Source organism: Schistocerca piceifrons, chromosome 7 (genome assembly GCF_021461385.2).
Source record: "Schistocerca piceifrons isolate TAMUIC-IGC-003096 chromosome 7, iqSchPice1.1, whole genome shotgun sequence".
Lineage (NCBI taxonomy): Eukaryota > Metazoa > Arthropoda > Insecta > Orthoptera > Acrididae > Schistocerca > Schistocerca piceifrons.
This window is the reverse complement of record NC_060144.1, coordinates 265,576,276-265,720,454: the sequence shown is the minus strand read 5'-3', so window position 1 is coordinate 265,720,454 and position 144,179 is coordinate 265,576,276.

The window sequence follows — 144,179 nt, the reverse complement described above, 5'->3', positions numbered from 1 at the left end:
CGACCGTAGCAGTCGCGCGGTTCCGGACTGCGTGCCTAGGACCGCTAGACCACCGCGGCCGGTGGTTCCCGACTCTAGTCTGCAGGTTTTTATCTGCGCAAAATTCTATCCTCATTGCCAACGATCCATGTGAGCGAAGAGATGAAAGAGGGAGGAACGTGCGGGCTGAATGGTAGGTGATCAAATACAGGGTGGCGCACGAAAAGTGTTAACCATTTTGTTTTTTAATATAAACTTTACTGTCAATACAGTCTGAAAGGAAAATATACTACAATGAAGACCCGTCCATGGAGATTTGTTGTAACTCAGCACATGCTCAATATGTCCACCATTTCGTTTCCTAACTTCCTTCAAACGAACACTGAAGTTAGTGAGTACCCTACGGGACATTTCTTCCGTAATTTCACTGCAGACTTGAAGAATAAGTCTTCTGAGCTCCATTAAATCACATGGACGTTTCCTGAAAATTTTTTCCTTTAGTTACCCCCAAAGAGAAAAGTCACATGGATTGAGGTCTGGACTATTGGGGGGGCCAATTTTGTCCGTCATGGAAGCGACCTGGAAACCTGAGCGAAATGATCCGCAAGTCGAAATGCTCGTGTAAAAACTCCAACACAGTGTTTGCAGTATGTGGCCGTGCTCCATCTTGCATGAACCACTGCGTGTTGAAGGGCAAGGCAGTAGCAGTAAGCTGTGGAATGAAGCTATTGCGAAGCATGCTCAAATAACGCTTGCAGTTCACAGTTTCTTTAAAGAAAAAGGGTCCAGTAAGTCCGTGACTGGAAATTGCTACCCACCCTGTAATCCTCGGAGTTTAATGTTGTCGTTCATGAAGCACTTGTGGGTTTTCAGTGGCCCAAAAGCGTACATTTTGTTTGTTAACCACACCGTCTAAATGAAAATGCGCCTCGTCTGAAAACCAAACGTTGTTGAGAGTTTCTTCCCTATCCTCCACCCACTGAGCAAACAGTAGTCTCTGCTGCTTGTGTTCTTCAGTGAGCTTCTGTGCACAGGTCATCTTGTATGCGTACATATGGAGGTCACTTTTAAGAATACGTTGAACGGAGCGTCTGGATATTCCCAGTTGCACTGCTGCCTTTCTACACGATTTCCCGGGACTTCTCTGTACAGCAACTCGTACCGCTTGAATATTCTCCGGCTTAAGGCCGAGGTCGCTTCGCTTCCAATACTGTTCCTTCCTGTACAAATTAATCGCACTACCTGTGGATGGTCTTCTTGCAAGGGACCCATCGTGTGTTAAACTGTTGTCGAAAACGCCTCTGAGTCACAACAAGGCTTTTCGTTTCATGAAAAAGTAACACAATTGCCGATCGTTGCTGTGTCGTCAGTCTTCCATTGTCAGCCATTGCTGCTTCTAGTCTCCTAGCGGCAGTGTCATGAATTACACGTCATTTCGTAACTCATTTGTTTTTACAATCTCTGCTGGTAGTGCTGTAGAGATCCCAGCGGGATATCTAATGTGCGTCGAAAATTGTGAAAGAAACAATTGGTAACACATTTCGTGTACATTCCAGTGAATAGGCTGTAGGAGCTTCTTCGTTGCCCCTTCAGTGTGCGGCCGAGATTTGTCACGAAGAAGGAAACTCATGGTAGTTACTTTATGAGAGACAGCATGGGCTCAGGGAGAATCCCGCTACAGGACGTCGTACTAGGTGGGAGACACTATTTTGGAGGTATCTTTTCGTGCTCACTGCGTACTCGCAACTGAGAAGTGCGACGTGGTGCGGTAGACAGTCATACGAGAGACCCTGTGCAACATATATGCACGTAGCTTCACCAAATTTTTCACTGTGGTTTTGATTTTTCGACCAGTTGGAACTTGGAAAGAATATAGACCCCATAATTCTGTTGAACTCATTTCTCTTTTCACAAATCCGAAATCGATTGTGACCTCTTGATCAATTTCAGGTCGATTGTTCCAGATGAAAGGTAACATTGTTCGTTATAACTTACATTCTACACAATAAAATGGATGTAGCATTAGGAATATTTTCGACCACTACATAAAATAGCTTGATATTACCAGTCACTTTTCAAATCGATATTTTTACCTATACCGGTACTTACAATATTAACTTTCTCAATATGATTTTGTGTTGAAATGTAATGTCTCCGAATTTAAAATGCGAAAACTCTTACAGATTTTCAAATAAAATAAAACTCATTAACATTTTGCATCTTTATTCTTCATGTACACATATTTATTTCTCAGCATAGTCACTCTGACGATGAACATATTTCAACGAGAGACCAGTTTGTTGATATCGTTACTGTAGAGTGATTGACTTGTTGACGCAGGCACAACCTCACTTAGGCTTGTAACATGAAGGTCGGGGCTGTATGAAGAATGATAGTGGTTGTGAACCCAAGACTTCGAATTGTTTCAGATATCTCAGCGCTCGTGTGTTTTCTGGCAGTCTTACGTTCAAGGAGAGGGTGCTTCATATGTGAACGAACTCTTCGAATTATAAACTCGATTACAGCACCCTGTTACCCACACACCGACATGGTTGGGTTACACACCGTGGTATTATACGCTAAAATTCGGAGTCCTCTAGCGCTAGAGCGCTGCAAATACGTAGACATGAGGGATAAGGATGTAGAATGTTAATAACGTTGGTTTCATTTACGAAGCCTTGAGAGTTTACACATAAACATTCAGAGCAATTTCTCTTCAACACGCCATCGCAAATGTTTGTAAGTCAGAACCAGAACCACCTCTTACTGACAGTGCCACAACAGGATTTGTGGGGGATATAGGTTCCATAGACAAATGCTACAAAGTTTTGTATGAGAACATTTTCACACTTTCTCGGAAATCCTGTTGGAACAATTAATGTACTACAGTCGAGGCATGACGTCAGAATACCGATTCTAATAATTAGCTTTTATAGTCTTTCTTTTAATTGTTAGTAACTAATTGCAATATCAATAAGGACTCATCGATGACTCTTCTAATAGTTTTCCTCGCTTTAGACGATCATTCTTCCTCTTTAACTATTAAGTCATAGGACCTGACGAGGTGCCACCAGCCGGGCTAGAGGGACCAAAATCTCTGAAGAGTCGTTACTTCTCTGTCAATGTCGCATTGTCTTGGCTTGTGTCAGGCACAACTTGGATTCTTAAATGTTCCCAAGATAGGGGTTTTAAAATGTCTAGTAAGCAATTAGATTACGATCAGTTTGTCTTTAGCTTATAGGAAAGATAAAAGCACCAGAGAGGCAATTCTGATGTTGCGGTTGATAATTGAAGTAAGACTAAAGAGAAATGAAGACGCATTCATAGGATTTGTCGACCTGGAGAAAGCGTTCGACATTATAAACTGGTCCGAGTTGTTCGATGTTCTGAGAAACATAGGGGTGAGCTATAGGGAGAGAAAGGTAATATACGATATCTACAAGAGCCAAGCTGGAATAATAAGAGTGGACGACCAAGAACGAAGTGCTCGGATTGAAAAGGGTGTAAGACAGGGATGTAGTCTTTCGCCCCTACTGTTGAATCTGTCCGTTGAGCAAGCGATGGAGGGAATAAATGAGGGATTCAGGAGTGAAATTAAAATTCAAAGCAGGAGGATATCAATGATAGACTTGTTGATGACATTGCTATACTGAGTGAAAGTGAAAAGGAGGTATATGACTTTCTGAATGGAATGGGCAGTGGAATGAGTACAGAATGTGGATTAAGAGTAAATGGAAGACACAGGAAAGTAATGAGAAGTAGTAGAAATGACAACAGGGAGAAACTTAAAATCAGGATTGACGGTCACGAAGCAGATGAGGTTATGGGATTCTGCTACCTAGGCAGCAAAATAACCCATGACGGACGGAGCAATTAGGACCAAAAAGGGCATTCCTGGCCAAAGGAAGTCTATTAGTATCAATCATAGACCTTAATTTAACGAGGAAATTTCTGATAATGTACGTTTGGAGTGCAGCATTGTATGGCAGTGAAACATGGACTCTGGGAAAACGAAGAGGAATGTTGAAAATTAGGTGGACTGATAAGGTAAGAAGTCAGGACATTCTGCGCAGAATCGGAGAGGAAAGGAATGTGTGGAAAACACTGACAGTAAGAAGAGACAGAATGATAGGACATCTGATAAGACATCAGGGAATGAGTTTCATGGTTCTAGAGGGAGCCATAAAGGGCAAAAATTGTAGAGAGATTGTAATACATATACGAAATAATTGAGGACATGGGTTGCAAGTGCTACTCTGAAAAAAATGGTTCCAATGGCTCTGAGCACTATGGGACTTAACATATGAGGTCATCAGGCCCCTAGAACGTAGAAACACTTAAACCTAATCAACCTAAGGACATCACACACATCCATGCCCGAGGCAGGACTCGAAACTGCGACCGTAGCGGTCTCGCGGTTCCAGACTGAAGCACCTAGAACCGCTCGGTCACAGCGGACGGGTGCTACTCTGAGATGAAGAGATTGGCACAGGAGAGGAATTCGTTGCAAGTGCTACTCTGAAAAAAATGGTTCCAATGGCTCTGAGCACTATGGGACTTAACATATGAGGTCATCAGGCCCCTAGAACGTAGAAACACTTAAACCTAATCAACCTAAGGACATCACACACATCCATGCCCGAGGCAGGACTCGAAACTGCGACCGTAGCGGTCTCGCGGTTCCAGACTGAAGCACCTAGAACCGCTCGGTCACAGCGGACGGGTGCTACTCTGAGATGAAGAGATTGGCACAGGAGAGGAATTCGTGGCAGCCGCATCAAACAGTCAAATGACTGATGACTTAAATAATATATTTAGCAAACATTAGCTGACAACATGGTCTATCAATAGTAAGTCATTTTGCATACAGTTCTGTGTTTCCAATCCGTCTATCAGCTCTGTTATACTGACTGACGACGCAGATCAACGTCGCAGTGAGAGTGGAGCATTGCTCCAGATCAGCCCTGCAAATGCAAGTAAGTAACCTAATTTTACATGAGAAGCCAATTTTTCCAAGTAAAATACATGAGTACCATTTGCGTTGTGTTTGGTGTAGTGCTAGGTTAATAGATACTCAACATTGTTTCAGGCCAATTTGGCTATTTGTATGGACTCATGCACTTGATTGCGTGGTAGCCACATGAAGTGAATAGCGCTCTGTGTGTGAGGTGAAGTTATTATGTTTACGTTTTTAGCGATGTACTGAAGATGGATAGCGTGATGTGAACAACGTTCGGCACGTGTTCATGGGAACGGTATTCCTCTGGTGTGTAGAGGCACAATATTTTGGACCAGTGGTTGCCCCTCTGATAGTGAACGTTTCTTGTTGAATGATGCCGTAGGCTAATAATCAGTATATAGCGATAGTACAATATTACACTACTGCGGGAGATTCTTTCAACTCTTCTGGATATGTGCAGGACAAAATTGACTGGTGACTGCACAATCTGCCAGTTCAAGCCACTGGTGAATTTCAGCTCGTGGTGCAGGAACTTTAGCCAGCATTTCCGAAAAATTGTGTAAGTCGGCATGCTTTTGAGACCATTTTCATTGAAAGGAAAATCTAAGTAAAAAGGTCGTGTCATCTACTAATTCTTAAAGACTAGAATTTTTGCTTCTTTTGCTGGAAACGCTGTCCACCTGCAGACGTTACAAGACGCTTGAACAAGACACCAGCGGAGGTTTAAGAGTATGGGGCATTTGACTATGTGCTAAGATGACGTGAACAGAATGTTTATTCAACTGGGTCTTATCCGGCCAAGAAGAAGAATGCTGCAATATATTTGAGCACATTATCGTCACACTTTGTTCTGAAATCTGTTGATATGCGTTCTTAAAGATATTTGAAAGGGCTAATGCTGAGTCATTTTCTAACACAGTCTCTTCCTCGGCATTTAGAGCTTTATAAAATCCAGACATTCGCTATAAGGACTTATTTCGCTTTTTTATTATTATCTCGTTTTCTCGTGAATTTTCTTTTGTAGACATCTGATCGACATAGGCAGCGCAGCTTTGATGTTCAGCTGATGAAACCTACTGCTACCAGTACTGACATATCATCAGCACTCATCCACGGACTCCAACACTCGTGGTTGAAGCCGAAATTTCGTTTAGTTAGAGATGTATTTAGGGAGACCAACAGGAAACGTTAGAACTTTCAAGAGACCTCATTAGATCTTGGCAAAAAATGTGGGATGATGTTTTTATGTTCGAATGACTTACTCCCTTTTGGGTGCATTTCCTTTTTCTGTTATCTCGTCATATTTCTGTCACATGTCCCTGATATTGTTTCACTTTGTGTCGCTGTTTGGTGATTACTGTATGTAGAGCACTAGATAAATGGCCTTGAGAGGAAGGCTTTGCATTTTTTGTACTGAGAAGGTACACTCTAGGTGCGGTCTCACGTTCATGTAGTCGGCAGTCAGAGACTCTCATTAGAAGAATCGAGCATCCCCAGAGCCACAGGCAGTTTTCACTGATGTTAGTTTGCGGCCCACTTGGTGCTTTTGTGGGCATAGCTAGCACCAGGCCTGCTTGAGGACAAAGGATGCTGTGCCGTCACTGCCACCTCCAGGGAATAATTGCGTATGACATTTTTACCTTTTGCACACGAACATCAAAGGTTGAGACGCTGTGGCGCTACCCAGCCAGTGTGAGAAAGACTGCTGTTTTTGCTCCAGACTTTTCGTCATCCAATCGAATTGAGTCACCTCAGCACCTTACTTGCCGTGGAGAGGATAGTACAGACATTGTGTTTGTTAATGTGCATTTTGTACACCAAGACTAGAAAGTTTCTCAGCCATTACCCTGTTTTATCATGCAATAAGTGTCCGCCCCGATAGTTGAGTGGCCAGCGTGACGGATTGTCGTTCTACGGGCCCGGGTTCGATTCCCGGCTGGGTCAGGGATTTTCTCCGCTCAGAGACTGGGTGTTGTGTTGTCTTCATCATCATTTCATCCCCATCCGGCGCGCAGGTCGCCAAACGTGGCGTCGAATGTAATAAGACCTGCACCAAGGCGGCCGGACCTGCCACGCAAGGGGCCTCCCGGCCAATGACACCAAACTCTCATTTCTATCATGAAATAAGTGATATTCTCAATGGTCATACTGCCAAAGGTTTGAGTGTTCCCTTACATGCAGAGATTTTAGGAAATAGTGAGTTGGAGATGAAGAAGTAAGTTTCGTGGCGTCCATGTTCCAGCTGCTGAGGGTTTGGTCTCCCGGGAAAACAAAGGTTTCGCAGTCTGTGGTAATCCAATCCGCACTATGAACAGTTGGCCAATTGCTTGTGCTGGCATACAATATGAGTTGCCTAGTTAAATTGTAATTTCTGATTTTGTCTCATTAACGTCTGAATCTGCTCGCTGTTCAGATCAGAATACCACTTTGCATTTCTTCCATGCAGCTTTCCATCTAATTTGGTAACTCCCGACAGTGTTAGTATCATTTTCTGTGAATTCAACCCAGAATTTTTCAAAACACTGCTCTCTGTTAACTGCCTGGTAATATGTTCTATAATTAGAACAAATAAGGATCTATTACTCTTAGACTTAATTTAAGATACTAGATCCTTTTAATTGTCGTACAATTTTTCCATGGCTAGGTGCCTCACTAATAATTAACATAAACTGTTAGACATCTAAGCTTGTTCTTCTCACTGTCTCAGTGTTGTCGTTTTGTATAGTGTTCAGACTCAATGATCGTTCTCTTATTATTCCGTGAAGGTAAAGAGTACTGAACGTGATCGTCTTCTTTGATTATAAGTCTGTTTATTGACTAAGCAGAGCTGTGTCAGTCTCCCGTAGCATTGTAAGTTTCCTAGTTTCCTGTGTGTTGTTTCATGATTATTTGGCAAAAGATCTAGCAGTTTGCGTACGTAATAAGCAGCAACATTTTATATGAACTTTGTACTACAACCCAGTTCTAAGATAACTGCCACGCAAACGGCATAAAGTTTCAGGTGGAGCCTTATCCAAGATTTCACTTTTGGTTACATCTAATGTAGTTCATTTGGGATAGTTCATACAAACACGTTTTGGGATGCAAAGATCGGTGGAAACCATTTTGTCCCATCTTGTAGCTTGCACATTAATCTGCAGCTATAGCACATGCTAGCGTGGTGGATGGGAACTATGTGTTACTCATAAATTATGTCATGTAAATATATCTGCGGTTTCTGGGATTTTTTTGATAAAATTTATATGATGTGTAAGCAGAGTTTTTATCCAGGAAGAGTCAATGGAATCAGGGAAAGTCGTGTTTCAATACAATGAAGTGAAAAAGTGACCAGCAGTTGCATTATCTGGAACCCCGAAAACTACACCAACAATCGAACAAATTGAAACTAGCTTGCTGTGTGAAACAGAGTCGACTGTTTCACAGAACAACTAAAATTCTGCGGAAGATATTCTATTTGGGGCCATACAGACGAGAGAAAAAGCCGAAGCATGTAACCTCCCCCCTCACTTATCGACCTTAATGACAGTGAAAAATTAAACCGCGTGTACCTAATGGAAATTTGGGAAAAGCAATCGTCACCGAAGTTAATCTATCGGTAAAGAGGGAGGAAAGGGTTACATCTAAATAAAAGGAAAAATGCAAATGAAACTGGTGTAAATTAATTTTGAAAAGGGGTAAAGTTAATAAAGAAAGTAAATGTGCGGCCGTTACGTTAACAATTAACTAGCGGTAATTAGATATTTGAGATTTGGGGGAAATCACGGTCGCCAGTCCTAAGGACAATTACTATAGTAACTGAAAAAGAAAGGTTATTACACATATAATTAACACTAGAAGCGTGGCAACTGAAGGTTGACACGTGTAGTGTGAAAACTGAAAGTTTGTCAGAAGTAATAAATTTCGCTACACTCTGACTTAATTTAGCAAAAGAATTAATAAAACCGGAAAATCGAAAGTTAATTTAGTGACTGAAGTTAACAGTGAGCTTTCTTTCTGAAGCACATCGAAATCCAGTAAAATACGGTTAGTCTTGGACTACCTCAACAATCATTTCAAAAGCAACTTGACTCTACGCAATTTAGAAACAAGAGATTTTACTTTGAACTTGAATTAAATGATTCGGAACTATTAACAATAGTAAAATTTAGTACGTACCAAGCTGAGCTGCAGTCACAGGTAAGCTAAAATATGCTAACAAAACTCGCACTCTAAATTTGTGCTCGTGTAACCTAAATATTGTAGCCAGCTACTGAACTTTGAAATTAAAGCAGTGAAATCTAATTATATTATTTTAATGCTGGCGTTTGAATTTCAACGACACTCGGGTTCATTTCGGAAAAGGAAGGGACCCTGCTTGGCAATGCAATTGGGACAATGAGCAACAAAGGTTCATGCTAAGTTGCTGTAATTTTGCGAGGCAAATGGAACAATTTGAAAAGCTGAGGTCTGCCATACAGTTCTGAAACTTTACGTGCTTTTAGTCTTCCTTGTTGGTTGATTGAAGGTTTGAAGCCGTCGATCGAGGAGGTGGCGACAGTCACTCATTGTCGGCCGTCGCTGTTGCAGAAGCTGGATGTTGGCGCGCCTTCTTCTCGACACGGTCACCAGGCGAAACGGGCTTTTGATGTGCGCCAGCTAATGCTTCCCGTCCGCGACACCATGTCAGAAACTATCATCGCGAGTCGAGCGCAATTACATGCTGCCAAACCCCGAAAGCGCGGCAACTCGCGGGAGCGTCACACGACACCTGCTCCACTCGCTACTCCCGCCAGACTCTCACTGTCACTGTTCTGCCCGCGCTCCACGCGGCAGAGTTAACACTACCAAAGATCCTACACACTTTGATTCGTCACACGACCTATCGACGTAATCGTTCGATAGCAGTTTTCCCTAGGCAAGACCCAGCGTAAAAATACAAATAATATTTACGAAACAAACCAATTATACATCGACATGAGTGCATAAATATATATATACAAACAGTAAAACAATTACAATATATAAAGAGACAGAAATGTCATAACTTGAGGTAACAAAACAAGGAAAAAAAATAATAGTACAATAGATGGAAATAGGAGTATATGCATTTCCGGCGTTACACGTGCCCCACATTGTCTGAGGATGTTCGTGTAACGTAAACAGACTCAGAAAATGTCCCAAAAAAGAAACAGCGGAAATGCATATGCTCAAAACATCAACAAAATTTAGCATTCGTCTGATTAATCATAAATCAATTTTTAGACCATAATAATTGAGTGGGGACACTCCTAATCTTATTCCACTCTGTCACCTTGCACAAAATAAAACAGGTTGACAACATATTAAAGTTCATAGAAAATATAGAAAATGGTTTAGCTATTCCAAAATCATTAAAATTCGTAACACTATGAAAAATGGAATACTATTTGCAAAATTAATCAGAGTACATGGTCATAAAACAGGTAGATCAAAATACGCAAATTAATAATTAATTACATAGAATACACATTTTTACATAACCTTTTCATAATTAATATCTCGTCATGAGATTCCACTTAACGCTAAACAAGAAAATAATATCCAGTAGATCGAAAAAAACATAAATATTGACAGCAGAATTCTTTCACATCAGCTGTCCGGGAAGAAAAACTATTCCGCCTTTCGTACTCGCAAGTACAAAGAATGCCGACAGCGGCACAAGAGCCAACAGCGGCACAAGAGCCGACAGCGGCTCGCCTCGCCAGTATTGTTGCGCCCGCGTGTGCGGCACGCTTGATCTCACTCGCCCTTGTGACGGCGCTTCCAGAACGTCCGTTTCACTGAATTCTTTAGGAAAAACTCACTCCCGAGTAATCTCAAGGAGTCCCTTAATACTATCACAGTGGATAACTCAACACTGTCCATCATCACACGCATGTACTAGCCTGAAACTTAAAACAGCGTCTAAGTACATCGGCAATGACTAGTAAATCACATATTTATGAAATCTTACAGCTATTTACAAAATCATATTTACATTCCTTAATCTACTGTGACTCAGCTGAAAACTTAAACTAGCAGCTTGGATTTTTCAGTTGATAAATAATCACTCTCTCTTAAATCATTTAGTCAAAATTAATTACTTATTAATTACAACTTCTTTAATGTCCTCTTGGTCAGTCAAAAGCATGGCCACATGGCACATCCTTAAATCTTACACTCTATATCTACATACTGTGCAAATTACCCTATCTGTGGTACTAATCAATCCTTGGTTGGTACAATTTCAAGTCTACAATATTCCGTAAGCATTTGTGTGAGGTATACCAATGACTTTATATGGTCCATTATAAACAAACTTAAATTTAGAGATTTCATGGTCTATCTCGCTCGATTTCTCATGAGCTTTTACAAGTACTAAGTCTCCGATTGCAAACTTAGCAAAACGCGCTTTAGCGTCATGACGACGTATGCGAGCATCGGCTTTTAGCTTCATTACTTCTCGCAAACGATCTTTTTTCACACCAATACTAATGTTAATCCGTGGAGGGAATTTGATTATCTCTTCCAATTCACTTTCTACACTTTTGTCAATGCCGAAATTCCTCATGTTACGGCAGTTCAAACCCTTTCCTACGTCAATGTCATTCGGCCAGTTAACAATGTGTATAGGCTGGTATTGCCTATGCACACCGTCTCCTGCCTCGTCAAAACTAACTATCATTGTTTTATCTAGTGACATACATGTCAAAGTTTTGCTTTCGCAGTTAATCACTGCACGGTACTTTAATAGCCAATCTAACCCGATAATTACTTCCGTAGTTAAGTCTGGCACGACGACAAACTCTTGTTCAAATCGTGCCCCACATATCTCGAAGTTGAGAAAAGTCTGTTTTGTGACCGGTTTACTGGCCTTCCCAGTAGCACCGATAATTTTCACTCCTGTTACTGGCATAACTACGATGCCAGGTCTGTCTTTCAGCAACTAAAATATTTTCCCAGATACAGCACTCAATTCTGCACCGGTGTCAATCAACACGTTTAGTTGTAGGTCGTGCATATTAACAGACACTACTATCTGCCTACACTTGTCCTCGACTGTTTCTTTATTTTCCCACAGTAAATCCTCGTCTATATCCAGGTCATTCCAGAAAAAACCATCCGGCTTTGATCCTAAATCCGGTTTATCTGGCGGCTTTTTCAGCCTCTGTTCACATACAGTTTTAATTTCAACACGTTTGTCCTGAGGCTTAGTCTGTAGCTTCGCCTCCAATACCGAAACCTTTTCCTGTAACTCGTCAACTAGTGAGTGTTGCTTTGCTATCAATTCACTAATTGTCACCTTCGTTGATTCCTCTTTAATCAGATTGATCTCATCTGCCAATCTACCTGGAGACATGTGCCCAGTAGTATCTGCAATTACTTCCTCTAGATCTGCGCAACCCACACTGTTATCTTCTGACCGTATAATGTCAGCTCTAACCTCATACACGCTGTAATCTACGTGCTTTTCTACCAATCGTGTTCGGCTATCACTAAAATTTTCGTAATCTTTCTCCTTAATACTCTCGCAATGTTTAAACTGGATGTTCGCGTCGGATGGGTCGGCTACTTCTACCATTACAACTTTCGGTAAAGTCTGCCGGTTAGGGCCAGAACTTTCCGTTACTACTTCAACATTCAACTTCTCCGGGACGAAACACGACGCATCTTGCTCGTGCTCCCCATTAACATCAACTACACTCCTGGAAATTGAAATAAGAACACCGTGAATTCATTGTCCCAGGAAGGGGAAACTTTATTGACACATTCCTGGGGTCAGATACATCACATGATCACACTGACAGAACCACAGGCACATAGACACAGGCAACAGAGCATGCACAATGTCGGCACTAGTACAGTGTATATCCACCTTTCGCAGCAATGCAGGCTGCTATTCTCCCATGGAGACGATCGTAGAGATGCTGGATGTAGTCCTGTGGAACGGCTTGCCATGCCATTTCCACCTGGCGCCTCAGTTGGACCAGCGTTCGTGCTGGACGTGCAGACCGCGTGAGACAACGCTTCATCCAGTCCCAAACATGCTCAATGGGGGACAGATCCGGAGATCTTGCTGGCCAGGGTAGTTGACTTACACCTTCTAGAGCACGTTGGGTGGCACGGGATACATGCGGACGTGCATTGTCCTGTTGGAACAGCAAATTCCCCTGCCGGTCTAGGAATGGTAGAACGATGGGTTCGATGACGGTTTGGATGTACCGTGCACTATTCAGTGTCCCCTCGACGATCACCAGTGGTGTACGGCCAGTGTAGGAGATCGCTCCCCACACCATGATGCCGTGTGTTGGCCCTGTGTGCCTCGGCCGTATGCAGTCCTGATTGTGGCGTTCACCTGCACGGCGCCAAACACGCATACGACCATCATTGGCACCAAGGCAGAAGCGACTCTCATCGCTGAAGACGACACGTCTCCATTCGTCCCTCCATTCACGCCTGTCGCGACACCACTGGAGGCGGGCTGCACGATGTTGGGGCGTGAGCGGAAGACGGCCTAACGGTGTGCGGGACCGTAGCCCAGATTCATGGAGACGGTTGCGAATGGTCCTCGCCGATACCCCAGGAGCAACAGTGTCCCTAATTTGCTGGGAAGTGGCGGTGAGGTCCCCTACGGCACTACGTAGGATCCTACGGTCTTGGCGTGCATCCGTGCGTCGCTGAGGTCCGGTCGCAGGTCGACGGGCACCTGCACCTTCCGCCGACCATTGGCGACAACATCGATGTACTGTGGAGACCTCACGCCCCACGTGTTGAGCAATTCGGCGGTACGTCCACCCGGCCTCCCGCATGCCCACTATACGCCCTCGCTCAAAGTCCGTCAACTGCACATACGGTTCACGTCCACGCTGTCGCGGCATGCTACCAGTGTTAAAGACTGCGATGGAGCTCCGTATGCCACGGCAAACTGGCTGACACTGACGGCGGCGGTGCACAAATGCTGCGCAGCTAGCGCCATTCGACGGCCAACACCGCGGTTCCTGGTGTGTCCGCTGTGCCGTGCGTGTGATCATTGCTTGTACAGCCCTCTCGCAGTGTCCGGAGCAAGTATAGTGGATCTGACACACCGGTGTCAATGTGTTCTTTTTTCCATTTCCAGGAGTGTATTTCTAGTAAAGTCTGCCGGTTAGGGCCAGAACTTTCTATCACTTCACAATCACTATCTTCCTGCGGGACGAGACGCGGCAAATCCTGCCCGCGCTCCCCATAAACACTTCTCCCGTACAGGCCCCTATAATCTCTTAGTTCGTCGTATAAGCGACCGAACTGCCTTAACCAGACCTCATCCCTCTCTGCATCCCCTCGCTCGATGACGGACGTTTTATCCGACATCTGATCTTCTTTCAACACTTGCGAATCATTCTTAAACTCAATCTCCAGTTCCGCTGTGGGTATTACAGCTGCCACTTTATAGTCGATTTCCGGAACACTACTTAAATTGTTCTCACTGACAGTGAATGTATTTTCTACTGCCGTGTCTACAGCTGATCTACTACTTGTGGGCGCACTCCTTTCTCCTAATACTGGCACACTCTCCCGCCGTTGATTATTCCATACGGAATTTTCATAACGACGACACCTCGGTTTTCTACTGTTATTGGGCCGCCAAAATTTCTCCACGCCCGGTCGGCCCCTCACCGGCGCGGCTAATGGTTTCCCTGTCTCGTCCCAGCAGATACGCTCCCCGGATGCTGCTGAGGCGGCTGATCACACCCTCTGGCGTTATTACTATACTGCGAAGCCCGTATCACGCTAGTATGATACTGGTTTCCGTCATTCCTGTTATTATTTGCACTGTATCGATTGTCATTACGGCCCGAACCGCTATTGTTATTGCTGCCAAGATTGCGGTATGCATTATTCCCATAGTTGTCGTTGTTGTGGTTGCTGTGGTACCCGTTGTTGTTACCACAGCCTCTACCACTGTCGCGATTATTGCGCCAATTGTCCTCGTCCTCCACTCTTTCCAGGAAATCATTTATTGTCCTGTAATTGCTTCCTACGTAGCGTTTTGTATCATCTGGAAGCTTTTTGTAGAGTTCCCAGACTATTTCGGATTCCGTGCGGCAATCACGCAAATATTCCAACTTGCGGATCCAGCCCTCACAAAACTCCTTCATCGAACCGCGCGAATTCGCATCGAAAGGCCTCGATACGACAAATTCGCGCCAGACACTTTGCTGTTTGTGCTCTGACCAGTATTCAGCCAGAAACAAATTTTTAAATTCGTCAAAAGTCAGGTTCGTAATGTTGAGGTTTAAGCCCCAACGCTTGGCATCACCAGCCAACACATCAATAATCGCATTAATTTTTCTCTCATCAGTCCATGATCTGGGTAAAACTCTTTCACAATTCTTAATGAAATCCGTCGCGTGTATACCGCCTTTTTTCAAGGGGTCGAACCGCTCCTCTTTCGTCAACAACTCCGAACTATGTGCACAGATTGGCACATAGCTCTGTTTTTCGTCAAGTTTCCTTTCTAATTCCGACACCCTCGTAATCACTTGGCAAGTGGTTGTCGCAAGCGTTTCCACTTCCCTCTTTTTCTCTTCGCAGGTGTTAGCCTGCTTCGTCACTTTGGTATCTACTTCGGATACTAAAGCCTTTAAAGTTTCCACCTTCTGTTGATCCTCTTTTCTCACTAATTGAATTTGTTCCGTCACCTTATTCTCGATGATCGGAGCAGCTGCGTCTCCTACACTTTTATCGATTCTGCTAATTTCGGAATCAAAACGAGTATTTATGCTCGCAATTTCCGCCTGAACGCCTATCATTTCCTGTTTAAGGTTACCGATTTCGGTATTAATCACGACAATATCGTCTTTGATTTTATCAACTTTTGTGTTAACAACTTCAACATTGTTGTTAACAACATTAATAGCTTTGTTCTGATTGTCTAGCATTCGTTCAATTTTTTCAGACTGAGCTACTTGCTTGGCAGCCTGAGCTGCTTGCTCGGCAGCCTGAGCTTCTTGCTTGGCAGCCTGATCTTTAATTTCTGCCGATTGACTCTTGATTTCGTTAATCAAAACATTCAATAAATCAGTTAAATTCCCGGAAACCACCGGTTTTACTTCCGTAGCGGCTTCCTCTTTCATTGTCCCCCCGTATTCGTCATCAAGGGATTCAGATTTGATTTTCACTTCCGATTCCGAAACATTTTCTAAAGTCTGGAATTCCATTTCTGCTCTTTGTTGCGTTTCGGCGGTCGCATCTTTCATGCTAGCCGCCTGCCCCGGAACAATGGGTACCGCTGTGCGCGTTTCCCACTGTTCGACCGATTGTTCCGTATCTAAGTCTACCAAATTTTGGTAATTGTTGCCTTCACTCATTTTAATAATTTTCAATATAAATGCAAAATCTCAACTCTAATTAAGATTCCTCACACGAATATTCTCGCTGACGTATCGACCATTTCGTAACCAGTACTTTGTTACGAGATTTGCACAATGCAAAATTCGTGTCCAGAACAACCTCAAATTTGAAGATTGTCCTGTCACGGTCGCCACGTGTAACCTCCCCCCTCACTTATCGACCTTAATGACAGTGAAAAATTAAACCGCGTGTACCTAATGGAAATTTGGGAAAAGCAATCGTCACCGAAGTTAATCTATCGGTAAAGAGGGAGGAAAGGGTTACATCTAAATAAAAGGAAAAATGCAAATGAAACTGGTGTAAATTAATTTTGAAAAGGGGTAAAGTTAATAAAGAAAGTAAATGTGCGGCCGTTACGTTAACAATTAACTAGCGGTAATTAGATATTTGAGATTTGGGGGAAATCACGGTCGCCAGTCCTAAGGACAATTACTATAGTAACTGAAAAAGAAAGGTTATTACACATATAATTAACACTAGAAGCGTGGCAACTGAAGGTTGACACGTGCAGTGTGAAAACTGAAAGTTTGTCAGAAGTAATAAATTTCGCTACACTCTGACTTAATTTAGCAAAAGAATTAATAAAACCGGAAAATCGAAAGTTAATTTAGTGACTGAAGTTAACAGTGAGCTTTCTTTCTGAAGCACATCGAAATCCAGTAAAATACGGTTAGTCTTGGACTACCTCAACAATCATTTCAAAAGCAACTTGACTCTACGCAATTTAGAAACAAGAGATTTTACTTTGAACTTGAATTAAATGATTCGGAACTATTAACAATAGTAAAATTTAGTACGTACCAAGCTGAGCTGCAGTCACAGGTAAGCTAAAATATGCTAACAAAACTCGCACTCTAAATTTGTGCTCGTGTAACCTAAATATTGTAGCCAGCTACTGAACTTTGAAATTAAAGCAGTGAAATCTAATTATATTATTTTAATGCTGGCGTTTGAATTTCAACGACACTCGGGTTCATTTCGGAAAAGGAAGGGACCCTGCTTGGCAATGCAATTGGGACAATGAGCAACAAAGGTTCATGCTAAGTTGCTGTAATTTTGCGAGGCAAATGGAACAATTTGAAAAGCTGAGGTCTGCCATACAGTTCTGAAACTTTACGTGCTTTTAGTCTTCCTTGTTGGTTGATTGAAGGTTTGAAGCCGTCGATCGAGGAGGTGGCGACAGTCACTCATTGTCGGCCGTCGCTGTTGCAGAAGCTGGATGTTGGCGCGCCTTCTTCTCGACACGGTCACCAGGCGAAACGGGCTCTTGATGTGCGCCAGCTAATGCTTCCCGTCCGCGACACCATGTCAGAAACTATCATCGCGAGTCGAGCGCAATTACATGCTGCCAAACCCCGAAAGCGCGGCAACTCGCGGGAGCGTCACACGACACCTGCTCCACTCGCTACTCCCGCCAGACTCTCACTGTCACTGTTCTGCCCGCGCTCCACGCGGCAGAGTTAACACTACCAAAGATCCTACACACTTTGATTCGTCACACGACCTATCGACGTAATCGTTCGATAGCAGTTTTCCCTAGGCAAGACCCAGCGTAAAAATACAAATAATATTTACGAAACAAACCAATTATACATCGACATGAGTGCATAAATATATATATACAAACAGTAAAACAATTACAATATATAAAGAGACAGAAATGTCATAACTTGAGGTAACAAAACAAGGAAAAAAAATAATAGTACAATAGATGGAAATAGGAGTATATGCATTTCCGGCGTTACAAGCAGACACAACAGAAATAGAACCAAACAGGAATGAAATCTCGGAGAGAGATGGGAAATCCAAGGCAGATAGGAAAGAAGGGCAAGAGAGAGACAGAAAAGCCAAAGCCAAGGCATATAGTGAATATGCAGAGGAGACAGACATGAAAACTGAAGCAGACAGGGAAATGGCAGACTAGTGATACAGAAAATCCGAAGCAGAACAATTTTGGGATGAGATGGCAGCGCTCCACAAAAAAATCGACTCTCGACTGAAACCGATGGACAAAAAGCTGGGTAAGATTTCTAAATCAGTACAAAACAAATGACCGGGCTTGCCCTGGCTAAGTTTAAATTGAAGAAAGTAGAGAAAACATCTCACTTCCTTGAAGAATGTAAACTGTAGAAGAAGAAAATACCCCAGTATGTCAGAGAATATCTTGAGGAACTACTTGAGTCTGCATCTACAAAACCGGATCAGTTTTCGGAAACTGCAGAGAGTGCCTTGTTCCGAAGACATCCAGAGAAGCTAAGGAAGGAGACTGTCCCTAGCAGAGAGCAGACTGAGAGTCTGTAATGAGCAGCATATTTACGTGAGTTCGAAGTCTAGTGGCGAGCTACTAGTATGTACCAGTGATACAAGACACAGCTATTGTGGGGCAGTCATGTGCGACATTGCTGTCTGCGTCCCTTAATGGACAGTACATTGATGGTTAGCACTTCTTCCTGCTGAGGAAATTTCTCACTTATACCGCATATGCAGACTTGCATGTCAGGACGTCGAATGGGCAGTTTAAAGAGACTTTGCCGAACTCCAGCCCTGTGTGGATAAAGCTGGTGCTCATGAGTAGCTACATGTGTGGAGATTGTAAGGTACCTATCATTTGCATATAAGAACGCGTTTTACTTTATTTCCAGTTTGCTATTTCGAGTACGTGAAATGAATGTATCAGCGCTGCAGTACGTACGGAGAAAGAAGCGAGCGGTAGGTTCCCAAGCTGGCTAGCAGAGGCGGTTGGCCGTCCGGCGATTTCAGAGCCAATCGGATGAGATGCCAATGCAGAAATAGCTCGTTACGCCGGCAAAGAGATACGTTGAGAAACTAAATTTTTGTGGTGCGAATCAAGTAATCGTTATTAACAAATAATTGCTAAAAAAGTTGCCTTTTGCTACTCAGACATTAAGAGGAGTCTAAGGGTAATAAATACTACCTTTCAGTAATTTTACAATGCCAGGAAACGTTGATATTAATATGTAAATGAATAACTTGGGCATAACGAACGATGTGCGATCTTAAACGAAACATACCATCAAGTTACAGACTGTGAGGCATTGTCGGCTGACGTCGATAGGACGCCTTTCGATCTAGTCTAGCTTATAACCAGAGTGAAGAAGTTCATTTTACGTTGTTTCTTAAAAAACGCATCATGATGGCATCCTGCGTGAAAATTATTTGTACAGAAACCTTCTTCCCGCTTGATTACATGAAACATAAAAAACAGGACTGCACTTTCAGAATCCGTTGGCGCTGCTACAGCTCTGCAAGGAGACGTAAAACTACGATAGCATCTCCACATAGGAGGTAGGAAGGATTTCTACTCGGCGGCACACTAAGTAAGTTCAAGGACGGAGTGTCTTAATTATTGCAAAACCCGGGTGGGAAAGCGTGGCCAGTTATATTGTACGTCACTTATGCCATCATCTACGGACTCATCGGCTAAACTGAGACATTTCTGGAAGTTTAGTACGAGTAGGGGTTCCTGCATTTGGCTCCACTGTGGGGAGATGAATTTCTCGCAAATTTGGACAGATTACAGTGGATGCTGCACGTCGTTGTAGTTTCGATAGTTTGCAGTGGATGCGTCTTGTACTTGGCATCTTCTGTCTAAAGAATTAACTTGCAACGGAAAAAACTGTTCATTGAAAATTTATAGGCAGAATAGCAAGTGCAATGTGTATGAAAAAGTGACGATAAAAGAAGTGGCAAGTGAATAACAACTGTTAGAAATGTTTACATGTAACATTAAAACCGTGTACGTCAAGTAATGAGGAAAGCTTGTCACGTAAAGTGATAAGTTTAGTATAGCGAAAAATACAGTTCGCGTCACTGGAGTACGAACATTTCGCGAGTGAAGAATAACGAATGTTCGTCGAGAAGAGATCGTAGCAGAAGGAAGAAGATAGTGACGTCCGACGTAGCAAGGCAAGCCGCATAACCGAACGAAACGACGTGACGTGACGGCATCCCATGGATAGCAACTCAACGCAGCGCAACGACAGAGGAGGGGTGCGCTGTGGGCGGTCTAGCACAGAAAGGCAGCGGAGCATTACTAAAGCCAGTGAAATATAGAAGTTTCAAAGTGACATAATAGTGTCGTATATAGTTAATGTTAGTTGGGAGCAGTAGGACAACTAAAAGTAAACTGATCGAGCGAAATATCAGCGAAAATATCGCTCAGGAGGGATTTTCAGAGACACATGATGTATTTCCGCCTGCAAAATCAAAAGAAGGCCCTGTAGGCAGGATGAATGCTATTGTAGGTAATGAGAGGCAAGAAGCCCCGTTATATACTTCGGATACCATATAAAATGCTGCTGAGTCAGGCACTCAGACAGTGTTTAAGGAAAGTCTCATGACAGAAAATGAACCTAACAAAATTAATGGTTCAGAACTTAATATGCAAGCCAAGTTTTCAGCTATGATGAGTAAACTAAAGGAAAGTGGTACGGAAACTAAACAACTAAACCAAAAACTTTAAACGACTATCAGTCAAATAGAGCAGACTGCAAAGTAAACTAACAAGAAACTAGACCAAAATAACCAAAAGCTCGAAGCGACTGGCACGTACTTAGAGGAAAGTGCTAGGGATACTAAAGAACAGTTGATAAAAATCATGAAAGAAATTAACAAGATGATAGCTGATAGGTTGCATAAATGTATTTGGGATACTAACCAAAATTAGAAAGTGGAAGATGAAAAAAATGGGAATGTAATCAAGGAACAGAGGGTAGTGGGTCAAAATTTGAAAGAAATGGTCACCACAGGGAAAGTAGCCGTAGTAAGTCACAGTAAATTTATTGAAGGATTACAACAGAATGTTAAAATTTTACATCTCAGTTTTGATAAGCAGACTGAAAAAATGTAATGCTTCGACCTCCAATGTAAATAAAATGTAGATGAAACACAGAGAGCTTTATCTAATGGAATATCTTCAGTACAAACAAATACTAAAGAGATATTCACAAATTTAGCTAGTATTCAGAAAGAGGTCAGTGATTTTACTAACAGAGGCGCTGATTTCCCTGCTGAAAGGTTTGAAAAGAAATTAGATTCAAAATCAAGATATATTATTGATGCAAATAACAGTGGAAACAATAATAATGAAGAACACTATTTAAAAGTTTTTAGTTTACATAATTTTTCGGCAAAAGGGGAGCTTCTTCCAAAATCTTTTGTAGAACAGTTTCAAGATGTATTACCAGAACAATGGGAGGAAAGGAGGAACATATGTTCTGTTACAAGTTGACTGGAAGCAAATCCTCTTTCATGGGGAATGGGAGATAGAGAATCATGTCAAACTATATCGAATTTATTAAAAACTTATTAGACAAGTACTGGTCAAACAGTACTCAATGCAATGTCAGGAACAGTATTTCCCAGGGAAGAAATTTCTTATCCAGTGGGTATGATAGCTATAAAGGTTATGTTCAATGTTTCTCCGAGAAATCTTTAGACAACTCAGTGAGGAAGACCTTATTGCTGTAGTATTGGTCAAACTACCAGTGTGTGTTCAGGAAAAATTAATAGGGCTATCGAAAAGAAAAGAAGATATTTTACAAGCTTTAAACCAGCTGGATTCCTTTTCAGGGGAGGAAACGTCCAGCAGCGGACGGAGATGAGTAAATTGGGGATGGAGAGAAAGTGGTAACTGGGGGGAACAAAATAGAAACCATAATGAGCAGCGGAAACAAAACAGAAATCAGAATGGGAGAGACGACGTGAGGCATGACAATGGGATCATCAGAAGCGATAGAGGAGGTTGGAACCGAGGACAAGGGGACATAAAAGTATGAGAGCATCTCCTCATAACAGGTAGGAGGAATCGCTACATAGCAGCTCACTAAGTCAGTTCAAGAACGGATTGGCTTAATTATGGCAGAACGCGTGTAGGAAAGCGTGGCCAATTTCACTGTGCGCCTCTTATGCCACCATCTACAGACTAATCACGTTTCTGGAGGTTTAGTACGAGTGGGTGGTTTTTGCAAGATGTAGTGACAAAGGTTTTACCAGTCATAAGACACGATAGAAACATCGCAGATTTTCTTTCAGCATCTCGACTATACATCAGAATCAAGCTTATTCAGTGGTTCATTAACATTCCCACTGAACACAAGAGAACTCTGCTCCCTGTGTTGAAAAGAGTAATCTGGAGGCATTTAAATTAACTTCCGAAGACCCTGGTGAGTACACGCAAGAAGACAAGACAAGGAGTTTTGCAATATAATGATACCAGCATGGAGGCTCACGAGCAGTGGAGATAGTTGAAATACAAAATCCAGTTCTGGACCATATTCAACAAGATTGACGAAATAATGAGCAGAAAACGAAAGCCGACACTCTGTTCGAAAGGATGACGAGATCAAAGACGAACTGTTGGTGGCCGTGATGGGCTACAGTGAAGTAGCAATGTGTCCTGTCATATATACCGAAATTGGTGAAGTCCTTGTTTGTATTTAGCAGTAAGGTTTTATATAATTTTTATGACATACGTGGTTGCTACGGTTTGTATATTTTTGTACTTTTGAAGGTAAGTCAAGGGTAGAATGATGTGCAAGGACATGTAGGTAAAGGCGGTAGACGTACATTGCAAATCTTTTTTTTTTTTAATTTAAACATGGGTGCTAGTAAGCATACATTTACAGGTCTCTCGATCACATGTCACGATACTCCCATATTGCATGAGTGAAACGACTGTTTCGCAAATGTTTTATGCAATGAAGTCCAGCTACTATCAATAAGAACCGTTTGTGGATCCCGATAGTACGATCTGTTTTCTTTGAGAAGCGTCTAGGACATGTAAGATGACAAAACACGATGTATTTTTCCGCTGTTTATTTTTGTTTAAAAGCGTGAAATCACCTAGTTTTCTTTTTATTTCCAGTCCATGTTCCATCAAATAAGCTTTGTAGTGGAATGATAAATCTTTCTTTGGCGAAAACATTAGTTCCAGTCACTTCTATCAGAGTGATGCGAGAGGTGGCTTTCGTGTGTGACGTAAGGCTGATTTATGGATTTTATGTTCTACTTCGACATAAAAGTTCTATGGACGTATGGTTGCACATAATTATTCATTCTAAAAAGCGCTCATTGCAGAACTTATGGTCAGGACCATCACTGCTGGGGTAGTGTTGTATACAGCTGCAATACATACTGATTCAATCATATGGCTGTTAAAGAAGGAGAAGGACTGCGGATGGAAGCAAGGTGAGGCACGGGGAGCAGGTAGAACGGAATTCTCCCCTTCTCCCACTCCGCGGTACAATACAGGTCAGTGACCGGGCAAAACGCTAAGCCACAAAGGGACTGCTTACACGCGCCTATTGTTAACGGCCTGTAGGCCAGCAGATTACCTGTTTTGACAGTCAAAGAGTTCAGCAAACTCTAAGCCACAGAAGCAGCTGACCTGTCAAAGAAGGACAGCTATAAGCTACATTCTGTAACGCAGTTCCATCCCAGACAGAAAAGTTCTCTCTGTTAATCCATTTTAATGTGAAAAACAAAATTTTATACAAGAGTAATTTGTTCTTTAAAACTTAGGAACTTCGAAATCAGTAAATAATTTTTCACACTCATCTGTTTTGTATACTGACGTGACTAAAGTCATGAGTTAAATCCTAATATCGCATCAGACTTCCTTTTTCCCGGCGTAGTGCAGCATCTCGACGTGGCGTGGACTCAACAAGTTGTTCGAGATTCCCTGCAGAAATAGTGAGCCGTGCTGTCTCTATGGCCTTTCATAATAGCGAATGTGCTGCCGGTGCATGATTTTCTGCACGAACTGACCTCTCGATTACGTCCCATATATATCCGATGGTATCATTTCGGGCCATTTGGGAGGCCCAACTATTCGCTCGAACTGTCCAGAATTTTCTTCAAACCAATGTCGAGCACTTGTGGCCCTGTGACATGGCGCATTGTCATCCTTAAAAATCCCATATTTGCTCGGGAACAAGAGGCCCATGAATGGCCTCAAATGGCCTCACATTTTCAGTCAGTGATCGGTTCAGTTGGGTCAGAGGACTCAACCCAAGCAACGCAAACGCAACCCATACCATTATGGAGTCATCACCAGCTTTCACAATGTCCTGCTGACAACTAGAGCACATGGCTTCTTGGAATCCATGCCACACTCGAATGCCCTGTTAACAACTAGAGCGCATGGCTTCGTGGAGTCTGGGCCACATTCGAAACCTATCATGATCTCTTATCAACTGAAATCGTGTCTTATCTAACCACACCACAGTTCTACAGTCGTCTGGGGTCTAGCAGGTGGAGTCACGAGCCCGGGAGAGGCGCTGCAGTCGAGGCTGTGCAGTTGGCAAAGGCACTCGCGTATGTCATCTGTTACCATAGCCCATTTACTACAAATTTTGCCGCACGGTCCTAACGGATACGTTCGTCATACGTCCCACATTGATTTATGCGGTTGTTTCTCGCAGTGTTGTTTGTCTGTTAGCACTGACAACTCTAAGCAGCTACGCTGTTCTCGGTCGTTAAGTGAAGGCAGACGGCCACTACGTTGTCGGAGGTAAGAGGTAATGCCTGAAATTTTATATTCTCGGCATGCTCTTGGCACTATGGATCTCGGAATACTGTATTCCCTAACGATTTCCGAAATGAAATGTCCTGTGCATCTATCTCCAACTACCATCCGCCTTCGAGTTTGCTAATTTCCGTCGTGCGGCCATAATCACGTCGAAAACCCTTTCACATGAATCACCTGAGTATAAACGACAGCTGCGACAATGCACACTCCTTTTCTGCCTTGTGTGGGCGATGCCACCATCATCTGTGAACGTGTACATCGCTATCCCATGACTTGTCACCTCCCTGAATTGTAAACACGCGGCAGAGTCCACATTTCGGGTATGCAAAATGGTTTTACTCACTAGGTCATATTTAGTAGGTCTCATTTTAAAACTAATTAAGTTATTTTGTGTCCTTTTGATGTTAACCGTTAACCTGAAAAAATTAACAACCTCTTCTTGTGTGAGATATTACTATTGTAATCAAGGCATCTCTTGTGGCGGTACATAATAATGTAACATACAGGTCCGATCCCGCAATGTTAACCCAGTCTACAAGGACAATTTTATAATTACTCGTGGTAGTATGTTTCAATATCGATATTGTGTTTGATGTCATGTTTTGTATTACAAATCAAACAGGAAGCATGATAACTTGCCATTACCTTCATCCTAATTGAAGAGTGTGAGGAGTCCTTTTTGGGTTCCAGTGCTTGAGTTAATAATTTTTCTGATGCCTAAGCCAGGTGACTAACAGGTGTTGCTGTTTTGGGAATTTTTATTTTTACTGAAAGAGGAGCGAAGGGGTGCCGTTGCCAGAGGAATGACTGTCTACGTCATTTTTGCCTTTTTGTCACAAACTTCAAAGGTTGCTATGCAGTGATACGGCCCAACCACTGTAGGAAAGACGGTTGCGTTTGCTCCAAAGTCTTGGTCGTTCATGCGAATTGAGTCGTGACGGGAACGTGCTTGGCGTAGAGATTTTTGAAATTAGTGAGTTGTGGAGTGAGAAGCAAGTTTCGTGGCATTCATGTTCCTGCAGCTGAGCGCTTATTCTCCCGGTCGCTAACTGATACTGATGTGTGCGCACTTATCTAATGGTTTCACAATCTGTGGTAGCCCAATCTGCACTCTGACTTGTTCGTTTCTTCCTTGTGCTTCAAGTAACTTGACTTGCCCTGAAAGATGTCCATCGTTCTGCCAGATTGTGGCTATTAAATGAAAGGTTATGTGTAATGGTCCTGTATTTCTATAATATATTATTTGATCATGAGTACATAAAAGGAGTTTAGCCTATAAAATTTTACAGTCCTCATTGCTATGGTTTCTGTCAATTAAGATCGAGTGAGTCTATTACAAGCAGTGGCTCCTTCGAATATTACTAATTAACTAGGCAACCACCACCTTGAATTTATTTATCAGTGCGTAAATCAGAACTTCTGAATGCAATGGATGACTTCAGGTATGATTGAAATAAATGGAGTAGTTTTAATAGCACTCACAAATTGGTTGGCCATTAATTTAAATTAATCATTACTATCTTTTGTCACTACCGAACCATCAGACTACAAGATCATTGTGTTGGTTTCTAACTGCCAATTGAAATAAAGAGGCGATGTTGATATTGAATTTCACCACTTTATTTTCTCAAACAGAATTCGAAATTAACATTTAAGACCCCACTAGTGGTTTCCATTAAGAGTAACTCTCATTCACGCCGTGCGAGACAATAAATTGGAAAGCCAAGATGAGGATGAGGTGGGGATCATTCTACAACCACACTATTATTCATTAACGAAATCAAGCGATAGAGCTAATGGTTAAAGACTGTTTATCTCCTTATCAGTTCAAATAACAAAAGACGATGGATTGCGGATGAGCAACATGGCTGAACAGGAGATTTCATACTAGCTTTGATTTCCAGTGGTCATACTGGCACCAGTAAATCTTTTCAGAATAAATATCATCCAAAGCAAGATTCAGGTTCAATTCCACAATAACACGGTGCATCTGGTGAAGGCACACTAGTTATCAACCACGTCATTAAAACAATCGCCGCGGATTCCCCACGCCGGTATCAATGCGGTTCGCGCGCCACCAGAAACTGGTATAGGCATGCGTATTCAAATACAGAGATATGTAAACAGGCACAATACGGCGCTGCGGTCAGCCACACCTGCATAGGACTACAAGCGTCTGGCGCAGTTGTTAGATCGGTCGCTGCTACTACAATTGCAGGTTACCAAGATTAAATGATTTTGATGTGGTGTTATAATCGGCGCACGAGCGATGGGATACAGCATTTCCGAGGTAGAGATGAAGTGGTGATTTTCCCGTACGACCATTTCACGACTGTACCGTGAATATTAGGAGTCCGGCAAAACATCAAATCTTCGACATCGTTGAGGCCCGGAAAAGATCCTGCAAGAGCGGGACCAAGGACGGCTGATGAGAATCGTTCAACGAGACAGAAGTGCAACCCTTCCGCAAATTACTGCAGATTTCAATGCTGGGCTGTCAGCAAGTGTCACTGTGCAAACCATTCAACGAAACAACATCCACTGCTCTTTCGGAGCTACAGGCCCATTCGTGTACCCTTGATGACTGCACGACACAAAGCTTTACGCCTCGCCTGGGTCTGTCAACACCGGCATTGGACTGTTGATGACAGGAAACACTTTGCCTGGTCGGACGAGTCTCATTTCAAATTGTATCGAACGGATGGACGTGTACAGGTATGCAGACAACCTCATGATTCAATGGACCCTGGATGTCAGAAGGGGTATATTCAAACTGGTTGGGGCTTTGTAATCGTGTGGGGCGTTAGCTGCTGGAGTGTTATGGGATCACTGATATGTCTGGATACGACTGTGACAGGTTACACGTACGTAAGCATCCTGTGTGATCACCTGCATCCCTTCATGTCCATTGTGTATTCCGACGGACTTGGGCAATTCCAGTAGGACAATGCGACACCCCACACGTCCAGAATAGCTACAGAGTGACTCCAGGTACAATCTTCTGAATCTGAGCTGCTCCACTGGCCACCAGACTCCAGACATGAGCATTGTCGACCATATCCGGGATGCCTTGCAACATACTGTTCCCCTCCCTCGTACTTTATGGATTTATGGACAGCCCTGCGGGAATCATGGTGTCAATTCCCTCCAGCACTACTTCAGGTGTTAGCCGAGTCCATGCTACATCCTGTTGCGGCACTTCTGCGTGCTCGCACAGGCCCTACACGATATTAGGCAGGTGTACCAGTTTCTTTGACTCTTCAGTGTATATCGGTTCCCAGTTCCCTTATGATACATAACATTCCTCAATGGAATACTACACTCAAATAATTTACGAGAATAGAACAACAGATGTAAGCAAACGTAGTACAGAAAAGCTGTACTTGGATATGAAATCAGAGTTCACGAAAAGGAACAATACGTGATTTCTTTGGATGTCATTCAAGCACAATTTCCAGAAGGAAATGCCACTGTTAACCGCAATTTAGACAGGGAGTAAGTTAACTAACTAATGTGGATGGTACTGGATGGCTTCCCAAGTAGACGTCTATTCCTCTATGGGCTATCGTGCACAAAATTTTGACAAGAGCACTACCATGTTACCTCAATTTCATTTTCTTAAGGTGATGCACTAATACCAAACTTAATTGAGCATGAGGTCGATCAAGAGAACATTTTTCTTTCTATCACCTCCCAAGTGGAACATCAAACCTTACAAAAGGATCCCAATCTCGACATAAAATCACTTTTAATTATTCATTACCCTCTTTTTTTATTTAGAAATCAGTTTCGGAACATAGCCAGATACTGAAATAGGAATACAACGTATCTTTCCCGCCATTGGGGAGGTAGTTATTGCTGGTTCTAATTAGAAATCATTACATCTAAAATATTTCAATACACGCATTTTGTGTTGCAGCAGGACCTAATAATTTCCCCCTGAAAGAGATCGTACTTCACACGTCTTTTGTGTCCTTTTTTGGCACATGTGAGAGCATGGGCTCAGACATAGCATCACACGTATAATCACTCTTAATCCTCAATACACATACTTCTTTCATAAAAGGATTTTATGTAGTTTTACTTACCAATCTCCATTTGAAAGAAATCGTAATTTATAAATATTTTCTGCCTTCATTCGGCATGAGTGAGGACGGAACCTGGTCTCACACAAGACTCGACACGAACATGAACTCAAAACTACCACACGAAAATATTCCACACATGCAGAATTTTAATCCACTCTATTAGCTAACATTCTAAATGTGTCTGAGTTGATCACAAAGTTATGCGTAGTTGTGAATGCATTATGCCGGAGCTAAGTGAATTCGAACGTGGTGAAATTGTTGGTTCTCGTATGGTGGGTGCTTCTGCAGCCAAGTTAGCCGAAATGTTTAGTGTTTCAAGATGCGCCGTGTCGAAGATTTACACCACATGCTGGGAAAGTGGAAAAAACATTATCCGCTACGCTACAACACGGACCAAAGTGTGTGTGTCGTATACCTGAACACAATAAGCACCAAGACAAGGCGATGGTAGTATCATAGCATAAAACAGGGCTAGACTCACACGTCTTGCAAACAGCTAAAACTATCAATCTCGGAAGTGACATGGCGCATCAGAATGAACTACGTACAATGGACACTGAATCATCATCAGCAGCAGCAGCATCGCCGTCGTCGTCTTCATCGAAATTATCACCATCAGTAGCGGCAACGTCTGAAGCGCAGGATAAAAGTTTGATCTACATTTTTTAAACTATAGCGATCTTCAGGTATAACCATCAGCCTTGCACTGGCGTATTTTGTGATTCAAATGGCACTGAGCACTATGCGACTTAACGTCTGAGGTCATCAGTCGCTTAGAACTTACAACTAATTAAACCTAACTAACCTGAGGACATCACACACATCCATGCCCGAGGCAGAACTCGAACCTGCGATTGTAGCGGTCACGCGGTTCCAGACTGAAGCGCCTAGAACCGCACGGCCACACCGGCCGGCCGTATTTTGTGACATCATCTATCCTCCATCCATTCATCTTCTAGTGACTTCTCCCAGTTCATCGAATCTAGAATTCTGTATTTGTCGCAAGGCATTATTGTCCGTGCATTGCATTGCCTTAGAAATACAATCGTAATTGTGTCCTACAACAGGTTTCCGGATCATTTGTTAGTTTTTCTGTCTCACCTAGTAATTCCCACGAAAGTCCTCTTCAGTATTCACTGCGTCACCCTTAAATTTTGGTCTTTACATCAAAATACCATATCTCACCGTCATTATGCACACTGTTACCTCATTTTCGAGACACATCAATATTTTCGATTTGAAAACTAAGATTATTTTATCAAACGTATTTCTGACCGTTTTTACTCCTTGGGTAATTCCACAGCATTCCATGCTGACATTTTCGTCGACTGTACTAAACACAAAAAAATCACCAACTGGTTCTATGATTTAACTCACAGTTTATGACGTTCGTTTTCGGTGTACTGATCAGATGTTATTGTAAGCTTATTAAAAGTAATTTCAGAAAAATTAGGTACACTGAAAAATGTAAAACAAATGAATGAAACATGTCTGATCCTAGCGTAGGGATTATTTGACGTCAAAAATAGATGCAGTGATTACGGTTTGGAATAATAAGCAGCAATAGCGTAGGACGCTAAAGAAAAAGCTCAGAAGAATACCATCAGTATTGGTGAAGTAAATCAATTCCACAGCGTAACAGGAATGTCGCTGACACCAAAGGTGAAAAATAGTGGCGGGCATGGTACGGCAATTACCTAAAATACTGGTGTGTCTCTTCAAGTATCTTGACTTGGAGCCGATGTACAATGAATCAACTATTCACGTGACAAAAAATAAGTACACTTTTGTACGGTGACCACATACTCGGACACCTCGGCTGAACACTTAAATTTTTATTAGCACATATTTCATTAATTTATAATACGTAAATTAATACCTGAATTTGTCACTGAAATGACTGTCATTGTGATTTTATTCTTTAGTTATTAAAGTACGGAGAAACAAGGAATCATGCAGAAATGTATTCTGCTCGTCAAACTATCTCGTGTGATAATGCTATGTGAACTTTGGTGCTGTCTTCTTCGGATCAAAACGTGACACAAAGCTGGAAACACTTCGGAAGAAAATGTCGAAAGGATGGAGTAATACATAATAAGAAAAACTGCTTTATCTTTCATCTATCGGCCGGTGGAGACAAGTAAATTAGTAGTACTAAAGGAATAATAGAGGCAGCATGTAACTTTGCTACCTAGAAACATTAAATGCGATACAGACACACATTAAAGAGACTGAGTGTGTACTGGCGATAACATAGCAACATATAAAACAAATGTAATTCCCAGATTCGTAAAGTGTTGTGAAACGCATAAAGGTGCCTACGCAGAGCTTCTGACAAAGTGGGAGGAGATTGATAACTAATACTCCCCCTTTCTAGTTACAGATTAAAAAACCTTTTTACGGTGACCAACCCAAGGGTGACACGCATTTTCGAGCTATGAATTTCATTTTGGGCTTCCGAATACTTAAATTTCGGGTTTAATCCGCTACAAAAATTTCAAGAAGAACGAGACCAGGGTAAAGAGATTCCTGAGGCACGCAGGAACTGAAATCCAAACTCGGCTTCCTCTCCGTCTCATAGGAGCTGAGTGTTGGTGAGTGATGCTGAGGCAGAAAGTGAATCCTCTGTGTGCAAAAGACGTGTTCAGTTTCCTTTGCCACAACAGGTAGTCTTTTCCCTCTGCTCCTCCATATGATTGGCAATAATCTTACTTTCTAACGTCGGAGGCTCAGTGAAATGCTGCGTCTCCGAGGTCATAAAACTCCTCCAACGCGCGCATTCGCTGATTAGCTGCTCTGCATCCACATCGTCCCTCGCGAGACACTACCGACGCGAATGCGCTTTGCTCGAGACATTTTCAATCTTGCAGCTGGTCGAAGTTTACTTGCTCATTACTTTGAGCAGAACATTAAGTCACTCATCTCACAGACGTCACCGTGCCTACGTCATGCCCTGGCCGACCACCGACAGCGACAGTCATATGGTAAGAAATTACCGGAACCATCCCCTTTCTTTTCTTGATAATATTCTCATGTGCTCAGTACCCTCTCTCTGTAACATAACACAGACTATTTATTTGCTCTCTACGAGTTCCAGAACTAGTGTAGGTTTGGTTTAGTTATCTCAGATTCAGCGGTTTTTTGTTGTACCTTTTGCTTCATTGTATTGATTTACTGTCAGTGACGAATGCTCTCGGCTGCTGTCTTCTACTCTATTCTCAGAATATATACTTATTTACTTTCCTTAACCCAACCAGGCTCAGAGGACAGTGCACACTAAAAGGCTCGTTTTTCTCTACATCTTGTTCCTTGCATTCTACTGCCAATCATCCTTCGGGCCGAACTGCAGCAAGATCCCATGAATTTCACCTCTCCACCTTTTCTTTGATCTACTTAGTGGCCTCCTTCCACAGGGAATAAGAATCCATCGGTTTCAGATGCTACAGATATTTATCCATCCGAACGACGTTACCTGCCCCTAGAAGCTATTTTTTCCCCTATCCGGCCTAAAATAATGGTGTATTGAAGAAATCATATAGCGGACAATTACGTCAAATCCTCTATTTCCCAGTGATCTCATCTTGCATCGTACCACAGATTTTCCTTAACACTTTCTGCTTTTCCAGCCACTCCAAATTTCGCCACTATATAGAAGGTCGGACTGGAACGGTGTGTTTTCTGGTGGAGTTTGAAATTCATTGGGAGACTGCAGGATTTAAAAATTTTAAGCAGACCAAAATACGATCGGTTTGCGGCTTGAATCCTCGCTTTGATTTCTGCTTTAGACGATGCGTCCTTTGGAAAGATCACACCCATGTATTTAAATTATGAACCCTTTTGTAGGGTCGAAACCCGGCTCCCAGTGGCTGGAGTGGTTCACTTGAGTATGCATCACTCCTGCTCATCACGAAATACTCTGTCTTCGATTTATTCGCAAGACGATCCATTTTGTTAGCTGCCGCCTCCACGCTGTCGCTCATCGCATCAATTCTTCCTTCTGAACAACAGAACCGTGTCGCCAGACCTCCGAAATTCTTGTGGAAAGCATTCTCATTATCTTTTCAAGCGCAAAGTAGAATAATATTGTTGACACACCACCTCCTTGTGTCACCCCTATGATTATGTTAAAGTTGTCAGCGACTTCGCTCCTGACCTCCGCTTTGCCTTTTGAATCTGTAAGACGAACTCGAAATGCCCTGCCAAGCTTTTTGGGATTCTGAACTCGTGTAGGCAATCAATAAACTTACCCTGAGATTCCTACCGTATGCCTTCTTAAAATCTATGAACAACGTATGAAGGTTCCGCCAAATACTAGTAACTTTTCGGTGATCTGACGCAGTACATAGATGATGTCCGCAATAGAACGGCCCTCTCTGAAACTACTGTGATGTTTACCAATCATTTCTTATGCTAACGGCAGGATTCTCTCCAGTATACAACTGGAAAACACCTTATAGCAGATGCAGAGGACAGCGATCCCTCTGCGGCTGATGCAGCCTATTTCGTCACCTTTCTTGTGTATTGGGCAAATGGCTACTGTCTTCCAAACTTCTGGCGTCGCCTCGATCATCTATAGTCTCTCGATTAGTTTGTGAATTTAATTTTATCCATATTTTGCAGCTTGAAACGTGACAGTGTTCAGTACATTGGAGGTGTGTGTTAAAAAAAAAGGCTTCAGTCACAACTTCTCCTATTTTATTAAGTATACGATGCATTTCGGACCCTGTAGGTCCTTCATCAGGTGTAATTTGCCTTAATACATGTGTAATTTCTTCTCTTGAATGAGATGAAACGTATATTCCTGTCACGAAAAGGTTTAATGTTACGTTAGGAATTTCGTAAGTCAAACGCGGAAATAATGTGTGAGATACTGGAAAAGATGAACAGTGTGAACTTACCACATAACAGCTATCACACGATCCGCTTAACAGTTCGTGCATTCTAGTTGCTGACAACTGTAATATACAGAGGAATGGAAAAGAATGTTAAGGATGTGTGAGATGGCGATGAATTTGGCTTTAAGAAAAGTAAAGACACCAGAGAGGCAAATCTGATATTGCGCTTGGTAATGTAAATCTGACTGAAGGAAAATCAAGGCACGCTCATAGGATTTCTTGACCTAGAAAAAAGGTTCTGACATCGTAAAAGGTGAAAGATGAACTAATTTCTGAGAAAAATGGCAATAAGCTACAGAGAAAGGCGATTATATACAGCGAACAATAGGACTATAAGTCCCAGAACGTAGTGCTCGAACGATAAAGGGTGTAAGATAGGGGTTCAGTCTCTAGCCCCTGCTGTTACAGTTATACATCGAAGAAGTAATGACGGAAATAAAGGAAAGGTTGAGGACTCGGATGAAAATTCAAGATGGTAGGATAACAATGATAACATTCGCTGACGACATTGCAGTGCCCAAGGAGAGCGAAAAATTACAGGATGATTTGAATGGAGTGAACAGTATAATTAGTACAGTTTATGGACTGAGAATAAACAGCAAAACAATAAAAGTATTGAGAAGCTGTATGGATGAGAACAGCAAGAAATTTAACAGCATGCAGCTTATACATGATACGTCGTGGGAGCGATCTGTCGATTTAGTGGGAAGAAAATTCTTGTGAAGCCAATGTCGCAAAATATTATTTATCTCGACTACCGGTTTCGACAGAGTCCTGCTGCAATCATCTGATATTTTGCAAACTAAAGTTCATAGATATCAGTCACACGGGAGGAACACATTCCACTCTACACCGTAATCACATTGGTTTGACGAGAATGAGAAGATGGAAATATAAAATACACATAGCGCTAGATGTGTTCGCTGAAGAAATATGACATAGGTGAAAATGAAACGTTGTAAACTGATAACTTGAAAAAAAAAAAAAAAACCAATTAGCGATCTTGTCTTCAGAGCAAATGACTTCCCATTTAATCCTTACATCAAAATTGGTGATCACGTAGTAGATGAGAAACAAGGAGTTCTGATGCCTTGGAAGCACAATAATCCATGTCAGGCAAAGCAAGGACATAAAAAGCAGGCTATCACAGGCAAAGAGAGCATTATAGGCCAAGAGAAGTTTATTGATATCAAACACAGATCTCAATTCTAGGAATAAATTTCTGATAATGTATGTTTGAAACACAGCACTGTATGGTAGTGAATCATGAACAGTGGGAGAAGTGGAACAGAAAATAATTCAACCGTTTGAGATATGATGCTGCACAATAAAGTTAGAAACAAAGTGGGCTCATAAAATAAGGAGTGAGGAAGTTGTCTGTGAAAACATGCTTTCCGCTTCCTGTGTTACGAGATAAGTAATTTAGCTGGTAATTTAATTGTTTTTGCTGTATATTCTATAGTCGGAATAGGAAAAGCGAAGTTTCTCTTTAGGACTGTATCGCATGTACGCAAACGTTTGTTTACATTCTTAACTGACGTTAGTACGCGGGTTTACCAATTAAGTCTGTCTACAATACTCAGTATTCACGTTTATTAATGTCTTTTAGACTCGATACATAGAGGATAGTAGTTATTGTACGTTTCATTAGGTCATTTTTCGCGTGTACGTAAACGTCTGTTTACATTTTAAATACGAGGGTTAATCAATAGGTGTAGCTTACCTTAGGTTACTGTTTAGTTCTTTAATAATATTCACTAGAGAGCCCCTAGCAGTTTACTGTAGGTCGCTGTTTAGTTTTCTTTAGTATTCACTAGATAGCCTCTAACAGAAAAAAAGCACCAGATCTAGCTTCTACCACACATTTTTATTGTTCATTGTTAAGTGTTAACCTCGTGTGGCAGTTGGTTTCCTTAAGTTTCTTATAGTAAATTACATATTAGCTAGATGGATAGGGACTGTGTCTGTTGTGTGAGGATGCAGGAGGAGTTGACCACAGTCCAAACACAGCTGGAAACTTTGTTGGCCACAGTCAACAGGCTCCAGAAGCCACCTTGATGTGCTGTGCGGATGGGGTGCCTGGGGCAGCCTCTGCTGTACTAGATATGCAGGGGAGGAAGTCACAGCTCTCTGTCATTGAGCCAAGATCTGGTGTGACTGAGCCTTGCAGGCCCACTCTCACCTCATTGTGAGTGGCAGACTGTGTCGAGGTCTCAAGTCTCAAGGCGAAGCGGCATGTGGGACGCAGCCTCCTGCCAAACCTCATTCACTTTGCTAATAGATTTAGTGTGCTATCTGATTCTAGGAAGGGGGGGGGGGAATCAGCCGGATCAGAATGCACCTTCTGCCAGGATAGTGGCCGCTCTTTCAGCAAGGTCCGGACAGGCACGTAGGAATAGGGGTTTGTTAGTTATTGGAAGCTCCAATGTTAGGCGAGTCATGGAGCCGCTCAGGAACATAGCGGCTAGGGCGGGGAAGAAGTCCAATGTTCACTCGGTGCGCTTGCCGTGGGGCCTTGTCCGGGATGTGGAAGAGGCTCTTACGGCGGCTATCGAGCGTGTCAGGTGCAGCCATCTGCAGATTGTTGCACATGTCGGCACCAACATACCAGTCGTCGGGGTTCCGAGCAAATCCCTGGGTGCTTTCGACGGCTGGCTAAATTGGCGAAGGTGGCATGCATCTGTCGAGGAGACGACCTGCAGCATCTTACCAGGGTGTACCGGGATTCTCTGCTTTGGAGTCGAGTGGAGAATCTAAACCAGAGGCTACGTCGACTCTGTAACGAAAATGGTTTTAGATTCCTCGACCTACGCTATGGGATGGAATGTTGTAGGACGCCCCTTGATAGAGCAGGGGTGCACTACACACAGGAAGCAGCTACATGCGTAGCACAGTTTTTTGGATTAGATTAGGTTCCTCCCCATGGGAAACAAACCGTTGGCCGGAAAAACAGTTCATGACACTGATGTGGGTGTGCCCACTGTAAAAGTTGTTATTTCGCATAAACAGGTCATTCCAAAGGATTTAAATATGCTAAATCTGATGTTAGTAAACTGTCGAAGTGTCTGTAACAAGATCCCCGAGTTACTCTCCGAAATAAACAGTAGAAATGCCGATATTGTATTTGGTACTGAAAGCTGGTTGAAACCAGACATAAACAGCAGTGAAATTTTGAACTCGGATTGCACAATATTTAGGAAGGATAGGGCTGATGATATGTGAGGTGGTGTGTTCATTGCAGTTAAAAGCTAGTTAAACGCAGTTGAGATCGATACTGGGTCGAACTGTGAAATAGTCTGGATAAAGCTGTCAATCAGACAAGCAGTGACCATTGTATCAGGATGTTTTTATAGACCACCAGCATCCACAACAAAAAGTCTCGAGTACATAGGAAATAAATATCAAAATTATCCATTAGTTATTGATTGAGACTTTAATCTGGCGTCCATTGACTGGGAAAATTACACGTTTATCACAGGGGGCAGGAGCAAAGACTCGTGTTAAGTTATTCTTGGAGCGCTCTCAACATACAACCTTGAGACATTGGTTATAAAGCCAACTAGAGATGGGAACATATTTGATATCTTGGCGACAAACAGACCTCATCTTTTTGAGGAAGTTAATCTAGAAGAAGGTATTAGTGACCATAATATCGTTGTGGCTTCAATGTCAGTCGCAGTTGTAAAAAAACCAAAGAAACAGCTTAGAGTTTTCTTATTTGGGAAAACAAATAAAAGTGTCATTAATAAATATCATCAATCAGCTCCAAGCATTCGCCGCAGCACACAAAGATATTGAGCATCTTTGGTCGTAATTTAAAGGTATTTTCCACCATGTGGTTCAGAAATACGTGCCAAGCAAAAATATAGGGACGGGGAAAGAATCCACCTTGGTTCAACAAACATATTAGGAAGTTACTGAGAAAGCAGAGAACTTTGCGCAGTCGTTTTAAATGTAGTCACTGCCCCGCTGGCAAACAGAAATTATGTGAAATGAAAGCAGCTGTCAAAAGGTCAATGAGAGATTCTTTAAACGAATTTGAGAGTAATATTTTATCTGTAGATTCTAAAAATAACCCCAAAACTTTTTGGTCGTACGTAAAATTTATGAACTCTACAAATAATCCAGTACCGTCTCTTGCTGACAGTACGGGTAATGTAGCGGATGATGAGAAACATAAGGCCGAAATTTTAAACCTAGCGTTCAAAATCTTTTTTACAGTAGATGACTGCAGCACCATTCCCCCTTTCAGTTATCGAACAAACGCTTGGATGGCTGACATAGTGTTTAGTGTATCTGGGATTGTAAAACAGTTAAGATCCTTAGACGCCAGGAAGGCATCTGGCCCAGATGGTAACCCCGTAAGATTTTATGTTGACTATGCTACAAATATAGCACCATTCTTATCCACCGCCGGGCGGGATTAGTCGAGCGGTCTAAGGCGCTGCAGTCATGGACTGTGCGACTGATCCCGGCGGAGGTTCGACTCCTCCCTCGGGCATGGGTGTGTGTGTTTGTCCTTAGGATAGTTTAGGTTAAGTAGTGTGTAAGCTTAGGGACTGATGACCTTAGCAGTTAAGTCCCATAAGATTTCACACATTTATTATCCATCATCTATCAGAGATAATCGGAACAGTGGAAAGTTTCACGGGACTGGAAGAAGCCCCAGGTCATAGCAATCTATAAAAAGGGTAGAAAATCGGATGCCATAATTTACGCCCAATTTCACTGACATCGATTTTTTGCAGAATCGTGGGACGTATTTTGTGTTCAGGCATAATGACCTTTCTAGACTCTGAGAAGCTCATATGCAGAAACCAGCACGGTTTTAGGAACTAGCAGTCGTGCGGGATACAGCTGGCCCTCTTTGTGCATGATATACAACAGGCACTAGATGCCGGCTCCCAGGTTGTTGCCATATTCCTCGGCTTTCTAAAGGCGTTCAACTCAGTTCCGCACTGTCGCTTGCTCCAAAAAGTGCGCGCTTACGGTCTATCCCATGACATACGCGGTTAGATAGAAAGTTTTATAACAGACAGAGAGCAGTATGTCGTCTTGAATGGGGAGACTTCAACAGAAACATGCGCAACATCACGTGTGCCCCAGGACAGCGTTATAGGTCCGCTGCTTTTTACGATATACATAAACGATCTGGTTGATGGTATTGACAGCGGCATTAAACAGTTTGCCGATGATGTTGTAGTCAACAGGAAAGTAGTATCACACTAAAGCTGTGAACAAATCAATGATGATTTGCAGAAAATAAATGCGTGGTGTAATGATTAGCAGTTATCTCTCAATATTAGTAAGTGTAACCTACTGCGTATAACAAAGCGAAAATCCCCATTAATATACAAGTACAGAATAAATGCCCAGTCTTTGAAAGACGTAACATCCGACAACCATCTGGGTGTGACTATTCGAAATGGTCTCAAATGGAACGATCAGATTACACAAGTAACGGTAAGGCGAACTCTAGATTGCGATTTATTGGTAGAATCCTGAAGCGATACAGTCCTACAACAAAGGAAATTGCTTACAATAGTTCGTCTAGTCTAAGAGTATTGATCGTCTGTATGGGACCCTTACCAGTTCGGCCTATTCAAGAGATTGAGAAGTTCCAAGGAAGAGCGGCAAGATTCGTGACTGGTACATTTAGCCATCGCGAGAGCGTTATAAATCTTATAGAAAATTTGAAGTGGGACACACTTGCAAATAGACGACGCGCAAAACAGAAGGGGCTGCTCACTATATTCCAAAATCTGATCTTCTCCGAGGATGGGGAGCATATATTATAACCACCAACTTTTATATCACGCAATGCTCAGCATTTGAGCTCATACGGAGGCGCTGAGACAGTCGTTTTTCCCTTGGGAGATCCGCGAGTGGAAAAATGGGGGGGGGGGGGGGGGGATATGACTTTGGTGTGAATAGTGCTCTCTGCCTCACACCGCTCACACCGCTTTGTGGCTATCAGAGTAGATATGCAGATGTAGACACAGAAGATATGTAGATGTAGATGGTACTAGGTGGAAGCTGTAGGGGAAGAGACAGATTTGTATACATTCAGCAAAAAATTGATGTCGAAGAGTGCAAGTGCGCCTGTGAGATGAAATTTTTCCGCAGGAGAGGAAGTCGTGGTGGGTCGTATTAACCAGTCAGAAGACTGATGATTTAAGGAAAAGTTTTAAATAAGAATACAAAATAAAAATAAAAAAAACTAAACTCTGATCAACCTCTGCTGAGAACTATTCAACATTGTTTCACATAATTTTTAAGAAGTGTTTTCACTTCTCGGGCTAATTTGGTAATCTAAAATGGACAAATATGGTCTCACATTCCTCGTGTTTCTGCCATGAATTGCTCTGGACACGCTTCAGTTAGTAAAAGCCATCATACAAACCAGCATAAGCAATGTGTTACCCATTTATAAGATGTCATAGTCAGCAACTGATATTGCTAGCGGTTTGACGTTATTCTAATGCACTGGGCAACAAAAACGTGGAATGTATCTTGAGTATGTGCTAGACTTTCTAAGTGGTGGAAATTCACAGCTGGTCTGTGATAACGATTGGTAGTTGATTGTGCGCTGAGGTAGTGGAGTACCGCCAGATCTGAATGTGAAGAACTCATGACAGGAAAGTTATATAAGGTATCAGTGGAGCCTCCCTGGTATTTCCGCAGCACGCAGAGCGGGCTGACGCGCGAGGCGGTTAGCTTGTGGGCGGGTCCCGCGTGGTGCTACGCGGCGCAGTCGTCTTGCAGGCGCGTCCCGGCCGCGGCAAGTGGCAAGCGGCTCGTTAGGCGCCGCATTAGCGCATTAACGGCTGCGGGAGGCGTCGCTTTGTGGCGGCCGACGCCTCGCGTCGTGCCCCGCATAACAAGCGCGCCGCCGACGCCGCCTCCCAAAGCCCCGGCCGCCTCCGCCGCCACGGGTGCGGTCGCATGCAGGGGGCTCATCCAGCCCTCCAGGTACTGAGCCTTTAAACGGAATCACCAATGGTCTCCGGTCTGCCGTGGCCCACTACCACCCTCTTACTGTTGCCGCAGAACACAGTCCACAGTCATTCAGTCGTGGGGAATAGTGTATCTAGAGAATTTGTCAAGGAATATTCCGATAACCTATTTCTTTATCCCACGAGATCGACCGACTTCTCTTTTCTGAGAAACGTAGCAATTTCTTTTACCTGTACAGGGAGCCGGCCTGAAGCAGAACTCCCAACCTGGAAGACCAGGGGACTTTTTCTTCAGTCATACCTTCATCGTAGAGGATAGCCTTCAGTGCGGCTGTGAGATGCCTCCTCCCATCGCTTCTCCAGTAACCTTAAAAGGAAGATTGCTTCATCCGCCAGCTCTGCTGTCACTATTTCAAAGATATTCATGTCCGCTTTCAATGCTGTTGAATTCTTTGCTGTACCCTGCAAAGGGACCGTCACGGGGTACTGTCACCCAGCCCAGGTTAGAAAGGCTTTTGTATTATTTTTCTGTTGTTACTTCTACCCTTCCTCCTCCCTCAAAAGGGCTTGGGATCGACTATGGCAGAGTATGATGCCATGGTGTATGCTACCTTGTATCAGATAAGGAAGTTAATGATTACTTATAAACAATGAGGGCAAACAGTCAGCACAGATAAAGCACAACATCGTGGCACTGGAAGTGGGCAAGGTTGTTGTTGTTGTGGTCTTCAGTCCCGAGACTGGTTTGATGGAGCTCTCCATGCTACTCTATCCTGTGCAAGCTGCTTCATCTCCCAGTACACACTGCAGCCTACATCCTTCCCAATTTGCTTAGTGTCTTCATTTCTTGGTCTCCCTCTACGATTTTTATCCTCCACGCTGCCCTCCAATACTAAATTGGTGATCCCTTGATGCCTAAGAACATGTCCTACCAACCGATCCCTTCTTCTACTCAAGTTATGCCACAAAATCCTCTTCTCCCCAATTCTATTCAGTACCTCCTCATTAATTATGTGAACTACCCATCTAATGTTCAGCATTCTTCTGTAGCACCACATTTCGAAACCTTCTATTCTCTTCTTGTCCGAACTATTTATCGTCCATGTTTCACTTCCATACATGGCTACACTCCATACAAATACTTTCAGAAACTACTTCCTGACACTTAAATCTATACTCGATGTTAACAAATTTCTCTTCTTCAGAAACGCTTTCATTGCCATTGCCAGTCTACATTTTATATCCTCTCTACTTCGACCATCATCAGTTATTTTGCTCCCCAAATATCAAAAGTCCTTTACTACTTTAAGTGTCTCCTTTCCTAATCTAATTCCCTCAGCATCACCCGAGTTAACCTGACTACATTCCATGATCCTCGTTTTGCTTTTGTTGATGGTCATCTTATATCCTCCTTTTAAGACACCGTCCATTCCGTTCAACTGCTCTTCCAAGTCCTTTGCTGTCTCTGACAGGATTGCAATGTCATCGGTGAACCTTAAAGTTTTTATTTCTTCTCCATGGATTTTAATACCTACTCCGAATATTTCTTTTGTTTCCTTTACTGCCTGCTCAATATACAGATTGAATAACATCGGGGAGAGGCTACAACCTTGTCTCACTCCATTCCCAAACACTGCTTCTCTTTCATGTCCCTCGACTCTTATAGCTGTCATCTGGTTTCTGTTCAAACTGTAAATAGCTTTACGCTCCCTGTATTTTACCCCTACCACCTACAGAATTTGAAAGAGAGTATTTCAGTCGACATTGCCAAAAGCTTTCTCTAAGTCTACAAATGCTAGCTTCTAAGATAAGGGGTAGGGTCAGTATTGCCTCACGTGTTCCAACATTTCTACGGAATCCAAACTGATCTTCCCCGAGATCGGCTTCTACCAGTAATGGTAATGGTATGGATTTTGTGTTTTGCTGCGTAAGTGGTGTTGAAGTGATCAAGTACGCTTTCATTGCCATTGCCAGTCTACATTTTATATCCTCTGTACTTCGACCATCAACAGTTATTTTGCTTCACTAATCGATAACACTGGACAGCGAGGCGTAGTCTCATCCTACAGGATAAATCTAGCAGCTGTGGCTATTAGATCATCAAATGGTATACTTTGGTGACAGTACATATCCTGTCGAACTAAGTACTGTAGCTGAAAGTGTTACGATTTAGGGTCGAGTGTTGGACACTGAACGAGAGACAGAGAGGAAAATTGAATTTGCCGAAGTGGAATGGTTGTGGCACAGCATGAGTATGAATCGCTTGGTTCGAATTAGGAATAAATGCATGAGAATGAAGATGGATGCTGTGGGACCAATAGCAGACAGAAAAGAAGATAGACCACTGAGATGATGGACGCATCAGACGGATGGAAGAAAAATGATGGCCTCACTGTTTGCTCAACTGGTCTCTGCCAGGGATAAGAAATCAAGCGAGGCCACGGGGAATGGGTAAGTGAACTATACCCAAAGAATACTGGCAGGATGGAAATTTGGGGAGCTGCTGATAAATGAGAAAACCTGTTTGAGTAAGTATCACGAACGCCCAGCTAATACTGTGTGTCTATTATGTGTTGCGACGTTTCACAGATCGGCACGATGTGGACAGGGGTGGTAGAGAACCCCGTTGCTCAGACGACACCAACAACTGGTCTCATCCCAGCGGATTTTTGTGACAGGCAACAACTGCAGATCCCGCATGCCGATATCAGGTCCGTCGTTTCCCACTGTCATGCAAGCAATGACTGTCGGATACACTCTCTCGTATCTGCCCGGGAGCCAGGTATCTTTACATGTGTGGTAAATCTGTTGATTTTCGTGATTTGTCTGCGAATCCAAGAGTGCAGAGTCTGTTCGATAGGCCAGACGCCTCAGGCGGCGGATTTCAGTAGTCAGGACAGTGTGTGTCTCTACCGAAGTACGTGGCACAATGCGGCTGTTCTATGGAACCGTGATGCTACCAAGGTGTGCATCTCTTCGCCCGAAGCAAATCGACGGTCACATATGTCCTTATCCTGACATAAAAAATATGGAAATCGTAAGGCGATGGATCGGGCTGTATGGAGGACTGTATGGAGGGAAACTTCTGTAGCGTAGTCGACGCTATCTTGGCAACACATAGTCTCGCCCCGCCACCGATTTCCTTCGGACGAAGAGGTGCAAGGCTCCGTCAACAACGGCCAACATATTTCCACGAAGGCAATGACCATCTCATCTAATATTGGGATAAATGTATTAACAGTTATGGTGATTACTTTTGAATTTATTGCAAACTTCCTTTACTCATTTCTCTAGTTTTTTTACTGCCTCTTATAGTCTTTGTATGCATACGTTTCGAGGCAATTTTAATGAGGGATGGTGGCCGGATGCCCTTTCAGGCATCACCATTCCCATTCGGGCGGAATCTGTATTATCTATCTGTCTGCATCTAGAGCAAAAGAACGAGAGTGCGTTTCCAAATGTTTGCGTATCTGAAGTGAGACATGGAGACTACCCCAGTATTCACTTAGATATTGGAAATGGCTTAAAAACCTCACCGCGTTGATTGGCTCACCAATTCTCGCCGTTAATCCTCGAGGCGGATTAGATTCTGAACAGGTTTACCTCTCTAAATCCCGGAAGGGTCTGTCTTGGCGTACGATGCCTTACAGGAGAATTCGTCGCCGTTCTAAACAGACAGTCTCTAAAACGATCGAGAACATTGAGATCGCCACAACAGCAGGCGACAAGAAGAATCGCTTCCAGTGAAGAGTGTTGCAGCTACTGCACTTGTCGACGGACCTTGTGTTTTCTGTGGTTGCAGACTTAATTTTAGTATTGACATTAATGATACTTTTTGTCACGGTAATGGTTGGCTTACTGTAGCCATTGTACGTGGAATTACAGGAGTACCTACTGTTTCTGGACTTGCAAGTTTTGTTGATAGAGACATTATTGCCTATCGTACCTACCATATGGCAGAACTTGCAAATAAAGACTTTGGTAAATCAGCTTATATGTCGCCTTCTTCATTGTCTTTGTATACTCATAATAAGAGAAAAATATCTGTAAATGAGTCTGTATTCATTTGGGTTAAAGGTAAAGGAGTATGTGAATATGTAAAGTTTGTTGGTGACTGTACTTTGTATTTTCATAAATAAATTTATCACTTATGCAAACCGATCTGTAGCGTCAGCCATTAACCGGACATGGGTACATCACGAACCGGGGGGCTCAAGGAGGCAACAGTTTTGTTTTATTAATACGCTTATCGCATGACCGGTTTTGGCGTGTCTATAACAACTACTTACGAAAGAGCACAATTTCGACGCATTTTTTTGTTTGTACATTTTATTTTTGTTGGCAGTCTATTTTCGATGACCAGCATCTGGAATAGCGATTTTTATCTTTATGGTATTTTTAGAAATAGTGATCCCCATGTTAGAGAAAAAAAGACACAGCAATGCCTGAAAGCACTTCATCAGAAAGAAGAGACTGTCCGTCCCATTGAATGTTCAACTACTGGGCGAGTTACGAAAATTTAAAATACCACCAAGAATGGCAGTAGAAACATACGGGTACGTGATTGTTTCACGGTACACTGTATACGTTTGTCGATGCTGTCAAGTGAAGATCACAGGAAAATTCAAGGTATTCGTGGCCCATTACAGAATAGGTCGTGTCTGCACTAGTGCACAGGAGGAACATACGGTTTTTACAAATTGCATCAAAACTGATCGCGCAATGACACTAAAATTCGCTTATGTGCGGCCATCTAATAACGAGCTCGTTTACCCTACCGCGCCACGGACAACTTGGTAGGTATATTTCATATCTTGGCTCCCGCACAGTAGCACATTTTTGGCAGCATCAATTGGTTGCTTGTTTCTGAGCTCTCTTTGTGTATGGTTTCCGAACGTTGGAGCGTACTATGTTCTTCAGCTGCTAGTATGTACTAGCGTCTTCCCATAGTTCCAGTAGCAGTGATATATCCCAACACGCTGGGCTCGGCTCAGGGATTCACTTCTGTGTGTTTACTGTGTTTCTTTCCATAACGCAAGGTTAGTATCGCAATAAATCCCATAGTTTTAATTGCATAGTTTTCTACTTTCATGCTTCAAAATATTTCCTCAATTTCATTGGTAGTAATGACAGACCTTCCACAATGGTGTGGACGGCTGCATACTTTGCAATGTTGCATATAAATATTTTATCGGAGAAATTCACCAGGGCATGTACAAGGACAAGTTAATGGGACTCGTAAAGTGCGATAAGCCAAAAATAACTCGCTAACTGATCGAGGAACTTACTGCGGTGATGGAGCATAGTGTAATCAGGCTTCATGTACACCACACTCAATTAAGTTCTATCTCAGGCGATAAATTACATGGCAAGCAATAATAAAAGGTTTTATTCCCTGCCGGCCGGAGTGGCCGAGCGGTACTAGGCGCTACATTCTGGAACCGAGTGACAGCTACGGTCGCAGGTTCGAATCCTGCCTCGGACATGGATGTGTGTGATGTCCTTAGGTTAGTTAGGTTTAAGTAGTTCTAAGTTCTAGGGGACTGCTGACCTCAGATGTTAAGTCCCATAGTGCTTAGAGCCATTTGAACTATTTTTTGTAATGTCTCACTTATGTTGGAGATAATCATTAAAGGAATTTGAGAAGGTAATAAATATTAAATCAAACGATACCACAGAAATGACACCAGAAGAGATGCTTCAGGGTGGTGCGAACGTTGAACCATTAGCGCACATCATTTTAACCAGTAGAAATAGCGTCAGAACCCAAATCAGTTGGAAGATGAAGCAGTGGACAGGACAAGGGAAAGATCAGAAGGAAAGTCTGTCCTCGAGGATGTGTCACACTGAAAATGCCGGCATTGGATAGGGGACAAAGTGATTTCCAGATCGCATCCACTATCCTTCTATCCCTTATATGAAGGACATTTTGTGACTGAAGATAAGCTACTTTCGAAGGCTATTGTGTTAGCACATCTTTAGAATAGTATGGTGAAGGGCTTTTATAATATTGATTCTGTATAAATGTATTATATGAGAGTAAGTAATTAATCTGGTTTAGGAGAGTGTAAATCAATTGGGAATGAGTACCTTAAGTGGATGGATGATAAATAGAGATTTATACTTATAGTTAATTTTTTGCATTATATGACATTAAAACTGTATATTATTTATGTTTGTAGCCCTACTGACTTTAAAACGTGTACAAGGAAAGGTACTTGATGAGAAACTTGAGATTATGGGTAGCAGGCTGTAGGAATCATCACCGATGTGACTGATTATTATTGACAGAAAGAAATTAATGTAAGATGCATTGTACAGAATGTTACAAAACAATACTGACAGGCGTAGAGGGGTTGTAGATGATGTCTTGATGAACAGACAGAGAACAGCGTTACAGTGTGTCGAAGCTGTAGATGCCAGGGACTGCCTACGCCACCCTTTCGGCAGCGAACGTGACTTTGTACGTTAACAGCCCGTGGGCGGAACATCTTACAATGTTGTTTGTTATTCAGTGATCGCGACTGATTGCCACAATCGCCAGTTGAAAAGACAGAACTTGCTGCTGTGTATGCAATGCTGTGTGTGCTATGAATGCAGTGTTCAGCTGCTTCGGTGGATCACGGTTTCAGACACAGGGATCCATCTGCAGTTTATTTTTCTCGTGGCACCCTCTAAAATCTTCAATGTTTTTCCGGATACAGGTGAAAAATAAACTGCAGATGGAACCTGGTGCCTGAAACCGTCGTCCGCTAAGGCAACAGATCATCTCAGTCATAGGACACAAGGCACGTCTATGCAAAATCTAGCCCCATGTTCTCTGCTCCCGATCTTGGCAATCAGTCGCGATCACTGATTAACAAACAACACTGCGAGTTCTTCCGCCTACAGTACGTCAGCTATACCCTCGTTAGCTGCCAAAGGAGTGGTCTGGTGTAGGCACTGGAGCTAGTATAGCTTGGACTACCTGTAGCATCGTTCGATCTCGCTTCCGGACATGGGTTCCTATCCTCAATTTGTTTCTCAAGGCAGACTCTACAACCTCTCAAAGTTTCGTAACACCACGTAAATTATTTTCAAGTTTTGTTATTAAATTTATACAATTATTGCTGTAGTTATAGAACTTTAATTAGTGAATACATTCTTATTGAAATAATAGTTTTGCAGCGGGTAAGGCACATTACGTTAAGTGAACTTTAAGTATTACTTGTATATAAATGGACGTTTAGTTAAAGACTAGCGATAATGAAATAAGTACTGATGCTAAAATGGAAAATGGATATGAGCGTTTGGCGTCACTGGCCGGGCGGCCCCTTCGGGAGCAAGTCCGGCCACCTTGGTACAGGTCTTATTACATTCGACGCCACATTGTACGACCTGCGCGCAGGATTGGGACGAATTGATGATGAAGACAACACAACACCCAGTCCCTGAGCGGAGAAAATCTCCAACCTAGCTGGGAATCGAACCCGGGCTCGTAGGACGGCAAACCGTCACGCTGACCTCTCAGCTCTCGGGGCGTACATGCTGAAATTATTTAATTATATGCATGAAGGCTTTCTTACTTTTATTTATAATTAAATGAAAATAATGATGCTATGGAAGTAAAATAGTTACGTAGGATTAAGAGATAGTACATAGATTCACTTATTAGTATGCGTCAGCGGTAATTTCATGATAGTGTAGTATCTGGCCTGGGTTGGGTGCACTTAACCATCAGTTAAATACTGTTAGTCAGTTGGTTACGTGTTTCATTGATCAATAGCACTGAAAACCGTTATGATGTGGAACGTGACAAATGCACAGAAATGCGCACAGGAAACAAGTCTTTTCTTTTTTCTTTTTTGTTTTTGTTTCCTTTATAGTGTGATACCTAAATAATTCTATTATCTATCCCATTCCCTTAAATGGCACAAAATGCATATATTATATCTCCAGAGTTATTTACTCATGTTCAAGAATTCATCTATGGTATAACAGGAGTTGTCAAGGAGGTATGATATAAATTTGTTTTTGAAAATATTGCTGCTGTCTGTCAGACATTTTATTTCATCTGGTAATTATTTATCAAAAAGATTTATAGCAGCATATTTTACCCCTTTCTGTGCCAAAGATAGATTAAGTAAAGGGTAGTGTACGTCTTGCTTTTTTATGGTATTGTAGTCATGAATGTCACTGTTGATTTTAAACTGGTCCATGTTGTTGAGAAAAAATTTCATTACTGAGTCAATATACTGCGAAGCAGTTGTAAGAATTCCTAACCTTTTAAACAGATGCCTACAAGATGTGCGACTATGAACCCCACACATTATTCTAACTACTTTCTTTTGAGCAGTGAATACCTTTTGCGTAAGTGTTGAATTGCCCCATAATATTATTCTGTAAGACATCAGAGAGTGGAAGTATGCTTAGCTTACTAATTTCCACATCCTCAAAATTGGCAATTATTCTGAATGCAAAACATGCTTAACCTAGTCGCTTTAGGAGATCCAAAATATGAATTTTCCAATTAAGATTCTCACCTATATGTACACCCAAAAATTTTGTATGCTCTACCCTGGCTACTGACTTCTTCTGATGTGTTCTGTTTATTGAAGGAATTATACTTTTTGCAGTAGAAAATTGGATGTACTGTGTTTTTTCAAAGTTCAGAGCAATCCATTTCGCAGAAAACCAATTAATCTTTCCCAAAGACCTTATTTGTATCATTTTCTATTGGACGTTCTTTTACTGGATTAATAATTACACTTGTATCACCAGCAAACAGTGTCAGTTCAGCATCTTGTTTCACATAAGAAGCGAGGTCATTCACATAAATCAAGGACAGGAGTGGACCCATGATCGAACCTTTTGGAACACCTAATGTAATTTCATCCCAGTTAGATGAAGTGGAAAACTCCTTTGAATCACTTGAAGCATATAAAGAGACTTTTTGCTTCCTGTTCTGTAGATATGACTTAAACCACTCATATGCTGTTCCATTTATACCATAGAATTGTAATTTCTCTAACATAATGTCATGGTTCACACAATCAAATGCTTTGGATAGATCGACATCACTTTATGCGAATTTGGTAACTAATCTAGTTGTTGCTTCGAGGAGTACGTATGCTATATGCATGACCTCTCATTCCTCTAATAAAGCTAAAACTCGTAATGTGAAATCTTTAAAACGGTAGCAGAGCTAACTGAGACATAAAGTATTAAATAGGAAAGATCGTATTATGTTTAACTATGTGGGAAAATCAACTGTGGTCAAGTTTATCGATCTTGATTGTCCGTGTCTCTGACTAGATATTAAGATGAGTGTTAGTCGTGAGGAATATAAGGATTTGCAGTGGCGTTTTAGTGACGGGACCGGTAGAATGGTGTAGCCGGCGGATGGGCAGCCGAGAGTACAGACATGACCCAAGAAGGGGAATTTACATGTTTTAACGTCTGAAAAATGTGTTAAGGGTGGCGGGATAAAAGTAGGCATAGCTGTCAGCCACGAGTAGAGGACTGAATACCTGGCCACCGACTGCGTAAAACCGCCGGCCAATCGAGGATACTGCAAACGCCAAAGAAAAACGTAACCGACGGCTGCCGCTGAAAATGAATATGAAAGAAAACGGGTTATCTCACCTGTTACGTTATTGCTGCTGCAATCTCTAACAGCATCTAGAAAGCTTGACAACAGAACTTTGATTGAAAGCTCTGAAGTTTTTACATTGTCAGGTATTGGTTGACGCAAACTAATTTTACGTATGAGAAAGTATGAGAGTATTACACTTAGCTGCTGTTGGACATGATTCAGTCCATCAGACAATGATCATACAATACTGATTGGTATTGATCAGTTGTGTGATGGGTTACGTGAAAATTTTTCAGTGAAGCTCCACTTAACTCAATTATGATGACTGAATGATAATTGGTTCACAAGTTACCTTAGATTTGTTGGAAGCAAGTGAATTATGCCTTGATTTTTATAAATTTGTCCTCAAGTGTGGTCAAAGGAAGGTTTTGCTCTCGACTTCCTATAATTAGTCAGAGTAGACGCAAAGTCGTGGCCTGTTTAGTATTAGCAAAAGTTGTTTATGTACTGCGGACTACGTTTTTGTAATTTAGTCCCTGTTTAGTGTGGATTCCCGCTGAATTTTAATTACAACTAGAACCATCAAATTTCTTGTGACAGTGGGCATAACATCTACTCCTGAGGAAATAAAAGACTAGCTGATAACCGAATCTGAAACACTCCCTTAGTTGACTCACCGTTATTATCTAGTGGATTATAGCCTAACTGTTTGCAGTAGTTCGACCGTGTGCAACTAATAAAGGCTGATCGGTTAATATTTGCACGGGAGTTGTCTCGTATCAAATCCAAGAAAGCTAATTAGGATCTTAGATAGCAATAATCGGTACATACTTTGCTGTTAAGGTTGTGTATATATTGTCTAAGCAGCACGAATGAGGCAGTTACTTCCTTCGTGTGACAAAATAATAAGGGTTATCTCATCACAGGTCGCCTGTTAATATCATCACACGCCAATATTCTCCATGTAGGACTGAATGCATAGTCCTGACTGCAATCAAAATCGTTGGTACCCGGCGCGGCTGTCGCGTAATCACGGTACACTAATGAACACTTAAACACACCAACAAATCACCCAGTTGAAGCCAATTACGTACTTGCTGGAGGTCACGTCCTCGACGTTCGGTGACACACACAGCCGTTAAACAAACCATGGTCGGCCATCCTGCCGAAATCCGCCCTCCTCGCTTAGCAGTCAACAACTTACTTTCTCCGAGTCTCAACACTGACTACTCTCGCGAACTGGGCACTCGGCTGTCGATTGTACCTACTGCGAAATGCGTGAGGCAAATAAATATCGTACTCAATACGTAAGGGCCGGTAGACCGCCTATAAGCCGCCACAGCTCTAAGAAATACTAATGGTAATCACGCTATTCTATTTATAACTCTTGCGGAGAACAGATGTGCCGCAGAAACCATATTACGTAAATCGTATCGATGTACCATGAAACACTAAAAATTATTCTAACACAGAGTTTTCTTCGCTATTTTGTGAAAATTAAGAACCACTGGTTACTGAGATGCACACAAAGTAGAATTTACTAATGTTTTGATATTCGAGTTGTTTACAAACGAGATTACTTGCATACGGGTGCATGGGCTTGTAATGATAAATACGGAACACTCACGGTATTGATGTAATTTGCAAATGGTTCAAATGGCTCTGAGCACTGTGGGACTTAACATCTGAGGTCATCAGTCCCCTATAACTTAGAACTACTTAAACCTAACTAACCTAAGGACATCACACCTGTCCATGCCGGAGGCAGGATTCGAACCTGCGACCGTAGCGGTCGCACGGTTCCAAACTGAGGCGCCTAGAACCGCTCGGCCACAGCGGCCAGCAATTTGCAAATCCTTCACTGTATATTCTCTCTTGAATGCAAAGATAATTTTTAAACAGTTCCCATTATCACTGGAATGACTTTGGAGAAAACTTCAGACTTGTCGCAGGTGATACGGTCATCTGTACTGAAACACTTCGTGGAAAAACTGCTCACTCGTTCGTTTGGATCTTGATAAGACTTCAAAGTGATACAGAGGATGCTAACTTGATTTAAAAGCTCATAAATGTAAAACTATGAACTTCACAAAACAAAAAACCCGTAGTACCACATGATTAGAAATGTAATCGTTCAAATCATAAAAGTACTTAGGTGAATCAGCTAGTAATGATCTGGAATTGTGGCTCAATCGAAGGTCAATCATATGACAGGATTCCGCTCATTGGTAGGATGCTGGGAAAACGCAAACATTTTACAAAGAAGACTGCTCACAAAACATTCGTCAGACCTATATACACTGCTGGCCACCGTGAATGCAACACCCTGAAGGAAGCATCCGAATCAAGTGAAATATACACCATGGGTTTGCAGCGATGAGATATGCAACTGATTAGAATTTCAGCGCAGACGCACATCACGCGCGCCTGTGGCGCCACCTCATAGCGCCATTTAAGGCTTGGCGATTTCGACGAGTGTACGTTCGGCACGTGTGTTTACCTTGTGGTTGTTTCACAAGACGATCAGCTATGCCTCGTAGACAACAGCGAACATCTTTTGATCAAGTATCCGAGTTCGACAGAGGAAGGATAGTGGCTTACCGAGATTGTGGATTATCATACAGAGATATCGCTAGTCGTGTTGGACGAAACCAAACAACTGTAATGCGGATATGTGACCGTTGGATGCAAGAGGGTACGACGGACCGACGTGGTCGATCGCATTCACCTCGGTGCACCACTGCACGTGCAGATAGGCAAATTGTGCGCATGGCCGTGACGGATCGCTCAGTGACATCCCGAACCATAGCACAGCACATTGCGTCTGTAGCGCATCATCCAGTGTCTGCGCGTACCATTCGACGCCGTTTACAGCAGAGTGGTCTGTCCGCAAGTCTTCCATTGCTTCGTCTACCATTGACGCAGAACCACAGACGTCTCCGTCGCCAATGGTGTGATGACAGACGGATGTGGACGGCAGAATGGAATGACGTTGTCTTTACTGACGAGGCACGGTTCTGTCTGCAGCACCACGATGGTCGGATTCGAGTGTGGAGACACAGTGGAGAGAGGATGCTGGACAGCTGCATTATGCACCGCCACACTCGTCTTGCACCGGGTATTATGGTATGGGGCGGTATTGGATATTACTCTCGCACGCCTCTAGTACGCATTGCCGGTACTTTAAATAGCCGGCGTTACATATCCGAGGTGCTGGAGCCAGTTGTCCTTCCTTACCTTCAGGGCTCGGCCACAGCCATATTTCAACAGGATAATGCGCGACCACACGTGGCACCCATTGTCCAAAGGTTCTTCGTCAATAACCAGATTGAATTGCTTCCCTTGCCGGCTCGCTCTCCGGATCTTTCGCCGATAGAAAACATGTGGTCCATGGTTGCTCAACGAGTGACCCATATTACATCCCCAGCTGCCACACCAGATGATCTTTGGCAACGTGTGGAAGCTGCTTGGACTGCTGTACCCCAGGAACACATCCAACGTCTCTTTGACTCAATGCCGAGACGTGTGGCGGCGGTGATCTCCAACAATGGCGGCTACTCTGGCTACTGATTCTGGCAGGAACCACATGTCACAGACGTCTGTAAACGTAATCATTTGATACTTGGTCAACATGTTATCTACAAAATAAATCTTGTTGTGCTACCTCTTGTCTTTCTTGGTGTTGCATTTACGGTGGCCAGCAATGTAGAATATTATTCTTTTGTGTTTGACCCAAAACATATAGGACTAACAGTGGATACTGAACGTACACAAAGAAGAGCAACATGATGGGCAGAGATTTGATTAACCCATGACAGAGTTTCTGAAGAACCTGACAAGGCAGATGCTTGATGGTAACAATTATTGAAGAGCCAACTTCAAGTGATGAGTTTAGGAATTACTACAGTCCCCTACATATAACTTCCATAGAGATCACGAGGAGAAGATTAGATCAAAAGCAACAATGCACACAGAGGCGTTCAAACAATCCTTCTTCCTGTGCTCCATAAGTAAACAGAACGGAAAGACGCACCAATAACTGGTGTTATATTATTTGGGTTTGATGCTGTGCGCCACGGCATATTTATTTCTTGGATGTATTTCAGTTTCTGTTTCTTTACACTTTTTCCCCATTTTCAGCCCTCTCTAATACCATAAATGTTATTCCTTGATTCTTAACACATGTTCTATTATGTTGCCTTTCTTGTGGTCTGTGTTTTCGAAATACGTCTTTCCTTGCCTGTACTACGAAGAGCCGGCCGGTGTGGCTGAGCAATTCTAGGCGCTTCAGTCTGGAACCGCGCGACCTCTACGTTTAAGTAGTTCTAAGTTCTAGGGGACTGATGACCTCAGAAGTTAAGTCCCGTAGTGCTCAGAGCCTACTACGAAGAACCTCCTAATTTCTTATCAGTCAATCAAATTTTCAGCACCCTTGTAGCTGTTTGGTCTTCAAACTGAAAAGTGGTTTGATGCAGCTTTCCATGTTAATCTATCCCATGTTGCACTCTTCATCTTTGAAAATTACTGAATGCTACATCTTTTTGAACGCGCTTACTGTATTCCTCCCTTGTTCTCGCTCTACAATTTTTGTCGTCCGTCCCCAGCCTTCCTTCTGTTTCTAAACTGACAGTCGCTTGATGCAGCAAATAGTGTCATGCCAACTGACATCTTCTTTAGTCAAGTTGTTCCATGCATTTCTTTTTTCACCAACTTCATTCAGTACCTCCAGATTTGTTATTCCATCTTTCCATCTAACCTTCAGCACCACAGCTCGGAAGCTTCTATTCTCTTCCTGCGTCAACTGTTAATCGTCCACGTTTCTCTTCTATATAAGGCTACAGTCCAGACATAAACCTTGAGAAAAGATTACCCTATACTTAAACTGATATTTTGTGTAACAAAATACCAATTTTTTAGATGTGGCGTCCACGGGTTACCGAAAAGTGCCTGGACGATAGGTGCCGAGAAATCTGACCCCGGAATACAAGAGGTTCGATCACTTGATGCGTTACGCCCTAGAGGAAAATGAGTTCCTGGTGAGAATCATTACAGGCAATGAGCCGTGAGTGCGCCACTTAACCCCAGAATCCAAGGCAGCCTCAATGATGTGGAAACATGTAGATCACCAGTGACGAAAAAATTCAAAGCTTCTCCCTCGGCAGGAAAGTTTCCTGCGATGCGGAAGGTTTGGTTCTCCTTGATTTTTTCCAGCAGGGGACCATCAATGCGGCTCACTACTACCACACGCTCGCGAAACTCAGGTCTGCCACTCGACGAAAGAGTCCAAGACTCTTGAGTGAACGTACCGCCGCAAAACCACACACATCAGAGCTCACACAGGATCAGATTCGTGTTGATGGGAGAGACTGGTGAGACTGGAGGAGACTGGATCACCCGGCCTGAAGCCCTGATATTACGCTATCGGACTTACACCAGTTCCCTGTATTGACAGCAGCACTCTCGGCACGTCACTTACAAACTATTGTTGAGGAGAGCAGACTGTGAGACAATTCCTTTTAGTGCAGGGCACCGAGTTTTACCACAGTGGTTTCTACAGACTGACTGCTTATTACAAACAAATGTCTCAAAGTTGGTGGCGACTGTGTCGAAAAATGATGCAATAGTGCAAATCATTCGTTAAGCCGAGGTCTATTTGTTTTTGACAATGATGTTTCCGTGCGAAAAATAATGAAGAATCGTACTTTGGAAACGTCCACCATATATAGTTCAAATTTCATTTGATTTGTTGCTAATCTTGTTCTTCTGAATCCCTATCTACATTCTCCAAACCACTGTGAAGTGCTTGGCACAGGGTAATTTTCTAGCTCTCGTACCACATTCAAACTTCTGACATTCCACGCTCCAACTAATAGAATGCTGCACTTCGGCCCAAGCAAATATGATATAAAAACAGACTGGCACTTGCAAGGAGGGGTGTTCTGGCCAAAACAAGTGTAATAGTATCAAACATTGTCCTGAATATCGGGGAGAAATTTCTGAGACTGTACGTTTGAAAGGAATTAAAGAGTTGGTTACTGACTAAATTCAAGGGACCAGAAGTGGTTGTGTGTTTCAGAAGTACCGTTCCCAGTTCTGAGATGAAATGGGGGAAAGGAATACAATAGAAAACGGATGGGTAACTTTGAGAGATAAACTAGGGAAGGCTGCAGAGGATCACATAGAAAGGAGAGACAGAGATCTATTATAAACCCATGGATAGCACAGGACACATTGAATTTGATTGATGGAAAGACACAATATATAAATCCAGCAAATGAAACGGAAGAGGTGAAAGGAAATAAAGACGTTTAAAAAAAGAGAACTGAGAGAAACTGCAAAATTGGTAAACAGGAATGGCTAGAGGACAAATACAAGGATGTACAAGCTTGAATAAGTTGGAGAAAGATTCATGCCGCCTGTAGGAAAGTTAAAGTGAACTACAAAGAAACCAGAAGAAAAATGATTTAAATGGCTCTGAGCACTATGGGACTTAACTTCTAAGGTCATCAGTCCCCTAGAACTTAGAACTACTTAAACCTAACTAACCTAAGGACATCACACTAGGCAGGATTCGAACCCGCGACCGTAGCGGTCACGCTGTTCCAGACTATAGCGCCTTTAACCGCGTGGCTACACCGGCCGGCGAAACCAGAAGAATCAATATGAATATCGAGATGGCAAGTCACTACCAGGTAAAGAAAGGAAAACAGTAATACGGAAGGAATATATAGTATATATAAGGGAATCAAACTTAATGACCATATCGTAGAAAAAGAAGAGGAAGGAAGTGAGAAGATGGAAGGTATGATACTATGAGAAGAATTTTAGAGAACACTGACAAACCTAACTCGTCCCGAGGCCCCTAGATTAGATCACTTTCCCTCAGTATTATTGACGTCCGTGGGAGAGCCAGTCAGCACAAATATTTAACTTGGTGTACAAGATATATGAAACAGGTGAAATGCTCACAGACTTCACGAAGAATGTAATACTTGCAGTTAGATATGAATGCAACCAAACCATACGTTTAATGCCATGGTTGCAAATACTGACGCTTCTTATTTTCAGAAGAATGGGAAAATTGGCAGGAACTGACCCCGGGGAAGATCTGCTTGGGTTCCGGGGAAATGTAGGACCACTGGAGCGTTATGCGCCTGTTCGCTAACACCATATACTGTACTGTAGCAGAGTTGTTTTTTTTTTCATTGGTACAAAGAGGTGCACACTTCGACCTTCATCATACACACATTAACTTCGTTTTCTGGACATGAAACACCAGCGACCAGCTGTCTGATGAGACATGGCTGCCTCACCTTATACGGTCTGTGAATGTTCATGAATAACGGACACACTCGTTCCTCGGGCCCTTTCATTCAGGATAAAAACACGCACTTCCCATGGTGACCAAATTGTCAATGTACGTCCATTTGCCAAGGTGGTGATTGACTTGTTTTCTGCGTTCTGTCGGTACAGCTAGCAACCAATCTGGCACAAAAACGTAAGGGGTTGCCTACATGCCACGCAGTCACTCTTGACAAGAAAACAGTTTTGCAGCAGTTCCACTAGCAAGGCGAACAAAGGAGCACGTACTGGAGGATCCTTTTTGCATCCGTGACCCACGACACACAACCTAAAATAGTTCCTGCGATATCCTACCCTGAGACGGTATTTAGGCTCGCGGCCGCTGTGCAGAGTTGGTTCATGTCGAACCAGAGCTGCAGACGGACATCCACTACGACTCCACTGCCTGTTGCCGACCAGCTGCCTACTCGACAGACAACGCGTGGCCTCCGCAGCTCCTCCGACGGTCCTATCTCCATGTTTAAAGGTTATAGCTGGGCTCACTGACTTTGGTAGAACATTGAGTGTATTCTGTTTTTCCAATGTTCTACACTACTGGTCATTAAAATTGCTACACAAAGAAGAAATGCAGATGATAAACGCGTATTCATTCGACAAATATATTATACTAGAATTGACACGTGATTACATTTTCACCCAATTTGGGTGCATAGACCCTGAGAAACCAGTGCCTAGAAGAACCACCTCAGGCCGTAATAACGGCCTTCATACGCCTCGGCATTGAGTCGAACAGAGCTTGGATGGCGTGTAAAGGTACAGCTGCCCATGCAGCTTCAACACGATTCCACAGTTCAGCAAGAGTAGAGGCTGGCGTATTTTGACGGGCCACTTGCTCGACCAACATTGACCAGACGTTTTCAATTGGTAAGAGATCTGGAGAATGAGCTGGCCAGGGCAGCTGCCGAACATTTTCTGTGTCCGGAAAGGCCCGTACAGTACCTGCAACATGCGGTCGTGCATTATCCTGCTGACATGTAGGGTTTCGCAGGAATCGAATGAAGGGTAGATCCACAGGTCGTAACACATTTGGAATGTAACGTCCACTCTTCAAAGTGCCGTCAATGCGAACAAGAGGTGACTGAGACTTGTAACCAATGGCACCCCCTGCCATCACACCGGGTGATGACGAATACACGCTTCCAATGTGCGTTCATCGCGATGTCGCCAAACACGGATGCGACCATCATGCTACTGTAACCAGAACCTGGATTCATCCGAAAAAATGACGTTTTGCCATTCATGCACCCAGGTTCGTCGTTCAGTACACCATCGCAGGCGCTCCCGTCTGTGATGCAGCGTCAAGGGTAACTGCATCCATGGTCTCCGCGCTGACAGTCCATGCTGCTGCAAATGTCGTCGAACTGTTCGTGCAGATGGTTGTTGTCTTGAAAACGTCCCCATCTGTTGACTCAGGGATCGAGAAGTGGCTGGACGATACGTTACAGCCATGCGGATAAGATGCCTGTCATCTCGACTGCTAGTGATACGAGGCTGTTGGGATCCAGCACGGCGTTCCGCTTTACCCTCCTGAACCCACCGATTCCATATTCTGCTAACAGTCATTGGATCTCGACCAACGCGAGCAGTAATGTCGCGATACGATAAACCGCAATCGCGATAGGCTACAAACCGACCTTTATCAAATCGGAAACGTGATGGTACGCATTTCTCCTCCTTACACGAGGCATCACAACAACGTTTCACCAGGCAACGCCGGTCAACTGCTGTTTGTGTATGAGAAATCGGTTGGAAACTTCCCTCATGTCAGCACGTTGTAGTTATCGCCACCGGCGCCAACCTTGTGTGAATGCTCTGAAAAGCTAACCATTTGCATATCACAGCATCTTCTTCCTGTCACTTAAATTTCGAGTCTGTAGCACGTCATCTTCGTGGTGTAGCAATTTTAATGGCCTGTAGTGTATGTCACTGCGTAAGTATAAAAGTAAATTCCTGTGGAACTTATTATCTGTGTGCATCTGTAGAACTTAGTAAATATTATGTTGGGGAAAACTCGACCAAGTATGAGACTCTGAGATGTTGAACAAAAGCCTGCAGGCTGTTAGTCAATTATGGGTGTCAATTGCGTTATTCGTGGAAAATTCGTGACTGTCATTCCGCCAAAGGCGTATTCTTTAGTGTGTGCTCGCACAACCTCGGGCTCGGCTGTGTGCTGCAGCTCTGTCTTCTTCGACGCTCCGCGCATGCGTCAATCCTTCTCTGGTGATGCCGCTTCCGTCATGGAACCAGCAACCTGTTATGGTTTCATATGGATTTTATTTGTCTCACCTCGTGTGCCATCATCTCTTTCAAAAACGATGACGAAATTAACTTCTGGAATGCCCTCGTACATTGCGCTTCTCTAACGAGACAGTTTACCGGTAGCTGCAGGTGCTTAGTGCTTGAAAAGTAAGTGACAGAGAGGAAATGGGACCGTAACAGAAGTTCTTTCTTCTAAAAAAATCTTTATTTCCAAAATATAAAAAATTATACAATTTTAACCCACTACCTTACATGATTAGTGGGTCCAGATATTTATACAATGATAAGAATTGCAGCTAAATCCAAAGTAATATTTAAGTAACTGATTATTAAAGTAAGCTGCAGGATAACTGCAATGGGCAGAACTAGTTGACTTTAATTTTATAGAAATTACTTAAATAACTTATCTATTAACTAGTTACTACTGCCTGCAGCGTTACAAGTGTGTCAATCAGATATAAACCTGCTTGTAGAGCCTTGCTCATTGAGCTAAACCCAATGAGCCTGCCCCTGACAGTGGGCAGTGCAAGATGTTAGTCGCTGCAGGTTTCTAGAAACTAAGTTCATAAAAACTAAGCCCTACATCTAATTCTATCCTAAAGTCAAGTTCGATTGCTTGTCCTTGATCGGTGGTGTTGCACCCCACTCCCCCTACTCCTGAACGCAGCGGATTCCAGACCGTGGAAGTCGGCCTGTCCACGCTCAGGCGGTATGGGAACAGGGTACCGGACCCAGTAGGTGTTAACTATCTCTCAAGCTCTTGTTAGTTTAATTCTCTCAGATATTCCCTTAAAACTTTTTGTGATACCACGTTTGCCATTTTGTTAATAGTCTGAAAAGTGTCGTGTTGTCTGAGTAAACTGTATGTGTTATTGCGTTTTTTTGCAGTTACTCACGTAACGTTGAAGCTACATCATTGAAAATGGGGTACTCGTAAACAACATGGTCAGGAGTACCCTCCGGAACGCCACAGTCACACGCGGGTGTAGCCTTCTTCCCAAATCGACATAAATCTACATCTACATCCATACTCCCCAAGCCACCTGATGAAGTGTGGCGGAGGGTACCTTGAGTACCTCTATCGGTTCTCCCTTCTATTCCAGTCTCGTATTGTTCGTGGAAAGAAGAATTGTCGGTATACCTCTGTGTGGGCTCTAATCTCTCTGATTTTATCCTCATGGTCTCTTCGGGAGATATACGTAGGACGGAGCAATATACTGCTTAACTCCTCGGTGAAGGTATGTTCTCGAAACTTCAACAAAAGCCCGTACCGAGCTACTGAGCGTCTCTCCTGCACAGTCTTCCACTGGAGTTTATCTATAATCTCCATAATGCTTTCGCGATTACTAAATGATCCTGTAACGAAGCGCGCTGCTCTCCGTTGGATCTTCTCTATCTCTTCTATCAACTCTATCTGGTATGGTTCCCACACTGCGGAGCAGTATTCAAGCAGTGGGCGAACAAGCATACTGTAACCTACTTCCCTTGTTTTCGGATTGCATTTCCTTAGGATTCTTCCAATGAAACTCAGTCTGGCATCTGCTTTACCGACGATCAACTTTATATGATCATTTCATTTAAATCACTCCTAATGTGTACTCCCAGATAATTTATGGAATTAACTGCTTCCAGTTGCTGACCTGCTATATTGTAGCTAAATGATATGGGATCTTTCTTTCTATGTATTCGCAGCACATTACACTTGCCTACATTGAGATTGAATTGCCATTGCCTGCACCATGCGTCAATTCGCTGCAGGTCCTCCTGTATTTCAGTACTATTTTCCAGTTGTTACAACCTCTCGATATACCACAGCATCATCCGCAAAAAGCCTCAGTGAACCTCCGACGTCATCCACAAGGTCATTTATGTATATTGTGAAATTATGTCGGGTAGGGTCCATGACCAGTGAGAAAGTAAAATTGTCCCCGGGTTGGTTGGAAGTACTTCTTTCCTATCCGTTCCCTAGCGTCCGGAACAAGATCAAAAGTTCTACGTCCGGTTTCTTCAGCTTCCCATGATTCTTGCCATAACAGGTCTCCTCTTAGTGTGATCTCAACCCTGTTCCCAACCCTGATGCCTATTATCTCTTCTATTTTCTCTATGTTCCCTTTCTTGGCCCAGTACCATGCGACCTAATCACGAATTTTGATGTCCAGGGGGCAGTGCCCCATTACGAGTACCAGGGCTCCTCCTGGCGTTGTCCTGTATGCCCCCACTGATCTCACTATCGTATTCCTCTGGACTGTCATGGCAGGCACCACCCTCATGACTCTGTGTGCCCAGACTCCCGAGCCGTAACCCACTATTGATGTAATTATGCTGTTATGGTATAATTTAAGGAGATGTGGTGGGAGATGAAATATTTTATGTCCAGTGGAAATGAGGTTATTGAGTACTTGAAGGGCTCCCTGGGTTATGGTGTCAATGTGCTTCCCAAAGGACCACCTTTCATCAATGATGATTCCAAGGTAGCTAGTCTCTCGTCGCCGGAGAACTGGTGAGCCCTCAGTCCTCACTGTCACGTTTCGAATTAACTGACCTTTCAACAGAATGTAAGTAGACTTGCTTGTTGAAATTTTCATCTGCGTATTCTGGCACCAAAGTTGCAATATCTCTATATAACAGAGGATCTTTTTTTTAAAAAAAAATCTTTATTCAGTTATCTCTATAATATTTATACAAATTAACCCACCACCGTAGTGATTAGTGGGTCCTAATGTTAATACAATATTATATGTTATCAGCAGCTATTACTATTATTACAGTGTTACAATGTTTATTTATGAGCTACAGACAGTGTGACACAGTACATGTTAAAAGGCAGACTACAATTATAAATCCATACGCTACAACCTAGTCGTTAATTTTCCTACCTATTTGTTAATTCCTAACTGCCTGCAGCGTCACAGGTGTGTCAGCCTAGATATAAATTTACATCAATGCCCTGCTCATCGAGCTAATCCCGATGATCGTGCCCCTGACACTGGGCAGGCCAAAAATTGCTTGTCTCTGGAGGTTCCTAATTTAGTATCTACTTCTAATGCTACTAACTACTGTACTAACCTACGTCAATTCCGGTGCTATCTTAGTCAAGAATAGGTGTACCCCGGTCCCCCTAGTCCTGCACGTGGCGGATTACAACTAAAAGTCGACCTGTCCACGCACAGGCGGTACAGGATTAGGGTACTAGGACGCGTTCGGTGATTGTCTATAGTCGCGAAAATCCCTCTGGTATGCAGTCAGAACTTTTCGTGATACCTCATTTGCCAAATTGTTCAGAGTTTCAAAAGTCTTTTCGTGTCTTAATAGGTCATATGTGTTGTTGTTTGGAAGTTGTTGTCTTAATGTCGCTGCTACATCATCGAAAAGGGGGCACTCGTAAACCAAATGGTCGGGAGTGCCCTCCAAAGCGTCACAGTCACACTCAGGTGTAGCCAATTTCCCAAAACGACATAGATATGTCGGGTAGGGCCCTTGACCAGTGAGAAAATGTATTAGACCCCTGTTGGTTCGAAATAGCTCATGCCTAACCATTCTTTAACATTTGGCCGGAATCCGAAGGTCCTGCCAGATTCATCCATTTCCCAAGATTCGTGCCATAAGTCCTCACCCCTTCTTCGTATTTCTCCCTTGTCCCTAACCTTAGCTCCCAGGATGTTCTCTATTTTCATGTTGTTCCCTTCCTTGACCCAATACCATGCTGCTTGTTCCCGTATTTTGATATCTAGTGGACAGAGACCCATTATTACTAATAGAGCACTTCCTGGGGATGTTCTGTAAGCCCCTACAGATCTTAACAGCATGTTTCTTTGTATTCTACTCACTGTCATGGCAGGCACCACCCTTGTGAGCCTGTGTGCCCACACTATCGATTCGTAACCCACTATTGAAGTTAGTATACTATTGTGATACAGCTTGATTAGGTGTGGTGGAAGGTGAAATCTTTTGTGCCCTGTGAAGATAAGGTTATTGAGTACTTGTAGTTGTTTTTGGTTACGGACTCAATGTGCCTTCCGAAGTTCCATCTTTCATCGATGGTGACACCCAAGTAGCGAGTCTCTTGTCGTCTGAGAACTGGTAAGCCTCCAATTCTAACTGTAGGGTTTCTTACTAACTGGCCTCTCAGCAATAAGTATGTTGATTTAGTTGGTGAAATTGACATCTTAGTATTAGTACACCATAGTTGCAATTTTGACATCGCTCTTTCTATTTTTGGTTCGATGTCTTCGCGGCTCCAGCTGCCGACCAGCAGAAGGAGGTCGTCTGCGTAGGCTATCACCTCTAGCACCCCTTCACTCTGCTGCAAACTGTCTAGAAGTGGTTCCATGTGGATATCGCAGAGCAGGGGACCTGGGACGGAACCCTGGGGACATCCATTAGTTATGGTTTTTCCACCTCTGCCGCTAGGGGATTATAGCCAGACCTCCCGCCTTTCACAATAGCTCCTCAGGCAACCATATAGCGACCCTGGACAGTCTTTCTCCCGCAAGCAGGAGAAGAGCGAAGGCCACCACAGGTCGCCAAAGGCGCCATTGATGTCAACCATGCTGCCAACAACGTACTTGTATGGGGTACAACCACAGACCTCAGACGCCAGAGCGATTGCGTCAGTTGCCGATCGCCCCGGCCTGAAGCCGAACTGCCTGCCACTCATCCTGCACAGCACTCGGTGTGCAGTCAGTCTGTCAGCTAGCAGTTTTTCGAATAACTTCCCAAAAAGTCTAATAGGCAGATCGGTCTGTAGGACTTAACATCCGCTGGGTCCTTGTTGGGTCCAATTTTGATGATCACTACATTTGCCACTTTCCAAATTTTTGGGAATAAAGAGGTTTTGTACGCCACGTCGTTTCCTCTACTGAAGTCTGCCCGCGGTCCTCCTCGGCCAGAGCACACAATACGACTGGCCATACACCTCGGCGCGGTTCCCCCCGTTCCCCCCCCCCCCCCCTAATCCCTAGAGGCGCCGGTGGCGGCGGCCGAGCGCGTCCCCCACAGGAATTACGCGACTAATGAGGCTCAACTAATCTGCTTTAACATTAATTAATTGTCGCGAGGCGGGGTGCGGGAGCGGTCCGCGGGTCCCGAAATCCCCGCCTGCGGATATCGCGTGCCGCCGGCAGGCCTCTGGCTGGGCGCGACTCTTATTAAAAGGGCCGGTGGTGGGCGTGGCGAAAATTGCGTCCCGTGCTGCGACTGCTCACGTAGCGCCGCGCTAAGACCGGCCCGAGCCGCTCCGGTGTCGGCGCCGTCGTTAATGAAATTGCCGGCGCGCATTGTTTCCGGTGTCTCGCGGCGGGCCGCGGCCGACGCCGGCAGGACGCCATATCAAATTTAATTTCAGTCACCGGAGAGCGTCGGGCTGCGCTACGCCGCCGTCCTCACGCTTAATTAACGACTGTTGGGCCGCCGTACCGTAATCCCCGTAGTTACCAAGTTGTACTTGCAGTTGTCATGACCGCATAAGCTTACTTCCAGTTCGAGTGTCCCGAACGACCGTCAAATACGCTCCCTTTGTCCCGGGAGCGCCTCTACAGACTACAAGTGTCGAGCTGCAGCCATACATCTCCCCGACTTAACCAGATGCACAGTAGCCGGGCATATTAGGAAAATTTGAAACTCGTAACAATCGCGAAAGGACAGTCCGCTCGCTATTTTAATTACATACCGTTTAAGACGAATTAATGCCATGTGTCGCTATAAATTAAATCCTTATTTCTGCTGGGAACTATGGTATTCTATATGTAAACTTAGTGTTTTTTTTCTCCTTTATTGAGTTTCGATTCCCCCTGAAGGGGGCGGGCTGGCAGCAGCTTATTACGCCGCTCTTCAGCCTACAGAATTTGTTTTAAAAAGATGAAGATAATAAAAAATAACAGTTGGCGATAAAATCGGTGACTTAAACGTAAAATGTCAGAAAATTCTGGAACGTAAAACATAGTACACAGGGTTGATGATGCTAATAAAGTACACAGGAAGCAGAAAAATAATAGACAGACAATTAAAAAACATTGCGACAGTCTGGTTTCTGTTCGCAAGAGATATAAAATGCACACCCAGCGACAGCATGATTTCTGTTCGCAACACTGTGGAAAGACGCACAACACTGAACACTCACTTAATCACTGCACTAAAAAGTTGGCACAAATATGACATACCACAGCTGAGAGCAGGTGGGGGGAAACTGGACAGATGGGGGGAAAAATATGGGGGGCAAGGAGAGGAAAAGTGAAGGGGGGAGGGGGGAAAGGAGCCAATGGAAGATGAGGAGCCATAAAAGGGGTGGGGGTGCTGAGCAGACGTGCCAGGGAGGGGGGAAGGCAGAGGAGGGGAATATAAAAGGACTTGGGGGGGGGGAGAAAGGAGACAGGGAGAGGTTAGGCGGGGAGAAAACACAGAATGGAAGGGGAGAGGAAGAGGGAGCCCAGGGAAAGGACTGAGGAAAGGAGGGGGGGTGAGGATCAGAGTTGATAGGAGGGATAAATGGAGGGAGAGAGGGCATCATCCAAGAGGGGAACTTAGTGTGCATCAATTAAGCTTTATAACACACAAGGATTACAGACCTTGGCCGACAGTGGGCATTGATTGAAATCAATGGAGCATTTCGCCGATTCCCTTAAGAATTCCAGCCTGTTGTGCATCTGCACTGAAGTCACCATACAGGGTGGTCCATTGATCGTGACCGGGCCAAATATCTCATGAAATAAGCGCCAAACGTAAAAACTACAAAGAACCAAACTTGTCTAGCTTGAAGGGGGAAACCAGACGGCACTGTGGTTGGATATCAACTGCGTTTTTTTTTTTTTTTTTTTAAATAGGAACCCCCATTTTTTGTTACATATTCGTGTAGTACGTAAAGAAATATGAATGTTACAGTTCGACCACTTCTTTCGCTTTGTGATAGATGGCGCTGTAATAGTCACAAACATAGGGCTCACAATTTTAGACGAACAGTTGGTAACAGGTAGGATTTTTAAATTAAAGTACAGAACGTAGGTACGTTTGAACATTTTATTTCGGTTGTTCAAATGTGATACATGTACCTTTCTCAACTTATTATTTCTGAGAACACATGCTGTTACAGCTTGATTACCTGTAAATACCACTTTAATCCAATAAATGCTCAAAATGATGTCCGTCAAACTCAACGCATTTGGCAATACGTGTAACGACACTCCTCCCAACAGCGAGTAGTTCGCCTTCCGTAATGTTCGCACATGCGTGGGTAATGCGCTGAAGCATGTTGTCAGGCGTTGTCGGTGGCTCACGGTAGCAAATATCCTTCAGCTTTTTCCACAGAAAGAAATCCGGGGACGTCAGATCCGGTGAACACGCGGGCCATCGTATGGTGCTTCGACGACCAATCCACCTGTCATGAAATATGCTATTCAATACCGCTTCAACCGCAAGCGAGCTATGTGCCGGACATCCATCATGTTGGAAGTACATCGCCATTCTGTCATGCAGTGAAACATCTTGTAATAGCATCGGTAGAACTTTACGTAGGAAATCAGAATACATTGCCCAATTTAGATTGCCATCGATAAAATGGGGGCCAATTATCCTTCCTCCCTTAATGCCGCACCATACATTAACTCGCCAAGGTCGCTGATGTTCCACTTGTCGCAGCCATCGTGGAGGTTCCGTTGCCCAATAGTACATATTATATATACGCTACCGCTGTTGGTTTATGACGCTTCGTCGCTAAATAGAACGCGTGCAAAGAATCTGTCATCGTCCCGTAATTTCTCTTGTGCTCAGTGGCAGAAATGTACACGACGTTCAAAGTCGTCGCCATGCAGTATCTGGTGCATACAAATATGATACGGGTGCAATCGATGTTGATGTAGCATTCTCAACACTAACGTTTTTGAGATTTTCGATTCTCGCGCAATTTGTCTGCTACTGATGTACGGATTAGCCGCGACAGCAGCTAAAACACCTACTTGGGCATCATCATTTGTTTCAGGTCGTGGTTGACGTTTCACATGTGGCTGAACACTTCCTGTTTGCCTAAATAACTTAACTATCCGGCGAACGGTCCGGACACTTGGATGATGTCGTCCAGGATACCGAGCAGCACACATGCACACGCCCGTTGGGCATTTTGATCACAGCAGCCATACATCAACACGATATCGACCTTTTTCGTAATTGGTAAACGGTCCATTTTAGCACGGGTAATGTATAACGAAGCAAATACCGTCCGTACTGGCGGAATGTTACGTGATATCACGTACTTATACGTTTGTGACTATTACAGCGCCATCTATCACAAAGCGAAAAAAATCGTCCACCTAAAACATTCATAGTTCTTTACGTACTACACGAATATGTAATAAAAAATGGTGGGGTTCCTATTTAAAAATACGCAGTTGATATCCGTTTGGCCTATGGCAGCGCCATCTAGCGGATCAACAATAGCACCATCTGGTTTCCCCCTTATTTTTTTCGTTTCATGCTTATTTAGTGAATTATTTGACCCGGTCACTATCAATGGACCACCCTGTGTATACACGGTGTCCAATTTATCTTGACCACCCTAAATAACTGTTTGTACAGATGCAAATTACAGAAGGTTTCTAGCAAATATTCTTTAGCCGTCAGGAGGACATCAATCAGCATGATTGCCTTCGTTGTAGTTTTGTTTTTTACAAAGACATGAACAACGGTATGACTTTTTTAAATGTCAGCCTCTGCTTTTTATTCGGTAATTGATTTCCTTTCCTAAAGACCTATTCAAAAATGTATCACAGTGTACCATTCACTGAAATACAACATTATTAATTACATTACACAACATTGACTTTGAATAATCAACGAAAGGATAACGATCTACGATTCGGGGCGTGGAATGTCAGAAGCTTGAACGTGGTAGGGAAACTAGAAAATCTGAAAAGGGAAATGCAAAGGCTCAATCTAGATATAGTAGGGGTCAGTGAAGTGAAGTGGAAGGAAGACAAGGATTTCTGGTCAGATGAGTATTGGGTAATATCAACAGCAGCAGAAAATAGTATAACAGGTGTAGGATTCGTTATGAATAGGAAGGTAGGGCAGAGGGTTTGTTACTGTGAACAGTTCAGTGACCGGGTTGTTCTAATCAGAATCGACAGCAGACCAACACCGACAACGATAGTTCAGGTATACTTGCCGACGTCGCAAGCTGAAGATGAACAGATAGAGAAATTGTATGAAGATATTGAAAGGGTAATGCAGTATGTAAAGGGGGACGAAAATCTAATAGTCATGGGCGACTGGTATGCAGTTGTAGGCGAAGGAGTAGAAGAAAAGGTTACAGGAGAATATGGGCTTGGAACAAGGAATGAAAGAGGAGAAAGATAAATTGAGTTCTGTAACACGTTTCAGCTAGTAATAGCGAATACCCTGTTCAAGAATCACAAGAGGAGGAGGTATACTTGGAAAAGACCGGGAGATACGGGAAGATTTCAATTAGATTACATCATAGTCAGACAGAGATTCCGAAATCAGATACTGGATTGTAAGGCGTACCCAGGAGCAGATATAGACTCAGATCACAATATAGTAGTGATGAAGAGTAGGCTGAAGTTCAAGACATTAGTCAGGAAGAATCAATACGCAAAGAAGTGGGATACGGAAGTACTAAGGAATGACGAGATACGTTTGAAGTTCTCTAACGCTATAGATACAGCAATAAGGAATAGCGCAGTAGGCAGTACAGTGGAAGAGGAATGGACATCTCTAAAAAGGGCCATCACAGAAGTTGGGAAGGAAAACATAGGTACGTAACAGAAGAAATACTTCAGTTGATTGATGAAAGGAGGAAGTACAAATATGTTCCGGGAAAATCAGGAATACAGAAATACAAGTCGCTGAGGAATGAAATAAATAGGAAGTGCAGAGAAGCTAAGACGAAATGGCTGCAGGAGAAACGTGAAGACATCGAAAAAGATATGATTGTCGGAAGGACAGACTCAGCATACAGGAAAGTCAAAACAATCTTAGGTGACATTAAAAGCAACGGTGGTAACATTAAGAGTGCAACGGGAATTCCACCGTCAAATGCAGAGGAGAGAGCAGATAGGTGGAAGGAATACATTGAAAGCCTCTATGAGGGTGAAGATTTGTCTGATGTGATAGAAGAAGAAACAGGAGTCGATTTAGAAGAGATAGGGGATCCAGTATTAGAATCGGAATTTAAAGGAGCTTTGGAGGACTTACGGTCAAATAAGGCAGAAGGGATAGATAACATTCCATCAGAATTTCTAAAATAATTGGGGGAAGTGGCAACAAAACGACTATTCACGTTGGTGTGTAAAATATATGAGTCTGGCGACATACCATCTGACTTTCGGAAAAGCATCATCCACACAATTCCGAAGACGGCAAGAGCTTACAAGTGCGAAAATTGTCGCACAATCAGCTTAACAGCTCATGCATCGAAACTGCTTACAAGAATAATATACAGAAGAATGGAAAAGAAAATTGAGAATGCGCTAGGTGACGATCAGTTTGGCTTTAGGAAAAGTAAATGGACGAGAGAGGCAAATCTGAAGTTACGGCTAATAATGGAAGCAAGGCTAAAGAAAAATCAAGACACTTTCATAGGATTTGTGGACCTGGAAAAAGCGTTAGAGAATATAAAATGGTGCAAGCTGTTCGAGATTCTGAAAACAGTAGGAGTAAGCTATAGGGAGAGACGGGTCATATACAATATGTACAACCAAGAGGGAATAATAAGAGTGGACGATCAAGAACGAAGTACTCATATTAAGAAGGGTGTAAGACAAGGCTGTAGCCTTTCGCCCTTACTCTTCAATCTGTACATCGAGGAAGCAATGATGGAAATAAAAGAAAGGTTCAGGAGTGGAATTAAAATACAAGGTGAAAGGATATCAATGATACGATTCGCTGATGACATTGCTATCCTGAGTGAAAGTGAAGAAGAATTAAATGATCTGCTGAACGGAATGAGTACACAGTATGGTTTGAGAGTAAATCGGAGAAAGACGAAGGTAATGAGAAGTAGTAGAAATGAGAACAGCGAGAAACTTAACATCAGGATTGATGGTCACGATGTCAATGAAGTTAAGGAATTCTGCTACCTAGGCAGTAAAATAACCAATGACGGACGGAGCAAGGAGGACATCAAAAGCAGACTCGCTATGGCAAAAAAGGCATTTCTGGCCAAGAGAAGTCTACTAATATCAAATATCGGCCTTAATTTGAGGAAGAAATTTCTGAGGATGTACTTCTGGAGTACAGCATTGTACGGTAGTGAAACATGGACTGTGGGAAAACTGGAACAGAAGAGAATCGAAGCATTTGAGTTGTGGTGCTATAGAGGAATGTTGAAAATTAGGTGGACTGATAAGGTAAGAAATGAGGAGGTTCTACGCGGAATCGGAGAGGAAAGGAATATGTCGAAAACACTGATAAGGAGAAGGGACAGGATGATAGGACATCTGCTAAGACGTGAGGGAATGACTTCCATGGTACTAGAGGGAGCTGTAGAGGGCAAAAACTAGTGCTAATCTGAGATGAAGAGGTTAGCACAGGAAAGGAATTCGTGGCGGGCCGCATCAAACCAGTCAGTAGACTGATGACCAAAATAAAAAAAATAAAAAATCACAAACTCATCAACTTGCGGGAGTTGTCAGAAAACAAATCAAAACCAAGTAAAACATAACATGAAATTGATTTTGACTCTCCTGTACCATTTCTCAGGAGCAGAACATTGAAAGGTGCTCAAAGGGGTGACCCTGGACACCGATGCACTGGTGCAGTCGTTGAAGAAAAGAATTATTTACTGCTTCCAGAGAATTACTGCTGAAGAGAATTACAAGCAAGCACGATACGTTTCTGTTTGTCCTCTGGAGGTTTTAAAATAGCGCGACAGACAACGTCTCTAATGCATCCCCCCCAAAAAAGTCCAGAGGATATAAATCAGGAGACTTAGCAGGCGAAGTAACTGTTCCTCCTCAACCAATCTATCTGGCAGGATACCTTCGGTTCAGAACCCGACGTGCTGGCATGGCATTATGTGCTGGACATCCATCCTCGTTCTTAGCGGCATTTCATCCAGAAGAGGAGGAAGAATTCGTCTGAGGAAGTTGGCATACGCTATGACATTTAGACTACCAAGTGCCAATAATTGTAGTACCAAGCATCCCACACCAGACCTTAACTCTCCATCGACACTGATGTTCCACCTGTCTAAGACATCGTGGGTTGTCGCTGGGCCAATAATGCATGTTCCTTGTATTTGCCTATCCTTTGTTTGAGAAGGAACAATCAACGGTAAATAGAACATTGGAGAAGAAGTTCGGGTTGGCGAGGATTTGCTGCTGTGCCCACTGACAGAACTGTACACGATTCTGGAAATCATTCCCATGCACTTCTTGATGTAGGTGTTCACGGTAAGGATAGAACCGGTGACTTGTAAGAATACGATGTACACTGCTTTTAGGAACGTGTTTAAGCTGTCGTGTGCTCATGTTTCAATTCATAGAAACGGAAACGAGAACAGTAACTTCGGCTGCTTCATCTGTGCGAGTGTTACGACGATTGCGTTGTCGTGGGTTGAAACTTCCCGATTTCTGAAGCGTCGTAGCAAGACGAAAAAACATCCGTCGGGAAGGTGGGTTCTTGTCAAGATATCGCTCTCTGTACAGTTATGCTGCCTGCGTAGCATTTCGCCTACCTTCAACAACAACAAAAATAAAAGAAACGTTACGTCGATGCAGTTTGTAGGAAGGCCAGCATTAATGTATGCCTACTCTACACAACAGTATTTAAAAGGACTAAACTACTGTACTAAACGTAACCGCACATAAGAAAACAGCATTGCAAATACTGTTCTGCTAACTTACATTCCCCATAGACGAGTACCTTCTCTTCTTTGGAGTACATTCTATTCACATAACTCTTCAACTGACGATGGTTGACGGAATGACGAGTGTGAATTCTGCTTATGTTTACATTTGTCCTCTGTCAACGTCAGCACATGGATGTGTTCCATTACCCCGAGTACCAGCACTAAGTGCTGGAAGCGTCAACGTCAGTGTTGTGTTACGTAATTAATAACGTTGTGTTTCAGTGAATGGTACACTGTGATACATTTTTGAATAGGGGTTTAGGAGAGGAAACGAATTACCGAATAAAAAATACAGGGTGCCATTTAAAAAGTCATAAAGTTGTTCATATCTTTGTCAAAAAACGAAGCTACAACGAAGGCAATCATGCTGATTGATGTCCCCCTGACGGCTAAATAACACTTGCTTGAAACATTTTGTAATTTGCTTCTGGACAAACATTTATTTAGGGAGTTCAAGATAAATGGGACGCCCTGTATATATGCCTCAAGTATTGAGGGTAATGGGCAAGGGGTACTACATTTGTAGTGTGTGGATAAGTCGGGAATTTAGGCGTAACGTGAGGTGTGCTACACTAGTCTTTGCAGTTTCAATGATGTGTCTGCATGGCTCAGTCAGTGGTCAGAGCATCTGCCTAATAAACAGGAGGCCCGGGTTCAAGTCCCGGTCCAGCATAAATTTTCCCTATTGATTTCAGTCAACACCCGCTTGCGACCAAGGTCTGTAATTTCTGTTTGTATTAGTTCACAATGGCTGCTGGATCATGTCCGAAAGAACAGCGTGTACCCATCGAAACAAGAAAACTAAGTCCAGTAAACACGGGCCCGGAGACGCATAGGAATATCTGCGCAACGCTTTACTTGCGGATGTTAGCACAGTGGTTGGCATTGGCTCTCCGTCAAATGTGTCGGCAGGGTATCATGATGTCTTCCTCACAATACCTACGACTATCTCGTCTGCAGTCAGTTGTGTGGTTTGTGTCGTGTCGTAGGCTACGGTAGTTTTCGTCGTGATTGCGTGCCTTATTGTACAGTATTATCAACCCTGAACACGTATCACAGTATTTTACCTTCCTCCATACACAAATTCACTTATGTGTGTACTGCTATTGCGATGTTTGTGCGTACAAGTGGTGTAGTACGTTTACATTTTCTCTCCCACCACTTCCTAACAATAGAAGCCTACTACTCGATAAGTGGAATGGCGGGTATAATATTCTGCTAAGGTTTAGCAAATGGATGCAGCCTACGTGCCCGTGCTCTCTACACTGAAAAATATCTACAGCGCAGAGTTCCTTCTGATAAGCTGTTCGGCAGAGTTTTCCAGGGTCTGAAGGACACAGGTACCCATCGCATTTTGGAAGACTCACAGTGGAAGACCCTGCGCAGTCCGCACGCCTGACATGGAGAAGCATGTGGGACGTTCGGTAGAAGAAACCCCTGCAACCAGTATGCGACGATTAGCAGCGGCAGAAGTCGTGAGTCTCTCTATGTCTTATCTTGGAGGAGGGGGGGGGGGGGGCGGGGGGGGGGGGAGGTCAAGGGGGGGGCTGCACACATCTACAGCGGGTTCATTTCCTAAGGTCACAGGATCATTATGGCGGTTCTGTCCTGTTGCAAAAGAGTGCCGCATATCCACTGTTCACTTCTAAGATTTTATTTACAGTTGAGACAGGTTTCACAAGAGATGGTGTTGTGAGTTTATACAACCAGCATGTATAGGCAAACCTAAACGCACAAGAAATTCAGGACAGAGGCCGCAACACCGGTTCTCAGAAAACGTATCGGCAGGCGTACTAGGCGATAGCTTAATAGGGCCAAACGTGCTACCACAAAGGTTAACTCCGGCGCATCATCTGGAATCTTTCATTAACGTATTGCCTACCTTACTGGAGGCTGTCCCATTGCAGCAATGAATACGAATGACGAACTAACACACTTTCGTCAGAATGTGCAGGAACATCTGACGCAAACTTCTCAGGAGCACTGGATTGTAGGTGGTGGTCGACGGAGGGGTGGGGGGTGGGAGTACACACCTTAGCATGCTCTTTCGCAGACCTCAATCCCATAAACGTTTGGTTATGGGGACACTTGAAGGAATTGGTCCACACCACGCCAGTCAACGATGTGCGGACACCATAGGGTCGGTCTTCAGTGTGTGGCAACAGGTACAACGACAACTGGGTATACTTCAAAGGGTGCGTTATTCCTTATTCCGGTGGGCAGTGAGGTGTATTGTCATGAATTAACGTCACGTTGAACACCTCCTGCTCCTATAAGCACGTGTTTGTCGCAGAAATATATTTTTTAAATATTTGTGGTAAGTTCCTGAGGGACGAAGCTGCTGAAGCCAACAGTCCCTAGGTTTACACACTACTTAATCTACCTTAAACTACCTTACGCTAAGGACTACACACACACCCATGCCCAAAGGAGGACTCGATCCTCCGACGAGGGGAGCTGTATGAACCGTGGCAAGGCTCCCGAGACCGAGCTACTACCCGGCGCGGCAAATCGCATTATCGAGGAAAGTATGTATTTACGGACCCATGTTTATTGGACTTATCTCGGGAAGTAAGCATTTCTGGATCCATGTTTACTGGACATATTTTTTTTTATTTGGATGACTACCGCCACCTTTCAAAGTATTCGACACTTTTTTTGAACACCTTTTGTATTTATGTCTAAACTTCCTAACTACGCAAATGTATGTACAGCATGTTGTTAAAAGTATGCGGACACCCCTACGTAATGCGAAATTGTCCACTAGATATGTGGCCGAGCGGTTCTAGGAGCTTGAGTCCGGAACCGTGCTGCTGCGACGGTCGCAGTTTCGAATCCTGTCTCGGGCATGGATGTGTGTGATGTCCTTACGTTAGTTAGGTTAAAGTAGTTCTAAGTCTAGGGGACTCATGACCTCAGATGTTAAGTCCCACAGTGCTTAGAGCCATTTGAACTATTTTCCACTAGATATTATGTATGAAAGGAAGTGGGAGTACTGTGTTGTCAGCAGAGAAGCAGTGACAACACAATGGGTGGGTCAGGGTATCTCAGTGATTACGGACGTAGACTAGTCATAGAATGTCACCTGAGGAACAATTGTATCAGGAAGTTGACCAAACAAACTGTCACTGTGAAGCGGAAACTAAAGCAACAGCCTCATGTAAACCAAGACCAGCAGGAAGATCTCTCAGCTGGAGACACAGTCGAGTATTGTAAGAGGTGTAAGTAAACATTTGTACGATATCAGCGAAAGGAGTCGCTCGTGAGATCCAAAATGCTACCAGCAGCCCCGCTAGCGCAATGACTGTGCGTAGGAGGTTAAAATGAGTGCGGTTCAATGATCGAGCAACTCCTCATAAGCCGAACAGTTCTGTTGTGACTGCTAAGGGACTCTTCACCTGGTGTAAAGAGTGACACCACTGGAGAGTAGATATCTGAAAACGAGTGATCTGGAGTGATAACCCACATTATACTCCGGAGCAATCCGGTAGAAGCGTTTTGGTTTGATTGATGCCTGGAGATCGTTACCTGCCATCATGTGTATTGCCACGGGGGATTTTTCTTGGTTAGGAACTGGTCCCCTTATTGCGCTTAATAAGACGGCAAATGCGGAACGATATGAACAAATTTTACAGAATTATGTACTTTGTGCAACTGAGGAATAGTTCGCAGACGACGGTTAATAGTATCAGCATAACAATGCAACATGTCATTAAGCAGCTACTGTGAGGCAATGGTTTGTGGATAATAACATGAAATTCAATGACCTGAACCCAAAAGAACACCTCTGGGGGTTAGAGTTTTACGTCCCGTCGACAACGAGAAGACGATAAAGACACTTGGATCATTAAAGGATTGTGAAAGAAATGGACCGTGTGCGTTTCAAAGGAGCTATCGAAGCATTTGACTGGAAAGGTTTAAGGAGATCACCAAAAGTAAATCTGGATGACCGGACAGCGATCTGAGTCACCCTCGTCCCATATGGGAGTCTAGTGTGCTAACCATAGCTACCTCCAGCGGATCTTCGTGATGTTAGAACAGCGCTCTAGACCGAATATCCCAACATCACTATCCTTTGGTTCTAGAGGGAGAATGGGCTGCCATTCATACACCTCACTGGAAGTGTCCCTAGCGAAGCTGAAACTGTCACAAAGGGAAAGAGTGAACACACTCTATATTAATGTCCACTGATAGCTGTCTGTATGCGTTTCACCAGATAGTGTCGTTTAGTGTGACGACTGTTCGTACTGGTTAGTGTTACTTAGCAAAACACGTTATATTTTTCTTCATCATTTGGATTTGTTTCTCTGCAGGGTGAAGATTAACGAAATGGAGGCAGACAGGTCCGATGAACACGTGTCCAGAAGGGACGGTATATCATGCAACGGTACAAATCGCACCGGAACACGGTAAAGAGCTGCATCGCGTCCACCTCACAAAAGAAGTAGAAAGTGGTCTCCATGGGATTGCAGGTGGTGTAGTGGTTGACATGCAGGATACACATAATCGTACTTGGGCGTACAACACGTTGACAAGCCACTTGCCTGGGGCTTGTACTAGGAGTCGTCTCAATATCCTGTAGAAGCTGGTCCTCCAAATCCATTTCACGCATATCCCGCCTCCTCCCTGCAGGTTCGTCTGTCTGAAAGGACGCATGATCATACAAACGGCCAAGAAGGGCTTGAAATGTTGTCTGATGTGGTTGGTGTCTGTGAAGGTATTTGTATTGGTATAGCCGTGCTGCCTCTCTAACGTTTCGATCTGCTTGGCAGTACACAAACACCATCTTGCCTTGTTTGCGACATGAATACCGGACCATTCTGCTGCATTTAGTACGCTGCGTCAGACACGCAGCCCGGAACACATAAGGAACACACGGTACGTGGACAGACGAGCTGTCATTCGTCAGCACCACCTACCGTGCAACAATGCATTTCAGGACATATGTTCATAGTAATGCTCACCCTGTACAATTATAGTTTCTCGTTAAAATTTTAAGCTGTTCATAATCAGCATTGGTGCATTTTCTGATACCCCGTCCGAATTGTATTTCCTGTCAAAAACCTATTACATATGCCTATGCTGGTGATAAATTAGATCACATTCATCATACGCATTACGATTTATAACGTGGCAGTGAACAATCGCTACACATAAATCTTTAAAAAAATTAGCTTTTATATGACTATTAGCAGTTTACGGATTTAATATATAACTTATTCCTATTCGTCGTTCTCCGTAACAGGAGTTAACACGGCTGATTGCCATGCGAAGGCCCGGGTTGTATTCCCGGTAGCGTCAGAGATTTTTGCGTCGTGGGAGGGAAGGTACGGGAAGCATTCAGCCTCGAGATGTCAGCTGAGGAGCTGCTCGACCGTTTAGTGGCGATTCGCAGTCAAAAAACCTGACAGTGACCGGGAGTGCGGTGTGCTGACCACACGACCCTCCATACCGCATCCAATGACGCCATTGGCAGAGGATGGGTCTTATCGACCTGGAAGGGCCTGAACACAGAACTTTACCTTTTTTTATTTATTTGTGTTTATCTATTCCACTGCGGTATTAATGGAGCTGTTACGGAGAAATCTCAGTTACTTGCATTAGAAGATTCTGTTGTTGTCTGTCACATATTCAACTCTCGTGAGTATGCTGGGTATTTACTTTTCTACCCAGGTACATTTATTTACGTTTATACTGAAGTTACCTGATGGCGTGCGACAGTGGATACTTTGTGTTCCGTTGTCACTTCTTCTATTACCTGGTACAATCGGAAATTATGATCTGAAACCACGATTGTCGGTAAGCCTCTGAGAGAGCTCGATCCTCTCCATTTCTACTCTCGTGGCCTTTTCATAACATATACGTACCGGAAAGCAGTATATTCATTCACTCTGCTAGGAAATTTCTAATCAGCGTTCATTCCACTTTAGAGCGAAAATTCTTTCTACAGGGTGAGTCACTATTGTCACCTAGAATAACTCCGAAAAGGTGACAGTAGCTGAAGCGTTTGCGGGAGAAGTGTTGCATGGGACCACGGGGGCCATAACATGACGTTTGTTATCGAGAAGAATCCAGTGATGTGTAACAGTAAGGCCTTGAAGATCAACGAAGGTCACAAAGGTGGCATGAACGTTCATTTACAGACTGTGTTCGAAGTCATGACCATTGGTATCAATGCAGTGCTGCAATCTTCTTATTATGGATTGAGCTGTATTCTTTATCACATAGGCACTTATAAAAGCACATGCTCTGATAATTCTCTCTCGCATATCTTCAAATGTAGTTGGAACGTCTATGTGGACAATGTCTTTTACGAATCCCACAAGAAATAATCCAGGGGCGTCAAGTCTGCCGAACGAGCCGTCCACGACACATCTCCTCCGTGTCCGATCCAATGATTTCGGAATTGTCTCTGCAACTCATTTCTAGCCATTAGTGGGAAATGTGCCGGACACCCATCGAGCTGATACCACATTCTGTTCCTCGTTCCTAAAGGTATTTCTTCCAATAACAGACGTGAAGTTTCTTGCAGGAATGTGGTGTACTTCCTACCATTAAGATTTCCTTCGATGGAATATGGGCCTATAATTCTGTCCTCCAGAATCCCACGCCACACATACATCGACCACTGTTTCTGGTGTGCCACTTACTGCAGCCAACATGGATTTTCAGTTACCGAATAATGCATGTTATGCAAATTAACATTTCCATGGTTCGTATATGTAGCCTCGTCAGTAAATAAAATCAAATTAATAACTGTGTCATCCCTCTGAATCTGAAGTTGAGCCCATCGGCAGAATTCAATGCGACACATACAATCCGCACCAGTTAATTCTTGGTGGAGACTGATATGATAAGGATGATATTTATGGCGATGCAGAACACGAGCAACACTGCTATGGCACATGCCGGATTCCCTTGCGATTTGACGCGAACTAACAAGGATCTCGAACCACAGTGGCAAGAGTACTAATTTCGGTTTCCTCCTTAGGAACTTTCCTTTGCCGGACATGTTTCAGATGCGTTTAAGATACACTTTTCCTCAATTTACCACGCAAGTATTTAAATGTACGACATGTAGGGTAAGTACATGGTGGATATCTTTCATTGTATAAGTCTCTAGCTCTCACTGAATTTCGTTGGCATCCTCCGTAAATGAGAAGCATATCAACTGATTCTTCGAAGGAATACGTCATCCACATTCGCTTGATTCGACGATACTAGTCTTTCCTTTCCTATTAATGTTGTATTGTGAAACCGTCGAATCGTGTTTACATGTGAATTGCACGTTAGATGACGAGAGAGAATTGTCAGAGCATGTGCTTCGATAAGTGCCGAAGTGATAAGGAATACCACTCAATCCATGGTAAGAAGATTGCAGCACAGAACTGATACTAATGGTAGTCACTTCTAACACCTTCTTTAAATGGATGTTCATGCCACTTATTCGACCTTCGTTGACTCTCAAAGACCTTACTGTTACAAATCATTGGATTCGTCTCGATAGCCGGTATCAGAAAATAAGTACCAAACTATAGCATCCTATTTTTAAAAATGCAAAGATGACCTTCATATCTCTGACGCGACCCCACCTAGCAACAAAAAACCAACGTCATATTATGGTCTCCGTTGTCCCATGCAACATTTGCCCACAAACTTTTCAGCTACTGTCATACTTTCGGAGTTATTCTAGATGTCAATAGTTAGTATAAACAATTCTCTAGACTGTGGCTATGCCATTCCTCCGTAGTATCCTTTCTACAACGAATTTTAGGCCCGCAAAGAATGCAGGAGAACTGAAATTTGCAAGGTGGGAGAAGAGGTAACGGATGGAATGGGGAGAGGTGAGAGCTCGTTGTGAGTAGTCGTTTGATAGCTACACTATGTGATCAGAAGAATCCGGACACCCTCTGAAAATGACTTACAAGTTCGTGGTGCCCTCCATCGGTATTGCTGGAATTTAACGTGGTGTAGGCCCACCCTTATCACTGATGACAGTTTCCATTCTCGCAGGAACTCGTTCAATAAGGTGCTGGAAGGTATCTTGGGAAATGACAGCCTATTCTTCACGGGGTGTTGCACTGAGGAGAGCTATCGACGTCAGTCGGTAAGGCCTGGTACGATGTCGGCCTTCCAAAACATCCCAGAGGTATTCTATAGGATGGTTCAAATGGCTCTGAGCACTATCGGACTTAATATCTGATGTCATCAGTCTCCTAGAACTTAGTACTAATTAAGCCTAACTAACCTAAGGACATCACACAGATCCATGCCCGGGGCAGGATTCGAACCTGCGACCGTAGCGGTCGCGCGGTTCCAGAGTGAAGCGCCTAGAACCGCTTGGCCACAGCAGCCGGCGTTCTATAGGATTCAGGTCAGGACTCTGTGCAGCACAGTCCATTACAGGGTTGTTATTGACGTGTAACAGGCCGTGCATTATGCACAGGTGCCATCTTCGAATTGCTCTTGAACAGTGGGAAGCAAGAAAGTGCTTAAAACATAAATGTAGGCCTGTGTTGTTATAGTGCTACGCAGAACAAGAAGGGGTGCTAGCCCCTGCATGAGAAACACGACCACACCCTAACACCACCACCTCCGAATTTTACTACTGGCACTACACACTCTGGCAGATGAAGTTCACCGGGCATTCGCCATACCCACACCCCGCCATCGGATCGCCACATTGTGTACCGTAATTCGTCACTCCACACGACGTTTTTCCACTGTTCAGTCGTCCAGTGTTTAAGCTCCTTAAACTAAGCGAGGCGTCGTTTGGCATTTACCGGTGTGATGTGTGGCTTATGTGCAGCCGCTCGACCATGAAATTCAAGTTTTCTCACCTCCCACCTAACTATCATAGTACTTGCCGTAGATCCTGATGCAGTTTGGAATTCCTCTGTGATGTATGCCTATTACACATCACGACCCTCTTCATCTGTCGGCGGTCTCTGCCAGTACGCTTTTGTGCTGTCTGTGTCCCTTCACGTTTCCACTTGACTATCACATCGGAAAAAGTGGGCCTAGGGATGTTTAGGTGTGTGGACATCTCCCGTAGAGACGTATGACACAAGTGACACCCAATCACCTGACCATGTTCGAAGCCCGTGAGTTCCGCAGAGCGCCCCATTCTGCTCTGTCACAATGTCTAATAACTACTGAGGTCGCTGATGTGGAGTACTTGGCAGCAGGTGGCAGCACAATGCACCTAATATGAAAAACGTATGTTTTTGGTGGTTCTGGATACTTTTGATCACATAGTGTAAGTCGGTAGGATGCTATTCGTGATAGGCGAATATCCTAATTTCGATTCCCGGTCCGGAACGCAGTTTTATGCTTTCCGGAAGTTTCAAGCAGCATATTGGCTGTCTCCTCTGGGAAAGTTCACTCATGTAATTTTAACAAACAAAAATACCGTGCTGTACAACGTGTCGGCTATATCGTCTGACTCGGAAGTCTGATTACCGCCTCTGTGACGAAACGCATTTCTCTCATTTGGATATTCTCTATTTCTCAGCAACGTATGGTGGCAGTAAGAGATGATTCGGCTACCCTTAATTTAACCTTGCCACATTCGTTAACAACCATGACAAGCCTGCTCCCTGATGATGATTCCTCTCTACGCAACAAAAATGCTCGTATGGCGTACAAAAATTACTAAATCCTGCTCCCGATTCAAACAAAATTGAACGTCATTTACATACAGCGTGGAGCTCTTGATTAAACCGAGCTGAATGTTAATTGTTGTGTTCACCATCCTAATGATGCAGTGTTCCTGCGGATTACTTGGACAGCCCAGTATACTTTGCTGTGTTGTGTTTTACAAAATATATAAACTAAAGCAACCCTAGGCTGAAACATTAATATTAACAATTGTAATTTCTCTGATGAATAAATGCACTAGGCCCCTTCGATAACTCACAGAAGATCTTAACAGATTACTTCCTGTTTATTTATAAATTTAATCATGTAATGAGTGAATTTATAAATAGCTGTCACGTGGTAGTGTTTCCTTTAATATCCAATCTGCTAACGACTAAGTATCAAATTGTTGTACTAGTGAAAATTAAAACGCGTGAGTACATTACCGTTTCAGAATTTTAAGAAGATGGTATAACAATTAATTCCATGTAATCACCCTTCTAAAACCAGTGTCAAATAATAGAGTACTGAATTTTGTTATTTTACTGAAAAAATCCGATATTAATGATTCATTCGTATCTGACATATGATTTTGTAATGCCGAATCTATTAGGGATATGACTGAAATATTTGTGATAAAAGATTTCAATTTCACTCTCTTAAATCTTTAACAGTTACTCAGTGAACTCTTACGCATTTTATTCTATACTATTGGTGATAATTATTTCACTTGTTTTTAAACGTAGTTAAAACCGCTGCTAGATACGAATTATGTTCAGTGGAATTAGTGTCCAATACTACAGCTTCTCTCCCTATGTATGTCTTTACAACATTCTTTATTGATTTGATTTTGTTGTCTGAATATTCAGTTTCCAACAAGTTGTGCATATTCCTAGTTTTCCTTACACGTTTTCTAAAAAAAATTCAATAGAACTAGTAATTTGATAACTCGTTTAGGCTACTTTGGGGTCGTCCCATGTTGGCCTCGTAGACATCATGAAAGTGATCCGATGTCTAACTTCCTACAATTCCATACCACTGTTTGTCGTATGAAAGCGATGCCGATCGTGACACTGTTATCTCATGGTATGGGCTAGTGAGATATCTAACTTATACAACATTATTGAGGGATAAGAGCACGAACCATGGACCTTGCCGTTGGTGGGGAGGTTTGCGTACCTCAGCGATACAGATAGCCGTACCGTAGGTGCAACCACAACGGAGGGATATCTGTTGAGAGGCCAGCAGACAAACGTGTGGTTCCTGAAGAGGGGCAGCAGCCTTTTCAGTAGTTGCAGGGGCAACAGTCTGGATGATTGATTGATTTGGCCTTGTAACACTAACCAAAACGGCCTTGCTGTGCTGGTACTGTGAACGGCTGAAAGCAAGGGGAAACTACAGCCGTAATTTTTCCCGAGGGCATGCAGCTTTACAGTATGGTTAAATGATGATGGCGTCCTCTTCGGTAAAATATTCCGGAGGTAAAATAGTCCCCCATTCGGATCTCCGGGCGGGGACTACTCAAGTGGATGTCGTTATCAGGAGAAAGGAAACTGGGATTCTACGGATCGGAGCGTGGAATGTCAGATCCCTTAATCGGCAGGTAGGTTAGAAAAGATAAAAAGTGAAATGGATAGGTTAAAGTTAGATATTGTGGGAATTAGTGAATTTCGCTGGCAGGAGGATCAAAACTTTTGGTCAGGCGAATACAGGGTTATAAAAAAAATTAAATAGGAGTAATGCAGGAGTCGGTTTAATAATGAATAAAAAATAGTAGTGCTTGTAAGCGACCACAAACAGAATAATGAACGCATTATAGTGGCCAAGATAGACACGAAGCCCACGCCTACTACAGTAGTACAAGTTTAGATGCCTACTAGCTCTGCAGATGACAAAGAAATTGAAGAAATGTATGATGAAATAAAAGAAATTATTCAGACAGTAAAGGGAGTCGAAAATTTAATAGTCATAGGTGACTGGAATTCGGCAGTAGGAAACGGGAGAGAAGGAAACGTAGTAGGTGAATGTGGATTGGGAATAAGAAGTGAAGGAGGAAGCCGCCTGGTAGAATTTTGCACAGAGCACAACTTAACTTTGTTTAAGACTCATGAAAGAAGGTTGTATACATTGAAGAAGCCTGGAGATACTGACATGTTTCAGATAGATTATATTATAGTAAGACAGAGATTTAGGAACCAGGTTTTAAATTGGAAGACACTTCCAGGGGCAAATGTGGACTCAGATCACAATCTGTTGGTTATGAACTCTAGATTAAAACTGTAGAAACTGCCAAAAGGTGGGAATTTAAGGAGATGGGACCTGGATAAACTGACTAATCCAGAGGTTTTACAGAGTTTCAGGGAGAGTATAAGGGAACAATTGACAGGAATGGGGGAAAGAAATACAGTAGAAGAAGAATGGGTAACTTTGAGGGATGAAGTAGTGAAGGCAGTAGAAGATCAAGTAGGTAAAAGACGAGGGCTAGTAGAAATCCTTGGGTAACAGAATAAATATTAAATTTAATTGATGAAAGGAGAAAATATGAAAATGCAGTAAATGAAGCAGGCAAAAAGGAATACAAACGTCTCAAAAATGAGATCGACAGGAAGTGCAAAATGGCTTAGCAGCGATGGCTGGAGGACAAGTGTAAGGATATAGAAGCTTATCTCCCTAGGGGTAATTTACATACTGCATACAGGAAAATTAAAGAGACCTTTGGAGAAAAGAGAACCACTTGTATGAATATCAAGAGCTGACATGGAAAACCAGTTCTAAGCAAAGAAGGGAAAGCAGAAAGGTGGAAGGAGTATATAGAGGGTCTATACAAGGGTGATGTACTTGAGGACAATATTATGGAAATGGAAGAGGATGTAGATAAAGATGAAAAGGGAAATATAATACTGCGTGAAGAGTTGACAGAGCACTGAAAGACCTGAGTCGAAACAAGGCCAAGGCCTTGGGAGAGCCAGTCCTGACAAAACCCTACCATCTGCTGAGGAAGATGTAAGAGACACGCGAAATACCCTCAGACTTCAAGAAGAATATAATAATTCCAATCCCAAAGAAAGCAGATGTTGACTGATGTGAAAGTTACCGAACTATCAGTTTAATAAGTCACGGCTGCAAAATACTAATGCGAATTCTTTACAGACGAATGGAAAAACTAATAGAAGCCGACCTCGGGGAAGATAATTTTAGATTCCGCAGAAATATCGGAACACGTGAGGCAATACTGACCCTACGACTTATCTTAGAAGCTAGATTAAGGAAAAGCAAACCCAACGTTTCTAGAATTTGTAGACTTAGAGAAAGCTTTTGACAATGTTGACTGGAATACTCTTTTTCAAATTCTGAAAGTGGCAGGGGTAAAATACAGGGAGCGAAAGGCTATTTACAATTTGTACAGAAACCAGATGGCAGTTATAAGGGTCGAGGGACATGAAAGGGAAGCAGTGGTTGGGAAGGGAGTGAGACAAGGTCGTAGCCTCTCCCCAATGTCATCCAATCAGTATATTGAGCAACCAGTGAAGGAAACAAAAGAAAAATTCGGAGTAGGTATTAAAATCCATGGAGAAGAAATAAAAACTTTGTGGTTCGCCGATGACATTGTAATTCTGTCAGAGACAGAGAAGGACTTGGAAGAGCAGTAGAACGGAATGGATAGTGTCTTGAAAGGAGGATATAAGATGAACATAAACAAAAGCAAAACGAGGATAATGGAATGTAGTGGAATTAAGTCCAGTGATGCTGAGGGAATTAGATAGGAAACGATGCACTTAAAATAGTAAAGGAGTTTTGCTATTTGGGAAGCAAAATAACTGACGATGGTCGAAGTAGAGAGGATATAAATTGTAGACTAGCAATGGCAAGGAAAGCGTTTCTGAAGAAGAGAAATTTGTTAACATCGAGTATAGATTTGAGTGTCAGGAAGTCATTTCTGTAAGTATTTGTATGGAGTGTACCCATGTATGGAAGTGAATCATGGACGATAAATATTTTGGACAAGAAGAGAATAGAAGCTTTCAAAATGTGGTGCTACAGAAGAATGTTGAAGATTAGACTAATGAGGAGGTATTGAACAGGATTGGGGAGAAGAGAAGTTTGTGGCACAACTCGACTAGAAGAAGGGATCGGTTGGTAGGACATGTTCTGAGGCATCAAAGGATCATCGATTTTGTACTGGAGGGCAGCGTGGAGGGTAAAAATCATAGAGGGAGACCAAGAGATGAATACACTAGGCAGATTCAGAAGGATGTAGGTTGGAGTAGGTATTGGGAGATGAATAATCTTGCACAGGATAGAGTAGCATGGAGAGTTGCATCTAACCAGTCTCACGACTGAAGACTACAACAACAACAAAGGCATTTATAGGTCACTGTTTCCAACAGATTTCCTTAACAAATGGAAAACTAATTTACATTGATATCTCCAAAAATCATCATCAGCTAAAGAGGCATCGGCGCAACGTCAGTTCTTTGTTTGCATATGTGAAGCACATTCTAATAACAGTCAGCATGCAATGTTGTGGTTTTGTTATTATGAAAGAGAATTTGATCTTCCTTTGCACCTTTTGGCTACGTATTTAACGTAGCCCCACAATATCATATAAAAAATATCCCAGAAAATACGTTGTAAGTCAGCAATTTGTTTCTACTTTTGGTTTATACTCACATTTTAACATCTACATAACACACTGTTAACCATTTTACGTATTAATCATTGATCCTTGTGAAGAAAACTTTTTGAAAGACATATAAATCCAGGTGAAGGAATTTTCAGTAAACCTTGTATTATTGCGACTATGCTATTTTTTCACCTTTTCCTTCACGAACTGTACATTACAGTTGCTACCTCCAGCAATGTTCAATATTTTAATAGTTTTTCCTTGCTCCTGACTGTGAACACAGTAATATGTCAAGAACATTCATTACAATTTTCTGGCTACCCAGTGCATTTCGTTTCCTGTACAAGAAGCAGTGATTCCTTTTTACAGCATTACCTCACACCCAGATACTTTCATATCCTGATCCATACATTTTGTGTCTAGTCATAGGGTGTTTGTACTCCTATTTATAAAGAGAATGGCTTCTGCCGCGTTTCGTATAAGTAAGTGTGCAGCCAGTTTATACACACTTACACTAAAATTTTTCGTCCTTGGCAAGTTACAGACATTTCTATTAAACGTTCCAAACTTTCTTACAGATCAGAAACTGATTTACTGCTTTCGTTATCCCCGTTCTACACCAGTATCCCTGAAAATGTGCAGATTTTCCTCTATTATAATGTCAGTGTAATTTCACCTAATATTTTGTCGCAGTATTTTGAATTTAAGTTGAAAAAGTCGTGTCATGCCGTAATAAAATGGTTCTATTTTCTCTACTTCCTATATTTTCCTTTAGTTGGAATACCTCCTAAGACGTTGTATCCCTCCTATTCTGGTGTAGACCATGAGAATTATATCCTTACATTCTTGCGTTGTGACTGCCTCATTATAGCACCTCACAGCTATGAGAAGGAACCTACTTCTTCGTTGAGTATACCTCCTTCGCAGCACAATTATTTCATGGCAGTCGTAGCATCACGGGGATCCGCATAGCCCTCATTTGCGTACTGAGTACGACCACTCATTTTGTTCCAGTAATTCGTAATGCTGAATCTTCTAATTCTAGGCAAGCGATTTCCAGCTCCCGCGTCTGTAAACATACTTTCCTAAATTCTTATATGTTGTCACAGATAATCAGTCACATATGATCTAGGATCCTGAACCTAAGTTTTTCTACAGCTGCTGGCGTACACCCCTCCCCAAGACCGCTGCTTATCATTTCTTTACTCATTATTTGACAAGACGCTTGCTTATAGCCTAAGACGAAAGACTCTCTGATATTTTGGCTCAACACCTCCTCCCTCCCCCCTCAGTAAGGTTTAGAGAAAACTGCTCTTAAATTTCATTACTCGCAGTCGACTTAGAATTGACGAGATCGATAGATAATTGCAATCTGAGAATTTTTCGATAACATATAAGGGGTCCACTAACTAGGAGTCTCCTAGGAATCGAGGAAAGAAACTTTATCGACTGCAAATTATATATCCATAATGTATACACTGTCAACAGAAAGCACCGCTGGAGTTGCGACCAAAATATCTGGCGCTGGAAGCAGGAAACCTATGCTCAAATATCAGTTGCATTCTGTAGTCGTTGTCTCTTTTTCAGTTGTAGTTCTCACTACAGTGACATAACCGTCTTGAGAGATTCAGCAACTATACAGATGTTTAAGATAATTGTCATATAATGTTCCGCCTCAGCTATCCATTTTTAATTACATTGCATGTTTCGATCACTCTGGTCATCTTCTGATCTAAGTAATTGCGTTAGCAACCCGTCTCGTGTATTCAGAGCCATATATCACAGACGCATCTACTTTGATATGAGGATGATCCAGAGAGATCTAAACATGTAACCTATTGTACAAATGAGACGGAACAATAAATGAGAATTATCCTAAATATGTAGCTTTTCCACACAGAAGCTGGTAGGAATAGAAGGGTTAATAAGGTAAGTAAATCAATAAGAGATAATAACAAAGTAGCCAATTAAATGCCGCAAGTGACTTCATTAGTAAAAAATTAAGATTTTAAGCCTTATTGTATGTAAACAGTTCCAAGTAAGAGTGCTGTGAGGACAAGTACTTGATGCACGTTATCATATAAGGGCGAATCACTAACCGTTGTCGCAGATGGTACTGCACATAAAACAACGCATGCGTACACGGTGCAATATTCCATCATAACACCTGCAAAATTGTTGCCTGAAGTTACCCTGTGATTATAAGAAATTAATGATTAATTTTTTCCTCCGGATATAAGAGAGGTGAATCGTTTAACTGACTCGTTAAAAGAACGTTAACTTCACTTGCTCCAAATAGAAGAATTTAGTGTGCAAAACATATGTTGAGAACATTTTAAAACCATACGTTGCTGATAACTAGTTTTGTCTGATACTGAATTCGTGGTATAGACAAACTAACTCCATCATGTGTGATAGCATGTTTATAAATGACAAGGGTCAACCGACTTGCTTGGTAGAGGTAACACTGCCATTTACTTTTCTGCCAAGTTTAAAATTTTGTTTCGAGGCTTCAAAACTGCAGTCTGGAAAACCAGCGGATGCAATATTTACTCTCAGAAAATTTCATGGTCAACTTTCAGCACCGATTTTTCAGACATTGATATCGTATGCATGGTATGATTCGAAATTCATCCTTGACAAAGAAATTTTTTAAATGTAAAGTAATTTTGTTTTGCTCCGAATATTCGGAAGGAGCCATACAGTTTTGGAAAGAGTATTTTCGTTAGATGCTCTTGTAGCCATTTGCTTCGTGTGTTTATATGACGAGTACAGTCCATATGTTCGTACGAAGGAAACTGAGGACATGTAAGAGTCAGTCAAAGAGGCGCTGTAAATCGATCAGGGTTAAATTTGTAATACCTTACTATTCGAAGTAGTTTGAGAACTTGTTTGCATACCCAGTAATTGTTCCCTATTGATTTACTTAAATTATTAACCCTCCAATGCCTACCAATATCTAAACGAAAAAAAATTAAAGAATACTGCAAAATGCAACTGGGAATCGAACAAATGGCCACCGCCCCAAAGTTAGACGTCTTGGTCGTTTCACCGGTGGCGCTTTCGTTGAACATCTCTTTTCTTACGATACCTGATAAACGGTACGTAAAGTTTGTGTCTTTGATTTCTAAAAAAAAGTGCGTTTCCGACCCCCATATCCGTTATTGAAAAACGAATCGAATTAGCCTGTTCTCAGTCGAATTCACGTCATGAGCTGTTAGGAAAGGGCCAAAATATCTTGGAGACTTTCATTCTAGGTTGTAGACAAGCGACCTGCCAAATATGGAGCCGAATCGGATGGCCATGTCTAAGGCCCTCTCCTTAACAGTTTATTGTACCTGACAACGTTTATGTTTTTCTATCGCTGGTCTCCTGCACCTTAAATTTCCCGATTCTCAGCTTCAGGTAATAAGCCAATCCGTTTTGTTGGCTAACTATTCGAAGCAGCGAAAATTCTTGTTTTGATAAATTTCCGGAAGTACGAATCATTCGGCGACGGGTTGAAGAGACTCGCTTCGACTCCCTTCTATCGTGGGAACGGGACACCAAGGAAAGCGTGGACTCCTTCCACATAGTGCAGCTGTGCAGTACCTCAGTGAAAGTGCTCATGGAGATTCCTAATCATCCTTGTCAATCTCAAGGTTTAAAAATCCGCCAGAATAATAATGGTAATGAGAAGACTACTATTTTTTCAAAAATGAAATTAATTGACTATAGGTTGGCATCTGGTTAAGCGGTAAGAAACGTATTATAAAGATTTTCACAAATTTTCGCTGCTCTAAACTCCACAATTATGTATATTCACACTGTCATTACTGAACTATCTTTGAAGAGGCACTGTTGGTAGCTTCTTGGCTCACCTGGGAGGCCAGTTGCCTAATAGTTACTCGTCTATTCGTCCGTACACGCCCCCGCACCCGTCGTTCACCCCTGTGGTGCACCACAATTGCCTTGGCCTCAATTTTGGACAGCGTCATTTTGCCATGCACAGCAGCACCCAAACAGTTTAAAGACCTCATCGTTTTGGAAATGCTTCAACCCTTAACCCGAAAGCCAGTGGTAACATCCTTTGAGACACATAAGTCGCTCCTTTCCGTCCTAAGTCAACTACTCCACTATTTCCCGGCTCCCCCCGACACAATTTATATACACTACATAGCTAGTGCTGCCATCCGCCGTCCGTGAGTGGTTATTGCACTTTGACGTCGAACATAGGCGGTGGTAACGTTAAAGTGACTGGATCCTGTGAAAGACGAACTGATGCGACTGAAGTCTTCAGGATCTGCTGTTTACTTCTCACCCGTCCATATGCTGTTGTGTATATCTGCAAGTAGCAAAACAGCTATAATCGTATTTATGAGCAGCAGAGCTCGAATTTCTGTCAGATTTCCAGATTTCCATTTTCCCAGGCGATTCTAGTTTGCACCAGGCCTTCCTAGCTGCTTATAAAAAATATTCTGATTTCCATGTAATGGAGAATATACGCAGTGTCATAACAATGTAGTTTCACCAGGAGACTTCTGTGAGACGTACAGAGCACGTGGAGAAGTCTCAGCAGCTGTCCAGTCCAGGTGTATAAAAATTATATTCGCATTTCTAATTACAGGTTTGTACTGTACAAGTAATCACTAGTTCAATTGTAGCAGGCACTGGCCTATCAATCGACTACGAACCTGCCAATTTATGTACAAGAATCAATTTTTCCTAGCCAACTGAAACCGCAGATATTTTGTGTCCCAAGCGTTGTGGCAGTTCCATATCGTTGTCCAAAAGTTGTGTTTCACTGTCTGTTAGAACGGGATGGTAAACTCAGACAATTTTCACTCGCAATCTACTCTGTGATCGTGGCATCTGCAGTTATGGAAGTATATCTTATAGCAAGAACTCCGCAAACAGCTGTATCTTGAACCAGTTTCATTAAGGCACTGCCGATTTCGTAGCTTATAGCCACATCAGGTGTATATAAAAATTTAAATATGTTGAAAAACATGGTGGAGAATATAGAAGGTTCAACCATCATAGTAAAGACCTTAAGGTCCGCTTGGCCAATAGTCAATGAAATCTTGTTTTACGTCGCCCAAATTTTTGTTCAGAGACCATCCGCTCTACGGAATTATGGTTTTAGCTATGAATGTTGGGCCTTCTATATTCTCCACCATGTTATTTAACATATTTCAATTTTTATACGCATCTGATGATGTGGCCATCAGCCAGGAAACCTTTAGTGCCTTGATGAAACTGGCTCAAGGTAAAGATTGTTGTCTGATTACTAAGTGTATATATCTAAATTTTTCTTTCGTGCTGTTGTCCATGTAGCTGGCATTTAATTTACTTTCCCTTAGCATTTAATATGTTAATTTAATGACATTTCCTGTGAAACGCTTGAGAATGTGGAGCTGTGACTGAGTTCTCAAGTCATCGTTTCAGTTGCAGTAATTGGAAAATGACCGCTTCTGCGCAATGTATGAAACGTTAAAGAGAAAGAAATATACATTCAAACAGACAGGTTTGTGACATCACAGACGCGGAATGCTAATGTGCAGATAGGTCACATAATGGCCACATGGAATCGACGATCTTGAGATGCCCTTTTTCCGACTACATCGTCGTCAAAGATGTAACTTGTTTGCGATTTATGCGAATAAAATAAGTCTAGGGCGGAGACTTGATCGGCCTTTATTGCCCGCGTCGCGGAGTCTGTGACGAGTAAACACGGCAGTAAAAGTGCCATCAGCGAGTTAACGGGTGGCGCTCCCTTTACGAGCGAAGCGGCCCTGCTACGCCGCGGTGCCAACAAAATAGTAGCCGCACTATTTTATGCCTTTATCACGCACTGACATTAACATTACACTGTGTTACGGCCCTAGAATTTCCCAACGGACCGTTCTCTTACAGCGTAACCTGCAGGCACGAGGAGAGAGCAGCCAAACATCCTTCTCTACTCTGTCATTTTGCTCATCTTTTTCTCTTCCTGTAATGGGGTGTAACCGGGGAGTAGGTATTAATTTCTGTTATCAAGAAGAGTGTATGAGAGCAATGTTTTCAGAACCGGTTCTGATCGTCACAAAAGCACCATGTGATCACGTACGTTCACCGATAGTAGTTCGAATGCTTTTATTTTTCAGAACAACTGTGCAAACGCTTATTAAAAGTTCTGGTTTACCATTACGCTTTTTTCCATTTTCTAACTGCCAATTCAGATACCTCGTGATGTGTCCCGTTGGCTGATAACTTCTTTCAGTGGTCCCACCCGTGTCCACTTCCTTGCACCTGTTTCATTTGGTGCTTTTTCCTTTCGTCACTGTCTCGCGAGTTATTCAAAAGTTTTATCTGGGTCAAGTCATTTCACCTGTTTGATTCCCTGTTTTATTCACTACTTCATCTCTCACAGCCAAACATTTTAACACATTCTATTCATTTTACCTGTTTCGGTCAATCGTTGCTTAACGCTGTTATTGAAATACTCAAAAACCAGCATCTTTTTCGGTTCTATATTTTCCTACTATTTCTCCTTTGTTTCTTTCCACTTTTTGAATTCTGAGATCTCAGTATAATCAAATTTTCATCTCTCATAACGATCAGAGAGGTTTCATTTATATGGCACACGATTATTTCATTTCTTTTACATTATTGTAAATTCTGTCAATCTCTTCATCAACTGTGGAGCTACTATGCACATAAGCTTACAAAACAGTGGTGAGTGTTGGCTTTGTGTCTATCTTAGGTATAATGATACGATGCCTATGCTGTTCATAAGAAGCACGCAAATATTTGTGCAGGACCCGAGGTAGAACTCGAATTTCGCACTTATCGGCAGCCGTCGATTTAAACACTTTCGCTATCCGAAGAAGCCTGTTGCAACGATCGAAACTTCCATATGTCACGGAGTTTATAACTCTTACAGTCTCACATTCTGTTATTCCCGCGCAGGCAAAGATAAATATTTTATAGTTATTTTAGTCCGTTCATGCATGATTACATCACTGATGGTTCCTATCTCAGTTTTTTACAGTATCTGTGTCTGTATATTACAATGCCCTCCAGAAAACTTCGTGTATCCGAGAGATGGATCGATTTTGGAGGCGTACTCGAATGATCGAAGTGGTTAACGTGGCTGCTCGTGACAACAGGTAAATCTGGATTCGAGTCTCGGTCTGGTACAAATTTTTATGTTTCATAAACAGCTGACGTCAATTCGGATTCGCGAATTGCGGGTCTTTGCGAAATACTTATCACAGTTGTAACAGTCAAAACAGTGCCTGTTCCTTCAAATATGCTTGCATGTCTGAAGGACATTGTAATGTGAATATGCAGACACTGTATAAACACGGACATTGTAACCATCAATATACAGGGTGTCCCAGCTATCTTGTCCACCCAAAATATCCCTGGAACAATAACAGCTATTGGAAAACTACTTTCACCTGTATCAATGTAGGGCTGGGGCCCATGAATGTACATATTTAGAAACATTCTAAAACGAAAGCATATGTGTTTTTTAAAAAAAACTTATTTTTTTTTTAAATGGACCTCCTATATTTTTTCTTCAGCAATCCATAGCATGACAAAGCACATACACAATGGTGTTGATTGCACCGCAATATTCCCATTACATCCAGAGATATTGAGACGCGAAGTTGACTCTTGAAACACCCGACATGCGCTGCTAGCGCACGTCCTGAGGCTCAGGCGTGAACCCCATGCTGCCCGTAATCGCGATGTGATTGACATGTGTAATCACACCTCCATACTTATCAAGAGGTCCGAAACAACGGTAAAACTTTTAGTCCACTTGCTCGTTTCACTAAAACCATCAACATGAATTTTACTGTTACGACTGAATGATTAACTGTCACTTGCGCTAGATCTACAGTAAAGTAAAGTTTTAACGTTGAACGGCATTACCTTTCTAGTAACGGATTAACGAGAAGCGAAGTTAACTTTGTGACTAACGTTGCGGTACACAGATATGTTACAGAACCGCATCACCCCTAGCCTATGGGATAAATACCTGCTGGAAAGTACGACGTTAATGCAGGATGGCAGCAGACCGTATTATTCGTTTCGAACCTCTTGATAAGTATGGAAGTGTGATTACGCATGTCAATCACATCGCGATTACGGGCAGCATGGGGTTCACGCCTGAGCCTCAGGACGTGCGCTAGCAGCGCATGTCGGGTGTTTCAAGCGTCAACTTCGCGTCTTAATATTTCGGGATGTAATGGGAATATTGCGATGCAATCAACGCCATTGTGTATGAGCTTTGTCATGCTATGGATTGCTGAAGAAAAAATATAGGAGGTCCATTTAAAAAAACATAAGTTTGTGTTAAGAAACACATATGCTTTCGTTTTAGAATGTTTCTAAATATGTACATTCATGGGCCCCAGCCCTACATTGATACCGGTGAAAGTCGTTTTCCAATAGCTGTTATTGTTCCAGAGATTTTTTGGGTGGACAAGATAGCTGGGACACCCTGTATGTTTGACATTGTGTCAGACATAAGAGGCTATGTGAAGGTTATATTATACTTTAAGCATCAAATTTTCCAAGATCGCTGGCAATTCTTTTTATTACTATGACCAGTTTCAACTGATCTTTGCTGTCCTCATCCGATCTTGAACATTATTAGGTGTACTTGCTACTGATGCTACGAGGTCCGATGACCGACAACTTAGATCTGTCGAAACCGGTCATATTAATAAAAAAAAAATTAGCTTTATTCATTCATCTACGTCCCTCCCAGTACTTTGCACGTAACAGTACAAGCTCTTGCTATATATTTCTTCAAAATATACCATATAGTTCTTAAATGTGTTTATGCGTGATACTATACGTTCTTAAAAAAACATTAACTGTGTTAATATACTTTATATTAGTCAGTACTATTAATGATTGTCCATATTTACAGGTTATTTCTTCAATTCACAGAAGAATGCATTATTGATAGTTCTGATAGTTGAGTACATAATTAACGAATGAATTTAAGACTGTTGACGATTGCGGAACCCGGACACGATGGGCCTGTATGTGTATCTTCAAACTGTCCGTCTTCAAGCTTTCACGTAGCGAAAGTTAAAATGTATTAAATCTCACAATTTTCCCCCTTGTGATGTATTGATGTAACACAAGTGAATTTTGCATAATTATTTGAGGGCGAGTTGGCAATGAAGTTTTATTCGGGAGGACGCTGGTTCAAATCCATCCAGTCTTAGGTTTTTCGTGATTTTACTAAAGTGCTAAGAGTGATTGCCGGGACGGTTTCTTTGAAAAGTCTCGGTCGATATTCTTCTCCAGCCCTCCCCTATCCGAGGTGGTGCTCCGTCTCAAACGACACATCGACTATGGTACATTAAACCTTAGTCTTACTCTTAGCACTAGTATTCGCAAGTACGTGTGCTTCTGTAATTATGATGATATCTTAGAGTATCAACAGACCGCAGAGCACTGGAGTCATCGTATCAACCAATAGAGGGCTCCATGGGTAATCTAGGCTTCGACTTTATGTGTTTTTTAAAACAGCATCTTTAAGATATCGTGAAAGTACTGATTTTGCCTCACTGAATTTTTCTCCAGAGGTCACATGCAACATGGCTGCACCTCCTCCTGCTGACCCAAGATTGCAACATCATGTCATCTCCCTACCTCCCAGTCTTAGTGTTTAGCTTCAATAGAAGACTTCTTGAGAGTCGTTATATGCTAATTGGCAGCTAGAGCGCCGTGTAAGCCTTTAATTTCCTGGCACAAGGTTTGAATGAAATCTATGTTTTCGCTATTGAGGAGGCTCACGCTCATGTCCTAGCACTGAGAAAAATTATATTCCTGAATTTCGTTTTATACCTCTCTTCTTCCACATTTTAAATGAGAACAACAATCGCCTCGTTGTACGTGCATGGGGATTACATTGATTTCTAAGCTGAATTCCATGGATGTTTTAACAATGATATCCCATAGAAGCATTTTAGCCCCAAATTTTAATATCCACCGTTGATCTGTCAATATTAAAATTAAAATTTCTACTTTATACAGCTCGTAATTTATATGATCAGACGAGGACGATATGACCGTGATGTTGCACACGCCGAACCACACAAACAACAAACACTGTCATGTTTATGGTCGTTCGAAAATGGCATTCCCGTCATTCTGTTACAGTACAGAGTTGTTTTCAGTTATCAGGAGAAAATAAAAAGGTCCCTGTTTGAAAGTTTAAATCGAGAAGTTTCCTTATTTCTCACTTTTAAGATTAGCAGGAATAGCTAGCATATAGCAAAATAGTCAGCCGTTAAGGTAAGACCCATGCCATTCATTTATATCTAGATGTACACCCACATCTACGTAAATAACTGGCAAGTCACCATACTGTACTTGGTGGGGGGTACCTTGCACCAGCGCTAGTCATCTGTTTCACTCGTTTATCCTGTACTACGTAACGAAGGAGAAACGACGTTTTATATGCTTCCGTACAAGACATGATTTCTTTTATCTTGCCTTCGCGATTCTTACACGAGATGTGTGTTGATGGCAGCAGGATCGTTTTGCACTCTGTCACAAATGCCGCTTCTCTGCACTTTCTCAATAGTGTCTGGCGAAAAGAATCCTTTCTTCCACATCTACATTTATACTTAGCAAGTCACATGACAGTGTGTGACGGAGGGTAATTGTGGTACCACTATCACATCCACCATCATCTTTCCATTTTCGAGTGGCGTGTGGGAATGATGATTGTCGATATACGTATTAGCTTTAATTTCTCGAATATCGCTGTGCTCATTTCACGGTGCATATATGAGTCTGTCGAAAAAGTGTTTAGTTAGCCACTTCTATCGTAGATGAATTACATCTCCTTAAAGTCCCTCCTAAAAATCCCCGTCTGGCATCTGCTCTCCGCCGGCCGAAGTGGCCGTGCGGTTAAAGGCGCTGCAGTCTGGAACCGCAAGACCGCTACGGTCGCAGGTTCGAATCCTGCCTCGGGCATGGATGTTTGTGATGTCCTTAGGTTAGTTAGGTTTAACTAGTTCTAAGTTCTAGGGGACTAATGACCTCAGCAGTTGAGTCCCATAGTGCTCAGAGCCATTTGAACCATTTGATCTGCTCTCCCTACTATTAGCTTTACTCGGTTATCCCAATGAAGGTCACTTCGGATGGTTGCTCCCAGATATTTTACGGCAGCAATTTGTCGCGGATATTGGATTTTTACGCCTAGGAATTCGTCTTGTATCCATGCGCAATACATACGTTTACTTACGTTCGAAGTCAACTGGCGGGCCCTTGCACTATTCGTTAATCGTCCACATGTCTTTCTGCAGTTCGCTGCAGTATTCTGACGTTGACAAATTCATATAGACAAACGCATCATCTACAAACAATTTTATGAGCTTCCGAAATTATTCATAACATCATTTATATGTACATCAGCCAGTCATCTACTACTGAAAGAAATAACACAATTCCTGCACAGGACGGTGCTAAGGGCTTCACTGTACGCCGTACGACGCCTCGCCCACGCCGCATCGTTACACGACTCGCTCGGCAAACATGTCGATAAATTATCTGAACACAATCAAAAAGGGCAACTATAATTAAACTTCCGGTATCAACATGCTAAAAAAAAGAAGCACTCCTCATAATGATGTCAAATTTGAGCTCAGCAATATCGAAGAAAGGGGAAACGTTATGGAGGAAAAAAAATTAAAGAAAATTTGTCCTCTAGGTGGCGCTGTAAGCATCACAACTTAAAAGGGTTCGGCTGCAAAAAACAGATGAATCGCAATACCACGGCAAAGTCGTAAATTGCACGTTAAAACACTCGTACTGTGCAATGTGCGTGACTGCACCATCTTGGCAGTGTGGCACTAGGTAAGCCCGTCCACCACAGCAAGGTAGTACCATGTTGGATGGGAAAGATCGGCTTTTAACTGTCTGGAGGCCAAAAACTGCGTAAAAGCAACAACGGAATAGGCTTTTAACTGTCGTGAGAATGGCTCAAGACATGTTCAATACGCATCCACCCCTTTTCTGTAACAAGTTGAAATTGAGATACAGCATGATCCACAACAGATCTAAGTGTGTCAGGACCATGTTCATAGTGTGTTGAGCAGTGAATGCCTTCAGTTCAGCTACGTTTGTAATCTGAGGACTGACACAACAACTTCCAGATAACACCACAGCCAGATGTCACACCAATTAAGTAATCTCCGTGGGCAGGCTGCAGGGAAATGATGGCTGACAGTGTTAGGATTTCCAAAATTCTTCTGCAGCAGCTGCTCCACTGACTGTGCAATGTGCAGAGGAGCGCTATCTAGCAAAAAAGATCTTACCCACACATCCATACTGTTAATGGTTTCAAATGACGTTGGTACACAAAAGGCTCTCATAGTTTTTAACAGTGACAGTACAGGTAACACGACCTGCAAAACCACCTTCTCGAAAAGCGATGCCCTACGAGAAACCATGCCGTCAGACCACGTTGTATATTTAACGCTGCAGAGTGAAGCATTTATCCGCAGAATGTTCCATAGCCGTTCATTGTCTTCCTCCAAGCAAGCTCTAAATATTAGAACAAACGACTGTCTTGCAGGGCTACACGGACTTGCTGTATGTTTTGCAAGCCTAGAGACGATTATGAGTTTCTACCCTGAAAGCTATCACTTTAACTGGTGAACCTTCCACTTGACTACCTGGTCCATGCATGTGCTAAATTGATCTTGCTCTTTAACTGTGTTGGTTGTTGATAGCCTGTGTTAGTGGTTATCACATTTATCAGAATCTAAATGAACTTGAATGCTGCAATAATATTATTGAAATGGTGCCCTGTCATTATTTTAGTCAATTGTTGATTGGTGATTAATATATCAACAGGGCATTGAGCTTTTGTAAAAGTTATGGCAAAAGTTTATTCATCAAAAAATAGGACTAAAAATACATGTTAAACGTTATGACAAAATAAAACGTGAACTGATGGCAGCACATATCTGCAACAAACTGTTAACACTCCCCTTAGTGGGGATTCGTTGGCAAACACTAAGATTTGTTTGACAGGACTATTTACTCTGGCTCAAAATATGGACACCGCAGTCTGAAGTTATCCAACAGCGAATAGACTTTGATGAATTTATTCTACCCAGAAGTTATACTTCTTTGGTGTAGCTGAAAAAAAGTGGCGAACTGCGATTCTATTTGCCCTAACAAGCCAAGGCAGCAGTACAGTACCCCCTTCTAGGTGTGTAGTGCTGCCTCAGGAGATGGTCGTGGTTCAAGCGTCTGCAGAGTAGCGACGTGAGGCGCCTGTAATTCGCTATCGCGGACACGAAATATGCAAAGTCACTGCTGGCTATCTATTAGAAGGACCTCAATTACTCTTTAATGGAGCCCTGAAATTTCAGCACATTATAACATGTGACATTTCCATTCATCGGTCGTACCTTGGACCAGTTGGCTCACTTGCACGTGCAGCGCACGTAAGTAGTTCAAAAGTCAAGGTGGCAGACCTGTCACGAATAACTTACCTAGCAGTTAAGTCCAAGTAGTCAGTTTTTTCGCCTCCTTGGCCAAAAGCATTGTCTGCATACAGGTGCGAGGAATTATTGGGACCAGCATTCTATCCCCTTAAATCATTCGAGATGTTTGTTTCCCTAATAGCTGCATGTGGTTTCCAAGCCCCAAACGTTCACTGCAAGGTTTACTGTTGAATGACCAAACTGCCTTGCTGTTCTCAACTCCAGAAAATTCTGCCTGAGAGAGCACTCCGTCTTCATGCCACAAGTGACCCATCGGGACCATCCCACCGCCATGTCATCCTGAGCTGAGGATGTGTATAGGAGGGGAGTATGGTCAGCACAGCGCTCTCCCGGTTGTTATGATGGTTTTCTTTGGCCGGAGCCACTGCTGTTTGGTCGAGTAGCTCCTCAGTTGGCATCACGAGGCTGAACATACTACAAAAAATGGCAATTGCAAGTGCAGGCCTGGATGGTCACCCATTCAAGTGCCGGCCATGCCCGAAAGCGCTTAATTTCGGTGATCTGAGGGGAACCGGTGTATCCACTGCGGCAAAACCGTTGCCTGTTTGAGAGAGACCTTCCATAAAGATTCCGCACGCATTAACAACATACATGCTGCCATCAATGCCTGCTCATGCTGATAACTTCCCGCTGTCTCGTAAAAATGTTGTCTTGGGTGTAATAATGACCATGAGGCCCCTTACAGGCCGTTTGAAGTGGATTTACACTGTTTAGAATATGTTTAGTATATGTAAACAGATGTGCTCTTCTGTACTGTGTTTGTGTGGTGTAACAAGCATCTGTGAGCAATATATATATATATTGTCACGTAGAAGAAGATGTAATTAGATCAATGACTAACTCTAACCTTCACTTAACGAAGATTTATTCAGCACCTGCACATACAAGAGCGCGGAGCGAACTGCCTCCGGCCAGAATACGTATAGAACATATACAGCTACAGAACATTCCAGTACAATGATTCTTGACATTTGTGGATACTTCTCGAATGAACTCGAACCGATTGTACAGTCCATGTGAGTTTTGAACTCACGACTCTGCATGCAACACTTTAGTATCATAACCACCTCACCACCGTGCTAGTCAGCTTAAATTTGTGACATTGCTCCCTCCTTAAGGGAACAGCGCCTCGGTGTTACGTCCTAGTCCGGGAACGAGTCAGCGATCCTACATATTCTTGCATCTACTCCCGATGACTGATTCTCGCCCTGGCGGTGATTATATTATAACTTCTTTTGCCGCTACGCTCTTCGTCACATTTCCGGTTGTTGCCTGTCGCTGGAGCTACGAATTTACCCTGGTTTGCAGGATCCTTATAGCACTTCATTCGAATGACGTGGACCGTATCTCTGATATTTCGTCGTCTTGTGTCGGGGTCGAAATCTTCAGCTTCATAAGTAACATCAGACAACTGCGTTACAACCTTATAAGGTCCAAAGTAGGGCCTGAGGAGTTTCTTAGAGAGACCAACCTTTCGAACAGGAGTGAAGATCCAGGCGAGGTCACCAGGCTGGTAGACAACAGGGCGATGGCTCGAGTCATGCCTTCGGCATCGTTTTCTTGAGCCTACAGCGTGCAGATTCGAGCTAACTGCCGAGCTTCATCAGCTCTGGTTAACACCTGGCCGATGTAGTCGTCGTCCACGTCAGTCAGGTTCTAACGAAAACACAGTGTGCATCATCGTAGTCGCCCCACATCCATGCGCCAGGAAAAATAGTGTAAACCCTGTGGTGTCTTGTTTAGCGGTGTTGTAGGCAAACGTCACGAAAGGTAGCACCTCATCCCAGTTGTTGTTCTCAACATTGAGGAACATTGATAGCATGTTGGCCAAGGTCTTATTAAGGGGTTCAATAAGCACGTTAGTTTGCGGATGGCAAGCAGTCGTCATGTGATAAGTAATGTTGCACCGACAGTTTTCCTCTGTCACATGATTCGATTGAAAAACTTCCTTCGATCCGTAATTAACGAACTTGGGGCACCGTGTTTTGATACAATGTCTTCCACAATGAATTTGGCTACCTCGGACGCTTCGGCTGTCTTCACGGCTTTTGCAATGGCATAGTGTGTCAGATAACCAGTGCACACAGTAATCCATCTATTACCACTAACAGACGTTAGAAATCGTCGTAGGAGGTCAATCCCAACACGCTGGCAAGGCGTTTCGTCTGATGGAATTGGTATGAGTCGGCCAGGTGGTTTCTGAGGAACTGTCTTTCCCCTTTGTCACTCTAGACAGTGCGACACGTAGTGACGGACACTCCTAAAGAAACCTGGCCAGAAGAATCTCTTGCGGATTCTATCGTATGTCTTAATAAATCCTAAATGTCCGGCCTCAGTTGTGTCATGGAATTTCTGTAGAACATCTAAGGGCATGTGTTTAGGAATCACTGGTAGCCACCTCTTTCCAAACGGATCAAAGTTTTTCTTGTAAAATAATCCATTAACTACCTTAAATTGTCCTTTCACATCCTCTGACCGATATCTTGGCGTCCTACTTCTGCTCAGCAGAGAGATCCTGGAGTGCAATAAGACAGTCACTATCTTCATCAAAGTCTTGATGGTCTTGCACAGGGTTTCTTGAGAGATAGTCGGCATATTGGTGTTTTCTTCCACTTTTGTACACTATGGTAATTTCATACCCTGGAAGACGTAGTGCCCACTGGCGTGTCGTCCTGTTGGATCCTTAAGACTTGTCTACCAACAAAGTGAATGATGATCTGTACCAACTGTGAATGACCTTCCATAGAGATACTGTCGAAATTTGCACATGGTCCAGATCACAGTAAGACATTCTCTTTCTGTAGCTGAGTAGTTTCTCTCGGGTTTTGTAAGTGTCCTAAAAGCATAGGCTATAACCTTCTCTTTTCCATTTGAAATTTGCACCAGAACAGCACCGATCCCATACCCGCTGGCATGTGTGTGTAGTTCTGCAGGTGCTCTCCGCCATACAGACCAAGTACAGGCTCAGTCGTCAGAGCTTTTCACAGCACATCGAAAGATTCTTGTTTAGCACCACCCCAGTTAAATTTAGCATCAATTTTAACAACTCTTGGAGGGGCTTGGCTTTGATACAAAAGTCTTTGATAAAATGACGGCAATAAGAACAAAATCCGAGGAAGCTTCTCACACCTCTAATACCTTTCGGTATTGGAAATTCCGTTATATATCTCACCTTTTCTGGGTCGGGCCGCACACCTTCGTTTAAAACGGAGTGTCCAAGTATTTTGATTTCTTTTGCTCCAAAGAGACACTTTCTTGGATTAAGTTCCAGTCCGCATTGTTGGAGACACTTAAGAATGGCCCTCCATCTTTTTATATGTACATCAAATGTCTTTGAGAACACTACAATCTACATAACAAAGACACATCGTCCACTTCAGGTGACTTAGAAGATTATCCGTTCAAAAATAGGTGGTGCATTACATAAACCAAACGGCATTACCTTAAACTCATACAGGCCCACAGGGGTGATGAATCCAGTTTTCTCACGAGGAGCGTCATCTACTTCGATTTGCCAGTATCCCGAGTACATGTCCATGGGTTGAGGATAACTTAGCCCGCTTCAGACAATCCAGTGTATCGTCAATTCGTGGAAGAGGGTAAACATCCATTTTAGTTACCTTATTAAGCATCCTGTTGAAACGGAACTTGTTGTACCGTTCCAATGTTTTATTTAATTTCCAGCGCGCAGAAATTATTAGGAAGAGTTTCTTCTCTTGCAGATAATACCTCAGCTGGTGTCCAAAAGGAGAGAATGACCAAACAGTGTCATTTATTGAATTTTTTACTGTTGTGTAACACGTTTCCCATTTTCCTTTCCTTTGTGCGGCCTGGACGGTGTAAATAAATGAGTGTGTGAACTAGCAGAAAGCTTCAGGCAGAGATTGTAGCACTGCATGAATTGTCGTTCTGTGGTAGGGTAGTACCAACTCCCAAGCGTGAACAAGTTTAGCAGAGACCAAGTTTGCAGGTCAGGGCAAAGATGACACGTAGGCGCGCGAATTGGCTCTGTCAGGTTGGCGCGCCACCCGCACCGCGTTTGTAAGCGTTTACGCGAATTCGGTTGGAGGAGCACCTGTTCCTGGGCAGCGGCGCGGTACAGACGCTGAAGTTGGAGTTCTGTAGTTTACGGTAGTATGATGTTAGGTATTGGAATGTTCCAAAACTGCTGCTGATTAAGGTCAGTATGGCGGAAGCAGATGTAACATTAACGGCAAACCCCAATAAGGGAATTTATTTTCGCTATTTGCTTTAAATTTCCGTAAGAACTTTGAGTTTGTGCTTGCTTAAGCATGGACCATGGGCCCTAAGCTTACGGTCGTATTTTGGGTCTAAGTGTGAAAACAGTTATTTCATTTCATGTCTTTTTGTGTGCTGCCTTCTGTATAGCAAAGTTTTGGGGGATTTGTTTGATTTTTTCGATGTTTTCGTTGTGTACACAGTTTCCCGCCATGTGGCCAGTTGGAATAACGGTCATGACATTAAAGTGTAGATCGGTTATCGCTTAGATGTTCAATTAGCTTCAGTACAGTTTCGCTAGTAAATTAGTTCCGTGATTATAAATACGTGCCTAAAATTAAATTTGATGTTAGGAAATGTGAGCTAGCTCATTTTGGCGTGAAATGGGATCAACGGCCATTTATAAGGAAACAGGTCAGACTTATTAATATGAGACCCAAATGAATAATTAAACAGTAGTGCACCAACTGCAATAAACGGTCGAGATAATCTGGTGTGTCAAGTTTCGTGAATTTTCCATGCTTTAAGTTACTCCAACTTAGCCACGTGTGCGAGCTGGGACCAATGTTACTTGGTAGATGCGCGTGTGTCCTCCTCTTTAAACATTTTGCCTTGCTAAGAATGAAGTTTACTATGTAACTTGCGGAGTACAGTACTGTATACCTGGTAATGGGCTCTGGTTCTGCCGCCATTAATACTCGCGTGATTTTGGCACCACGTGGAAATAGGTAGATGTTCTTGAGTTCCTTTAATCACTTTGCTTTATAATAATGGAGGTTGGCGCGAAATGATCAGTGCGCGATACAGTTTGTAACCTCCTCGCAAAAAAAATCTTAAAAGTCAGTAAAAGTGAAATTGTAACCTCCCAGCAAGAATATAAAAGTCAATGTTAAGTGAAATGTTATACTCCCACAAAACTGCATAATAAAAATGAACCAAGCGTAACCTGCTTGCAAAATTAAAAAATAATAATGGCCCAAATGTAAACTCCCCACAAACATTAACTAATGAAGATTGCTCATTAAACCCACAATAAAATTAATTAAATAATGAAGCGTAAACTATGTGTAACATCTGAACACAAATAATTAAACCTGACAAATTTTGTAAGGGCAGCGGCGCTGACCTTCGGCCCTGTGCAATAATTAAACCTGAACACAAAAACCAAAATTCTTACATCAGTAAACTCCATCAATATCTGCCTTATTTTTCGGCACAGCTCCGTGCAATGCTGGCCCATGTTTTATTTTAATTCTTGGAGGGAATGCATAGGAAGTATTACTTGACTTGAAATGAATCTTTTTGTTTAAAACAGTTACTTTATAAGAAAATTATTATTGGGGCAATTCTTGAACAAATTAATTACAATTAACATATGTCATTAGCTGAGCGCAATGCTGCTTCATTACCTTATAAAACAATATACCTCGTCCTGAATCATGACCAGAGATGGAAGGAGAGCACGCCGCCGACGCATGCCGACGCCCGCTCAGTACAACCGTCCACTCGCTACAACTACTGCCGATTGAGTGCCACTCGCAACTGACTACTCACAACTGAACACTCCCTCTGCCGACTCGCGACACACTACTACCGTCGTCTCGCGTGGTCAAGCGCAGACTAGCAACGATAAATAACTCTCTGGTCAGAGATTCTGTCATGCCTCGCCATCGCTGGTAATGAATACGTATGAAACGTACGCGTTTCATAACCCTCCACCAGGGGGGCAAAAATTTGGCAGCGATGGTGAGTCATTTGGACTTGCCATGAGCAACAAATTTTTTCTTAACTAATTAACTTTACAAACAGAGAATATACAGATGTAGAACATGAAGTAAATATGGTGCACATGCACCGAGTACAAAACATATTAGGCAATAACAAAATGTGAGTACAAAACATATTAACAAATGACATAAGTGCACATGCACTGAAAATTTCTTCAAAGTTTTCACAACAAATAGACATAATGAGTAGAAATCTCATTGACAAATGACATAAGTGCACATGTACTGAAGTAGTGAACATATCAGCAAATCAAAAAAAAAATGTACATACAATGAGTAGAAATCATGTTAGAATAATGACAAAAGTGCACACGCACAATAATTCAGAATATACCAGCAAATCAAGAAAAATGTATTGGTCATGAATACAAATCATATTAGCAAAAAAATGATTTTCGCTATGTTACAAGAATTAGGATAGGAAAGGGAAGGATTGCATCATGGTTGTAGCACTTTAAGTTGCACGCAGCTGCACTGAAAGTCCATATCTTTCTACTGGAGCACAACACCAAGTGAAACAATCTGAAGTTCTTTTCCCAGAAGTATTTATCAGCGTAGCCAAGACACTGAAATGTCGTAGTAATATTCCATGTTATCATTTTGGCAGTAAATTAGGTACACCAAACAGTGGGACCATAATAACATCTCCCTCGCTTACAGTGGTGGACAGCATGTCGTGTCAACACCACGTTCTTGTAAGGTACACCAACGTAGAATTAGTGCAAAAACCAAATATAGTGCTCCATGATCAAGAGGATATACAGGACAAACGGATATTGCAGTAATTCGAGGTAGTTAGGTCAGAAGGTGAAGGACGTTAAGTCACATACTAGTCTTCACTGAGAATTACATTAGTAGTTTGCGGCATTCATTGCCCAGTTATTGAACATTTCTGTACCATGTATGTAGTATTACAGAATAATGTTCATAGATTGGCGTTTTACAGATAACATTGGCACTCATTGCCTAATTATATTACATAATAATATTCATGTGGCATATTACAGAGAACACTGGCACTCATTGCCTAATTATAAATCATCACAAGTCATTACATAATTATATTCATGTGGTGTTTTACAGAGAACATTGGCACTCATTTCCTAATTACAAATCATCAGAAGTCATTACTGAAAACAGGAGGTAGTCAATAACATAGTATTACAGAATAATGTTCATAATTAATCATTAGTCATCTCAATACAGTAATCACTAGCATTCATTTCCCAGTTACAAAGCATAAAACAGGAGGTAGTCAATAACATAGTATTAAAGAATAATGTTCATAATTAATCATTGGTCATCTCAATACAGTAATCAGTAGCATTCATTTCCCAGTTACAAAGCATAAAACAGGAGGTAGTCAATAACATAGTATTACAGAATAATGTTCATAATTAATCATTGGTCATCTCAATACAGTAATCAGTAGCATTCATTTCCCAGTTACAAAGCATTATTATTATACTGTAACTATTACTTAAAGTCTGTGGTTGGAAAACATCATTCAGTATTTTTCATAACTCTTTTAAATTGGTAGCGTTATTTGGGACTGGTAATACTTTTCTTTTTTTGTGTTAGCAATGCATTGCGTTGGGTAATTACAGGGGAAAGAAAAAAAAATTGCTTTTGCGTTGTTGCTGTAAATGAAAATGTGTAACGTCCTTCGTCATGAGTCAGCTGTAGCAAGATTATGAAACAAGTAGAGTATATGTAATCACATTCATAAATGACATAGACTTAATGAACAACTGCTTATAGCACATTTTTTTCATAAATAATTTCTCCTGCAAAATATACAAAAATGGATTATTAAACTGAAAGAAGAAACGGATTTTATGCTAAAAAGTAGTGAACTTCGAATTAACAGGTAATGAAATGTGTATAAAATTGTGTTCCATAGCTGTCCCTTCCAAAACCTTCAGTCATCATACTATGCAATATAATACCTACTGTCAAAATGAACTGCAACAAATACTTAAATAATTACATAGCATAAATTCATAACTTCAACAATATCCTCATCTGTAAAGAAAAAACTTCATTATCCATCACTTCATTATCTATATTATCATAACTCCATTATTATCATCACCTGTAAAGAAAAACTTCATTATCCATAGTAGCATATTCTTCATCATTATTCATCAGCATTCATTATCATCTGCAAAAAATCACTTCATTACTCATTATACAACTACTCCTTATTTCTATCATATTTCGTCACTAAAACTAAGACGTGGAGTTCTGTCTGACAGCCTGCATCAGTCGCCTCGTATTCTGAAACAAAAAATTAGTTAAGACTGCTATTCTACGATGTGTATAGTATATTCTTGTTAATGCTTGTTAATTTTGATCCATTTACTCTTCATCACGAAGTATTGGATTCTCTTTCGTTCATTCCGAAAGTGAAATTCCCATTTTGTTTAATTTATTTCTTTCACGCATCATTTCTTTCTGAAATTGATGAACAAAGATTAATGTCTTGCATTTACATAATATACTCACTAAATTATGACTGGTTTATGGTAACATAATTAAGCATACAGCATAACATGACAGAAAACGTAATATGTGAAAAAAAAAATAGATAGTGTTCAGAGGCAAAAAAGTACCCAGTATATCACAATGTAGCAGTAAACTAGTCACGATGTTGAGATATCATAAGGCAAAATGTCAAAGTCAACTGGTGTTTGCTATATCTTAACTATTTCATAGTGCATACAAACAAAATATGAAAACAATCGTACGAACATAAAAAAAATGATGACAAGAAATGTGACCTTCTTTGTGTTCAGCTTGTATGTTGTGTAGTTAATAGAGGCGAGAATTGAAGACTTTAATAGAGAAAAAATTTGATAAAACTAATATATCACTAGATAGAATTGCATAATTATTCGTAACATACGTAATTTTATCTGGAAAATGTGCACTGTCTAATGTGTAACGACAAGAAAAGCGACCTGCTAACCTTACCTTGCCGGGCACTTGCCAAGAAAAAATACGATAGTCATCAGTAAGTAGTCATGTGAATATAATTGCGTAAGTGATCATAAAATTAGCAAATGGCATTATAGCATGTTAAATCATAAAGTATCTTCATTCAATAAAAGATTTGACGTTTGACCAGTGGTGGTTTCCTTTCGATTTTCTTGTTCTCAAAGTTTCGACGTGTGGAACATTAGGGTGGGAATGCTGCGAATTCGATATGGACCTGCTTATAGAAGCTCAAATTTACTGCATTTACTCTTTCCTTTGTTGGATAAATGGTGTGTACGTACTAATATCTTCTGTCCAATGTGGAAGTCACGGCGTGTACAAACCTGTTTTTGCTCTCTTCTCCGGCGCTCTGCGGCACGTTTGATGTTGTTCAGCGCAATGTCAATTATTTCATGGTGTCGTAGTCGACGAGATGTAGGAAAGGATACTAATTCTTTAATTTTGTTAGGTGGTTCAACATTCTTCCGTATAACAGTCGGAGATAGTATAGTAGATTCATTTGGTATCGAGTTAATTTCATCCTGGAATGACAGTATGTGTGTATCCCAATCAATATGTTTTTTATAGCAGTATATTCTACATAGTTTACCAATTTCTTTCATTAGTCGTTCACAAGGGTTCGAAGAAGCATGGTACCTGGATATATAGATCGGAGAAATGTTTCTAGCTCGTAACATACGTGTCCATATAGCAGATCGAAATTGTGATCCATTGTTGGAAATTACTTTCATCACATGCCCTACATGAAATAGAAAATGTTTTACAAATGCTTTCGAAACAGTTTTAGCAGTAGCTTTGCGTAACGGAGTGACGGTAATAAATTTTGAAGTGAGTTCAACAGCGACAAAGATGTAGCAAAAACCTCTATTAGTTCTGGGAATCGGACCAAAAATGTCTACAGCGGTGATGTGTCTTAATTTAACAGGTACAATGGGATATAATGGAGGAATATGTGAAGTCGTGTCTGACATAGTTTTCTGGCAGATTTTACATGACGCTAAAACTCGTCGTATACGTTTCTCCACGTTGGCAAAATAACAGTTCTGTCTCAGTATAAGAAAACATTTTCTAGCTCCGTAATGTGCATAACTTAAATGAGTATACTAGATTAATTTGTTAACAAGTTCATCAGGAATGCATAATAACCAATTGTTGCTGTCAGGATGAGAGCGGCGAAACAGAATGTCATTGCGTAGAGTGTAATGGTTTCTAATGGTAACATTATTCCTATCTTGCCAAAGGTGTTTAATCTCTTTCCACACGTTGTCTTTACTTTGCTCTTGTGCTATGTCCTGTAATGACGACGAAATAAAATTTTCAAATGCAACTTGTTGAATGTACATGACGCTGGAATTTGCTTTGCAGAAGTTGGTCGCGACGTCTTGCTGATTGTTGCTAAGAGAACGAGATAGTGCGTCTGCTACAACATTTTGTGTGCCTGGAATGTGAATAATTGTGAAATTAAATTCCTGTAAATAAAGCTTCCATCTACTTAGTCTCTCGTGTGTGAGTTTAGCCGAAATTAAAAAATGTATCGCTCTGTGGCCTGTGTAGACGGTGGTGTGTCTTCCATACAGAAAATGCCTAAATCTTGTAAAAGCCCAAACAACACATAATCTTTCCAGTTCTGTAACAGAATAATTTCGTTCAGCAGGTGACAGATTGCGACTTACAAATGCGATGTTTTCAATTACTGTAGAGCCATCTTCTTCAATTTCCTGGAAAATATGTACCCCTAAAGCGGTGTTAGAATTGTCGGTAGCAATGGAAAAATTTCTGGTAAGGTCTGGGTGCGATAAAAGTGGTGCATTCAACAAAGCATGTTTCAGGTTCATAAATTCAGAATGTGCTTACTTATCCCAGGACCAAATAGTGTTTTTACATGTCAATTGGCATAATCTAGGTGTGTCTAAAGCAGAGTGATGAATAAATTTACGAAAAAAGTTAATAAACCCAAAAAGCTGCGTAATTGTTTTTTCGTCGTAGGAACAGTAATGTCACGTAAAGCTTGAAGTTTTTCCGGATCAGGCGCAATGCCTTCTGCTGAAATTACATGTCCAAGAAATTTTATAGAGTTTTTGCCAAAATGCGATTTACTGAGATTAACTGTGAGTCCTTGTGCACGAAAAGTTTGCAACAGTCGTTCTAAAATCACATTGTGTTCAGACCAGTTAGCTTCTGCGATAAGAATGTCGTCTACGTACGTCGTGATTCTGTCTTTAAGGTCTGGTGGAAGAATTGTGTTCAAACCGCGAATAAAAGCTGCAGAAGGAATAGTTAAACCGAATGGTAATTTACAAAATTGATAACAGTCACCAAAACAGAGAAAAGCTGTGTGCTTTCTGCAATTCGGATGTAGCTGAATTTGCCAAAATCCCGATTTCAGATCTAATGTAGAATAAATAGCAGTACCGTGAAATTTCTGTAGTAGTTCCTCTGGTGTCTGTGGTCGATCTGTTTCATTAGTAATAATGTCATTTATGTGACGTGAATCAAGCACGAGGCGAAGTGAGCCATCCTTATTCTTAACAATATGGAGCGGGTTTATGTACGGACTAACTGCCGGTTCAATAATTCCTTGGTCGAGCATATCTTGCAATTCTTTCTTAACTTGCTCTCTATGGATATATGGAATGGGATAATGCTTGGCTTTAAATGTATCATGCTGTTTGACTTGAAATTCATACATAAAACCGGACATCGTACCAGGAATGTTGTCGAAAACTGGAGCTTGCTGTAAAAGAATTTTGTGTAGTTGCATACGTTCGTCGTCTGTATTTGCACTGCTTTGTTTAGCTTTATCAGAAATCATCTGCATGACGTCGTAGTCAGCTTCGTCTGGAGTATTATAGTTATGTGCGTACGTATCTGTGAACAATGTGGAATTACAGTCTATGCCACGTGATACGGAAATGACCACTGTACAATTAATTATTTGTTCTTTCGCAGATAAAGAGTACTGAAATTCTAAAGCCAATTGCACATTTTCATCCTTTAGCATTAAATAGGAATTTTGAAAATCAGTAACTGCGTCGTGTTGTACCAGAAAATTCGTACCTAAAATAACGTCTGTTGTCAATAAAGGAACAATCCAAAAATTTGAGTGAAATGTGTGACCTGCAATACAAAATGATAAATGTGTCTGTAATTTTACATCAACTCCTTTACTCGATACTGCACCTTTCACTTTCGTTTTGCCTAATGGTAATGTAGGATAGGTATTCTCTTTGTTACACTCGTTGAAAGTTTCTTCATTTATTACTGACATAGGTGATCCGGAATCGATTACTGCTGAAAATTTCGATGAACCAATTTTAATTTCGATGACAGGATGTGAAATGGTTTTCTGAACAACTGGTCTTTCCTGCAAAGGAGTGTCTCTGATGTCGTCAAAAGTAATTACATTTTCGTGAACAACATTCTGCGTGTCTAAAGTAGTGCTTGTGTTACTGGAAGAAGCGACCTGTACAGTATCTAATCAAATTCTATCTGACGTGTTATTATTGTCAGGAGAATTCTGTGGCATTTCGACTATTTGAACTGTTCTGTTATTTCTTCCAGACGTATTACGTTCTGGATGATACCTACTGTCGGGTTCATTCATGAGAATATGTTCTTGCGGATGATTTTGCTGTTGGTAAGACCGACTGTTATTATATGTACGCTGAAAATTTTGCTCATTATTTTTACGTCCGTCGTGATAGTCACTCCTATACGGTGCATTGCGATAGGAATTGAAGTATTGTGTTTTCTGCACGTAGTTATTTCCTTGCTGGCGTGCGTTACTATTTGTTGTAGCTGGGACTATACGTGCACGCGGCGAAACATTAAAGCCTGGCTGACCATGCACACTGCGTTGTTGGTCAGGTATACTAACTGGCTGGCTTTCATGCTGTTGTGGTGAAAAACGTCTATTATTACCAAAATGTGGTTCCTGTTGCTGATAATTTTGACGATATTGATAATTAAAATTTTGTCTGTTATTAAAGTTCTGGTGTTTGTCGTTCCTAAAGCGTCTGTTACCTTTGCTATTGAAATTACGTGGCTGATCGTAATTGCTGTACGTTTGTTGACCTTGGTTATTATAAGAAAAATTTTTGTTTATAAAGGAATAATCCGATTGCTGTACTTCCAAAAGCTGTAACAGATCTCTGAATGCCGAAATGTTTTCCTTCTGCTGACCCGTTAAAAGAGACACTCGTAATGATCGTGGTAATTTAGAGATACATAGTTGAATAAGTGCAGATTCACTATAAGGTTCACTTAAGTACTGGTTTTGTTGGACCATGTGCTCAAAAAATTCCGTGACAGTGGAAAAATTTGAGTTCTCATAATTTGGTAAACTAGTTAATTGATCTTTAATTCCGCGCTGTGTCGTCTTCGACCAATACGCTGACAGGAAAGCATTCTGAAACTCTTCTACCGAATAGCATTGCCTCGCAATCGGTCTCATACGAGTTGCCGGTTCGCCTTCTAAAAAACTGCAAATAAATTCAAGTTTGTATGTTACGGGCCAAGTCAGTGGAAAAGCAAAGCTAAATTGTTGTATCCAATCCAGTGGGTGAATCTGTGTTCTGTCATTTTTAAACACTTTAAATTTTCTCACAGATAGAAAATGTTTGTAATCAAAATTATCGTCTCTGTATGACGGAACAGGTTCAGGATTGTATGAGAATCTGTTGAACTGTGGCTGTTCGGAATCTAAGTCCTGTACTTTCTGTAGATTACCCAAATTATACGCGCTGCGTGAGTCTGAGAAATGTTCGCAAAGTGGCGTCTGCTGTGATGTGTTATTAACTGAAATATTTTTCATCTCTGTTACTTATTGCTGTAAACTTGACAATTTTCTACGTAATGTATTATTAGATGAATCTGTCTCATTGATTGTCTGTTGTAGATTGTGGAATTCAGGTGTTTGATTAAATGAAACCGGTGAAGTATCGTCTGATTTGCTGTCATTATTATTTTCAATAACGTCAATACGACTGGCCAATTCATCATATTTTTCAGTCAGTATTTTTACCTGATCATCGTTTTTAGTGTCAGAAGCATTAACCTGTTTTTGTAATTTACGTGTGGTTTCCTTCAATTTTTTAACGTCAGCTTTGATGACATCGTAATCCTGTATTAGTTCTAATCGTTCGAGTCTGTCGGTCACTGTTTGAAAGTCTGTTGTGTGTGTGCCTGTTTTCGATTTAAGATCGGAAATTTCATCACGTAATTCTGTGTTCAACTGTTTGATGATATTAATTTCATCAGACACTGAAGCAATATTGTTGTCTACGTATATTTTAGCTTTCGCAAACAATTTACGTATATCTTCCTGTCCCTGTGCGGTGATTGTTTCCATGACTTGTCGTTTTACTTTATTCTGTTCCTGTATAAATTTACGGAAACGCGTATCACTGTTTTGTAGGTGATGATTAAAACGCTCGTCAATTTGACTGTTCTGTTGTTCAAATTTCGCGTCAATCTTTGCATCCATTGTGTGCGAAAGTTCTGCTGTCATTACTTTAAACTCGTCGCATAATTGTGTTGCTTTTTGAGAGCATTGTTTACCGACTGCACTAATTTCTTCTCTAAGTGTTTCTGTTGTAGCTGTTTGCATATTCCTTAATTCTTGAGCAACAGATCTAATTTCTTCGTTACCTTTCCTGGCGCAAGCCTCAATTTCCTCACGTAATTGTTCCTTAGTATCATGACACTGCGCGGCAACGGCTCTAATCTGTTCACTAAGCTGTCTGGAATTGTTGTCTAATTTTTCATTTAACTGTCTGGAATAGTTGTCTAATTTTTCATTAAGCTGTTGTTTGAGATCTTCTTTAAGTTGTTTGTGATTGTCATCTTGTCTTTCGTTCTGTTGTTTGAAATCTTCTTTAAGGTTGTCTTGTTTTTCATTAATTTCGTTTAGTTTTTTGTTCTGTTCACTAAATTGTTGTTTGAGATTCTCGTTTTGTTTTTCATTCTGGTGTTTGAAATTTTCATTAAGTTGTTGTAGCAATATTGCCATAATTTGATCCAAGCCAAAATTAGCATTTCTATTCTCTGTGTTGTTTGATGGTTTACCTGGAATTGTCACGTTTTGTGTATCCATTTGGATATTCTGTGATTCTTGAAAAGGTTCGCTAATCGGATGTGCACTGTTAGGCGCTACACCGGGATCAAATGAATCTGTCGTACTCCGATTACACTGTTCATTTTCATTAGAAAAGTTTGTCTGTTCGTCACGTAAATCCTGCAAACCGGATGTGTCAGGTCGGGCAGCGCTCATTGCAACAGAACGCCCCGCGTCATTAACTGTCGTTAAATTAACAGAGGACGCAATTGAATTCGTCTGTTCATCACTAGAATCAAGATCAACATTAATAGTCGGTACCCACTGATTGTCCGCAAATGGAGGATGGTCATAATTACACTGCATGTCGCAAGTACTATCGGTCAAGTTGTTTAAGTCGGTTATTTCACTCATTACACCTCGCGATGTACTATTAACAGTTTTTCTCGGCATTTTCCTCAGAACAAATTAATCACAAATGAAATAAGCACAATGCAAAAAGCAACAAACTCAAATACAACAAAGAGCAAGGAATTGCCGATGATTTGTGAGAGAAAGTCACAAAATTAGTAAAAGCGTTGCGCCAAATGCTAATTATATTTAAGTAAATAAAAGCAGATATCTGACTACTTATCAGAAGACTCACAAAGAAATACGATGCTGGACCGGATGTCGCCAAGTGTAACCTCCACGCAAAAAAAAATCTTAAAAGTCAATAAACGTGAAATTGTAACCTTCCAGCAAGAAAATAAAAGTCAATGTTAAGTGAAATGTTATATTCCGACAAAACTGCATAATAAAAATGAACCAAGCGTAACCTGCTTGCAAAATTAAAAAAATAATAATGGCCCAAATGTAAACTCCCCACAAACATTAACTAATGAAGATTGCTCATTAAACCCACAATAAAATTAATTAAATAATGAAGCATAAACTATGTGTAACATCTGAACACAAATAATTAAACCTGACAAATTTTATAAGGGCAGCGGCGCTGACCTTCGGCCCTGTGCAATAATTAAACCTGAACACAAAAACCAAAATTCTTACATCAGTAAACTCCATCAATATCTGCCTTATTTTTCGGCACAGCTCCGTGCAATGCTGGCCCATGTTTTATTTTAATTCTTGGAGGGAATGCATAGGAAGTATTACTTGACTTGAAATGAATCTTTTTGTTTAAAACAGTTACTTTATAAGAAAATTATTATTGGGGCAATTCTTGAACAAATTAATTACAATTAACATATGTCATTAGCTGAGCGCAATGCTGCTTCATTACCTTATAAAACAATATACCTCGTCCTGAATCGTGACCAGAGATGGAAGGAGATCACGCCGCCGACGCATGCCGACGCCCGCTCAGTACAACCGTCCACTCGCTACAACTACTGCCGAGTGAGTGCACTCGCAACTGACTACTCGCAACTGAACACTCCATCTGCCGACTCGCGACACACTACTACCGTCGTCTCGCGTGGTGAAGCGCAGACTAGCAACGATAAATAACTCTCTGGTCAGAGATTCTGTCATGCCTCGCCATCGCTGGTATGAATACATATGAAACGTACGCGTTTCAAGTTAATTAGAGAAATTTTGTTTTCCGGTATAATTTGTGCTGCTATTAAGACTTGCATAACTCTCCCCGCCACGTGGTACGAGGTAAACGTTATTGAGCTCCACCAACCACTTTGCTTTAGAATAATGGTGGCTGCCACGCAACCTTCAGTGAACGAGACCGTTTATTAGAGAGATTTCCGATTTTTTATGGATAATGCTCCTATCATTAACATTCGCGTAACTTTACCGTCACGTGGTACTAGATAAGCGTTCCCCCGCCACTTTTCCTTTTGCTTCATAATGATACTTACCTTGAAACATGCATAGTAAGGTACTATTTATTTGAAAGAGCCCCTATTTTATGTCTAGATTTGATGGCCCTGATAGTTGCATCATTTCCCAGCCACTTGATACTTAGTAAACGTGCGTGTGTGCCCCATTTTATCTTTGTGTGAACAGTAAATGTGCCTGAAAATTATTTGTTCCAATTTACGATTACAATCAAGCCAGCTATGTTTAATAGGGAATGCTGGGTCCTGGAATGTCATAGCGTATCTGTGTAGTATTAACACATAAATGAATCCGAATTGCCAAACCAAATATAAGCAGACAACTTGCTATATTCTTATGAAACACATGTTAGCATATCGTGCATCCTGCTGGTACTGACCAGTGTACTTGAGTTCTCGATAGCTGGATTTGCTCTGCGTTTCAGTTGTAGTACTTAGTAATAATACCAAAGCAAAGCATGGGTCTAGGCATGACTGTATGGTTGAATATGTACATACACTGAAGCCAGGTCAGCACTCCATCCCCCCCCCCCCCCCTTCCAACAATTGCGTGGTAATAACCATAGGCTTATTTTGTTAGAGAGACCTGCTTTGACAGTAAATAGGGCTGATGCCCTTGCACTTGTATGACTTTGATTCTTGCTTAGTAACAATTGTCCTGGTATCATTTAGACAATAAACTCCAATCAGTATAGGACTGCCAATAGTTTTTCCTCAAACCTGTCATCAATAATTTAAAGCCATTGTCAAATTTCAAACAGCTCAAATGCCCCAGTACAGAAAATGAGAAATTAATTAATCTTACCTAAAACGGCCTTGCTGTGCCGGTACTGCGAACGGCTGAAAGCAAGGGGAAACTACGGCCGTAATTTTTTCCCGAGGGCATGCAGCTTTACTGTATGATTAAATGATGATGACGTCCTCATGGGTAAAATATTCCGGGGGTAAAATAGTCCCCCATTCGGATCTCCGGGCGGGGACTACTCAAGAGGATGTCGTTATTGTTGTTGTTGTTGTTGTTGTTGTTGTGGTCTTCAGTCCTGAGACTGGTTTGATGCACCTCTCCATGCTGTTCTATCCTGTGCAAGATTCTTCGTCTCCCAGTACCTACTGCAACCTACATCCTTCTGAATCTGCTTAGTGTATTCATCTCTTGGTCTCCCCCTACGATTTTTACCCTCCACGCTGCCCTCCAATACTAAATTGGTGATCCCTTGATGCCTCAGAACGTGTCCCACCAACCGATCCCTTCTTCTGGTCAAGTTGTGCCACAAACTTCTCTTCTCCCCAATCCTATTCAATACTTCCTCATTAGTTATGTGGTCTACCCATCTAATCTTCAGCATTCTTCTGTAGCACCACATTTCGAAAGCTTCTATTCTCATCTTGTCCAAACTATTTACCGTCCATGTTTCACTTCCATACATGGCTACACTCCATACAAATACTTTCAGAAACGACTTCCTGACACTTAAATCTATACTCGATGTTAGCTAATTTCTCTTCTTCAGAAACGCTTTCCTTGCCATTGCCAGTCTACATTTTATATCCTCTCTACTTCGACCATCATCAGTTATTTTGCTCCCCAAATAGCAAAACTCCTTTACTACTTCAAGTGTCTCATTTCCTAATCTAATACCCTCAACATCACCCGACTTAATTCGACTACATTCCATTATCCTCGTTTTGATTTTGTTGATGTTCATCTTATATGCTCCCTTCAAGACACCATCCATTCCGTTCAACTGCTCTTCCAAGTCCTTTGCTGTCTCTGATAGAATTACAATGTCATCGGCGAACCTCAAAATTTTTATTTCTTCTCCATGGATTTTAATACCTACTCCGAATTTTTCTTTTGTTTCCATTACTGCTTGCTCAATATACAGATTGAATAACATCGGGGATAGGCTACAACCCTGTCTTACTCCCTTCCCAACCACTGCTTCCCTTTCATGTCCCTCGACTCTTATAACTGCCATCTGGTTTCTGTAGAAATTGTAAATAGCCTTTCGCTCCCTGTATTTTACCCCTGCCACCTTTAGAATTTGAAAGAGAGTATTCCAGTCAACATTGTCAAAAGCTTTCTCTAAGTCTATAAATGCTAGAAACGTAGGTTTGCCTTTCCTTAATCTTTCTTCTAAGAGAAATCGTAAGGTCAGTATTGCCTCACGTGTTCCAACATTTCTACGGAATCCAAACTGATCATCCCCGAGGTCAGCTTCTACTAGTTTTTCCATTCGTCTGTAAAGAATTCGTGTTAGTATTTTGCAGCTGTGGCTTATTAAACTGATTGTTCGGTAATTTTCACATCTGTCAACACCTGCTTTCTTTGGGATTGGAATTATTATATTCTCCTTGAAGTCTGGGGGTATTTCGCCTGTTTCATACATCTCGCTCGCCAGATGGTAGAGTTTTGTCAGGACTGGCTCTCCCAAGGCCGTCAGTAGTTCCAATGGAATGTCGTTATTAGGAGAAAGAAAACCGGCGTTCTACGGATCGGAGCGTGGAATGTCAAATCACTTAATTGGACGGGTAGGTTAGAAAATTTAAAAAGGGAAATGGATAGGTTAAAGTTAGATATAGTGGGAATTAGTGAAGTTCGGTGGCAGGAGGTTGTTGTTGTTGTTTTTTGGGGAAGGAGACCAGACAGCGTGGTCATCGGTCTCATCGGATTAGGAAAGGATGGGGAAGGAAGTCGGCCGTTCCCTTTCAGAGGAACCATCCCGGCATTTGCCTGGAGTGATTTAGGGAAATCACGGAAAACCTGAATCAGGATGGCCGGACGCGGGATTGAACCGTCGCCCTCCCGAATGGGTGGCAGGAGGAACAAGACTTCTGGTCAGGTGACTACAGGGTTATAAACACAAAATCAAATAGGGGTAATGCAGGAGTAGGTTTAATAATGAATAGGAAAATAGGAATGCGGGTAAGCTACTACAAACAGCATAGTGAACGCATTATTGTGGCCAAGATAGATACGAAACCCACACCTAATACAGTGGTACAAGTTTATATGTCAACTAGCTCTGCAGATGACTAAGAAATTGAAGAAATGTATGATGAAATAAATGAAATTATTCAGATAGTGAAGGGTGACGAAAATTTAATAGTCATGGGTGACTGGAATTCGGTAGTAGGCAAAGGGAGAAAAGGAAACGTATTAGGTGAATATGGATTGGGGCTATGAAATGAAAGAAGTCGCCTGGTAGAATTTTGCACAGAGCACAACTTAATCATAGCTAACACTTGGTTTAAGAATCATGAAAGAAGGTTGTATACATGGAAGAACCCTGGAGATACTAAAAGGTATCAGATAGATTATATAATGGTAAGACAGAGATTTAGGAACCAGGTTTTAAATTGTAAGACATTTCCAGGGGCAGATGTGGACTCTGACCACAATCTATAGGTTATGACCTGTAGATTAAAACTGAGGAAACTGCAAAAAGGTGGGAATTTAAGGAGATGGGACCTGGATAAACTGAAAGAACCAGAGGTTGTGCAGAGTTTCAGGGAGAGCATAAGGGAACAATTGACAGGAATGGGGGAAAGAAATACAGTAGAAGAAGAATGGGTAGCTTTGAGGGATGAAATAGTGAAGGCAGCAGAGGATCAAGTAGGTAAAAGGACGAGGGCTAGTAGAAATCCTTGGGTAACAGAAGAAATATTGAATTTAATTGATGAAAGGAGAAAATATAAAAATGCAGTAAATGAAGCAGGCAAAAAGGAATACAAACGTTTCAAAAATGAGATCGAGAGGAAATGCAAAATGGCTAAGCAGAGATGGCTAGAGGACAAATGTAAGGATATGGAAGCTTAACTCACTAGGGGTAAGATAGATACTGCCTACAGGAAAATTAAAGAGAACTTTGCAGATAAGTGAACCACTTGTATGAACATCAAGAGCTCAGATGGAAACACAGTTCTAAGCAAAGAAGGGAAAGCAGAAAGGTGGAAGGAGTAGATAGAGGGTCTATTCAAGAGCGAGGTACTTGAGGACAATATTATGGAAATGGAAGAGGATGTAGATGAAGATGACATGGGAGATACGATACTGCGTGAAGAGTTTGACAGAGCACTGAAAGACCTGAGTCGAAACAAGGCCCCCGGAGTAGACAACATTCCATTGGAACTACTGACGGCCTTGGGAGAGCCAGTCCTGACAAAACTCTACCATCTGGTGAGCAAGATGTATGAAACAGGCGAAATACCCTCAGACTTCAAGAAGAATATAATAATTCCAATCCCAAAGAAAGCAGGTGTTGACATGTGAAAATTACCGAACAATCAGTTTAATAAGTCACAGCTGCAAAATACTAACACGAATTCTTTACAGACGAATGGAAAAACTAGTAGAAGCCGGCCTCGGGGAAGATCAGTTTGGATTCCGTAGAAATACTGGAACCCGTGAGGCAATACTGACATTACGACTTATCTTAGAAGAATGATTAAGGAAAAGCAAACCTACGTTCCTAACATTTGTAGACTTAGAGAAAGCTTTCGACAATGTTGACTGGAATACTCTATTCCAAATTCTAAAGGTGGCAGGGGTAAAATACAGGGAGCGAAGGGCTATTTACAATTTGTACAGGAACCAGATGGCAGTTATAAGAGTCGGGGGACATGAAAGGGAAGCAGTTGTTGGGAAGGGAGTAAGACAGGGTTGTAGCCTCTCCCCGATGTTATTCAATTTGTATATTGAGCAAGCAGTAAAGGAAACAAAAGAAAAATTCGGAGTAGGTATTAAAATCCATGGAGAAGAAATAAAAACTTTGAGGTTCGCCGATGACATTGTATTTCTGTCAGAGACAGCAAAGGACTTGGAAGGGCAGTTGAATGGAATGGATAGCGTCTTGAAAGGAGAATATAAGATGAACATCAACAAAATCAAAACGAGGATAATGGAATGTAGTCGACTTAAGTCGGGTGATGCTGACGGAATTAGATTAGGAAATGGGACACTTAAGGCAGTAAAGGAGTTTTGCTATTTGGGAAGCAAAATAACTGATGATGGTCGAAGTAGAGAGGATAAAAAATGTAGACTGGCAATGGCAAGGAAAGCGTTTCTGAAGAAGAGAAATTTGTTAACATCGAATATAGATTTAAGTGTCAGGAAGTCATTTCTGAAAGTATTTGTATGGAGTGTAGCTATGTATGGAATGAAACATGGACGATAAATAGTTTGGACAAGAAGAGAATAGAAGCTTTCGAAATGTGGTGCTACAGAAGAATGCTGAAGATTAGATGGGTGGATCACATAACTAATGAGGAGGTGTTGAATAGGATTGGGGAGAAGAGGAGTTTGTGGCACAACTTGACCAGAAGAAGGGATCGGTTGGTAGGACATGTTCTGAGACATCAAGGGATCACCAATTTAGTACTGGAAGGCAGCGTGGAGGGTAAAAATCGTAGAGGGAGACCAAGAGATGAATACACTAAGCAGATTCAGAAGGATGTAGGTTGCAGTAGGTACTGGGAGATGAAGAATCTTGCACAGGATAGAGTAGCATGGAGAGCTGCATCAAACCAGTCTCAGGACTGAAGACCACAACAACAACAACCTAAGAGATGAGAGACAAATGAATCCCATTAGCTAGTCACATATTTGATCTAATCAACAAATATTGAAAGATCAGATGCCCCTAATAAGCTCTGTTTATGTGCTTTCTGTAGCGGCTTTTATAGATGAATTATCCTTAGCCTTTATAATTTTGTGGGTTAATTAAACTACGTTGCTTAAGCATTAACTTCCCAGTATTAAGTCTCGGGCCTATTGTTTCGTGAACCACACGAATTTTGAGCCAAAGCTACAGAGGGCAACTTGCATAAGCTCTGGACTCATTAAGTAACGGTAATCCTCCCACTGGATAGAGTTCTACTGATACTTAACCCAACACACACCCCGAGGGTTACGTTGCACTGTAATCAACACAAAAGCGCAAACTTCTGTCCTTCTTCCTGACGAGGATTAATGGTGACGACCATGGGCTCTGCGAACGCTGATTGATGTCATTCTTCATCATTTTCTCTATTTCGTCGCGAATTATTCGACGTTCCGTTGCTGACACACGGTATGCTCTCTGGCTTATTGGTTGATGGTCTCCAGTGCTAATCCGGTAATTCACCGTCGATTTGTCTAATTTGTTCTTCACTTGTGGATTGAAACATTCAGGAAACTCTTGAAGAATGGCAAGTAGCTTCTTCTGTTGTTCCTTAGTGAGATCTGATGACAGTCGAGCTAGTAGATCTTGCCTCGTAGTGGTAGAGCCAATTTCGCTCACAGAGTCGGCTTGGGAGGTTTCCATGACGCTCATCTGTTAATGGCTCAGCGTTTGCTACGCACATGCGTCTTCGAAGGATCTGCGATTCTCGGCGACAGTTAACTATCCAAAATTCACCAAATCCGTTCTTAAACGAAACGACAGAGGCTGGGATGAGAGAGTTATTCTTTAGTGGTATACTTCTCTTACATTCCACTACAAGATCCATGGGTTGATGCATGGCATTACACGTGACAGTTACCTTTCTAGTGCTGACTGCAGGAATGATCACTTCATCCAGCACACATAGTCTCCACACACTCTGATGCGCATCTTCCTGTCCACAGTGTCGTCTAGCATAATCTTCGAGCGACGACAATCTATAATTGCCTGGGAACCAGTTAAAATGTCCCATCCGAAAATGACGTCATGTCTACATTCTTGTAAGACGATGAATTCTAAGGGCTGTGTATGTCCACTTATACCCACACGAATGGTACATCTTCCTGTACGTTTACATATTTCCCATTAGCCACCTTTAGCAGAGACGTTTTGCTGCCGACGAATACGGTTTTCTGAAACTATCGACGGTACTTCTCCGAAATGACTGAATATGATGCTCCAGAGTCCTCCAGAGCTTGGACTGGTCGGCCAACCATGAAGATATCGACGTAGTGTCCCATCATTTTTGTAGTGATCGACGGGGAAATATTTTTCTCTTCGGCGGCATCACCTCCAAGGAAGGTCGCACCCTTTATTTTTCCAGGTTGCGGCGGCTAGGTGATCGACTGGAGCTTCCAAACGGTGATGGAGACCTTGATGCGCTTGTTGGGGAGCGTCCTCTCCAGCGGCTAGCTTGTGACGATGGTGATCTACGTCGTCCTGCACCCACACCTTTTGTTCATATTCGTTGTTCCGGAATTGGCGTCGGCTAAGATCGATCTGCTTTCTTCTGGCGCGGGCGTCTTCAAATATGCGCCGCCTTTCTCGACAATAGCGCACCACATGTCCCGGTCGTCCGCAGTGGGAGCATACTGCTTGGTTATCTTGGGTCCTCCAGACGTCAATGCCTTGGTGCCCAAGCAGGTTCCTCACGCGGCATTGTTGAAACGTAACTCCTCCTGGGTGTCTACTTTTTCACCGTTTTAAAGGGAAATAAAGGACAAGAGATTGAGTTCAATGTCTGTTCCACTTCCTCCCTTATGACCTCTTGAGGCGTCTGTTTTTTGCCCGCCGTGCAATCCAAGTGCCTTCTGAACTTTCTCTCTCACTATCTGACCAAGAACACTTGTTAAATCAGTTGCTTCCTCCATCATAGACATCGATACGACGTTTGGAAGCCGTTCAAACTTCTTACGTATAATTGTTTTTGATACATTGTCTCGATATACTGGCACCATTTTATGAAGTCGTCTGCTGTCGAAACCTCCTTCAGGAGTAAGGCTTCATACATGTCTTCACCAACACCCTTCATGAGATGTGCAACCTTATCTTCCTCCTTCATTCTAGGATCTACCATTTTACACAGCTCCAAGACGTCTTGAATTTAGTTCTAGGATCTACTATTTTACACAGCTCCAAGAAGTCTTGAATGTAGGATGCTGTAGTTTCAACTGGACGCTGTGCCTGCACTTTAATTTATGTTCAGCCTTGCACTTCTGTCGCTGTGTGCTGCCGAAATACTTGGCGCAGTTCCGAGTGGAATACTTCCCAGCTTGTGAAATTCTCCTCGTTGTTCTCATACCATTGCTTGACAGTGCCCTCCAAGTAGAAAAATACGTTAGCCAAACACATGGTGTCATCCCGTTTGCCAAATTTGGATACACGCTCATATATCTTCAGCCACTTATTTGGATCTGGCCATCATCACCAGAGAACCCGGAAGGATGTGTAATGTGGTGGCACACAGTTGCTGTCGTTCTAACATCCTCTTCTTCTTCTGTCTCCGATAGATTGCGATCTTGTGAATATGGCTCGAACTCGGGTTTCTCGCTACGTAAACTGCGCTTCTGTCATGGCCTGATGGGAGCCACTTTATCGTCGATAATGTGCCATATCACAAGTTCCAATGCCCGGCGCCTCCACCAGAATAATGTCAGTTAGAAGAAGGTATAATTAGATGAATAACAAGCACTAACTTCACTAACGAAGGTTTATTTAGCACCTTCACATACAAGAGCGCGGAGCGAACTGTCTCCAAAAATGTTCAAATGTGTGTGAAATCTTATGGGACTTAACTGCTAAGGTCATCAGTCCCTAAGCTTACACACTACTGAATCTAAATTATCCTAAGGACAAACACACGCATCCATGCCCGAGGGAGGACTCGAACCTCCGCCGGGACCAGCCGAACTGTCTCCGGCCAGAACACATACAGTATGTACACGGCTACAGAACATTCTGTGTTCTTTTACAGCATCATCACTATCAAAGTGGAGTCATCGAACGTGTTCTTTAAGTTTTGGTAACAGATGGAAATCGGATGGGGCGAAGTCGGGATGCAGGCTTGATGATCGACGACAGTGAACCCAAGGCGTCGGACTATTGCAGATGTTGCAGCGCAATTGTACTCCACGTATGGCCGAACTCTTCGAATTCTAAACTCGACTACAGCGACCTGTGTCTCACACATCGACATACACCGTGCAACAGAATTACAGGACCACGTTTTCGTATTCCCCACTCACTGCAACGCTTAGGTTTCAAATGTACCTCAATGGTGCTAAAAACTTCCTCTGTAATAATGCAAAAGCGAGGCGCCCTGTGACTTCACTCTCGGGGTCGATGGCACATCAAACAGCAAGTTGTCGACGCTGCCTAAAAGGAGGTCACAGTTGAGAAGTTTATGTGACGTGTAAGGTAGTTTATTTATGTTCCATTGGCATCAATTTTGACCACAATTCTGTCCAATGCTACCATGGACGTATCAAACGTTCAGAAGGTCGCCGCGTCCCCTCTTACCTCAATCTCGCTCCTTTTCTTGACACCTCTGCGACGGAGGTCATAACAGCGACGCCTAGTGTTGAAATATGAGTGTCCGAGGAAAACATTCCAGATACATCACCTCCGTTCAGAATCGGCACGTAAAGGCTGCAGGGGTGGCATAAAGCAATTCGATGAAACCACTCTTTTCTCTGGGGCGATGATTCTCACACATTTTGCGCTCGGGAAAGTCAGTTTCCAGTGTGGTGAGCAACAGGGAGTCGTTCTTTACAACCCATCATATCCTCGGGTGTTTCAACCCTTTTCTAATTAGATGGTGGGACTGCATGAACTTCAAATGTGATCGCGCCTATTTGAAGAGCTGCGCGACCGCAGTTTTTGCTCTAGTGTGATTAATGGAACCACTAGAGGGAGCTCAAAACCATTCGACGAAATTAGATGATACGAAGCAACTAAAGGTGCTTATGCTTTTCAGCATTTCTATTTTGGGTCCTACAGTGGCGTGGTGATCATGAGCGGTTGGGGAGGAAGGAGGGGCGCGGGGACGATGCGACATTAACGTTAGCGTGAATAAAACGGCAAAGGGTCAGACTAACACTCCCCGTTCCGCAAGGCCATATCCGATTCCCGATGGCCTACTATCAGGCGCAAGAGTAGGATCGTAGCAGTGAAAGAGCAGGAGCATGGCCTGCCTGGAACACTTGTCACGGCTTTTGTTTGCACAGCTACAATTTTAATATTCTTAATAAAGATGGGCCAATGCGAGAGACGATTTTGCCGAAGCGGAGGATCTTAGACGGATCCTTTGCCATTTTATCCACGCATGTGTGAATTTCGCATCCCCCCAATGATCACAGGATAGGAGGACTGCCGGCCGGTGTGGCCGTGCGGTTAAAGGCGCTTCAGTCTGGAACCGCGTGACCGCTACGGTCGCAGGTTCGAATCCTGCCTCGGGCATGGATGTGTGTGATGTCCTTAGGTTAGTTAGGTTTAATTAGTTCTAAGTTCTAGGCGACTGATGACCTCAGAAGTTAAGTCGCATAGTGCTCAGAGCCATTTGAACCATTTTTGATAGGAGGACTAAAAATAGGAGCGCTGTAAAACATAATAACAGTTAGCTACTTCGAATCAACTTCAAATCTCGCCGAGTGTTTTTGAATGGTTCCTAGTGGATCCAGCTAGTAGACGAGAGCAAAACATGTTGTAATGCGCTCCAAACGGGTGCGATCACGTTCTTTGGGGATGCAGCACCACTATGTCCTTAGAGAAGGATTGAAATGCCCGATGGTGTCAGTAGTCTGAAAGGCTGTGAAGAACGTCTTGCCGTAGCTCATCGCTATACCAACTATCATTTTCAGCTGCGAAGGACGTGGTTTTATCGACGCCCTTTACGCCATCCCTGCGGCCTCTTCTACATCTATATCTAGATCTACATCTACACGATTACTCTGCTATTCACAGTAAAGTGCCAACCAGAGGGTTCAATGAACCACTTTCAAGCTGTCTCTCTACAGTTCCACTCTCGAACGGCGCGCGGGAAAAACGAGCACTTAAATTTTTCTGTGCGAGCGCTGATTGATCTTGTTTTATCGTGGTGATATTTTCTCCCTACGTAGTTGGGTGCCAACAGAATGTTTTCGTAATCGGAGGAGAAAACTGGTGATTGAAATTTCATGACAAGATTCCGTTGCAACGAAAACCGCCTTTGTTTTAAAGATTGCCACTCCACGTATCATGTCTGTGGCAGTATCTCCCCTATTTCACGATAATACAAATATTAGAACTTTTTCGACGTCATCCGTCAGTCCCACCTGATACAAATCCCACACCGCACATCAGTACTCCAGGATAGAGCGGACAAGCGTGGTGTAAGCAGTCTCTTTAGTAGACTTGTTGCACCTTCTAAGCGTTATGCCAGTGAATCGCAGTTTTCTCTACCCACCAAATTATCTATGTGACTGTTCCAGTTTAGGTTATTTGTAATTGTAATCCCAAAGTATTTCGTTGAATTTACAGCCTACAGATTTGTGTGACTTATCGCTTAGACGAAATTTATCAGTATTCTTTTATATGAATAACATCACACTTTTCTCTATTCAGGGTGAACTGCCACTTTTCGCACCATACATATATCTAATATAAATCATTTTACAATTTGTTTTGGTCATTTGATGACTGTTCAAGATTGTAAATGACAGCATCATCTGCAAACAATGTAAGAGGGTTACTCTGATTGTCTGCAGTCTTGCTAATACATATCAGGAGCAATAGATGGCCTTTAGCACTTTCTTGGGGAACACCGGATATTGATTCTGTTTTACTCGATGACTTTTCGTTTATTACTAAGAACTGTGACCTTTCTGACAGGATATCACGAACCCAGTCCCCAAACTGAGGCAGTATTCCATAGGCACGCACTTTGGTTAGAAGACAGTTGTAAGGAACGGTGTCGAAAGCCTCCTGGAAATCTAAAAATATGGAATCAGTTTGACATCCCCTGTCGATAGCATTCATTACTTCATGAGTATAAAGAGGTAGTTGTTTTTCACAAGAACGATATTTTCTGAATCCGTGCTGACTATGTGTCAATAAATTGTTTTCTTCGAGGTAATCCATTATGTTCGAACACAGTATATGCTCCAAAACCCCATCGCAAATCGACGTTAGTTCTATGGGCGGAACTACTATTTCCCTTTCTGGGTATTCGTCTGACTTGAGAAATTTTCCAGTCTTTAGATATGGATCTATCCATTAGCGAGGTGTTGTATATAATTTCTAAATACAGAGCTATGGTATCAGCATATCCTGAAAGGAGACTAAGTGGTATACGATCTGGACTGGAGGCCTTGCCTTTATTAAGTGATTTAAGCTGCTTTGCTACACCTAGGATATCTACTTCCATATTTCTCATCTTATCAGTTGTTCTTGATTGGAATTTATGGATATTTACTTCATCTTCTTTCGTGAAGGAGGTTCGGGAAACCGTGTTTAATAACTCTGCTTTAGTAGTACTGTCATCATTGACTTCACCGTTGTTATCGCGCAGTGGAGGCATTCATTGCGTCTTGCCACTGGTGTGCTTTATGTATGACCGGAATCTCTTTAGGTTTTCTGCCGGCTTACGAGACAGTTTCATTGAAGAAGTTATTAAAAGCATCTCGCACTGAAGTACGCGCTATATTTCGAACTTCCCCAAAAATTTGACAATCTTGGAGATTTGGCGTTCTTTTAAATTTGGCATGCTTTTCTCGTTCCTTCTGCAACAGCGATCTGACCCGTTTTGTGTACCATAGGGGATCAGTACCATTACTTATTAATTTATGTGGTACATATTCTCAACTGCTGTCGATACTATCTCTTTGAAATCATTCCACATCTGTTCTGCTCTTACATGCGCGACTGCTACGGTCGCAGGTTCGAATCCTGCCTCGGGCATGGATGTGTGTGATGTCCTTAGGTTAGTTAGGTTTAAGTAGTTCTAAGTTCTAGGGGACTGATGACCACAGATGTTAAGTCCCATAGTGCTCAGAACCATTTGAACCATTTTTTGCTCTTACATGATCCGATTGGAAGGTGTGAAGACTGTCTCTTCAAAAGGCGTTAAGAGCATTTTAACAGCTTTTTTAAGTAGACGTACTTAGCGTTTCTTTTTGATGCTTGTGGGTGTTACGGTATTCAACCTAGCAGTAACTGCCTTGTGGTCGCTAGTCCCCGTATCCGTCATGATACTCTCTATTAGTCCAGGATTATTTGTTGCTAAGAGATCAAGTATACTTACGCAACCATTTTCGCTTCGAGTGAGCTCATGAACTAATTGTTCAAAATAACTCACATAGAAAGCATTCAGTTCAATTCCGGATGAGTTTTATGGCTGCCACCGGCCTTAAACTTATAATTTTTCGAGCATATCTAGGGTAGATTGAAGTCACCACCGACTATAATTGTATGAGTGGGGTACATATTATGAGACTCAAGTTTTCTTCGAGCTGTTCAGCAACTACTGAGTCGGGGAATCGATAAAACGATCCAATTTATAGTTTAGCCCGATTGTTAAATATTACTTCTTTACTTACTATTTCGCAGCTTCAGTTTCACTACAAGGTAAACTACTTATGACAGCAATAAACACTCCAGCACAAACTGTACTTAATCTATCCTTTCTGAACTCTGTTAGGTCGTCTGAATAAATTTCCAATCAACTTATTTCCGGCTTTAGCCAACTTTCCATACCTATAACTATCTGAGCTTCAGTGCTTTCTATTAGGGCTTGGAGCTTTGGTTCTTTCTCAACACAGCTACGACAATTTATAACTACAATAACGATTGTTGCAACAACTACTTTTCTGTGTTTTACCTGCGTCCTTTTATACAAACGCCACTTCTGTGGTTTCCTCCAACCTAAACCCCGCCCAGTCCCTTGCACACCCGTGTAGCCGCTTCCTGTGTGTAGCGGACTACTGACCTATTAATGGAAACCCGGAAACCAACCACCCAATGGCGCTAGTCAAGGAATCTGCAGCCTACGCGGTCACAGAATCGCCTGAGCCTCTGATTCAGACCCTCCACTCGGCTCTGCACCGAAGGACCGCAGTCGGTTCTATTGACGATGCTGTAGATGGTGAGCTCCGACTTAATCTCGTAAGCAGCAATGGCAGTCATTACCATTTCTGATAGCCGCCCGAAACGCACGTCATTGGTATCGACATGCAGGTGGCTGCACCCTGTATTCTTCATTGTCTCCAGAAGCAGCCATTCTATATCCTGAAGACTCTCCCGGTATGCACATGGAGTGCGCACTGGCTTTCTTCCCCTCCTAGGCACCCATGTTCCTAAGGGCACCATTAGGCGCCTAACGTTGGAGTTCCCAGCTATCAAACGCACTATCACAGCCAGCCTCTGTGAATGCCCAGACCTGGAGGGCCGAGAAGCTTCCTTTGGAACAGAGTGGACGAGACGACTGCATCTGTCAGACTACAATGATCTCCCACTCGACCACAGGTGAGGGGTCAACGTCAGTGGACCGATCAGGGGGCACGCGAGACGTGCTCGACGCCCCTGGCATCCCTGCGCCTGACCCCCCACAGTGATGCCCCTTGGCAGCAGCCTCAAGCTGTGTGACTGAAGTCAACCTTACCTGGAGCTGTGAGCGAAGTTTCACCAACTCAGCTCGAATCTGTACACAGCAATTCTATCCACTACTAAAGTTTGATGCTTATAAAATATTCAACAAAGTGTGTACTCGGCTTATTAGCAGCAAGAACTCAAGGTGCTCTGTCACTGACGGTCCAACCGACACTCTCTGTGCTGAATATCTGAAAGGCAGTCTTCCTGGAATGTTTTCGTTGGCTACTGATTAGGAAAACAAGTGATTTCATAGCTGGTCGGTGTGGTTCTCACCTGCTTGGAGAAGCGTCAAAAGGAGTGAAATGTGGATGTGGGGTTTTACGAACTTCCGATCGTGAGCCACGTCCATGGTGCCATCTCACAGAATTGTGGTGAAATTTGGGGACAATGTAACATCATTTACCTACCTTACACATCATATGAGCTGAGCTGTGGCCTAGTCTTCGTAAGTGTCGACACCTTGCTGTTTGAAACAGAGTGGGGTTGTACGTATCTCGAGACAAATTTCAAACTTAATGTCACAACGGGTGGTTTCGAAGAAGGGATCGTTTAATTCAGTTACTCATTGTAGTTACATTAAACACTGCCATATTACACGCTACAATTCGAAGCTCTCTAGCGGCTGAAAAAGTTTATCCACGAAGAATAAGGGTATAGAATGTTAACAAAGTTTACTTTATTTAAAAAAGTGTTAAGAATTTTCACATAAAGAGTTCAGAGTCATTACTCATCAGCATGCCCTTGTACAACCGATTGGCGTCAGTGAAATGCGCCTATAATTCTGCGCATTTGTCCTGCATCCTTACAGGGACTCCCATTTGAGTTCATGAAACTCCATGTCCGGAGTATGACAGAGGAGTTCATTCATACAGAACAGCAGCTGATGACGTATGTGCGTGGAACTTTCTGATAGGTAACTGGTGACAGCTTACACCACGGATTCCGAGAAAGAGCAGATCATAGGCGGCGTACTGCGTCGCTACGTGGCGCATTTAATGGACGAGTGGACACCCTGACGGCGGCCGCGGCGCTGCCGTCATGCGTTGCATCGGCTGTCAGCGACAAGGCCCGCCCGACTCGGCCCGCAATTACCGCCCCCTTCCCCCGGCCCCCACCGCTCCGCCTACGCACCGCCGTCACACAGCACGCTCCGCCGCTCGGATGTGGCTACGCGCCTGACGGAGCGCGGCCCGCTGCCATGGCAACCGAGTCGCTTGTCACCACCCTGACGTCACCACAGCCGGAAGTCCTTTGTTTTCATTCACTGCGCCTCTTACTGTAAATTACATTACCGTCGTTAAAATGAATTTTAAGGAAACCAGATGTCTCCTACCACAAGAACCACGATAATCACTAAGAAGACTGTGAAAATCTGTGATTTGATCAAATGTCCTATATAAATTTACTACTTCATTACTTTAAAAGTAGAGTACATCAAAGATCCTGATTTCCACGCAGTGAGAAATCAACACAGCGTTGTAATACAATAGAGTGTCAGTCTGCAACCAGGAAACTTTCGTGAGACTTGTGGAGCACATGGAGAAAGGAGGTTCAGCGGCTGTCCGGTCCAGTCAGTTTACAAATAGAGTATATCCGTATATATTATAAAAAAGGATGTAAGCATATGCATGTGTGTGTGCGTGTGTGTGTGTGTGTGTGTGTGTGTGTGTATCTGTTTGGGTGTGTGTATGTATCTGCTGTATCTTGCCCACTTGTCACTTATAGGGTGCCTAAAGTAAGTTGCATTCTCAGAATGCTATGCAACAATTCAAACAAATAACATTAGTTGTTTTATTTCTATAAAGCAGATTTGACAGTACTTAACTTTGGAGTTACATCGGTGTCGCAAGTTACATGCACACAGTAATATTCATCGCTGCAGTTCCTGCAAGTTGACACACGTCACTGGTAACTGATTTGCAACACTGAGTCCGGTCTACAACTGCTCCTATACTGCCCGTATACGGAGCCCATCTGAGCGACCGAGATTGGCAGGAGCGGCTCTTATAGTCACTTCTTGCAGAGGGCGCTCCTGGCTCGGCTCGGTCCTTGTCAGCGGGCTATTGGCTGGCCGTTTCCTCACCGCCTCCCCTGTTTTTCCGTTCTTCGTCTTCATCTTCGTTCCGGTGCTTGAGGTTACGCCAGAACAGCATCTATGTTACACATCTCCTGCTAAATCACTTGACCGATTTCAACCAGAGTTGGTACACACATCCGTTACTGTCAGGCAACAATCTGTGTTGGCGTCAGAACCACCTACCTATCATAATTCAGGAGATATGACGTCTTAAACAAAGAGATTCGCGAAAAACTGTATGACACATACATCAGAAGATCATTAACACTGAGATTCGTGAAAAACGCCGTATCGTGCATGACTTTTAAATTTATTACTTCTTTGCTACTGATTCTGTTCGCAACATATTTCACAGACATGAGCCACAAATACTGCTGAATGTAGCTACACAAATACGTCATTGTACGACGATTCATTCAAAATATATGACGTCGTAAACACTTTCATGCGCGAAGAAATACAGCACGATGCATGAAGTTTTAATACATTCATTCCTTACTACCGAAAAATTCCTGTAGTCAATTCAAGGAAATCTCTGACATCTGGAAATTCTTGACACTTTTGAGCTGTGAGGCCTAACTGCCTGTAGCCGAAAACAGTAAGCCGCAGAGACGTTTACAAAATCGCCTTGCAGAGGCGCGAAGCAGCTGTACTTATACAACTGGACAGTATGCATATTTCTTTGTACGAGTGTTTCATAATTTCAAAGTTGTTTTCACGAATACATGGCATTAAAGGTTTTAGATATTAATTACTTTAAAAACTCATTTCATTTTTTGTTTCCGTTTCTAATAAGAAATTGGAAAAAATGAATACCCAAACAATGCATGGTTTATCACCTCGTAGAATTATAAATGCGTTTACAATCGCAACATTCCTATTTTTTAGGTAATCACAAGTTCAGTGGTAGAAGGCAAGAACCTATAAATCAAATAATTGAAGAGTCAATGACATTAACCTGGTCCTTTATGTATTAAAATAAATTTTCCATGGCCAATTGCCTGGGTAGACAGCTGAAAATGGTGGGGTGTGGCGCAATTTTCATGATCGGCAATAATTTACGCAAGATGGCGAAAATCTGCAGAAGTTCCTGGGCTGTTACCTTCACAGTGAAGTTGGCTACAGCGGTAGTGTTATACCAGAGGAGGCACACTTCTATGCTGTGTCCGAGATTACAAGTCTACTGAGAGGCGCTCTCTCAGCCCCATTTCGTTGTCGTTCTTACTTGACTTCATTTCGCAACTACAGTATTGTGGTAATTTCTCCCATTCTACGAAACATGTGTTTGATTTGTCAAGAAGAAATAAATCCATTTGCAGATCTGGTATATTTTTTCTCACTTCCATCTTTCATCTACACACCTACAGTCCAAAGTCTCCTGCCGCTGTTCTGTCTCTCGGGAAGTAATGTAGGGATTTTCATACAGTTTTCACTAATGATAATGATGAAGTCCCATACTCCTTAACAGAGCGTAAGGGAACGATGCGGGAGACCAGCACCGCCGTACTAGGCAAGGTGCTAGTGGAGGTGGTTTGCCATTGTCTTCCTCCGACCGTAATGGATATGAATAATGATGATGAAGACGACACAACAACACCCAGTCATCTCTAGGCAGGTGAAAATCCCTGACCCCGCCGGGAATCGAACCCGTGACCCCGTGCACGGAAAGCGAGAAAGCTACCGCGAGACCACAAGCTGCGGACTAGACACATTAATTTGCAAGGGAAGTTTATGTGTATAATTTAGAAATATTTCGTGCAAATTAGCTGAAGAGGGTACATTAAGTGGCGCAAGCTGGTATGTAATCGATGACACTGCCTTTTAACCGTGAACGGCAGTATCTCTTGGAATCCCGGCAGCTCGCTCGGCTTTATATTCCGTACTATTGTTGTATAGCAGAGACTGCGCCACACCAGTGTTGCATGGCAGAGGGTGTTCCATGCCCATGTTGCGTGGCAGGAGGCGTCTTGTACCACCAGTGTTACGTGGCGAAGGACGCATCATACTCATGTTGGATGGCAGAGTGTGTTCTGTACTTGTGTCACGTGGCAGACGTTGCTTTGAATCAATGTCGTGTGGCAGATGGTGCTTCGTACCAGTGGTGCATTGCTGAGTGCGCTGCAAAGCAATTTTACTTCGTGAAATGTGGGAAAAATTCGGACAGAAAATATAGCATGCGCTAACTGGCGCTGGAGTCGGGCTGTTATCAAGTGGCCACTGGTACTGCTGCCAGCAAGCGGCAATTGGTACTACAACCGCCAGTCTTAAATGGCCATAGCTTGCGCCAACCCTGCTTTCCTGTTATGTGGACCAGGTGGCACCGTAGCTCGCAGCTCCTGTCTTTGGCACGAGATTTAAACATGTTACATCATTACACTAGATGTCATAGTAAATGGGAATTAAATGTGGAACATGTAACATTCGTAGTTCCTGTGAACATTCGTGGAGTGTACTGCTTAAATCTCTTAAAATACATGAAATTGGTGATAGTCAATTACCTAATTTGTTTTCAGAATTTTGATCATAGATCTACAGCTCTACACAGTGGCCCACAAACGAAATTACAGCTGCACCACATCTGTCGTCCGGACGTGGGTGCTTAGTGCAACCCATACGTAGCTTGGTGGGTTGCTAGTTACTACCTATTTCTGCCTTAGGTCACAGGAATGATACTGTTTGATACCATCGGCATCAAAAGATAGCATCTGTCAGGCCTGAAGGCCTAAATACACAATTCTGAGGAGTCGTTTATGAGATGGTCACTGTCTTCCCGTAAGACAATGTGCCTGACCCGTTGGCTCGATATTTTGTGCTAATATTTCCGAGATATTTGTTGTTTTGGTACTGCATGTGCACACACACACACACACACACACACACACACACACACACACACACACATAATGAGAGAGAGAGAGAGAGCGGGAGAGAAAGACGAAAAGAACAGTCTTTTGATGGAAAACACGTGTATACAGAAATAAGTGAACACAAAGAGAACGGACGGAAATGCGACTGCCTTTCTTGTCAAAACAGTGCGGGTGTTCCATAGGAGCTAAATAACGAAATACGAAAATTACAAAAACGTCCAAGACGTGAAACTGTACGGAAATTTTATAAGTAAAGTGGAAGCGCAAACTTATGACTAGATAAAAGGTAAGGCAGTCTTTGATTGGAAAAACAAATAAGTGTAATTAAGACATTTTTAATTATTATAGCCTGAGTGGTTTCCTAATACACAGTGTGATTCAGCTGCCCCTCTCGATGTGGTTTTATGCCACTTACAATACTATATCTGGCTTTCGTAAACCACGTGCAAGTTTTCATATTATCTCGCTCGCTATTCGCAAACTACAGGTCCTACAGAATAAAATGAAGAGGACCCTTTTGTATGAAATTTAATACAGTTAAATATTATACTGGGATAGGTTTTCGCTAGAGGCCGTAAATTTCGAAATATTAATGAAAGCGGAAAAAATTGACCTTCAAACGCATCCCCACTCCCACGCTCAGCCACCACCGGTCAGGATTTTTGACATGTTGTTCATGGCACTCTCTCCTACCACTGTACAGAAATGTGCGACTCACGAATTATTTACCACATTCGACCTTCTTTTGTCTTCATTGACTGACATTATGCCGCAGGCTTAGACGTGCACTTACAAACTGTAATACTGACGATTTTGTAAATCTCGCCAATCAGCTTTAGGCATTATAACAGCTAAAAATACACGATCATCACTGTATTCGTCAGGCGTTCTGACTGCGAAACTACTGTGCTTGTAAGGGTTAAGTTTGGATGGAACTGTCAACATAATTAGTTTTATCGTGACGTTTACAAGAGTGGTTTTCTTTCGCTGCCTCACTGCCACGCTTAAATTAACAATGTTAACGAAATAGCCAACTATACTTTTTTTTAAAAAAAAAAAAAGAGGTGGAGCCCCTCCACGCCCACACCGGCATGATGGCCAACTCAAAAGGTCTACTGCCGTCTCTGCATAAAGGGTTAGTATTCACTAATGTGAGGTGTCGCAGGATGTGGGTACTGCGATGTTTGCGTACGTCTGGCTAAGATTAGCCATTTATACGCGCTCATCTGGAGATCGATTGGGTCGAAGATCGAACGAATGGTAGCGGCTTTAAGGGCAGAGGGAAAAAAGTGCCAAGGCAAGCGCCAATGGGAAAAAAAACCTCTGCAATAGTTAGGTCGGGTAATAAGAGCAGTAGCGTATGTCTTGCTGACTGCGATAGGTCATGCAAGGGTAGGTTATGTTAAAAGCGGGTATCATGCAATCGGATACCGTGTCATGCCAAGTTTCGTCATAAGAGATCAGCCCTAGACGGTGCTGCAGCACAGAGTGCTGCAATTTGTGATGTGAGAGCCCCTACCGCGCTGTCAGTGATGACATCGTGCGGGCTGGGGCCCAGGTCGTCCATCGGCGTCTGGCGGGCGCGCGTCGTAGCCAAGTGCTCGGAGGTGAGCGACCGCGTAGCGGCACCATTCCTCGCTCGTCGGCCGCGCAGAGAGGCTCAGTGAGGGCCGTGGCTGCGTCTTCCCCGTGTTGTGGATGATGTAGCCCAGGTCCTTGAGCGTCCTTATAGCCACGCTTGCCCACTCATCGGAGCCGAGCTGCTCGGAGCCGATGGGCTTTGGTGTCGGTGCGGCGCGTTCCGTCTTCATCTTCCTCGGTGTGTCCGCCGCGGTGTGTCCTGCCGCCGGCTGCTCCTGCCGCCGGAGGAGCGGCAGCTGACGTCTCTTCTCTGCCTGCTGCGTCTGCCCGGATGTCTTGGACCATCTGCGAGCGCAGCTGCGGTCATGGTGGCCTTGAAGGCCGCCCTGTCCTCTTCCGTGGCAGCTTTGAAGGCCGCAATCGCCTCCTCCGCCGCGGCCGCTAGCATGGCGCGCATCTCCTGTACTTGCGGCGCCTGCTCAGCCGCCGTCGGCGGCCGGTCCCCCGCCCCACTCTCTCTGGTGCGATATTCCGGCCGCCTGTTGGCAGTGGGAGCAGTCTTGTCTCCTTCCGGCTCCGTCGTCTTACGGCGGCGCCTGCGGCGCCTTCGTCGTCGTCTCTCAGGTTGAGCCTTATCGCCAGCGCAGCCACCACCGGTGAAAGCCGGGCAGCCACGCCAGTTGGCCACGTGTGACCCGCCGCAGCGAGCACAGGTCAGCGCTGCTTCTCTTCTTCGGTCACAGTCGCGGGTGTCGTGCGCGCCAGCGCACTTCATGCATCGTGGTGAGTTGCAGCAGTATTTGGCCACATGCTTCTCTGCTTGGCACCTGAAGCACTGTGGCTTAGGGTCCATGCCCAGGGGGAGAGCTTCTGCTGTCACGGGGAAGCCTAGAAGCTTCCTTAACCCGAAGATGTCGCCGCCGTCCGTCGCAGTACCCACTACGACGATGAACAACGGCGGCCTCTTCCTGTTCGTCCGGTTGTGCAGCTTGATAGCTGCACCCCGGATTCCTGCTCGTGTCAGCCCTTCCTGGACTGTCTTCTCGGCGATAATCCAAGGCAGTCCCTTGATTAGGGCCTTGGATTGCTTCTCGCGCTGTCTTGGCGCCGTCGTCTTCTCCACGCTGGGTGGATCCACAATGTGGGCGGCCACAGCGCTCTTAAGTGCGCGGTGGTCGGTCGCACTCGCTGCCTGTAGTTGTATGATAGCGCCTGAGTCAAAGGACTCGACGCCAACCTCTTCGCTACAGCAGCTGCCTATAACATCATATATCTCTGTCCGTGACCCTCTACTGCACTGGATGTACATAGGGGGGACAGGTACATGAAGTTCTTCACGCTTCCGATCTGCATTCCTACTGGGTTGCGGCGTCGGCGGCTTCTTCTCAACGACTGTCTTCTTCTTCTGTGCGTTTCTGCCCATGCTGTTACGCTAGATAACACGACAATTTGCTGAGTCGTAATAACGACACACGACAATTTGCGCTACCGTTGCGTCACAGTCAGAGCACGGCTTCGCAACTCTTCTTTACGCCTAGAGCAGGTAGCGCGCTTCACCAGAGATATACTGGTGGCGTAATAGCCCTATAAATAGCGACCAAATATTGTCGAATATGGGGAATATTTCGTGTGTGGGCGGATGTGTTTGTGCAGTGGTAGGAGGGAGTTAACGAGCAACATATTAAAAATTCTGACTGCTGCTGGATATGTCTGGGGTGAAAGTGTGTTTGAAGGCCACTTTTGTACATTTTCCTTGAAAAACTCGAAAATCGTGTCCTGCAGGTTTAAAAGAGACTTAGTGTCTAAGTTACCAGCCACCTACTTACCCCGCAGGACGTAATCAGTGTATCCAATTTATCTGCGTCTAGAGTAAATTCTGTGTGCATGTGTGAGAAAGTTTTCTAATTGCTTGCGTACCCAAGTACAATATTTAACTACATTAAATTTTCTATTTTTTTTTTTTTTTTTTTTTTTTTTACGGCTAGCAGTTTGCTCTTAGCGAGAGAGGAAGTACGAACATCTCGCAAGCGGTTTGTGAGGGCCAGATATAGCGTTCCGAGTTGCATAAAACAACGTCGGTAGGAGGAGTATCACATCTAAAAGCAAATGCGTATTATTTGAGATCAATTCCACTTAAGATGCCTTAATGTATAAGGTGAAAAGCATTTGGAATATAAATATGTTGAGACTGCAGCACGGAAAAGGTGTCTCAATGTCTAAAACGGATAATATTTTGAGTTTCTGGTGAATTCTGCTTTGATATTCCCACTGAGTTCTACTGAGGATATACTTTGGTCTAGTTAGGTCTTTCCATTTCAACTCAAAATATAATCCAATATTCTGCTATAAATGAAGCTGAGTGCAGTTGATTATTTACTCGTATGTTTCGTAATGTGTAGACGTCATCTTCTGCTTTCGTATCCATTCTTCTAAATATTATTCTTGTCAGGAACTTGCTGGTAAGCTGACTGTGCGACAATTCAACCCATGTCGGCTCTTGCAGTCTCCGGAATTGTGTGGACGATATTTTTCTGAAAGTTGCCGGGCTCATACATTCTACATTCCAACGTGAATATACGTTTTGTTCCCACGTCCTCCAATGATAGTATATTATCTATTCCTTTTGACTTATTTGAGCTTTAGTCCTGAAAAGCTCTCTTGAATTCTAATTTTAATACTGAGTCCCCTCTCTTCTTTAAATCGACTCCTGATTCTTCGTCTATTACATCAAACATATCTTACCCTCATAGAGGCCCTCCACCTATCCACGTTCTTCTCGGCATTTAACAATGGAATTGGCATTTATCAATGGGATTCCCGTTGCACTCTTAATGATAACTTTCTTGCTTTTAATTTAACGGAAGATTGTTATGAATTCCTGTCTGTTAGGTCAGTCCTTCAGACAATCATATTTTTTTCGATTTCTTTGCGTTTTTCATGCAGCCATTTGGTCTAAGTTTCCTTGTACTTCACATTTATTTCATTCTTCAGCGTCTTGTATTTCTGTATTCCTGAATTTCCCTGAACCTTTATGGTACTTCCTTCTTTCATCGATCAGCTAAAGTATTTCTTTTGTTACCAATTGTTTCTTCGCAGTTACCTTCTTTTTACCTGCGTTTTTCTTTCCAACTTCTGTGATAGCCCTTTTTACAGATGTCCTTTCCCCTTCAAATGTACTGCCTACTGAGCTACTCCTTATTGCTGTATTTGTGGCCTCAGAGAACTTGAAGCGTATCTCATTATTCCTTGGTACTTCCATATCCCACTTCTTTGCGTATTGACTGTTGCAGAGTAATCTCTTAAAATTACGCCTACTGTTCATCACTACTACATGGTGATCTGTTCTAGGTCCGCAGTCCGGAACCGCGCGACTGCTACGGTCGCAGGTTCGAATCCTGCCTCGGGCATGGATGTGTATGATGTCCTTAGGTTAGTTAGATTTAAGTAGTTCTAAGTTCTAGGGGACTGATGACCACAGTAGTTAAGTCCTATAGTGCTCAGAGCCATTTGAACCATTTGAACCATTGTGATCTGAGCCTCTATCTGCTCCTGTGTACGCATTACAGTCCAGTAACTGATTTAGGATTCTCTGTCTGGCCGTGATGCATTCTAACTGAAATTTTTCTGTATCACCCAGCCTTTTCCAAGTGTACCTTCTCCTGTTGTGATTCTTGACTAGAGTACTCGCTAATACTAGCTGAAATTTATTGCTGATCTCAATTAGTCTTCCTCCTCTTGTTCATCTCCCTCTACGTGATGTATTACCCTTTCACTATCCTCTTATACTTTTTCTGTCCCTTTATCTTCAGCCTGCGACTTCGGCACGTGTACGTGAGCTATCGTTGTCTGTCTGATTTGCTATCGATTCGGATAAAAACAGTCCTGTCTGCCCTACCTTCCTATTCATAACGAATACTACTCCCGTTATACTATTTTCTGGTGCTGCTGATATTACCCTTACCCTCTTACCAGATATCCTTGTCTTCTTTCCGTTTCACTTCACTGACCCCTAACAATATCTGGATTTAGCCTTTCCATTTTCCTTTACAGATTTTCTATCTTCCCTACCACGTTCAAGCTTCAGACATTCCATGCCCCCACTCGTAGAACGTTATCCTTTCGTTGATTATTCAGTCTTTTCCCCATGATCACCTCCCCCTTGGCATTGCCCCCCCGGAGATCCGAACGGGGGATTATACCGGACTCTTTCGCCAATCGAGAGATCATCAGGACACTTTTTCAATCACAGTCCACATGTCCTGTGGAAACACGTTATGTGTCTATAATGCAGTGGTTTCCATTACCTTCTGCATGCTCATGCCCTTGATCATTGCTGATCCTTCCGCTTTTAGGAGCAGTTTCCCACCCCAAGGACAAAAGAATGCCCTGAAACTCTGTCCGCTCCTCCACCATCTTTGACAGGGCCGTTGGCAGAATGAGGGTGACTTCTTATGCAGGAATTATTCGACTGCCAAGGCAGATTATTAATCAAAATATAAGGGATGGCGTGTTTTGAAGCTGGCGCCGATGAAGATTTGATTACTAACCAAAACGCAACCCGTACGCTACAGGTCAACATACAAGTGTCTGTTCCATAATAAGTAAGAAACAGCCCAAGCTGAACCTTCTATCAGGCCAAATATAAGCTTACGAACTGTAATGCTCTCTCTGAGTCTCTCTTTTCGCACACCTTGAAAGAGGGGAAAGGTGTAACGATTGCTTGGCAGCACAGCCCCTATGAGTTCTATATTTGTTTCAGCGTACCAGAAGTCTACCCTCGGTAGCTGCGTTGTCAGCACGGCAGAATGTCAATCTTAAGGGTCCGGGTTCGATTGCCGGCTCGGTTGAAGTTTTTCCCTGTCGGGGAGTGGGTGTTGTGTTGTCCCGATCATCATCATTTCATCCCCATCGACGCACAAGTCACCGAAGTGGCGTGAAATGAAAGACTTGCACCCGGCGAACGGTTTACCCGACGGGAGGCCCTAGTCACACGACATTTATATTTATTTAGCGTATCAGAAGCTAACAGTTCGGAAAATTAAGTAATACGAGCCTTATTTGAATATTTACTTAGTTTCTGTTTTCTTACAGGCTGTTATCCCTATTCAGGAAGACATCATATGTTGCAAATGAGGTTCTATATACATGAAATATTAACATAAAAGTAGAAATCTTTTTACTACTCATCCACATTATTCTGTTTAGCGAATGAATGTAAATAGGGAGAAGGGAAGAGGAAACGAGAGAGACATCGCTTTTCTTTTACAGATGTCTAAAAGTTCGTCGAACTAGAGACACTGTTGAGTACACGCACACAAGTCATTTCCGAAATTTATAGGAAGCAGATTGTAAGATTTTCCATTCATAATAATTGTTAAATTATTTGAGCCGTAGGTACAGTACGGACAACAGATTCTACACGCATCTTGGTGGGCCTTGTTAATTCACATGCTCAGAGAGGTAAAGCATTACTATAAATTTTTTGTCAGCTCACTTTCCGACGGTACATTAGCTTTGACGGAAAGAACTTTATTGGAACCAATACTCTTAGAATTGTACAAGGAAGTTACTGTGACATACAGCGAGGTGAAAAAGTCATGGGATATCTAACAATGTGATGTCGGACCTCCTCCAAGTTGTGGCAAGTCCCCTGCACAAATATTGAGGTATGCTGCCTCTATAAGCATCCATAGTTGCAAAAATATTGCCGGAGCAGGCTTTTGTACAAGAAGTGACCTCTTG